Source organism: Cornus florida, unplaced genomic scaffold, assembly GCF_030987335.1.
Source record: "Cornus florida cultivar Cherokee Brave unplaced genomic scaffold, ASM3098733v1 CherokeeBrave_3.0.0_Hap2_Chr08, whole genome shotgun sequence".
NCBI classification, from domain to species: domain Eukaryota; kingdom Viridiplantae; phylum Streptophyta; class Magnoliopsida; order Cornales; family Cornaceae; genus Cornus; species Cornus florida.
The window spans coordinates 2872080-3014446 of record NW_026775578.1 but is presented as its reverse complement, the minus strand read 5'-3'; the positions used below and the strand labels follow the sequence as shown (position 1 = coordinate 3014446).

Sequence of the window (142367 nt, the reverse complement as noted above, 5' to 3'; positions counted from 1 at the left end):
GTGAAGGAAGGAGTCCAAGGAGCCCCAGTTTCAGCCAGAACATATGCCCTGACTTCATCTTCAGGTTCGGCCTCTCCAGCCTTTTTCCCTCTGCTTTTAGAAGGGACCTTGCCCTTGCCAGAGGATGGGGGGTTGAGGTAAGATTTCTTCATTGGTGGTTCCTCAGCCTCCACCTCACCCTCAGTAGACTTAATAACGACCAAGGGTTGGGCATCTTCAGCTTTCTTTTTTAAAGCCTCAGCCCTCCGTATCTCCTCCTCAGTCATGGGGAAACTATCAAAGGATGGTAGAGACAGATCCATGAGGTCTCCACCAACAGCACTGGAGGCAATATCCTTGAGGTTTGAAGAAGTTAGCAGGTCCTCGATAGGCGAGGGGTCACTCCAGACTCGTTCCTCAAGAAAAGAAAGTCTGTTCCTAGCTGCGGAGGATGGGAATGTAGCTGAAAAAACACCAAGAAACTCATAAGTACAACGAAACATTAAGACTTGGTAAGGAAAACAGCCAGAACACTTGGTATGAAGGGAGGTTAAGTATTCTATACCTAACTTCCCGAACTTGCGCGGGATGGGGAGCGTAATTGATTGGGGCACGAACCATTTTCCTTTAACTATAACCATCCTTTCTTTCCACTTCTTCTCGGATGAAGGAAGGTTCGTGCATATCCTCTGATGAAGGGTAGAGGTAAAAAAGAAGTGACCAGGCTCGGTCCCATGCTTAGATATATTATAAGTAAGCAGAAGGTCGGCAAAGGTCAAATCCAGAGCCTCTAATTTCCGGCGCACCAACAGTGCCGAAAGGATGCGAAAGAAATTAGGATTTACCTGAAGGGGGGCAAGACCTAACTTGTTGAAAACTAAATAATAGAAGGGGTGAAGAGGGAACCGGAGGGCGCTAAGATGCCCGACCGAAAGAAGCAACTCACTCTCTTCAATTCCCTCGCCGAAGGTAAAATCGGCACCCTCGGGATATTCTACAATTTCTACTCCCTCAGGAATATCAAATTCTTTCATTACCGAAGCAACAGAGAACTTGATGCGGTGAATAGAGATGATTGCTTTCCTCTCTTCATGAGTAAGAGCATTATCAGAGCCTGAGGTGGATGTCTCGGCTGGAAGGGGGGAAGTACCTAATTGATTCAACGAAAGACGATCTGTAGAAACCCTAGGAGGGGGAACCCTAATGCGAACGGGTGAAGATGAAGGTGTGGATTCAGAATCCCCAATGTCTATACGTTCGGGAGTAGATGAAGTACTCATAATGAAAGATTGAAGAGAAAGATGCGAAAAAAAACTAACCTGACAAGGCGATGGAATGAAGAACGCAGGAGTGCAGCGAAGGCGAATGTAACTCTTGCAGAATCTTGTACGACGGAGTAATAATGAAAGTCCTCGAACCATCTCTGAAGCAAAGTAAAAAACCGGTTCCAATTCCCTCTTTAATGGGAGCCGTCACTCAATTAAAAATGAAATTTGGGACAAAGTGTGGAGGGAAAAAAACTCCCTCCAATAAGAAGCGTACACGTCATCACTACACATATCTACATTCCAAGGACATATGAGGCCCGTCATGCTCAAGCCCAAATTGAGTGTATTTTTAGCCCAAGACCATTGTTATTTGTCTTCTAACCTCCATCAAGGCCGAATCAAGAGGTCATCAGCCCAACTTGTTAATATTTAACATCCGGTCCGTTATTCAAGCCCAGCCGGATCAAAGTATGTTCAGCCCAGTTATTCAAGAATGCACAAGTCCTACCAGTTGAAGGATTTACCATAGAAGGAAAATTCTGAGATAGGAAGTTCTGTACAAGGCAAGTTCTATGTATGGAAAATTAGACAATGGAAAGAACTCTATTAGTAAAGAATGTTTATATAGAAAGAATTGGAGGACAAGCAACGCGAGTCCTACCATAATTTTACAATATTTTGTATATAAATAGAGGCTTAGACCTCCAATAAAGGGATCAAGCAATTCTACGCTTCGACATATATTGTTCTTGTTTATTTTTACTATTGATTGAGTGAGTTGTTTTATTTTTCTTAATCATTATTGGTTGAGCGAAATTTTGCACCTACAGTGGGGTTTTAAGAGAGAAGGAGCATAAGACATACTTCGGCGTTCGGTGGGCCGGCTCCGGTTCCGGCTAGTTCTGCAACACCAGCAGAGGCACCAAAAATGTTTCCATAAAGTTTAAATTAAAAAAAAAAAAAAAAATTTAAAAAAATATAAAAAATTAAAAATAATAATTAATAGGTTCACGGGTCATAACGGGTTGACTTTGTCCCGACCCAACCCGCCCATTTGCCACCCCTACATAAGATATATATATATATATATATTCTCTTTTCTCCCTCCCCCCTCATTTTGATTTTACATTAGGTCTCAAATATTTATATTCTAAAATAAATTCTTCCTTCTTTTTTCTATCCTCCTAATGTTATATTAGGCCTCAAATTTTTATATCCTAAAATAACTTTTTATTTTTCTATTTTCTCTCTCTTTCCTATTTCGGGGCTTCGTTTGGATTGAGGGATTTAGAGAGATTTGGAGAGAAATTGAGCAAATTACAAAAGCAACCTTGAGAGAAGGAGCAAGCTTGGTTGAGAGAAGGGTAAAATGGTAAATTATTTATTCCTTTTTTTTTTTCTTTTCTATCCATCCAAATAAGAATATTGCCCATTCCTTTCTTTTCTCTCATATCCATCCAAACATTAATATTATTATATCTATCATTTCCTTTTTTTTTTTTTTTCTCTTATAATCCTTTTTTTTCTTTTCTCTCATGTGTATCCAAACGAAGCCATCTCAATATGAACGCACTTTTATTCTATTGAAAAACTTGTAAGAGTATTGGATTTGGATTTTCTAAATCAGGTTCTATGGTTGTTTTTCTTTAATTATTTTTTAGTTTCATTAACTTTTGTTATTATAAATGTGTGTGTGTGTATATATATATATATATATATATATATATATATATATATATATTTATATTTTGTTTGTGAGTTGGGATTATTTTTATTTATATTATTGAAAAGGCCACTTTTTATTTTTCCTCTAAGGTTCCAAATTAGATCGAGCCGTGAGATCAAAGGACCTACCATGTGACTTAAAACGGTGATGTTTAGAGACAGTTGACAGTCACTTAAAACTAACTAAAACAATATTTGTCCATTCCTTTAAATAGCTTGTTTTGTTTTTGGAATATCAATCAACCCTCAAAATAAATATTTTGGAATATCAATCAACCCTCAAAATAAATCAACATGATGAAAACTAATTAAAAAAAAATTAAAGAATTTTTAACATAAAAGAACAATGTGTGATTATATATATATTTTGATTCACATATTTACGTAGATATATTAGTTCTTATTCAAATTAGATTTATACATATGAGTTTAGATTTTAGATTTATACAAATGAGATTGGATTAATAGAAAAAAAATTGATGGACAACAAATGTTTCTCTTAATAGAAATCTCATTTTCAAATTTTAAATTCTACGCAAACGAATGTAGCCTTATATACTTCAAACAAAATAATTTACATTTACGTACAACAGCAACCAAATAATCCAATCATGCATCGATATAAGAGCGGGAAAATTTGAAGAAATCACAAACTCATCAATATCAGAAAGGAGGGGGAAAAAAAAATCAAAACGTAAAGAGACCCTAAAAAAAATTGAAGTAGGAATGGAAAATACCATATGGGGATAATTATCTTGATGGACAACCCTAGTGTTCTCGAGCTTAATGTTGAGATATTGGTCAACCGAACGAAGAGTGCCATAGCCATATCGTTCTTTAGTTCAACTGTTACTTCTATGCCCATTATGTCCTTGAGATACGAGAAGAACAAGTGCAACCAAAAAATATTAATTATTTAAGAAAATATTAGATGCAAAATACTACATAAATCCAAAATTTTCTGAAAACCTTGCAAAAAATCTACCATTTTTAATTTTCAGAAAATGTATTTATATAGAACGATTCACGGATCATTACTGAAATACCCTCATATTCATGACAAGGTTACCAACGTAACCAACCCTACAAGTAGATGAATTGGTGTGTTTGGTTGCAGAGGAGAGAGTTTAGGCTGTGACCAATGGAGGAGAATGTTTTTTGTTGCCCTTGACTAGAATTTGAGCTCTTTTTATACTTTCTTAAAATGAATTTGGACCTTACAACATACATGGGACACAACCCAAGACAACAAGCAAATAACATGTGGACTTTTAAATAAGTCCACCAAGTTAAAAGAATTCAAAGAGAATTTTGTTACAAACTTAACGAACATTGAGAAGAGACATCTTCACCATTCACCACCCTAAAGAATTTAGAGATTTGATTCTATTACGATGAGTTGCTGATGGGTATCGGCAACCCTACAAAATTCGGATTCATGGATTTGATTCTTATGAAGCAAACAAATCTGATAACAAGTGTTATACCAAATTCTTTCTTTTCTTACTGTCCGTTTGGTTAGAAATGTATGATGGAGAGTGAAGGTGAAAGTGAAAGAAAGAGAGGTAAAAGAAAGGAAAATCAAATTTTCAACATGTATTTGGTTAGTTTGGATAGCATAGAGAAAATAAAATGATTTACTTACCAAAATTACCCAACTTATTTCAAATATTTAAAAATAAATTAATTTTCTGTTATATGAATCCTCTTTATACCTAATTATTTATATTAATTTTTAACAAATAAATAGTAAAATGATGGATTATTAATAATTTTTATTATTATTTATATTCATATTTAAATTAGAACAAACCAAGGAGGATTGGATTTTAGTTATCAGATTCTTTTTATTTTGTGTTTTAAATAATAATTATTTATATTCATATGTAGTTTATTTATCCTAACATACTCATGTTTTATTGAAATATTAAATATATCTTTTTTGCAAGCCCTCGAAAAAACACTAAATGGCAATATTCTAGAATATCTTTTTTGCAAGCCCTCGAAAAAACACTAAATGGCAATATTCTAGGATAAAAATGATTGCAAAATAACATATTTTATAGTTATTGCATAATAATTTTTTGGTTCATGCATAATTTATCAGTCCATTTTCATATTTTATGAATATGAACCATGCAAAATTTTCAGTAAATAATATGACGACTTTAATTCAATCAATATAATGAATTTATTTCAATCTCTTCTCATATATTTATTGAGATATTGGTAAAAATTAAAAGTAATTTAATTCTACTATTCAATTCTTAATTTATTTTAAAAAATTTTAGGTAACCACAATATTAGATATGATAATCCAAATTATATTTCCCAGAATAACCTATGTGAAAAAATTTGGTGAAAAAACTTTTCTGACGCACCTACTCAACCTCTTGAAATTAGAATTAAAAAAAAAATTAATATAAAAACTAAACATCCTCCAATCCCATCACAAATTTTCATGATTTTAATCTTTCTTTCTCCTTCGGTTTGAATACTCATTTTGGCTCAAGCGCACACTCCCTTGCTTTTTGGCTAAAAAAATCCCATCAACTCCTAACTTCATATGCCGGGAAGGTGCCTGAATCATGCTTGCTCCATCAGCACATATCCCAGATCAAAGACCCTTATCAATTAAAAAACTCAATGCAGGAAGGCAGGGTATACGAAAAGGATGGTGAATGCAAACTACAAGAAGAGACTCACTGTTTCGCATTACAAAGTCGACCAAGTACACCAAGAAAACCACTGAATTTACATTGACAATGAGAAGTTGAGAACTGGAAGAGTGTTTCTAAACCCCCCGAAAAAACTTTCTACTGCAACTATTTCCTTTTGAGCTACAAGAGAGTTACAAGAAAAGGCAGTAGTAGTTTCTACTACAGTCTTTGCTTCACACGCCTTCCATTAACATCACCACCATCAAGGAGAACCTCATTCCCATGCTTGCTGATTATGACAGAGTGCTCACTGTTCCTAGCAACGTGCTCCAACAGTTCAGTCAGTACAGAAGGGCAACTTTCCCTCAAATATTCAAAGCCATCTGTCTGCATCACAGCTGGGGGAAAAAATAAATAGCACATATATCAGCTGATCAGTGACATTCACAGCAGAACCTTGAAATCTTATTAGGTTGATAAAACAACATCAATAAAATCTTAAATTACAAACTTATCAAAAGCATAAAACCGGTAATAAGCTCTTAGTGGTAACAATTGTACACCTTATTCCCACAAATTATAATTATATTAACAGATCATATATACATAGGGAACAACTATTTCATTACTAATATCATGTATATGGACGGGGTTAAAGAAATATATAGTCAAGTCTATAGGACTTGGAACCACCACTCATAATCATAAATAAATTTATGAAAATGAATATCAAACCACTATTAAAAGAGGGAGAAAAGCAAACTGGAGAAGAGCAATGGGTATGGGAAAATGAAATGATTGCAGAGCCAATTCAAGAGGAGGCGTTAAGAAACTTATTACAGTCTATGATGACAAAAGATGAAATGGATTTTTAAAATCTTTACTTAAAATAATTACAGCAAGGATTTTTTTGATAGGTCATTTGTGTACACCCAGAAAGAACTTTATAAGAGGATGTTTCCCATGGCGTCGTATACCAAATAGTACACAAAAAATAGTTAATTTCCTTATTCACTTCCTCTTTAGTACTTCATGAAAAAAATGATGATCCTCAACCGGAAAGAAAATTGCCAAGCTATGATCCCACCAGTCTGCCATTTGCACAGGAAAAAGAATAAGAAAAAGCGGAGGACTGAGAAGAGAAGAACAAGGGCTCCCCTGCGGCAACTTGGTCAATTTCCAGTTATCCAGCTTGAGTGTTGGATTCTTTCTTGAGATTGAGATCTTGTGCCGGGGGTTTCAGCTCGACAGGAAAAAAGGATAAAATGACAGACAAAACCCACAGGCAAAGACACGGGTCTGTAAGTGGAAATGCAATACGATGAGAATAAACGTTCCCATGAGCTGGTATTCAAAAGAGTGTCAAAAAAGGAAGACCAGATGGATAGTCAGGACTGGTTGCATCACTCCTTCGGATTTGCAATCCCCAATGAAAAAACATACCCAAGCATGCATCGTATGAAACTTATAAATCACTCATAAATTCAAATGTTGGTTTTTTCTTTTATAGTCACTCCTAGAATCATATCCAGACAAAATTTTATATTTGAAACCATCTTAACAAATTGGAACCAGCAATTTCTTAAGACAATGACTTGACTGAAACCTTTCACATTAACAAATAAATTTCCCTTAACCCGCCAGAAAATATATAAAAAATAAGTTCAAAAGAATAATTGCAAAGACGAAAATCACCTCTGAGATTTTCAGGCATTGAAACAAATTTCAGACAAACAGATTTCAGCTGGAAACAGTGGTGCTGCTCGGCCAAAGCTAATGTAGTTGCTATAGTGTTTATGGCAACATCCTCACAGAGATTAGACTCACAAAGCAGCCTGAGTCTCTCTAAACCATACCGATCCGAAGCTGCAAGCAGATGCTGAGACATCAATGTAGAAGCCCATTTCGAGTTCAGACCAGTAAGTTCTTCCATGTCAGGTAGCATATCCCAGTAAAAAAAATGAAGCAAAGCCTGCAAAGAACCAAAAACAGAGTAAAGAAAAACATGATAGTCAGATTGCGTTCAAGCAAAAATTCCAAGCAAACTTATCACTTTCCAAGTTGAAATGTACCTTAGCCAGTGAGCCAGGAATCAACCTGAAAGATAAGGTGTGTCTTATATAATAGTAATTACGTAAATAGAACATAGATAGAGAAAGAAGAAGAGTATAGCATCTGCATATTCTGGTGAAAAAGAGATATATTCAACAAGATAATCCTAATGTCACCCTTCCTCTCTAGCATAGTAGTTGTTCTTATATCCTTCTTTGCAATTTTTATTGTTCATCATATCATACTGTATCATAAAATACATTTTAGTTCTTAAATATACTTAAAAAAAAAAAAAAAAAAAGAGAATTAAATAAATGGGAAATGATGTTTCCTGATAAGCAATATCTTATTGGCAAGCACAACATGATAAATGTGTGAAAGATTTGATTCATGGAGAAAATAACCAAAAAATGCATTTGATAACCACAAAAATACTATCAAGACACAATTCTTTGAGAATGGGGGACCCCGGGTGGGAAGAACTCAGAAGTTCCTCCTACCTTTCCAAAATATAACTTTCAAAAAGAGAATATAGAACAAGCCACTTTTATAAACATATTACCAACATCAGGCATAACATCTAAGCTGGGTCAGAATCATGCTCACGTGATAAAGCATGCAGGAAAATCTGCACAAAAGATGGCAAATAAACATGCCATACAGGAACATGCACAACTTGGATAATGAATAAAATAGTAGAAAAAAGAAAGAGTAAATGTACTGAACCTTAAAAACTGGAGCCTCCATGTCTTCGACTTTTATACACTGGGTATTCTGATCCTTCATAGGACCATAAAGTTGAGCCCTGAACACAGGTGAGCGAGCTGCAAGTACCAACTTGTGAGCAGCAAATATTTCTCCATTCACTTCAAAATTTACATCAGTACCTTTCCCACTTTCTAATAGCTTCCCAAAATGTTGACCTATGTCAGACGGTGGCACAGGTATGGAGTAAATCTTAGGACCCTCTGTGCGTGACCTAACAACACCAACACTGCAGTGAACTGAAAGGCAATCATCTTTCAGGTAGTCTGATGTCTCTAAAGCAGTTCGTTTGAAAAACCGCTTATAACCCCTGCAGCATCCAACAATCAAAATCATTATGCTGCGATAGTCATTCATCCATAAAGCACTAACTAATTATTATTTTCATGTATTTAGAATATCATGAATGCATTCAAGGACAAAAACAAAGAATATCTAATAACATTAAATACAACCCAAGAATATCTCATTAAGTTATGTGCAATCGCATGTTTTCAACCATCCGAGATCGAACATGTGAATCATGTTTTTTATTCTGCTTTAAAGTTAAAAATCAATTAGATCAAATGAACATATTATCATATAATCCTCTCTGCAATTCTATTCAAGAAAGAAAATGTTTTGATCATCAATCTTGCATCCTTGTAGGAAGAAAGTCATGTATCTACAAGTTTATGTCAACTCAATAAAACCTAACCCCCAACTATTTGGGTCCTTATAGGGAAGTCATGTATCTAGTCATATATCTACAAGTCTATGTCAACACAATAAAGCTTAACCCCCAACTATTTGGGGTCAAGCACAAAGTCTGTTTCTCCAGTCTCCTCCATCTAAGGTTAACTCAAATCATATAATTTCTTGAATATCTCAATCTACTATAATTTTGGTCTTCCACATTCCCTCCAATTTTGCTCAATTTAAATCAACAGTCACTCTTCCACACCAGTGTAGTCACAATTTTCTCACATATCATCTCAAATAAATCCTAATTACATCGTATCATAAATTTCTTCGTTTTTAATATAATACTTTCTCATCTTACCATATACATCAATGATCCATCTTATTTTCCATATTTCAATTTGTACAACATGTTTTATAACCGCCCGACATGTTGCATCATTAGGAATATTAACTAGTCTAACGATTTTTCTAAATTTATCGTTTATTTATGAGGTATGCATCTATCATACAATACACCACCAGACGCATTTTCCACTTCAAATCCCACTTCATTTATACGAACATCTCCATTCCCTCGCCCTCTGAAAATAGATGAACCAAAATAACAAAATTGTTTATTTTTGGTAATTACTGAATGTTAACATTCACAGCATTCAAATCTGTATTCCTAATTTAACTAAATTTATTTTCGAAACATTCAAATTGTGTCCTACGCATGAATCATACAATACGCAACCAGATGCATTTTCCACTTCAAATCCCACTTCATTTATATGAACATCTCCATTCCCTCGCCCCCTGAAAATCGCTGAACCAAAACAACAAAAATGTTTATTTTTGGTAATTATTGAATGTAAAAATTCACAGCATTCAAATCTATATTCCTAATTTAACTAAATTTATTTTCGGAACATTCAAAATGTGTCCTACTTGTTTTCAATCATCTTAATTCAATGTCCCAATTTAGTATTTATCAATATTTGAGTTTATAAAATCAAAACAATGCCACTTATAAAATAAAAAAAAAAAAAATCAAAACAATGCCATCAGCAAATGCACACCATGAAATATCAATCCTAAATGCATCTTTTCAATTCATTTTTATGACTAAGGCTTCATTTCATAAGTTAAGTGAAAGAAAAAAAGGAAATATGCTTTCAAACATGAATTTGGTTAGAAATAAAATTTTCTAAGGACGTTTGTAGAAAAATTCCACTTCATGGCTTGCATTTCATGAAAGTTACAATGCACCTAAGTTGTCCATATTTAAGTTAATTGAAATAACGTCTAAAAGGATTCGTCTCAAATCGATACTTTTTTGTCCTCTTTTAAAAGTAAAAGTAACGTGAAATTAAATATATAATAACTGTCCCGGACATCAATTTTCTACATAAAAATATGGCAATTCTTTTAAATTATTATGCATAAACCCAATTTATTTTAAAGAAACAAAGAGAAGGCATAATTTTGAGTTCAAACTTAACTTTCCTATGAAATTAAATATTCCTGCAATTTGTTTCTGTTGGGTAGGGGTTTAGGGAAATTAATTGGTTATAGAAAATAACTTTCCCTCAATTTTTTCTTTTTCCAGCCATCCAAACTTCAAAAAAAATTAATTTGAAAAAAAAAAAAAATCTATTTCTCGCACTTCTCACTAGTTTTTGTCTAACCAAACCAAGCTTAATGTAAATGATGTAAACTTATTGCCAAGCCCTAATATGTATATATATATATATATTTAGTATTGCCAAGCCCTAATGTAAGCCTACACTAATTGAAAATTCATTTACTTCTCTTGTAATTGTTTTTGTTGTAATCGCAACTCCATCATTTATGTCCTTTTCCCATTAACATAGCACTTATGACTATTTTCTTCTTTAACGTTATCCAGATCCACGGTATTCCATTGTCTCATTCTATTTCTTCATTAGTTTTGTCGGTAACTAAATAACTTGGCAAAAAAAATAAGTACCTAGATTCCATTGCACTAAAATGAATAACTTCCTTTGCAGACCCCTTCAATACCAGTTCAAATTGATATTCCAACATATTATTCTACTTCCTTTAGTTAATGCTCACTCAGTCCTTTCCTCGTTAATTAACACTGCAATAACAGGTACAACTTCTAATATCACCTTATTCATATATAGTATTAAACTATTCTTTAGCACTTATCAAGCATTTTATTGCTTGTGATAATTGTATTAAATAATTGATTATAAAAGATACATCATTACCCCTAAACACTTCTAAATCGTAATAGAAATGAAATCGAGTACCATAACCTTCTTGTTTTCATCTTTCTTGACACATTTTTCACCATGTATAGCCCAATACTACCTATGAAAAAGAATTCTCTCACTAAAGTTACTATGTTTTAAGCTTCTTATATTTTTTTTTCAATCATTCCCAAAACTTTGTTTTCCATCCTTCTCAAATTACAACATTTTTTTACCAATACACTTGGATCTTCACTGTTAATGCACTCGATATAATTAAAATCTCTAATTTGCTCTCCTTTAACTTAGTAAACTTGTGTATATTCTCATTCACATCCTTTGTACTTGACTTAATATAAACCAGTAAAACTATAGTGTTAAAATATTAGAAAACGAGAATGCACAATCTTTGTGCCAAAATATATTTGTCTGGAATAAAATGCTTCAGAACAAAAGAAACAAAATTTGGTGCCAAATCCAATCTCGCTTGCAGCTTCCTTTTGGTATAAGTAGAACATAAAAACAATGTATTCAACTAAACAATCTCATTAAAATACATCCCGTCAATTTTTAAGACACCTAAAGAAAAACCTACAAGACTCGTAAACATTCTACTGCTGACTGGAAAAATATCTCCATCAGGAGTGGCTGCTAAACATGTGATGATTTTTAATGGCCAAGTCCAGTTTAAAGGAAGTATGCAGTTGCATCCTCATAAATAAATTGCAATCAAGCTACTCATATACATTGACAGTTCCTGTGAGGGCAACTTTGAACAATAATGAGGTTTAAAAAATTCAATAATATTTTAACTTAACTATAGATTGATAATATTTTTCTAAAATAAATTCACAATTGTCCATGTTTTTAAATGTTGCAACGCTGCTACATATACTACCAAGGGTAGTAGTAACTCAGTGGTATCTCCTCTACCTTTCAAAGTGAAAGATTCTGGGTTCAAGTCTCCACAAGGGTAAAATGTGTGTTGGGGGCCGCAGATCAACACTGCTAATTTTGTATTTCTCAATCTCTACATGACAGTCCTAACTAGTAGAATCAACGGCAAGGTCACAAGCACATAAACTAATAAATAGATTGTCTTTTTTCATCTCAACCATAAATTTATTTAATTATTCAAAGAGAGAGCCGTGGATGATGGAGGGAGGGATAGGAGACTAGAGATGATGGAGTACTTGCCTGCTGTTTTATGTGCATAGGCGCGAGTGAGAGAAGAAAAAAAAAAGAAGCAATGGGGTAAAAGATTAGAGTTATGGTGGCATTTATATAAACACTAAAGATTTTATAGGTATAAATAGGATTATTTAAAAAACCAATGGGGGCCTGGGCCTCGCTAAGGTCCGACCCTGCTCATATAGCCGGCACTCCAGCTTGTTTAACATGTTAATCATAATTTGTAATGGCCAAATCCTGTGCAATGAAAGTATGCAGACACATCAGCATAAAGTTATAAACAAAATGGTATCAAGCTATTTAATATAGCCAACAATCCAGTTTGTCACTAGATAGCCAAGCACACAAAAGATGATGTTTAAGGCCATTACTTGATTCGAAGATACATACTTGGACTGCCAAGCATGACAAAGAAGATTCAAGTCCGAGAACAGCCATTTTATACAAATAATGCCAAAAGTTGAGTCAACATACTGTATAGGGTGTACACCTCTCAGCGCCTTGCATTGGCAGGACCAAGACTGAAAAATAGACTTCATCACCTAGTGGACAAAGCTATCGGTAATAAAAATAAATGAAAACACAAATAAGGACAAAAAATAATGATGATATACTAAGTGATGTATCGACAAATGAATCATTATTGTTACCAATCAGCTTGCCCAAAATTCAATGTGTTCATACTATCTAAGACTAACTGCTAGGACAAACACTACCCTTAATGTGCAAATGAAAGACGAAAACCCATACAAAACTCTACACTTTTAGTTGTTCATCCATCCTCCAAACTGTTGGTTTCTTTCTTTACAGATAGCCAAGACCTGGCGACAAAAATCTACCCATATTAAATAAAAGCTTATCTCAGACTGTGCTCAAAGCTTTGTAGCTTTAAATTATCTAGAACTTATAAAAGGACATTAAACTTTGAATAGATCACATTGGAACCATCATGAACTTCCCAATTACGAATGGAAACAAGCCCAGCTTTAGACTCAGGCCACTCAACAAGTTTCTCAAACAAGCTCCCAAATGAAGCTTGGACCCAACTGAGTTGAGCCAATGCCATTAATTATTAAATCAGTTATTCTGCAACCAAATAATTAATCACATAAGCTCCACTTTGAACATGCGTGATGTTAAGTCTAAAACTTATGGCAAGATATTGGAAAATGTGATACTGCAATCATGCCCTTAATTTTTTTTATTTTTTATAAGTCAATCATGCCCTTAAATAAAAAGGCATTACTTAGTGTGTGTCCCCTAAACATAATGCTGGTGGGGATAAACGGTAGAAAAACCTAACCTTTCAGTTTTTTGCAGTCATTGCTCTCATACTCAAAACACAAGTCCTCACTTGTCATAGTTGATACCTTCGAAATAGCCCACAAATGGTATAAAAATAATAATAATACAGTTAAGAATGAGTTCCACATTCATTTAACCCCCAAAAACTATCATTATAAATGAATTAATGATTATATAAAAGAAAAATCAAGTCAAAAGGTCTCCCTCTCTCAACTGATCACAATAACAACATGCAATAGCAGTGTCTTCTCTTAATCTTTGTGTTACCTCACTAAAACAAGGCCAAAGGACTAAAGAAACAACCAACCCCTCTTTGAAAGTTGAGATTAATTTAATCCATACAATCAAATTAATTATTTGCAAGTGTAAATTAGGAGGGGAAAAAATCTTTTTCCCAAATCGTTTATCAGGGAAAAAAAAAATCCAAAAATTCCAGCCCGTAAACACTCACAAGACAATCAACTTCTTATTGTTAATATATAGATAAAAGGCTGCAAATAAGCTAACACGGAAATCAATCTTAGTTGACAGATGCCCACATGAAATTAGCCAAAATAATGAATCAATTATCAAATTTAGATGAAAGCTATGCAAATAAAATAAACCTGATTCACCTGAAGTTAATCTCAGTAGTCAGAATAACAAGCAATTCTTGTTATTTTGTTAAATTTCAAGTGGTAAATACAAATAATAATAACAACAAAAAAAAGGTAATGTAACAGTAACGATGATAATTCAAATCAACATCAATCCAACAAATGCATAATTCAACGTAAAGCATTCCAAATTTGAGAACCCAAAACCCTAATTCTTACCACATGCTTCCACGATATTTAAGAGTGTATGGCCCGCTCTCCAACGCCCTCCCAAAATGGCTATGCACCTTATGCTTTTCGTTTCCGCTTTGATCCAAAAGGGTAAGTTCAAAGAGGGCCCTCACATCCGTTCCCTCGCTGGCTAGGGCAATGAACAGGGAAACGTACGTAGAATTATCCTCGACGCTCTTTCCATCCGGGTAGAAGTAGATCGCCCACGCGTAGCCACCGACCATAAATGTATCAGATGCCATGTACTTACCGATCCCCATCCCCTTCGAAAGGGAGTAACCATCGATCTTAAATTGATGCGAACCATTCACAGTTTCGCTGATGGATGACGATGTCGTGACCGGAGGTGATGAAAGAGAAGAAGATGTCGAGGGCTTCAAGGTTTCCCTGTTAAACCTTCCCATGCCCATATACAATAAACGAATGCTTGGCTCTACAATTTCTAAAGTGTCCAAACCAAATGAGAACTTAGAACTCGAATTTGGATTAATCCAATTAAATGAAATTCGTAGACGAACAATGCGAAGAGCGATCAGATCTAGGGTTTGTAAGCGAGAATGAAAGAAATTGGACTGGCTTGGACTTCGAACTGGGTCTCTCAGCGACGGTTACTCTGGAAACTACGTAAATGGTTGCGTTGGGAGTAAATCTAGGTTTTTTGTTAACGAGAAATCTGCGATTCTCGAGGATGCCTTTCTAGGGTTTCTTTGTAGAGAGCAGAAGAATAAATATAACACGATCTCTCTAGAGAGAGGGGAGGAGGAAGTGAACGTTGGGTGAAGGAGTTTTCGGCCTTTAAATAGTCGTAACTCTGGCACAGTTTCTAATGGTGACGCAATATAATAACGTTGACAGAGTTTTGTAAAGGGAAGGTTGGTTGAGTAATTTCGTAGAAAGCGGAAATATTCAGACAGTCTGCACTAAAAACGTCATACAATCAGATGGCCTGATTGGAAATCAATTGGATGACGTGTCAGATCAGACGCTTTAAATCATCTATCAAAACGTTCAAGTGCGCGCAATAATTGGACAAAACTATAAAAATAATGAACAGGATTAATAACAACAACTGACCATTCTAGTTGAGAATACTTAAGTAATCTCTCAATGTAATAAAGAGCATTTACTTAGTTGTGCATTATTTTTATTATGCAATTTAAGTTTAAAAATGATTAGACTACTTCTTTTTTTTTTTTACATAAAAAACAAAATAAAAGGGATTTGGAAGTTTCCCATTGAAAAGCTAAAACGTAAATTTGAAGGTTCATAGCTGTTTGCAACTATATTTTTTTAAACACAAATGAATATAAATTTATAGTTTCTTACCTAAATAAATAAAAAAAATTGTTGAGGGTTTACTTTAAAAATTAAGAGTTTATTTTAAAAATTGTAACTCACAAAATTGTGAGTCACATGCTTTTAATTTAAAAAAGAGGAAGTAATAGTTACAAGTAACAAAATTAAGCCAGAAAGTAAGCTTTCTTTATATTTATTTGTTCAAGTTTGACTAATTTCCAAATTTGCATGCAAGTATATTTATAATCTCTTTAAAAAATAAATAAAAAAATCTAAAAGCACAGTGGTTTAGAAATAATAATAATAAGTGTGAAAAGTATAGGTTCAATATAATATATGATAGAAAAAAAAATCTGTTTTTAAAGACCCGCCTCTTATAATTATTTAAAAATAATTTTTTTTTTTAAATTTAAAAAAATTATTTTTAAAATTACAAATAAAATAATTTCTTGTATCAGTCTCAAATAGTTAATTTGTTTTTTTAATTTTAGACAGGGAAAGTATTATTATCATCGCATCTAATTAGTACTATTAGTCTCAAATTATTTTATTTTTATTTTTTTTGTCGGCGTCAATCACGCAAAGCTCCACCAATCGATACAATGGGTCCCATTATAAGAAGACTGGAATAGTTACTATGTCATCCTCAAGTAAAAGAATCACATAATTTAAGTAAGATATGATCAAGCCAAACAAGACCGAGCCATATTAACGGTTGAGATTGTCTAATAAAAGGAGAAATAAAATGTTATCGTGGAAGAAATTACACGGGAATTTACCCAAATCCCGAAAGGGTCCAACAAGAACAACTGGAGAGTGGCGACATTTTTGTCCAGATTCAGAATCCCAACCCTCTCCAGCCACAGATTCCAAAAGGCCAGAAAGTTTTTCTCTCTTATCTCCATCACTTATCAACCCAATTGGGATCACATAGATCCCAATTTCTGATGTCCCTGTCGCATTTTTGTGTTCTACCCAAAACCCTAAAATTGTAGTGATAAAATCGGAGGTCCAAGGGTGGATAAAATAAGTTCAAGATGTTGTGATCCTCACACAACAAAAGAGAGATTGGCGACAGAAACTTATATTTTCTGGAACTAGGTTTCTCTCAGAAATGGCTGATTATTTGATGGCCTCTCATGGTTACCCTCCTGGGCTTGTTTTCCACCAGCAACAAGGCTCATGTAGAGTCTCTAAGGTAAATGATCGATTAGTTTACATGTTTGTTTTTATTAGGGAACTGGATCGGAAGAAAGATTGGAATTTTTTTTGTGTTTATCAATTTGGGTTGCTGAGATTTATTGTAGTTTTAATTAAGTCTTATTGGCTTAACTTGTTGGTTGTGATTTGGCATCTGCTTTTCGTGTTTTTGCTGGATAATCGAGTTTATGTTTCATATCATGTTATATGATTTGGATTGATGAGACCTATTCTTTTCCTTTTTTTCTTTGATCCATGTTTTGGTGATCTGGGATGTTGATCTATGTTATAATTATGCGACTTATTTATAGTTAAAATTCACACTCTCTGAATCACGAGTTAGTGGGTATTTTTGTCTACATATGTAGTGTTTGCTTTTACTAGTCTTTTGGTTTTGGTTGTTAGTTTGATTTTTATCTTTATCTTGTTATTAATTTTGTTGTTGTTTATTGAAGTTTAAAGAGTAGTGAATTTGATTGTTCTATTACTTTGTTAAAGGTCAAGCTTATGTTTGCATCAAATTGAAGTTTCCTAGTGTCCATACACATTATTTTTGGTTGTATCTTTCTTTTCTTTTTTTCCCAGATGGGTAGGTTTTTGGTTATAATTGATGGAAGAATAGGCAGTTTTTGATGATTTTAGTTTCTGCTTCATATGATAATCTGTTAGTTAGTGTTAAGGTTAAGAACTTAGGCCTGCTTGTGTTTTCTTTTGTGTATGATATTTTGCAATTACATTTCCCTCACCTCAAAGGTGGGTCTTATACTTTCTGTTTCCTTATTATTTGTGACCCTGTCCCCAATTTTATAACTTGGGTGTTAGACATGCTTCTTAGTTCTTATTATACTCTTGTGGATATGAAAACATTGATTCCTTATATATTCGATATTTCTAATGTTGTTTCTGCCAATAATTTTTGTCACTGGTCAGGTTGTTGTTTTTATACCTTTGCAGCTTATAGTACTGAACCAGTACTCTTAATTTCATATCAATTTTGCTGGCTTTGTTAATTTTAGCCATGTTTTGTAGCTTTCAAGCTATTTATTAATTGTATTTATATCTTTAAATTTGAAATTGGTTCACATAATATTGTAGACTATAGATATTGTTATCAGTTTCCTGGATTTCATTGTTATAATAGCTCAGGCGAGTAGATAAATTGTTTTAAATAATTTGTATAACATCGTGGTAATGATCTGTCCTGGCCTTTATGCTTGAAGTCCATCCATTAGTGACGAATTATTATTAATCTCTGGTCGTCATAGGATTATCAACCTCTCTTGCCATGTCCTGGATCACAAGATATTATGAGACCAAGCTCCTTTAATCTGAGTCTGCGTCAGAGTGAGGAGCCATGGAAACACATAAGTGGATCGTCGGAGGCTAATCAGTTCATCAGGATTGACTCGACTATTAGAAGGCCTGTACTTATTGATGTTAAAGGTTTGTAGATTGCTAATTTTCTTGTTTGTTGCAGTTACTGCTTAAAGATCAATATTAATCTTTATGAACATTTGTCTACCAGTTCGCATTAATTTTATGAAGATTGTGTTTTCAATTTCTTCTTCATTGAGTGTGTTCCATTTCGTTGCAATGAGCCCATTATGTGACATATATAATATATCTTACAACATTCAATTGAGAATTTCATTTCCATTTGTGCATTATGTCTTATGCTTTCTACATTGATTTTAGTTGCACAATCTCTACTAATCTCATATCCCTCCTTATTTTTGCCACAGACACTCACCCGAACTCAATACTCTTTAGCTTCGGGATTGCTCAACAATGCACAAGACATGAAAAGATCTTGCAGTTCCTCATGTCCGGATCAAGTGAAGCAGAAAGAGGTGGATTAGATTTATCTGTACTCTCAGATTTGATGGGGCTTGAAGCATTGACAATTAATATCCATCAACAGCCATATGCTCCTGATCACAGATCTTGGTTTCACTATGCTGGTGCTCAGCCTTCTCTTATTTATCCTAGTAGTGAAGTTTGTTCCCCCAAGCCTCTAGTTGACTTGGTGGGGGATTTGGCCAGTAGTCCAGAAGTTATGCTTCAACGTCAACCAGATGGCCAAGTCTCATTCATGGGTTCTGGGACTGAAATGAAGGATATACTTTCGGTTATTGTGGGTTTATACTTGTCAAAGAACTCAACTACGGGGAGAAAGCAGTCAATGCTGGTCCCACACTTTAATAGGTATGGATACTTCTATGCAGTGAGAATGAACATAGATATGTAATATGTTTTTTTTTTGCATCCATCCTGGTGTGTTAAAATGTTGCGGAGCATGAACTCATTACATGGTTGTATTCGGATGGCAATTGTTGATACTTTTATATGAAATAGACTTGACTGCTAAATGCCTTTTTGGATTGGCCATAATCCGAAATGGATGATATTTTGAAATATATTTATATGGTAGTGGTTTCCTTCATGGATTTTTTTAATTGAATTTTCTGTTATTGACCACCAATTGCCCATCTACTCGATACTGAGTTCATAATACTACTGGAGAACTCCTGAATTTATGGGTTACAGGGTTGTGTATATAGTGGAGGAGCAAAGCTTTTTCTGTGGGTATGATGAACAATAGTATCATCACTATTGCTACGTATCTATTGTCATGCTTCCACCTGTTATTTAATCACATATTGTTATTTATGTGGAATCATGGAGTTGGAACTCTCTCTCTCTCTATCTGATTGACATGTTTATCATCTCTCTTTTAAAGGGAAAGAACTTCCACATTGGAAAATCCTTTACCTGCCATTGCAGACATGTAATTGATTGTAGGTTGTGTTGACAAGGGAATGCCAAACTGTGACGGTTTACCTGCATGTGTAGAATTAACAATTTCAAATCACAAGATTTAAGTCTGTTTCTCCAAATTTCTTTTGACTGCATTCGTGACCATTTTTTACTTCCAAAGAAGCTGTAGATAGAAGCTTTGGGTTTATTGAAGTGAAATTCCTTATATAATATAATTTGGTTTTTTTTTTTGGTAGAATATAGTCTGAAAGTACAATTAATTTTGTATCCTTCATTCAATATGTGCTGTTACAATTTCTTCTTGCTTTATTCTGTTACATTTTCCCATTCAAGTAGACAATCATGGCTGTCTTTTTCTTGTTTAAAATTTATTTTTAGATTTTTGCTTTAAACCTTTGTTATGCATAATATATTTCTAATGCACCTTTCCTTTTATTGAACAGGGTGGATACCAGTGATTTGAGGGATAAAATTCGTGCATCTTCCTTGACTCTTGAAACTGTGAAAGTTGCTCCTCTTAAGAGGTACTTGTTACACCATTGTTTGGAAATCTTTCTTTTTAATTTTTCATTGTTGTGACTCTGTTGCTGGCTGATATGTCTATTAGGGAACTAAATGAAACAAGCAGACATCTTTATTTATTTATTATTATTCACATGGTAAGTTTGTATCCTTTCTTTAGTTTTGGCATGGTGAGAATTTTCATCTAGAGGATTAAGTTTCTATGCGAATGGAAATTATATATTCTTATGAAACAGTTTATAGAGTATTTGATGAAAGCTTTTTGAGGAAAAAATGGAATTAGGAAAACGCTTGATGGAATTTTTATTGCGGTTTGGATGGTAACTGAGTAGTTTGTGAACTAAGTTGTTTCAAAAGATCTTACATACTAGAAAGAAGCCTGATGGAGGAAAAACGCTTATCTATCTGTGTAATAAAAAAGGGGATATTAGAGTTGCATCAACACATGCAACTAATGCATCATACGGTTTAACTTGGATGAGTAATCGGGCAGAGATCAAGACGAGATAATGATACCAAAAATGTTTGATGTGATTTTATGTTGCATGCTTCATATATTGAGACAACCATTCATTGAGGTTTCCTTTAAAATGCCACATTTTTGGCAAATTTGTATGCTTTTGTATTCTTACAATTAGAAGAAATTTCGTACTGACTGGATTGTTACTTGTCCATGCATGCATGAAAAACACTTATCTATGTGTAATAAAAAGGGAAAATTTAAAATCTCACTACTTAATTTTGTATATTTTAAAAAATGCTAACTTTTTCAAACTATTAAGTTTGACTGCTAATTTTTGAAACTAATTGCAAAAGAATATAAAAACATTATTTACATTTTTTCATGGTCCAAAGCACCCCTGCACACTTGTTATTGGCTGCTGACTGATTTTTTTTTAAGAATGCTAGCAGTCACCACGTGTCGGCAGTTGGCTGCTGACTTTAATTATTATTTTTTTTATTTTTATATTTTTCTTTCTGAACAGGGTATTCCCTCTCTACTCTCCCCCTCTTTCTCTCTCTAGACTCCCTATCTTCCCCAATCAAAGCTCGCCGCCGGTGACTTTCCACAAGTAACTACCATATTTGGTGGGAATTAACAGCGGAATCCACTACAACACCACCACTCCTTCACGCCATTCTCATTGTCGCTCTCTCACGCCGAACCTTCACCATCTCTGATCACAACCTCGTTCATTTCGTAGTCCGGCTTCATGGTTTCACCGACGCCGCTTATTCCCACTCAGGATATGCCAACCTCATCTCCTCCGAAGCCTGGGGATCACATCGCCATGCTCATCTCCAACAACTGCACCAACCTCATTTCCACAATCGTCGCCGAGGTTCTCCTCACCACACGTGGCCTATTTTCCCTCGCCACCATTCCGCTGCTTCTCGACCTCAACAAATTCCTCCACCGCCGCCGCCCTCTCCGGCTCCGGCAGCATTTGGATAAAAAAAAGTGTAGAGGGGCGTTTTGGACCATTAAAAACTTTAAATAGTGTTTTTGTATACTTTTGTCATCAGTTTCAAAAAGTTAGCAATCAAACCTAATTGTTTGAAAAAGTGAGCAATAGTTTGAAAAAGTGAGCATTTTTTAAAACATACAAAATTAAGTAGTGAGATTTTAAATTTTCCCTAATAAAAAAGGGGATACTAGAGTTGCATCAACACATACAACTAATTCATCATATGGTGTAACTTGGTTGAGTAGTAGGGCAGAGAGATTAAGCCATGAGCTCATTAGACCAAAAATGATTTTAGTTTTATTGATGTGATTTTCAGTTGCATGCTTCATACATGAGACAACGATTCATTAAGCTTTCCTGTAAAATGCCACATTTTGCACAAATTTGTATGCATTTCCATGCCAACTAATGGGTTACCCTTTTTTACAGTCCTGAGAAAACCAAACTCAAGCCATCATCAAAAAAGAAGACCAATAAGAAAGTAGCAAGGGAGAGGGATCTTTACAGAAAAAATTACTTCCATGCATGTGAAAGCCTTCTATCCATAATGATCAATAAGAAGCGCCATGGCAAAACCACGATACTTGTTCTGAAGAAATCTGGTCCTGAACTACCTCAGTTCCTGACCCAGTTCTCTGCTACCATTGCTGGGACTGGTCTTGCTGTTCTTTTCTCTGTCATCTGTAAAGTAGCTTCTGGGAGGGTACCTCTCTGCACTTCCAGACTTGTTAGTACAGGCTTTGGGTTTGGACTGGTTTGGTTATCTTGGGCATTGAATAAGCTGAGAGATACAATTATTTATATCAGCAAGAATTCAGGAAAATTGGATTTGAAAGAGGAGGAAATGATGTGGAAATTGGACAAAAGTGTAAAAGAAATTTTCTTCAGAGCTGCAACAGTGATGGCAGTGGCAGTATTGAGGTTTGCATGAGTTCAAGGTATGAAAATAGCTTTTCGGGAATATGTGCATAACTGTAAGTGCCCTAGATCAAGCACAGTAGGCTTATGGGGAAGTCATAGGGAAAAAAATAAGACTGTATCTGACCAACAGTCAAATTTTGTGTGTTAATACTTTCTAATTGGGATGTATATTTACCGGAGGATAACTAGGTTGGCTTGTGAGACAAACTCTTTTAACATATAGAAATTGTACATGGATATTGAAGTTTTTATTGTTGTTGTGATTACTAGAGCTTGAGATTTTATAGTTTATTTGAAGAAGTAGGGAGATCTGTTGAAGTACCTCGGAACAAGTTCCTCAATGGTGTAATATTGATTTATTTGGAAGCTATCTCTATAGGAAGAGAGATTATCGGCTAGTTACTACTAGCTTTGACTAGCCTTGTTTTTGTTAGGACTGCAACTTGGGCAGGCTAACCCAGCCCACCCTAACCCCAACCCAGAGATTTTGAAATTTGGATATACAATTTACAAATCGGGTTTATGTTCGGTTTGGGTTTTATCAAAACCTAGACATGTTCGGGTTGGGCTCGAGCCCAACCCGAAACCCAAAATAAAAAATAAAAAAAATAATAAAAAAAGACCTCCTATCTCTCCCGAAACCCAAAATAAAAAATAAATCCGCCGTCGCCGCTGTCGTCCCTCGCCCTCAACTGGTATCCCTCGTTCTCCCTTGCACTAGTCAAAGGTCGGTTCACCACCGCAAACCTCCTTAGCCTCCATCACCTTCTTCTCTATCATCTCCGTTAGCTGTTGCTCTCTCGTTTGCGTCCCTTTGTACTTCGCCATTCCACCCATCCATTCCACCGTCATACACGAACCCGATCTCATGCTTCGCTTGCAGACAGATCTGATTTTTTGAACAATCTGAAATGATATGCCGATATGGGTTTTGAGCTTTTGATTCTTGCAGACAGATCTGAAATATATTTGGCAAATTAAACTTCATAACACGATCTCATCATAGAAGAATTTGACAATGGCATTGAATATCCCCAGTTTTTAGTTTCTCTGTGTAAGGAACACTTGTATTTCAAAACAGAACAAGATTTATGAAATCATGAACTCACTTGATTCCCATCTTGGCAAAGACAAGCTCACACTGGAAAGATTTCCCCTGACCTTTGCCTCCCCAAATACCCAAGATGAGAGGAACCTGTAACAAAATCACATAGTAACACCCAGTGCATGTGGTGCTTATATGAAATCATGAATTTTAACATAGTAACCCAAGATTTCATTGATAAAATGACATATTCAGACAGATCTGAAATGCATGGTATCGTGTTATTTTAAAATCCTGGAGGCAATTTGGGAGGCTGAAACGATTTGCCCTAGAATTTTTTTGTTTTTTTAATAATAATATAATCAAATATAAAATATATATATATAATATAATATAATATATATATATATATATATATATATATTTCCGAAAAAAATAAAATTATTTTTTAAAAAAATCTCAACCCGTCAAACCGACCCGAAGAAAAATCGGATTGGGTTTTGACCATAACCCATGTTGGGTGCAATTCTGGTTGGCCCAACCTAACCCGATTCGAGTTGAGGTTGGGTTGGGACTGGGCTGGGTTGGGCCAGCCTAACTTGCAACCCTAGTTTTTGCTATCAGCTCTTGCCAACACTTTAGGAAGGGTGAGTGTTTATGCCATTTTTAAAAAATGAGCTTTTGAATTCCCAGCCTTTTCTTTATAGAAAATGTGTAGGCATGCTTTTTGCCAAACTAGTACCTCTGGTTTAAAATTCAATTTACAGGTTCGATTTGAACCTGACACAGATCTTAGTTTAGTACGAGGGATGCTTTCACGGTGACTATAATTTAGGGACAACAGTCCTACCTTGACAATTGCCAATGGTTTTCAAAAAAAACAAGCTTTGTAATAACAAGACCGTCATGAATTCATCAGAATTTCGTATTAAATTGACTATGTTGATGAGCTCTTAGTATCAACACCCCTATTTGTTGTTGCTCATAGTCTGTTATAATTGTTTACCGTCGCAAATGTCCCTCTTTTGAGGATTCCGTTTTCAGGGGTGGCTTCTTGCTAACTTGTATAGATTTCTTTGGTACATGTTTGGATTCTCTTTTAGAGAGCAGATTATTGCGACATCTGCTTTGCACCAAGCTAGCTACTCATTTTTTGAGAAATTTTAATTTACACACGCATTTCAAAAGTACGGAACATACGGCCATGCCTTGGGCCATTTTGATCGGAGTTCTCAAACCGTACAAGCAAGTATACCAAGCAGTCTTTCCAAACATAGATGACGCTAGATATACATTGGATTCAATATAAATATATATATATATATATTGTATATTTCATCCTTGCCTTAATCTTGCATATAAAACAATTATACAATTATTGTAAAATCTCATTGAGCAAGTTCGAGCTAATTGCACCGATTTTCCCAAAATCTTAATATGCAGCGCTGGCATTTCAAGCGTGAAAGGTGTGGAGAGAGATTTCTAAGGCAGATTACTGAGCTCCATGATCGGAAATGGTAGTGGAAGAATAGAAAAAAAAAATAGTGGAAGGATTTAAAATTTTCTCCAATTGTATCAGTTTAAACAAAAAAAAAGAAAAGAGAGCAACAAAAAAAAAGAGGGGGGACAAAAATAAAGTGGTAATCATCACACACTTTCACTGGTGCACATATTAACAAAATCCCAAAAAATAGCGTGGGATCTTTTTTAGCTGTGCCAGCCCAACAAACTTTAAAACAGCAAGTTCGTTCACAACAGTTCTGTTTCTAAGTCAAGTACCAGATATTATGTGCTTTCAACCCGTCAGGCAATTCTGGACATCATATATACGTGCAAATTTCATGTAGACCGTCCAAAATTTCTACTTCTGCCTAATTTGAAAAAATAACCAAAACTTCTCCATCAAATTTCACCCCAAGGCACCTGTCTGAAATCAAGTTTGATTTTAGATCATACAAACAATAAATTTTGCAATTGACGAGCAAAGCATTGCCTAAATTGCCAAGTTATGACCCAAAAGGAACTTGTAGCTGCAAAATGGATTTAATCATCTCTTAATCAAAGTTCATTTGACTAAGTATAACAAGTTTTTACCACAGAACATTTGGGCCTGTCAATTAAGCATAATCAAAATCCACTTACATAAATGATCAGCAATGTTTCACAGAACCACAGCTTGGCAAGAAAATTATGCATCAGTGTATGAGAAATGAAAATGTTTCAAAAGCGATAGCATCTCCATACAGACTCTTCTTCAACCTACAGACCTTGTGTTCTTTTCCTTTCACTTCCCCTAAGAGATCTGGCACCAGCATATCTCAGTTTACTACTTTTGAAACTACACCAGCACCAACTGTTCTACCTCCCTCCCTCAAGGCAAATCTTTGTCCTGTCAGATGACAAGGAATAAATTGAGGCCACATTGTTTTCTGATTCTTAACCAACAAAAATCTACCATAAACGTTATCAAGGGAACACAAATTACATTATATTATTATGACAGTTACAAACTGAGAAGTACACAATAACAAAGAAAGATAAAAATGTAATACCAGAGAATGCGAGAAAAGAAACACAAGCAAAAACGAACTGAACATAAAGAGGTACAACAATTCTGTTTTATTTTCAATGATTTTATTATTACTATATTCTTCCTTTTCCCCCTAGGGTATTATAGAATTTCCATTGAGTCACCACGTTACATGTTCATGTTAAGGATTTTCATGCCAATAAAAAGTTATCACCAAAACTTACAGATATAGAGAGATATATACAGTAAAAAAGAAGCACCTTCCTAGGAAATCTGGCAATGCTAATATCTCAGCCCTCGGGTTACGTCAAATCTCACATAAATGCACATTTTGGTTTTAACTTTCACTCACATTTAGAAGAGTTGATCCGCATTTCACTCACACCCCAAAAGTTACTTTTCAGTAGTGCTAGAGTATTTTTTGCAAATAAAATAACAATCCTACCCTTTTGACCTTGTGTTGACTTTGTTTCATGTATAAAATGACATAATTATCCCAAAAGACTTATTTAAATGACCAAAATATCCTAAAATTTATCCTCTCTTCTTCTTCTCTCACTTAAGTATATATAAAATATGGGGAGATTTTTTTGGGACAAAAATATCCTTAACTTAATCTGCCACCTCATTGAAAATATGGACAATTATGTAATTTCAAGATAAAAGAGATTAGACTCGGGAACCTTTTTCTCTCTCATGTTCTCATCATCTCTTCTTCTCTCAAGCCGCCTCTTTTTTTTTTTTTCTTTTTTTTTTTTTTTTCTCACATTTTCTCTCCGATTGCTGCGACCTCCACTGACTTATACTCCTCTCATCGCCACCATTACTGGACAAACTTCTTCTACGCTATTCTGGAACCAACCTCTCCGTCACTGCCGTGAGATGATTTTTCATGTTCAAGAATCGGATCTGATTTCTTCTGATTTGATTTGATTAATTCAATTGATGTTTGGATTCTATTAAAACAGTGAGTGTTTTGTTTGTATGATTTTGTATTTTCAATAACATTCTTCAGTTTATTTGGTGTCAATTTGGTGGTGGTGGAGGTTGGGGGGTGGGAATTGTGGCGGTGGTTGTGGGGGTGATGATGGTGGCAGTGGTTGCAGGGTGGCGTTGTGGGGATGATGATGGTGGTGGTGGTTGCAGGGCGGCATTGTTAATAGTATTCTCCATCTAGTTTATTTTCAGAACATTCTTCAGCATGGTCATGTAAAAATGGATTATTAGGAATGAAATTCTATTGTAATTGAAGACTTCATCTTACCTGAAGTAGATTATGAATTCTTTTTTTTTTTTTTTCATTTTATATATATTTTAAAGTGAGAGAGCTTAAATATTGGGCTTCATTGCATGGGTGTGCCTAATTCTAATGCCATAGAATTGTATTGGGAATCTTCATGTTGTCTTGCCTTGCGTATTTGGTTATACAACCTAATACAAAAAATTGCAATCTTAATTGATTTATATTCTTTTCGGGTTATTGAGGCTGATGTTCAACTAGGTGATTTATGCAATGTTTGTGTGAATAGATAGAGAGAGGAGAGAGAAAGAGAGAGTGATTTGGTGTGTGGGTTTTGTATATTAAATAGCGGCATTTTTGTCATTTAAAAATAAATATATTTGGTATTAAAAGAATGGGGGTAAATGGGTCAATTCGCATGTGTCAGAGTCCAAAAAATAATTTGGGGTGTAATTGAAAGTTAAAACCAAAATGTCCATCTAGGTGAAATTTGACCTAACCTAAGGGGGTGTCAGTGTAATTTGCCCAAAATGAGCACCAAAACTTACAGATATAGAGATATATACAGTAAAAAAGAAGCACCTTCCTAGGAAATCTGGCAATGCTAATATCTCAGTGACCGTAGCAAAATTTACACTCATTGTGATATTCATTTAGGCAATAATATATAGTATCGCCGTGATAAACAAATAAATTATTGTAATTTCAGGGTTATATATATTACTGATTTTTTTTTTTTCTGTTCAATGAATGTTTATTTTTATAAAATGGAGCATAGGATTTAATACGTGTGAAATATCAAAACCTATATCTATATATATATATATTATAAATAAATAAAAACACTAAGTAACTGCAATGGTTCCTTTCCCATATAGATGATGGATGTCCTGATGTTTTCAAGTTAAACATACCTGGTTCAAGAGGAACCGGTGAAATCAGCTCAAAAACAGCAGTCACATTGTCTCCAGGCATAACCATCTTAACATTTTCTGGCAACTCCACCTTACCAGTGATATCTGCAGTCCTCATGTAAAACTGAGGCCTGTAATTGGAGAAGAAAGCAGTATGACGCCCACCTTCATCCTTTGTGAGAACATATATCTCCGCCTCAAACCTCTTGTATGTTTTCACAGTACCAGGTTTGGCAATCACCTGTGTTAAGAGGAGAAGATGGTGATGTGATGATGTGATGTGATATCCTTTTAAGATTTATTTCAATATTCAATGCCAACACTGGGTTTCAGTTTCATCAAATATTTCAAATAGAAGATTCCAACAACCAGATATAAATTATTTTCTAGCTTTATTTCAAAAACTTAAATATAATAGGAGACATGGCATGTAATAGAAAAAAATGGAGAAACGTTGATTAAATTAGTTTTATTTCAAAATATATAATGACTCACTCAAATTTCACATTTCGAAATTTATAGTCAATATGGGATTTCCCTCTATTTTGGAGCCACTAACCTGTCCTCGCTGTATATCTTCTCGTTTTAAGCCACGTAAAAGAAGACCCACATTGTCACCAGCCTGGTCAAATGGAAAATCTTACAATAGTTCATCACCAGCAGAGCATGGTTCACATTCTTAGAAGCTTAATTTTTATTTACATATCAGTCACTTACTTGTCCAAAATCCAAGATTTTCTTGAACATCTCAACGCCAGTCACAGTAGATTTCAGAGGAGCACCCTACAATGAAATATCAATATCAGGATAACCATTCACATTTTGGAGCTTAACAAAAAATATCACAGGAGAACCTTCGGAGAAAGATCGTGAGACGTAATACAATCAGTCACAAGTCACTATTGAAGCTGGTATTCATGATAACTGACAAGCAATAACATAACTGAAATAGGATTTACAAATTCACCTGCATCAAACCCAAAATCTCAACCTCATCCCCAATTTTAATTTTCCCTTGTTCAACACGGCCAGTAGCAACAGTTCCACGTCCCTAAAAAATACAACCAGCAATAAATAAAGCTGACTGACAATAAGCTTCGAGGAAAAACTCTCTTTTACAAACAATGAGAAAGAATTTCACAGGAATACTGGTGAAGAAAACCATCATAAGGTCCATATCAGTTTAACGAATTTATAATTCTGACCTAACTGTTGAAAAATCAGATATCTCAAGACAAAAGCCCAGTTAACTAATTTTCTGTAATAAAAAGCTCATGGCAATTGATTTGGACAAAAGAAAGATAAAAAATTATTTTTTGCAGCAATGTGGTTCCTTGCTTGACGTAGAAAAAATATCAAACGCACATTTAATTACCTGAATTGAGAAAACATCCTCTATTGGCATTAGGAAAGGCTTGTCAAGTTGGCGTACAGGATCAGGAATGTATTCATCTACAGAATCCATTAGTTTTAAAATAGCCTTTTTCCCTATTTCTTCATTCGTGCCCTGTAAAGCGGACAACGCTGAACCTCGGATGATAGGGATTTCATCCCCAGGAAACTTATAGAAGGTAAGAAGCTCTGCCACAATTATATTCTCATGTGAAACACTTTTAAGTGGAAATACGGTATCACCTAATCAAGCAAAAACTGTGCAATAAACAAAATGTAATCAAAAGCAACTTTACCACGAAGCTCCATTTCCACAAGTTCAATTAACTCTGGATCATCAATGGCATCAATTTTATTCAAAAAACACACAAGTGAGGGCACACCAACCTATATAATGCAAGAGAAAAAAAATTAGAAACATAAATGTACTTAATAGTGTAAAAAACATAAAGGCTAAAAATTGCATTCTAAAGCTACTAAAGATAGATACCCACCTGGCGTGCAAGAAGAATATGCTCCTTGGTCTGAGGCATGGGCCCATCAGGGGCTGATACAACCAGGATGCCCCCATCCATTTGGGCAGCTCCAGTAATCATGTTCTGCAAATCAACAAAAATCATCACCAAAGTTGGGTTGTAATGTCCAACAACATCTATAGTAGTGGTGTAGGTTCTGAAGCAATTGATAGTCTGGACATTTTTCCCTTACAGAAAAAAGTAGGAGGCGATTTAAAAGTACTTTTACATTTTGAACTTCCAAAAGTAAGAAATCTAATTTAAAGTCAAATTTCAAATTATACCTAAGTTTAAGAACTAGATAAAGGGTTGTTTAGAAAGGGGAAAAAAAAAAAAAATCAATGTAGGGAATATAAAACTAAACTCTATATAGAAACCGGTGTTGCTCTTCAACTACAATCTTTCCCATGGTTATTAAAGGCTCAACACATAAACCTTATTGAAGTAGGAGACATGTACAATAGAAATGAATAATATATATTAGTATACAAACAATGCACATAAATCTTTTCGATATGCATATGCATTAAATAAATCAAACACCATTATAATTGTGCAACAACAGAAAACAATAATCATGTAATTTTAAACATGTATTATATATTATGATAAAAATCAAGAATAATGCATGGGATGCATTTAATGTAAGTAGTCACGTATGCACGTGAATTCTGCTAAGCATAAACAAAATTACACAATATGATCTATCGAATAAGACCATGATATGATGTAGAGTACATGGATTCACGTTTAAAGAAAAAAAAAATGAAGAACTGATTTAAAAATGAGATCTTGGAGTAAAAAACGCAAGCTTGAGGGCTCCACGTGACCCTGGTTGAAGGGGCTTGACTTGGAGTAGGTTGAGGTGCTCTAATTGAACCTTGATGAGACCAGGGTTTTTTGGAGCGTAGGCACACCTTTAACAACTATGGTCTATACTACATGAGCAATTTAAAAATTATTAAAAAGAAGGCAAGCCTTAAAAAATACAAGCATGTAAAACTTACAAAAAAAAAAAGTCAAGCATGTGAGACCTATTACTATTAGACTTCCTGTTAAAATGTCCACCAAGTTTACACTAGGCTGGTCCATTTGCAATTAGGCAAACACTACAAATATAATTTTCAAGTTACCACATTTATTAATGGCATTATCTTAACATTAATGGATGCACATGTGCATAGGTCAACCAACAAAAAGAAAGAAACAAACAAACAAATAAAACCTCGTTCCTTCTAATTGGGGTCAGCATGGATCTTGTTTTGCCAACCAGGGATACATATTTATATTACGATGAAAAATAAAAAAAATAGGTAACCACAAAAACAAAACAGATATTATTTCATAGTGTGCATCTGATCAGAAGGAACAGAAAACTATACATATATTTAAAAAAAAAAAAAGAAAGGAAAATGTGAAGTAGCTTGTGCCCAAAAAAGAATAACATAAAATAAAGCTGGAATGAAGCTCAAGTGACATCCTTTTCTACAATGCCACTTCTGCATTAGATGCTATAAAATCATTGTGGACAATTGCAAGCATTATGCAACATCAAAACAAAATGTTATTAAGACACTGGAGGTGCCTAAATTCCAGGCTTTGCATGTCCAGCAAAAATTTAGAAAAAAACCATTTGAAGGAAGGAATTCGAAAGGTTAAGGTCTCTAATAAAACCTTTTTTTTTTTTTTTCAGTAAGTAAACTCTAATCAAACTTACAAATGCAATAACCAAAGGAAATGTCTAAGGCATATTTCCTCCCCCCTTTCCTTAACACCCTCCTTCCTTCTCTAAATTGCGCCTTCTCATTTGGACTGAACTCACATGATGATGATGTGCAACAATAATAGTATGTTTACTTTGCAGCAAGACTGTCAATTTTACCGCTTACTTTAACATAATCAGCATGCCCCGGACAGTCTACATGTGCATAATGTCGCTTAGCAGTCTCATACTCCACATGGGCCTGCAACATCAAGTTGAATCGTTTAGTCAAGATGAAAGATACTTTGTGAAGATTAACTTTCTTAAGTCAGCAAGATAGAGACCACGCTAAATTATGGCCTAGCATAAGAGCATGCAATAATCAAGAAAGATAACAATATCCCATGCAATAATCAAGAAAGAGAACAATATCCTAACTGTTGCAATGGTAATTCCCCTCTTTTTCTCTTCAGGGGCCTTGTCTATTTCATCAAAGGCAACAGCCTTGGCTTTCCCTTCTTCTGCTAGCACCTAAACAAGACACACGACCCTATCAGATACCAAGCAAGAACAAAGATATACAAATTACACCACACATAGTTCACTGTAACAATATATTTTGTTGTTAAGAAAAATACCAACAGACATAAATAAAGTACCTTTGTGATTGCAGCAGTCAGTGTAGTCTTCCCATGATCAACATGTCCAATTGTTCCCACATTAACGTGAGGTTTTCTATCCAGGGAAAAAGAAAAAGAAAAAGGACGATATAGAAGATGAGTTTGAATCCAGTTGAAACTCACAAGAATTCAGATATCCTCTTTTTAATTTTTTTCAAACAAAAGTCGAAATTTCCTTCCAACTTTTTTTTTCCTTAAAAAGGAACAACACGACGCTCCTTCAAGAATTTTTTTTTTTTTTTTGGGGAAATCTTGGGCAATCAGAACCTAGGACTTCAGGAGAGTTATCTGAATTCTTGATTAGGATAAATGACCTACCACTTCAGTAAAATTTATAACAAACAATACATATATGTGATAAAAGATAAATATCCCTCTAAGAAAACAAGCTAAACACTAGAGTCTTAAGACAGTTAATGAAATTTCAGCCACCATTATCATAAACCAAAACCACGCAGCGAGCACTCGAGAAACATGAATATAAAAATATTTATACATAAAATTATTTGTGTGTGTGTATATGTATGTGTGAATCGAAGTTTGAACTTACGTCCGAGTAAATGTGGCCATTGATCTCCACGATGGAATGAGAACCGGTGGTCTTTCATTTCCAGAGAGAGATTCGGAAACTGAGAATTGAGTGGAGATTGAACCTCTGCAATATTGGTAGACTTGAGGAGACAGAGAAATGAGTCGTTTGGAATTAGGGTTTCTAAAAGCTACTGAAGCCATGAAATGAAAGTTAAATTAGGGGGAGAGAGAGTAAGCTGAAAATGAATGTAACATGCGGGCGGGGGTTTAGACTTAGAGAACTTTTCGCTCATAGGGTTTTAGAGAGAGAAAGAGAGTAAAAGAAAGGCCGTTCAACAATTCGGGCCGGTTGTTCAGGCTTGTTCCAAGTTTTAATCGGTTTGGGCTGAAATATCTTTTAAGCCTTTTGAGATAGCGTTGGGCTGAAGCGAGAGGATAGTAGCTTCCAATGCAACTTTATATTCATTATAGGAATGGATTTATGAACAGTTTTTAGTTTTTTCAGATTTCAAGCCTACTTGGTTAAGAGAATTTATAAAACAGTTTCCGAAAAACAAAAATTCATAAAACTATTTGGTTGTTTGAATTTTTGAAAATAGTTTTCTAAACTAAGAAAATAAATAAAAATATTATTGTACACTCTTTTATTTCTTTAATTTATGATATTAACTATTAATGTAAATATTCTTAACTTAATAAAAATAACTTCATGTAGCATTGCCTCTGAATGATGCCCACATTTGATTCATCAGATGAGTTCTAAGGGCTCCCATTTGTGGTGCACCACCATCAGATAAATTAAGTGCATTCAGTACACCAATATTTAGTATTAAGACGTGTGTATCCTGCATGGATTGGGATAGAAATATTTAATAAGATGTGTGAATCAAAAGACCCATTCATTCATAAATTGCATTCATTAAAAAAAAAAAAAAACTTTCTATAAAAGAAATTGAATCCAATATCCTAATATTCAAATACAATTTTTTTTTTTCATTAATGGAGATATTATATTGAACCAAAAGATCAAGCATTTAGTTCATTATATTGAACCAAAAGATCAAGCATTTAGTACATACTTAAAGAGAGCATACCCTCCATGAAAAATCAACATGGACTGCCTAACAGACCACTCAAAACAGCAAAGAAGCTTGGACACACACTCTTCACTAATCACTTCCCTTGTTTACAATAAATCACCAAGAACAACCTCCTGTTTACAATATCTTTCTCACACCACAACCACCCAAACTAGCAAGATAAAATGTTGAAGAGACAATATAATTTAGCTTACATGCATACACAATGAATAGAGCTTTGCCTATTGTACATGCTTTTGAAATCAAGAAACTGATGCTTGTGAGGAAATTGTGAAGTTGAAGAATGTTGAAATGAGATCGTGCTTCAGTGTTGAGAATGAGACAATTGCAGAAGGCTTTTGGCCTCAAAGTTCTTCTCTTGATGATGTATGGTGTTCCTTCTTTTAGATCTTTTGCTGAAGCTGAAGAATTTCTCAAACAACTTATGATATCATCTAGTCTCTCAATCATGATTTGAGTGTATACCAATGTTGCCTTTGATCTTCACAGATAGGGCACCAACTAGCTCTCTATTCAAGCTTCAGGTTTAAGAGAGTGGGCTTGATCTTCCAAGTCTTAAGAAATTCTTCAAGCAAAGGCAACAATGGGGTCTATTTATTTTCAAGCTTTATAGAAGAAGGCTTTGTCACTAGTTTATTTTTTGGTCTGTTTCCTTGTATACTTTAAACATCAGTACTTAGTATAGCATGTGGATTTTAGCTAGCATACAACGCATTCTTAGAAATAATTGATTTCTAGTATGGTACCTTCCACAAGTTTTAAATTGTAGACAGGAATGCAGAATTTACACAAATCTATTTTTTCTCCTCATCTCTGAGCCGAAAAAAAGGTACAGTATAAAGAAGAGGGTAAGCAAACTGGTGATGAGATATGTGTTTGGTACTGTGAATTGTTTTGAAGCATTCTAGAATCCAATCTGTTTTCTTTATAGTGATAAGTAGCTATTAAATTTTAAGATACTAAGAGGTTTATATATAGTTTTTAAATTTAATCAATAACCTAATGCTCTCTCTTTTTCCCTAATCCTAATTATCATATAATTTATTCAATTTCAACCACCAAACCTATCATCTACCATTCTTTTAGTACTTTATGCAATTAAACAAATCCTATTGTTATCACACTTGGATGATTACTTAGTGTCGTTAACAATCAAATACTTAAAAAATTACAACAGAAATTCATGTTCATAAACTTGAAAGAGGTCTCTATATACTTTCCACAACTTGGCCAAGTAAATGCCAAACCCAACAAAGAAAGTAAATCAAACATCAGATCAGATAATAGTTCATGCACTCTATTACAAAAGAGAATCACTTTGTTGCAACCGTTTGTTTATTGAAAACCAAAAGCACAAAATATCAGGCACAATAAAGCAACACTTTCTAACAAAATTTACCATAACATCCCACTTGTGCCCTTGAGGAATTGTGTTGCGCATCTGTAGAACTATCCTCGCCAATAGCCAGAACAAACAGCCAATGTTGTGCTTCCCCTTGTTATTAGCAGGTATGCCAATATCAACATACCCCATTGGGGAATCAGTATCACAAAAGGCAATGGTGGGAATGTTCCCAAGAGCAGCTTCTTTAAGAGGCTGCAGCCATTCATTACAACAAATCAAATCAGGATCAAAAAGGGTAAATAGTATTGATTTAAGAACAATAGCACACAAGAATTTTACACTATGAGGACAGTAAACACAGAATAATTCCAATTTCATCAGTTCTAAAATTTTGGGGCTAATTACTAGTTCATTGGCCTATGAAGAAGTGCAGCAGTCTAGACTACACTTAATGCATTTTCCATGTATAAAGAATCAATTCAACAATCAATCACACGATGATGCATGTAAAAAAATTGAAAGAATCACTAACCTGGTGATCAGTTCGTGGATTAGGAAGGATGAGGAGACGAGTGTCACGCCCTGCCTATGGAGGTTGTGCCACGCAGGCGACATGCAGACGCTGAGGAGGACATTGCATGGCAACTACATGGCAAGTGGAGTTTCTAGCGTCTTCCGGAGTAGTCTAGAGTTGTGTGGAAGATTCTAGATATGTGTAGTATATTTTAGAAGTGTGTGGAAGGTTCTAGAATTCTCCAGAATTGTGTAGAGTAGTATGGAGGGTTCTAGAATGTTGTAGATATGTATGGAGATGTGTAAAAGGTGGAAGAAGATTCTAGAGAATCAATCTCCACCGTTGGTTAGAATGCATCCTAGCCATCCATTAGGGATGGGGATGCCTATAAATAGGAGTAGGACTTCATTTTGCAACCAACAAGTCCTAGAGTGAGTCTTGAGAGCCTTGTAGAGAGCTTGAGTGCTAACCTTGTACAAAGCATTCTTTGAAGTAATAGAAATGTTCTTTCCTTACCAACTTAAGTGTCTTAGTGTGTGTGAGTGTGCAAGCCAAGTGAGGAGAGGGCGAGTGCAACTACAACACTAGTAAGCACACAAGGGGAGTGTGTTGGCTAAGGTGTGCACGGGAATTAGGCTGACCAAGTACTTGCGAGAGTGGAAGCAACGTCTTGGTGCCGCACGGGAGCAGCTAGAATAGTGCTGAAACTCTAAGCCCATGACACGAGGCTCACTAAATGAAGTCTGAAGCTGATTAGTAAATGTTCCAGGAGTATGGCGACCAGCAATTACATGAGCACCAGTATATTGGGCAAACTTCAAGACAGCTCTCTGACCATAGGGCCTAACAGACTGAACAATTATGTCATGAGGGTTCTCAATTGCAACAACAACTCTGGCCGCCATATGAAGCTTCTCCCATGTTTTTCCAAGGTTGATTATATGTACTCCTGAACATTGAAATAGAAATGATTAAGCAGGAGGAAAAATGAGATACCCCTCGGATCCGAGACACGGGTTGATCAGGCCCAGGCCCAAACCCGAGAGAATATCAAACAATTAATATTTTATAATGAACACGAAATACAAAATAAATTAAAAAATGAAATTAAAGCTGGAAGGAACTAAAAATAGAATCCGCAAAATATTATAATTATTAAAATCCATCAAACCCAAACTCCAAAACTCCATCAGTTTACAACTTGGGAATCCATCTCTAGTGGACCCCTATTAAATATCCAAACGGAAGATAGAACAACTGTAATAAACGTCCAGAAATAAAACTATAGAGAGAGCCCTACATCGTCGTAAAAATGAATAAAGACCTCTGCTCAGCACGAACACGTCAAAGCCTGGAACTGTCGTGTACCTGAAAAATAGAAGTGGGTCAGGCCCACGCGCAAGTTCTATACTACTACAATCCAAACAGAGGTTCGATACGCATGTACATCCTAAACAATCCAACAATAACTAATAGTCCGTAAATATATATATAGTCACACTAAAGGACTCTCGCTGGACTACAGGCCGGTCTCAACCTGAATAGAGGTAACATGCTAAAACGCACACGAAGTGGGCATATGTACCTATACCTAAACAGGGTACACCTCCAACCATCGTAGCCAGCTACACATCCCGATGCATATACGCTCCCTAGCCATCGGTCCTGAGGCTCAAGCTCATACCGAGGCACCATAACAGTACATATATAAAATCCATCCAAAACCCCTGGTATTGCCGCTCAACAAGTAGTTGCCATGACCATACAAATCCACGGGACTTAACTTTTAGTTAATCCCATGCTTATTCCAAGTAGGTGGGTAATGGTATTGTTTTAAAAACCAAACCCATCCTTAGTATGCCACCGTCCCATACCGGTGCCTACTTTCCAATCCTCCAGTAGTCAATAATACCAAGAAATCAAGTATATATCAACTAAATTCCAACATCCAACATTCAATGTTAGCAGTGATAAAATAAGCATTGATAAACGGGGTCACAACAACAACATATACATGCCCAATTTAAGTTGTTCCCTTTAGTCTGATATAAAGACAGAATTAATTAAAACTTCCATTTAACACCTTACAAATGACATACAAATATGTAGGGTATGTATCACAAAATCCTAACCTCCACAGTTGATACTAACTGTGATAATGTAAGCATCAAAACAATATTCACAGTATGTATGTAGACATGCTCAAGTTATAGTGTTCCACAAAACCGATCTAGTGTTAAACTCAGATCCTCCTAGTATTTAAGTTCCAACAGTTGCTATTACAGAAGTTAAGATAGCTATCATCTAGACCCATCCTTCCAATAATTTATACTAGCAGTGGTAAGGAAAAACGTGAACCACATAACCACAATGCATCCACAAACATGCTTAGTCTAGGTTGAACAAGCATACAACACTACTGTAATTACCAGTTTCATAGCAAAACAGATATCATTTTAGTTTGGTTTACTCTTCATTAATCCTGGAATCATTTAAGAGTGCAAAGAGTATGAAGCCTAAGGGAAAGAGTAAGGATATAATCTTGCCTCAGAAACTTTTGTTCAAAGTTTCAACGTCGTCTTCTTAAAAAATCCCGGCTAGTTCCAAAACCCGGTTACTGTTCACGGGTACGAAACACTATTCCCGAACTCAAAATTTGATCTCCACCGTTCAGATTGTGCGACACTGAGTCATGAACCTATCCTCCAAATTTCAGCTCGATTGGACCACGGACGAAGCAGGATCGGATGTTTGATGAAATCTGGGCAGAATGGAAAAAACCTGTGCGACCTAATTACTGTTCACAAGTACGAATCACTGTTCCCGAGGTCAAACTCTGATCTCCACCGTTCAGATTGTGCGTCACTGAGTCGTGAACCTCTCCTCCAAAATTCAGCTCGATCGGATCACGGACGAAGCGGGATCGGATGTTTGATGAAATCTGGGCAGAATGGAAAAACTGCGTTTTTCCTTCTCCACTTCCACAAAACGTGTGCTTTGTTTAAAAAAAACCCTACACAGACGTCTACCTTATACTTATAGAGTTTTCCTAAACCCTAGGTTCATTTAAGTCCAACTCACAATCCTAACCGGCCCATCCAATTAACGTAGAAACCTACGACGGCTATAATATAAAACCCTAATTTATACTGTAATTAAAACCCTAGTTAGATGTATTTACCTAATTACCCTATTCACCATTAAATACTTAACAAATAATCTAATTGAACAAAATAATAATTAGTAAACTCAATTAAACCAAATAAGACACACATAAAATAAGACACACATAGAATAATTAAACCAATTACACTTAAACCATTAATGCCAATTAAATAATTAAAACACTAACAAGTAATTCCAATCAAATAACTAAACCAATTACACTTAAACCATTAATGCCAATTAAATAATTAAAACACTAACAAGTAATTCCAATCGAATAACTAAAAATAAATATCATTTAAATAAATTAAATCACCACAAAAGAAAACAATTAAGCACCTAATAAAAAAAATAATGATACATAATCAAATAAAATGCACTTAAATAATAAATTAAATACCATTAAATACCAGGAATATCCTTTTTAAAATTAGGGGTATTACATTCTTCCCCCCTAACAAAAGGAATTCCGTCATCGGAATTCACTCTTACCTTCTTCCAATATTTCAGGAAACCGTGAGCGAATGACATCCTCTCGTTCCTAAGTGGACTCAGACTCATTGTGATGACTCCACTGAACACGAATTAAAGGAATAACCTTATTACGAAGAATCTGATCTCGTCGGTCGACAATACGATACGGTGGCTCTAAATAAGTTGCATCCGGCTGCAACGCAATCTCCCCAACATCGATATGCTGATACCGATCCTCATCTCGAAGAAATTTCCGCAACATGGAAACATGAAACACGTTGTGGACGCGATCCAAAGTATCCGGAAGTGCCAACCAATAAGCAACAGCTCCAATGCGATCCGTAATCATGAATGGACCAACAAATCGCGGTGACAACTTCCCTTTCTTCCCAAAGCGCATAACACCCTTCATAGGAGACACTTTGAGTAGAACCTGATCCCCAACCTGAAACTCCAAAGCTCGAGTACGACGATCAGCATAGCTCTTCTGCCTACTTTGGGTAGTACGCATGCGATCTCGAATACAATCTTTTCAGAGGTATCCTTGATGAACTCAGGACCTAAGAATCGATTCTCTCCAACCTCCATCCAACAAACAGGTGACCGACACGGTCGACCGTACAATGCCTTAAATGGTGCCATACCAATAGTCTTCTGGAAACTATTGTTATAAGCAAACTCCACAAGTGGCAAATATTCCTCCCAGTGGCCCTTGAAATCCAGAACACACGACCGAAGCATATCTTCCATAATCTGATTCACTCTCTCAGTCTGTCCGTCAGTCTGAGGATGATAAGCAGTACTAAGGTGTAACTCCGTACCTAAAGCCTGCTGAAAACTCTTCAAAAATCCAGATACAAAGCTCGAATCCCTGTCCGATATAATAGATAATGGAATGCCATGTAGCTTCACAATCTCTGAAATGTAAAGCCTCACCAACTGCTCCGAAGTGTAGTCAGTGCAATTAGGCAAGAAATGAGCTGACTTAGTCAACCTATCCACAATGACCCATATGGAATTATGCCTCTTGAAAGAATTTGGCAACCCTTTCACAAAATCCATAGATATGCTCTCCCATTTCCACTCCGAAATTGGTAGTGGCTGTAGAGCTCCTGGCGGCCTCTGATGATCAATCTTAACCATCTGACAAGTACTACATTGAGAAACAAAAAGAGCAATGTCCCTCTTCATACCTGCTCACCAAAACTGCCGCTTCATATCTTGATACATCTTATCGCCTCCTGGATGAATAGAGAACTCAGAGTGATGAGTCTCAGTCATCACATCCTTCCTCAAATTATCAGCAGAAGGTACCACTAACTGTCCCTTGTACCTTAAACCTCCATCAGCCCCAACATAGTAGAATGGAACCTCTCCGGAAGCTATCTCTGCGACCTTGTCGACACACTGCTGATCGGTGAGTTGTGCCTGTAAAACCTTGCGAATGATGGAAGGTGTAACCACCATGCAAGCCATAAAAGCATCCGATAACTCATCCACACTCTTTAAAGCATTCCACTCAGTAGTGAATAGAGCAGAAAGACTACCAATAGGTCGGCGACTGAGTGCATCCGCCACTACATTCGCTTTCCCTGGATGGTACTATATAGAAAAATGATAGTCTTTTACAAACTCCGACCACCTGCGCTGTTTCATATTTAGCTCCCGCTGAGTGAACAAGTACTGCAGACTCTTGTGATCACTGAATAATCTGAAGGACTCACCCAACAGATAATGCCTCCAAATACGCAAGGCAAAGACCACTGCTGCCAACTCCAAATCATGTGTTGGATAATTAAGCTCATGAGGCTTAAGTTTCCGAGATCCATAAGAAATCGGTCGCTCCTCCTGCATCAATACACATCCAAGACCCTGCAACGAAGCATCCGTGTAAACAAAATACTCTATCCCGCTCTGCGGAGTAGCCAGAATCGGTGCAGAAGTCAGCTTCCTTTTCAGCTCATCAAAAGCTCGCTGACAGTGTTCATCCCACACGAACTGTACACCCTTCTTGGTCAGATGAGTGAGTGGTCTTGCTATCTTGGAGAACCCCTGGATGAATCTCCTGTAATATCATGCCAGACTGAGAAAACTCCGAATCTCAGTAGGTGATGTAGGCTGTCCCCACTTTACCACCGCTGAAACCTTGGCCGGATCCACTGCTATCCCCTTTTCTGACACCACGTGACCCAAAAATTTCACCTCCCGCTGCCAAAATTCACACTTCTCGAACTTGGCATATAACTGGTGCTCACGAAGCGTCTGCAAGATTATGCGAAGATATCTAGCATGATTGTCCTCCGACCGAGAATAGATCAAGATGTCATCAATAAAGACAATAACAAACTGATCCAAATAAGCCCGGAAGACTCTATTCATTAAGTCCATGAATACTACAGGTGCATTAATCGTCCTAAACGGCATAACTCGAAACTCATAAGAACCATATCGCGTGAGAAATGCTGTCTTAGGAACATCCTGCTCCCTAACCCTCAGTTGATGATACCCAGAACGTAGATCAATCTTGGAGAAATATGTGGCTCCCCTTAACTGATCAAACAAGTCATCAATCCTGGGCAAAGGATACTTGTTACGAATCGTAACCTTGTTCAACTCCCTGTAATCTATATACAGACGAAGCGAACCATCCTTCTTTTTTACAAACAGAACCGGTGCTCCCCAAGGTGATGTACTCTTACGAATAAAACCCTGGCTGAGTAACTGCTGAATCTGATCCCTCAGCTCTCTCATCTCTACTTGTGCCATCCTATAGGGTGCCCTAGCAATAGACGCAGTGCCTGGAGCTAAGTCTATCACAAAATCGATCTCGCGATTAGGTGGCAACCCTGGAATCTCCTGAAATACATCCGGGAAATCCTGTACAATCGGTATGTTATCCAATGACACAGTAATCCCCTCCTCATTTTCCTCTTCCATATGGAACAAATAGGTGCTACCGCCCCCTTTAGAACGTGGCATAGCTACTATATACATATCCTGACCAGGTATGGTAAAAATAATAGATCTATCAAAACAAAACAACTTGGGCATGGTAGTGAGACAACCAATCCATCCCAAGTATCACATCATAAGTGTGCATGTCCAGGACCAATAGATTGGCTAGAAATCTGAGTCTGCCAATATCTAGTGTCACAGGCCCATCACTCTCATGTATAATAGCTGTATCACCCAATGGTGTAGAAATACCTTGAGGTCTAGTGCATACCCTCGTCCTCATCCCAAACAAAGCAACAAAAGTCCTAACTACAAATGAGTGTGTAGCACCCGTATCAAATAAAACACGTCCATGTAAACCATGAATAAGAAATTTACCCTCAATAGTTTGAGGTGCCTGAACATCCTGTGGCATGGGGTATACACCCTGCCATAGTGCAACTGCTGTGGTGCCTGTCCCTGAGTCTGCGGCGGTGCCGGTAAAGCCAGATGTGTCTGTCCCTGAATCCGTGGAACCTGTGGAGCTGGTAGAGGCACTGGCGCCCTCTGTCCCTGCTGCACATACTGACTCTGTCCCTGTCCCTGTCCTGCTTTAGGACACTGCCTGGTGGTATAACCATACTCTCCACAAGTGTAACAACTACCCTGGAAAGTACCAAATGGCCTCCTCTGTAGGTTAGCCTGTGGCTGACCCTGTCCTGCCTGTGGTCCCCCATTCTGTTTCCTCTGAATAGGTGCCCCATTCCGGTGAGCATCTGAACCGCCTTTGTGCTTCTTCCAAGGCTGTTGTCCTTGGAATTTGCCTTTGTCATTCTGCCGTTGACCATTGCCATTCCCCTTTTCAGCTGACTGATTAGTAGAGTCTTTATCTCCCCGCTTCTCACCACGAGCCTGACTGATGTCCACAGTCAACTGATACTGTTGTAGAGCGACGTCTACCACCTGAGCATAGGTAGTATAGGCTGGACTACCTGTAATAGCTCTCTTGATAGACCACATCAGTCCCTTGACAAAACTGTTGCGCTTCTTCTCCTCTGTATCGACCTCCTCCGGTGCAAAGAGAGACAAGCGTGTGAACTGCTGCTCATACTTCGCCACTGTCATGTTTCCCTACTGCAGACTTAGAAACTCGGTCTTCATAGCTGCCCTGACTGCATAGGGAAAATATTTCTCATCAAAGCGAGCACTGAACTCATCATAAGACAATGTCATCCTCTCCTCTGAGGTGGTAACTGACTCCCACCACTATAGTGCATCCCCAACTAGCTTGAAAGTAGCAAGCATCTGCTTCTGAACCTCCGTGCACTGAACCAAACGAAGATGACGCTCAATGTCCTGTTTCCACTGGTGAGCTGCTCTCGCATCGGTTGAGCCTGAGAACACAGGTGGACTCCCCTTTGTGAAAGAGCTCCTAGCCTTTCCCCAAGAATCCGTCTGAACCACTGGTGCTGGTACAGGTGCCGGCTGTACCTGAGGCTGATTCCGAAGTGCAGCTGTTACCCCAGCCTCTATAGCCAGAGCAACGAGGTCATTGAGGTGAGGAGGAATCTCTGGATCTCTGACCTGGCCCAGAGTCTGTTGAACATTCTCCCGTTCCTCCTGAAACTGATCCATGTCATTTTGAAACCCAAGCCTTTGCTGCTCTTCCTCCATTTGCTGACGCCGTAGGAGATATTGTTGCCTACGTGCCGTTCTCCTTTCCTTCCTAGTTCCTTGCATGTTCTATCTATTTCTAGCGTTAACCATCTGTTAACACGAAAAGACAGACGTCAGTACCCTTTCTATACGAACCATAAGGAATACAATGAATCCTAACTTAAGCTCTATTCAAGAGAAAACGCTACGCAGAAGACTTAATACGAAACATCCTAGAGATACTTGAACCTGGAGTGCTCTGATACCAACTGAGATACCCCTCGGATCCGAGACACGGGTTGATCAGGCCCAGGCCCAAACCCCAGGAAATATCAAACAATTAATATTTTATAATGAACACGGAATACAAAATAAATTAAAAAATGAAATTAAAGCTGGAAGGAACTAAAAATAGAATCCGCAAAATATTATAATTATTAAAATCCATCAAACCCAAACTCCAAAACTCCATTAGTTTACAACTTGGAAATCCATCTCTAGTGGACCCCTATTAAACATCCAAACGGAAGATAGAACAACTGTAATAAACGTCCAGAAATAAAACTATAGAGAGAGCCCTACATCGTCGGAAGAGTGAATAGAGACCTCTGCTCAGCACGAACACGTCTAAGCCTGGAACTGTCGTGTACCTGAAAAATAGAAGTGGGTCAGGCCCACGCGCAAGTTCTATACTACTACAATCCAAACAGAGGTTCGATACGCATGTACATCCTAAACAATCCAACAATAGCTAATAGTCCGTAAATATATATATAGTCACACTAAAGGACTCTCACTGGACTACAGGCCGGTCTCAACCTGAATAGAGGTAACATGCTAAAACGCACACGAAGTGGGCATATGTACCTATACCTAAACAGGGTACACCTCCAACCATCATAGCCAGCTACACATCCCGATGCATATACGCTCTCTAGCCATCGGTCCTGAGGCTCAAGCTCATACCGAGGCACCATAACAGTACATATATAAAATCCATCCAAAACCCTTGGTATTGCCGCTCAACAAGTAGTTGCCATGACAATACAAATCCACGGGACTTAACTTTTAGTTAATCCCATGCTTATTCCAAGTAGGTGGGTAATGGTATTGTTTTAAAAACCAAACCCATCCTTAGTATGCCACCGTCCCATACCGGTGCCTACTTTCCTATCATCCAGTAGTCAATAATACCAATAAATCAAGTATATATCAACTAAATTCCAACATCCAACATTCAATGTTAGCAGTGATAAAATAAACATTGATAAACGAGGTCACAACAACAACATATACATGCCCAATTTAAGTTGTTCCCTTTAATCTGATATAAAGACAGAATTAATTAAAACTTCCATTTAACACCTTACAAATGACATACAAATATGTAGGGTATGTATCACAAAATCCTAACTTCCATAGTTGATACTAACTGTGATAATGTAAGCATCAAAACAATATTCACAGTATGTATGTAGACATGCTCAAGTTATAGTGTTCCATAAAACCGATCTAGTGTTAAACTCAGATCCTCCTAGTATTTAAGTTCCAACAGTTGCTATTACAGAAGTTAAGATAGCTATCATCTAGACCCATCCTTCCAATAATTTATACTAGCAGTGGTAAGGAAAAACGTGAACCACATAACCACAATGCATTGACAAACATGCTTAGTCTAGGTTGAACAACCATACAACACTACTGTAACTACCAGTTTCATAGCAAAACAGATATCATTTTAGTTTGGTTTACTCTTCATTAATCCTGGAATCATTTAAGAGTGCAAAGAGTATGAAGCCTAAGGGAAAGAGTAAGGATAGCATCATGCCTCAGAAACTTTTGTTCAAAGTTTCAACGTCGTCTTCTTAAAAAATCCCGGTGAGTTCCAAAACCCGGTTACTGTTCACGGGTACGAAATACTATTCCCGAACTCAAAATCTGATCTCCACCGTTCAGATTGTGTGACACTAAGTCATGAACCTATCCTCCAAATTTCAGCTCGATCGGACCACAGACGAAGTGGGATCGGATGTTTGATGAAATCTGGGCAGAATGGAAAAAACCTGTGCGACCTAATTACTGTTCACGAGTACGAATCACTGTTCCCGAGGTCAAACTCTGATCTCCACCGTTCAGATTGTGTATCACTGAGTCGTGAACCTCTCCTCCAAAATTCAGCTCGATCGGACCACGGACGAAGCGGGATCGGATGTTTGATGAAATCTGGGCAGAATGGAAAAACTGCGTTTTTCCTTCTCCACTTCCACAAAACGTGTGCTTTGTTTAAAAAAAACCCTATACAGACGTCTACCTTATACTTATAGAGTTTTCCTAAACCCTAGGTTCATTTAAATCCAACTCACAATCCTAACCGGCACATCCAATTAATGTAGAAACCTACGACGGCTATAATATAAAATCCTAATTTATACTGTAATTAAAACCCTAGTTAGATGTATTTACCTAATTACCCTATTCACCATTAAATACTTAACAAATAATCTAATTGAACAAAATAATAATTACTAAACCCAATTAAACCAAATAAGACACACATAAAATAAGACACATATAGAATAATTAAACCAATTACACTTAAACCATTAATACCAATTAAATAATTAAAATACTAAAAAGTAATTCCAATCAAATAACTAAACCAATTACACTTAAACCATTAATGCCAATTAAATAATTAAAACACTAACAAGTAATTCCAATCAAATAACTAAAAATAAATATCTTTTAAATAAATTAAATCACCACAAAAGAAAATAATTAAGCACCTAATAAAAAAAATAATGATACATAATCAAATAAAATGCACTTAAATAATAAATTAAATACCATTAAATACCAGGAATATCCTTTTTAAAGTTAGGGGTATTACAAAAAACAAACAAAAAAGAAAAGAAAAGAAAGAAATAACAATGGAACAAGATAACTAGCATATAGGATAACTAGATCTTGTGACTAATCCCTTCATGAATCCCCTTTGATGGTCGTAGGGGTGCCATTTTCACACATGCGCTCAATAACAGAGTCAAATATAGATATTGAAACGTAATAGAAGCCAAAGTCAGTATTGGAATTTAGATAAGCACATCCGGAAGAAAAGCCCTAAAAATGAAGAAATTGGGTAAAGTGAATCTCAAGAGAGTTTCTTCTATTTTGAAGAAAAGGCCTAAAAATCTTGGAGAGAGAAAGATGAAGGAAGGATCGATGATTACCTGAAGAGTTCAACTCAATTCTCAATTGGACTAGAGTGGTGAGAGAAATCGTATTGAGAGATCAGAAAAGTCATAGAGATAGAGAGAGTGGAGGTTTTGTGAAATCTTGCTAGATTTCCCATAGCCTGGTGACGATACAGAATCCGATCAGCCAACAAAATTTGCCATAGCTTCTTGAGGAGATCTGCAGAACGAGCTGAGAGAGAGAGAGAGAGGGGGGGGATGATAGCGTAAGAGGAGATTGATACAATGTGAGGATGTACGGTAGAAGGAAGAAGAGAAAGAAAGAGCGTTGGATGTTATAAACGAAAGAAATCAACGTCACTCACTTAAGTGACTCGAGCTATTCTCCGTGTTTTCTCCCAAATGAAAACGGTTCTCAGAAAACCTTCAAAACATCTTTTAGCTGCTCTCCAAAAACCTTAACTCATTTATCTCAGTTTTTTAAAAACAGTTTTTCAAAAACAGAACCAAGTAGACCAATTTTGGAGTTTTTAGTTTTTTGCAACTATGAAAACAGAAAACTGTTTTAGGAGAATCAATCCAAGCAGGGTAGTATTTGAGTAAATAATACTTTCTTTTTCTTTGGGTCAGGCTCTGATACCATTTGTAATGACCTATTCCACCACATGGTATGATATTATTCGCTTTGGGCCTGAGCCCGGACGATTTTGCTCTTGGGCTTCACCCCAAAAGGCCTCATACCAATTGACCCAGCCGGAAATGTGCCGACGGGGACGTCGGACCTCCAAGGGGGGTGGATTGTGATGACCTTGTGGGCGGGTGTGCCGTGGGCGGGTGCGAAAGACACTGTCAAGCTACCACACTGGTGAGCTACGGGTGCATAGTCCCACATCGCCTGGGTAAAGGAAATGTGAAGTGCTTATATGTAAGTGTGTCACCTCCAATTGGTATGAAGCCTTTTGGAGTGAAGCCTAAGAGCAAAACCGTGCGGGCTCAAGCCCAAAGCAGACAATATCATACCATGTGGTGGAGTGGGTCGTTACAGGTTATTTGGACAGTTAAATCTTCTTCTTTTTTTATTATTTATTTATTTTCTTTTTTTATCATATACTACCATGTTCTAAAGAGTGCTTAGTCTAGATTATCATTTGCCCTACACTAAATTAATTAACAGATTAAAAAAATAAATCTAGTATCTTAGATAACAGAGATCAATTATTCCTTGAAAGCTATGAAGTTAGAGCTTAGGTATGAATTTGATTAAACATTTCATATTAGGAGTGTGAAAGCAGATGTTGAGATTAGAAGAATTGAAGATTCGATGCTGTTACTATTTTTAACTTATTGTCGATCATCTATCTAGCTATTGGTTACAAAATTTTCCCCTTTGATCATGGCATATACCAAGTCAAAATTGCAGCCTCACAAGCATTCAAGAACCAGAGAAGCATTATTCCCACACCTAATAGTTTGATTATGGTGTTGGACTTTAAACACCCTTACTGAGCATCTGATACCATCGAGATGTTGACAATTATCATCTCTCTTTTCTGAAACAACACGTCTGTTTATTGTGTAACAGCTATAAAGTATAAGCCCCTCTAATCACTTCTGCTGTTTTAGGGGAATTTGGTAGACAAATAGTTCTAATTTTGGCGAAAATGTGGAGTACGAAAAGTCTCGAATATGATCCCAACCCATTATTTTTCTTATAAAAATGAGTAAAAAAATCTTTTATTGAACATTAAGATTCGTAGAGGACATCCCATCTTGAATTCTTTTAGCTAAAAACTAGCTTTCACACAATTGGAAATGACATGACATGATCAAGCTCCTCTCTGTGATCATAATATCATTATTCCCCTCTTTATAAGCTGCTTTGTAGCTAAACACAAACTCATACCTTTGATCCTTCAATTAGCTTCCCATTTCCATCATTCATCATCAATGTCAAAGAACCAGAATGGGGAAAACTCAATGGGGGGGTGTGAGAAAATTTACAAATGTTTTCGAAGAAGTCATCGCGATACACATTGCCCACAAAACTCCAACCCTACCAATGCTGCTGCAAGTCCTCTCCTGCCAACCCCTAAAGCCCATATGTCCCAAGCCATACCTGTTGAAAATAGGACTACTCATGAGGAAGTAGTGATACCAATCGAGGTTGCTCCTCCGGTTCATCCCACTCTATATAAAAATAGAGGGCAATTGGTAAAAGTTGATCTAACCTCTGAGCCTGCACCAAACAGTGCTTTCGCAAAAGAGGATAAAGTTAAGAACAAGGCGAAGAAGATCAATGAACAAGCTAAGGTTGCACCCAACCGTGAAGTGGCGCCAAATCCAATTGTTGTTTCAACTCAGGATCAGCAAGGAGATGACAATCATAAGTTTTCAGATTACATTAAGCACGCGAAGATGAAGATCAGAACTACTACAAATGTTGGCCATGGAAAGAGTGTAAGGAGACATGACAGCTTCAATGACAGGGTTTCGAATTTTATTAATCGTGCAAAAATTAAGATCAGAAGTTCGTCGAATATTGGTGAAGGAAAGAGCAGCTCCTTCAAATGAAGACTTAAAGAATTCATATATAAAGGAAGGTAAAGCACTGGATCAAGGATTTGATGAATAAAGAAGGGGTGTTTGTGATTCTGGGTGATGCATATACACATTTATTTGTGCATGTGTGCAAACTTTTTAAGTTACTGGTATCTTATTATATAATTACTTATAAATTAGTACAGAACTTTATGAGATAAACAGGTTCTTTTTATTGTTTTATTGGTTTTCTTGATAGTACCAAAAACCTTGGGCAATAAGGTTTTAATGTCCTCTATGCTTGTGTCTTGCTGTTGATTTAATTTATATAAATCTTATTGTATTTTATATAATTGATCTAGGCAATGTTTGGTTGAAAGATATCTGGTCAATCTATTTCTGCAGCAAAGTAAGATGTTGAGAATAAAATAAAAATTGAATGTCATAAGTTTCAATTGAATACATGGTTTGAATCAGCCTCTAATTTCATGTGTATTAGTCAATGTTCATGCATAAGCCAGTCCCAAATACAAGTCTTTCATACTAATAAAGACATTGACATGGAATTAACATATCATATTTCATTATTCACACCTCAAAGCAGGAAAAAAACCGCAATATTTGTCACCACCCAATGTTGTTCTTGACAGGTTAGGTGTCTCACCTTGAAGTAGAGAAGTGCCCTCCATAGTAATACTACACCATCAGATTATGCAGGACAAAACCAACAGAGAGTGATTGGTCCCTATTGTGAATAAACACATCTTTCTGCAAGCTCTGTAAATGAAGCAGGGGTCTGCTAAACGCAATGGTCTAAATTTCATAGAACCAAAAAATAAAAATAAAGAAGCAATCTACTGAATACTGATATGGTGTTAAATTGAATTTTAGCGAGACAACTATGGGAAAAACCAAATTTACGGGCATTTTTCTTGTGTCACAGTCACTTTAATTGTCTGAACCTCATAAATCACCTAAGTAAAAAATGTATTATTGTTCATGTGCAATCTGAATATAGTATGAATTGGTTTGGGCAATGAGTCAATGACCAATCTGAGACCCTCAACCATCCGTAAAAATGACATCTATTTCGACTCAAAATTCAAATAATCATCATAACCATGTTAGTAGTAGTATATGGTAAACAAAGTTAGTCCCTGAATTAAATGTGGAGGATCAATTAAATTATATATTACTACAAGAGAGGATGGAGGTCCAAAGACAACAAGAAAACAAAGAATCTAAACCAAAAAAAAAAACATACCCAAGACAGAAGCATGATTGAACTTAATCACATACTAGATGGGATATTTTTAAAGATATTAATATATAGATATAGAGTTATCAGAGGGACATGGACAATCTGAGATGGATAGAGGACCCTTGGAACAAAATCATCATCCTGCCATTGTTGAAATTAACAAATAACAAAACTCAAAATCTTCTTCCTCCATGCTTCTCCCCCATTGAAAACCCCTTAAGCATACCTCACTGGCCCCTTACTTTTTTAAACGTACACCTAATGAAAAAACACACAATCCTCTCTTTCCCCCTCTTCAAAATGAATAAAATTTAAGTACTTGAATTTTTTTTTAATTTTTTTAGGACTTCTATTAATATAATATATCATCATTTTGTTCTCCAAAATCCCCAAATCTATAGTTTGTCCCTTCATTCTTCAAAAGCGTGCTTTGATGAACGGTAGAGATCATAAGGAGCCCACAGATAATCGACTGTGCAGGGCTTCCTCGAGTCCAACCTCAACCATGGCTTGCCCTTTCCACTCCAATGGAGTAGGCTGATTGGTCCTGGATGGAGTCCTCTACATTTCCCTTCAACATTGTCACCACCCAAACCATGTTGGTTCCATCTATGATCAATGGCCTTGATGTTTCCCGCCAAAACAAGCAAGAATGGTGGCAATGACCCCAAATGGTATATCCTCTTCTGCTTTTGGACCACCATCCAATCCTCAACCTTCTGAGCATACCCTCCTTGTCTCCACTTATCCACGTCCACCACCATTACTCCGGTGTTGAAGTAACATGGCTTCCTGCCCCGGAACGTCTGCGCCATACCGGGGTCGGACCAAAACGCATCCGTGAAGTACTTGGTGAAATTTGCGTGACAGTACTCGGGTGCAGCCAAGACCTTGTCACCCAAATTGACCTCCCAGAGCTTGGCAATGTCGTCCACCACAACGAGGTCGGAGTCAAGGTAGATGACACGGTTGACATCTGTTGGAATAATGTCCGGCAGATAGACTCTGGCATAGTTGAGAGGCTGGTCCAGAGCTTGTCTAATGGACTTGGAGATTTTGCCTCGAACACGGTTGGCGTCGAAGCGGTAGACCTTGAAATTGAGGTAAGGGAAGGTGGTTTTGATGCTGGAAAAGATCCCGGGTTCAAACCTGGCCCAGAGGAAATGGAAGACGATGTTTTCTGGACAAGTTGTGTGTTGGAGGATGGACAAGACGGCTGCAATGGTGCCTCTGAGATAATTGGCGTCGAGGGTCATGGCAACATGAATCCTTTGATTGTCATCAGGGGAACGACATGTTTCGCCATTTCGGAAAGCTGGGGCTTCCCGGAAAGGGGGAGGGATGACGTCCGGGGAGGGTTTACGGACGATGCCAAGGCGGATGCCAGCGGTGGTGATGGGGGCGGAGGAGGTGGTGGAAGGGTGGATGAGGATGGGGAAGAGAGACAGGAGGCCAAGGAGTGAGAAAAAAGAGGAGCTCCGGAAGGCCATCCTGCCCTTAGCAGCATTTAGAATGCACAAGTTTTAGGGAAGAAGAAAGGAAGCGGCAGCCATTGGAGCTGGTTAAGAGAAGGTTTAGGAGAGGTTAGAAATGAGTGATCAAAGGCAAGGAGAGAGGTTGGTGGGATTGTGAGGAAGAGAAGAATCCTCGGAGGATCTCTAATAAACACCCATGTAATTCATATATATATTATTTCCATATTTCTAAAGAAATAAAATAAAAATTAAAAAGTTGTCAATTTCATTTTAATTTATTGGGGAACTAGACCCCCACCTTTTTTATAAAAAAATTTATAAAATAAAAAAGTTAAAATTCATTTTTTCCATACTTCTAGAGAAGATTTTTTTGTAAAGTTTTTTTTTTTTGGCTATTTATATAGGTGTGTGTGTGTGTGTGTGTGTGTGTATATATATATATATATATATATTAATCTTCGTTAAATAACAATTGTGTGTAATCTCTTGTGTCCATAAAAGTTTAGAGCTTCATATATAAATAGTACTAAGTGACATATAAGTTCTGGCATTTTCATTTTTCTTTTTTCTTTTTTCTTTTTTCTTTTTTCTTTTTTTTTTTTTTTTGTATTTGTCTTCTCTTTTACTATTGCACTATAAGCGCATTATTTTACATAAACTCAACTCAAAACTTTTCTTTTAGACCATACTTCAATTACAATTTTTTCTTCAATTTGCAGAAGTGTAATGATAATACACCAAAAGAGACTAGTTTCAGAACTTAAGAAAACATAATACAACTAGTCAAACATGAAAAATAATATATATATATATATATATATAGATATGGTAATCAAATATATAGTTGACCATGAAGGAGGTTATCAGAATTGTTTTGTTATGGTTGAGGAAGGGACAAATTAAATAATGTTGGCATGTGTATTGTGTGGCTATTGGACAGTAATCTCTTACCGTTTGAAACCAAATGATTCAAAGCTAGAGGCTACCCCGACCAAACTTGGCCAATATATATATGGCTTGTTTGGCTGGGTTTTGTTTGGTAAAATTTTTGAAAACGACTTTTAAAAAGTCTCGGTGGTTCTGATTGACTTTCCCTGAACTACACATTTTTTAAGGTAATAAATATAAAATTTCTATGTTGTCCATTATTAAAACAATTTTGTATTTCTATCTATGAATTTCAGTACAAACTTTTATCTTTCTCTTTCTATATCATCCTCTTCCTTGGTTCTCTACCCAACAAATAAAAAAATTATAATAATAATGTTAACCCTTCTTAAAATTCTAAATAAGAGTTTCAAGATTTATGAACTCTTCCAAAATTCAACCCTTCCTAAAATTCTAAATAACTATATATATAATTTTTATATATTTTTCTTAAGGCTACCCTTACTGTGAAAGTAATTTATAGTTATAAATAAAAATAAAAATGAGATATTTTTGCTACCATATCTCTCTTTCATTTTATTTTTCTTTCCTTTTTCTTTTTCTATCTCTTTCAACTTCTATCATGTAGTCAAGGAAAAAAAAACTTCTACCATGTAAATCGGGATACATCATTATGCCAATTAATCGTTGATACATCATCGATAATTTCACTCCATCACTTTAAATGTGTTTTTTTTTCTTCTTGTTTTTGTACATCCCAAGTCAATTCTTTGGTATTATTCATGGTTTATTAAGAATATAATTGTCAACTTAAATTATGTTAATAGTTAAAAGAACTTCAAAAAATTTACTCACTAAATAAATTTTTTTTTAATTCTTTTCATCAAAATGCATTTTTTAAAACCGATTTCAGAAACTAAAAGCTTTTCCAAACAGGGCATAACCTCCCAAGGATTGCTTTAGTGACGGTGTAGAGAGAGAGAGTGTGTCATCATATCTGTGGGATATTTATTTTTATTCTTTTTGTGTATATTTGCTTTACAATCCAAATGGCCCCTAACTTGGAACTGATGCAGCATTATGGATTGATAGGGACATATGCACATGAGCTTGTCCATACCAACATGGCACTTATTTTGGAAACCTCTCTCATTTATTATTATTATTATTTATTTATGCCCCGAAGATCATCTTCTTTTGACAAAAGTAATATCAATATTCTCTGAATTTTTGAGTCATGGGATGGAGAAAGACAAATGTCCCTCGTAGGCAACTATAATTGGTGAGTGATAGTGATTTAAGCATGTGATATCTTGATGTGATTCGAATAAACCATTATGAGTAGATATGACTCAAACACACACACAATGACACAATATAATATAATGATTTTTTTTTTTGCCCTTTTCCTATTAATGTCTTATGAGTTATGAGAGAATGGGTACCAGTTACCAATTTGTTTCAGATAATTATTCAATTTGAGCGAACGTTGTTAAATCATGTATATTCTCCATTTGTCCATTATTGTGTAGTTTAAAGTTTAAACTTCAAAATGAAAATAGGAAGAGAAGAGCAACAGAAATGAAGACTCCATTTGTTTCAACATAAATTTTTTTTTTTTTTTTTTTTTCGGATAAAATATTTTTATTTACTTGTTTGGTTGTTTGGTAAAGGTCTAGGTCTAAATCAAGTTCATTTGGTGGTGCATGTAAAATAATTTGTCAAAAATGGATGAGTAAGTTATTTTTGTTAAATTTTAATATTTTCGTAAAATATTTACGATAACCAAACATCAGAAAATAAAAAATATTTTCTGAAATTTTTATTTTTATTTTTTACAAAAATTTATATACTTGTTTACTTTAGTTTGTCAATTATTATTTGTTGTTAGGAAAAGATTCAGATAATTTATCCAGTTACTTAGTACAAAAGAAAAAAAGTTGAATTATATATAAATGAAGAAAAAATCTTGCCTTAGACCATATAAGCAGGGTTCTCCTTCTGATGTTGATATGAACCAATAACAACATGACATATGTTTAAAAAAATTAAAAAATTAAACGTTAATCATTCGGATCTTTTCATAGGTCATCCAAAAAGGGAGAAGATTTTCTCACATGACACCTAGTAGCGGGCTCTCCTTTTCTTTAACTCACGATCCTCTCTCTCTTCCTACCAAATTCCCATTGATGATCACCATTTTCTAAATTCTGAAACCCTAACATTAATCCTCTCTTCCGCCAACTGACCTCCACCACCTCCATTGCTTGCCATCTCCTCCATTCCCAGACCCTAATCTTTTACATCCAATTTTTAAAGATGATTCAAGCCGCCACATTCGTTGCTTGACATCTCTGTTGTAATTCCATCTCCAGAATGACTCAGGAAGCCGACCAATTAATAAATACGCATAACTCTAGTGACATCTAAAATTTTCAGATTTATCACTATCTGTTGCAATTTGAAGCCAAATTAATTTCCTTAAACTCCATTGATAATTGGAGTCTAGTTTAATTATTTAGCTTTTTCTATAACCGATTGCAATACGAAGGGTTTGTAATAAAAAATCTCAAACACATGGAAAAAAAAAAAAAAAAATTCTTTTGAATGATTCCCAAAGAGATCTAAGCAATTTTTATTAATTATTTTAATTTTTTTAACACATGTCATGTTTTTATTAGTCCATGTCAATATCGTAAGAACATTCCTACTTATGCACCCAATGGTAAACATTGTTCATAAAAGAGAGGGTGGCACCATTCAAGAGGAATAAAAATCAATATTTCTTAAAACAAGTCAAATATAAGAATTGAAACTTCATCCATCTTAAATAATAATAATAAAATTAAATTAAATAATTAATAAATAAATCATCCAACTTTGATACTTTTTTATTATTTTTTTTATTCTGACAAAAAAAAAAAAAAAAAAAAACCTCACACGCCAAGCCTTTGGTACCCTTTCATAATGCCCCTAGGGAAACTTATCAAAAACAAAGGAGTAAAACAAAAAGACGCCATTAGTTCTCCGTTTTAAGTAAATCTTCTCTCTTTCACACTGATTGAACTGTGTGGGCGTCCTCTGTTTCTTCCTGGCAAAGGGTTTAGGGCTTCTCTGAAAGTTGCAAAGGGCTTATTGTAGAGTCTAGAGAGAGAAAAGATGAGAGGGATACAGCTATCGTTGAATCAAACGCAGAAGATAAGGCTGGAGAGAGCACTGGAAGTACTACAATCTTTGTCTTCCAAGGCCAACAACAATGCTTCCGTCACCGTCGCCGATACTATCCCCGTTAACTATGAAGACGGCGTTCTCAAGTACCTCTCCTCACAAACCTCTAATAATCTCTCTCGCACACACATACACTCACTGATTCACATTTCCTTTCTTGTACTTGTAAATATCTTTCATTAGATGATTTTTTTTTATGGGTATAAAGAACAAAACCATAATTGATCTACTTCCACACACCCATTACTTTTCGATTTTGGTAATTTTGCTTCACAACATGAAATTTGAGATGGGTGCTAGAAAAAAAAAGCCCTAATTGATTTCTCTCTCCATTACTTTTCGATTTTGGTAATTTGCTTCACAACATGAAATTTGAGATGTGGCTTAAAAAAAAAGGCCTAATTGATCTCTCTCTCTGGTATGAAGGGGACATGGAACTTCTGAGCTTGAGGGCGAGGTGGTTGCGACAGTGTGTGGTGTGGTTGAACGCGTGAACAAGCTTGTCTATGTTCGCTCTTTGAGGGCCAGGTTCTTCCAATGCAATGCCTCAAATTTCAAGAATTTAATTTAATTCAATTATTTATTTTGTTGTTGAAATAAGAATGCGCAGTTAATTTTTAACATTTGAACTTCTTTCTGGAATTTAAATTGCTCTAGGTACAAGCCTGAGATTGGAGATATCATAGTAGGACGTGTTATCGAGGTAAAACAGACATTATTAACCTCATTGTATTATATTTTCCCCTTTATAAATGGAAGTTACCTTTGAACATGTTTTCTAATGCAAAGAGCATGTTGACTTAGTTGTTTGTATTTGTGATCAACTTAATAGGTTGATCAATCTCATGTTCCAACTTTCCATTGTAATGAAATAATTCTTTTGTAGTCTCCTAAAAATTAATGCAGTTTACATGAACGTTTATTTGGTTGGTGAACCCTCCTAATGAGGGAATTGATAATTTTGACGTTGGTTGAAGATTTCTTATTGGATTATTTATGTCCAGGTAGCTTCAAAGCATTGGAGATTGGAGATAAATTTTAGCCAAGATGCAGTTTTAATGCTTTCATCAATGAACTTGCCTGATGGCATCCAGGTATATATGCTTTCACTTGGACATAATCCTTTTAACCTTTTAAGAGATTTTTCGTTATGTGACATGAACTCTGTCAGTTGCCCTGTATAAATGGCAAGAATAAGAAGGGTATATATGAGCTTAGGGAAAGAAAAAAAAAAGGAAAAGAAAATGGTGATTTTGATGCCTAAAATGTGAATGCGCACAAGGGAATGCAATCTTTCAGTTGCAAGTATCAATATAAAGCATTAGTGCCTGCTACAGGCTAACCCACTGTGCAATCCATGTAAATTACTAGCATTTGAGATAGTGTACACATATAGATTAGTTATATGTACCTCCATCCACTAATTGGGACTGTTGTGAAGATATTTACGAAGTAATGTTTTATCTGTTAGGCAATAGTGGGAGTATTAAAGTGTTGTGATTGACTGTTGCAACAAGCCAATTTTTAAAATTTTTAAGTAGCATAATCTTAATAATTACCATTTTAAGTAGTATTTTGGCGGTTAGGTATCAATTGTGTATGTGTTTGAAATTTGATAGCTTTTGGTAACTTGATTAGGTATTTTTTTTTTTTGGCATTTTTCTATACATAATATCTTAGACAAAATATTGGACTTTTTTTTTTGGACAAGTGAACAAAATATTGGACAACGCCTTGTATTATATGTCCATAAAAACAATTTCTAAAATGTAAATATAGCCAAACACACCATACATAATATTTTGGCAATCGGATGATAATGATGTAATCTTAATAGTTCTTGCGTGCCGGTAACTTTATGAGCTACACCACATTTCTTATTACCAATGGATGAAGAATATTTAAGCATTAAAGGAAGTTTGCATGTGACAGGTTCTATGGCTTTTATTATTAGCTTTTAGAGGTTTTGGGTTACCTCATAGAAATAAATAGGTAGCATGAATTTCTCAATAATCAAGATAGAATTCTCAGGGCGTCTGTGTTTGTGTTTTTCTGATTAGGATACTGCTTTGAAAATGAGTTTTGTTTTCAATTAGTTTTGTTAGGACAATGAAAGCCATGCTGTTGAAGTCCTCACTTATAGATGAAAGAATGTCTATTGAGCACTTAAATTCATGATGGTATATATGATTTTGATCCGAAGTCCAAACAACGACAACAACAACAACCTAACTCTGTCCCCCACTATTTGGGGATGAGGTTGATCCAAAATGCAGGAATTATCAATGATGGAGTATATGAGTTTGATCCAAAAGATTCAATTTTTCTCATTTTTTTGGGCTGAAAAAATATTTGGTTTTCTGTTTTCTCCATCTTATATCATAATTATCAAATTCTGATGCATACATGTGTAAACTTAAGATTCAATCATGGCATAAGCTGATATATGGATATTATCATTGTATTTCCTTGTTTTGTTGTGATAATGTGGCAAATAGTGACATCATATTGGTGACACTCTGTATCATCTAAAATGATGATAGAATGATATCTTCATCATACCAGTGTGAGATCATACGGTCATACCTGATGTCATATGGTGTAGAATGCAACCCACTCGTTTTTATGATCCTAAGTGATACTGACTTGACTTAGATGGGTTATGAAGCATTTGATTCGGCTGTTTCCTTTAGAAAACTGAACTTCTAATTCATCTCTTTCCTGGACTGATAAACAATGCCTTGTTTTTTATTTCATTCTCTTGATTGTAGAGGCGGCGAACTGCAGTTGATGAACTCAATATGCGCAGCATTTTTGAAGAGAGTGATGTTGTTTGTGTAAGTTCAAATATTTTTCGCATTTCTTGTGAAGTAGATTGGTTTCTGCAGAATCTTTTTTGGTTGATTATGAAGTTGGTCCTTTTATATCTTGCAAGAACTAATGGAACATGCAAAAGTGCTGCAAGATGCATGCTTGTTCCATATGGACATGTTCATGAACTGCATGTAGTGATGTGGCTGCACACAAAATCAATGCATTGTGAATTCATTGATTCATAAGCAATTGTCAGTGTTTATATAATATAGTATTTTTCTGTTGCACAATCTTTTTCAGGCTGAAGTTCGTGGTTTCCAGCGTGATGGCAGTTTGCACCTGCAAGCAAGGAGCCAGAAGTATGGAAAGGTGTAATCTTGTTTAGATATATCTTTATTTGGCCTTTCTGTGAATTTGCATTTGCAAACATTTACCCTATTTTCACTCTATGTCCATGATGAAATCAAGCATGCTAGGCGTTCTTAAAGGATGAATCAAGTAAGGGAACAAACGAATGAATAAGTAAATATTTTTATACAATTCAAGTCTTTACCCATCCTTATTTATTTGTCATTTGTGATGTCATATAAAAGTTATTGAAAAATTCAAGTCTTACATTTACTTTGTATCAAAATAGATCGGAGTAATCTATTATCAAAATTCAAAAGCATAGTAGGGCATATTGCATACTGTAACAGTAAAGGATGCAACTCATTGAAAAGATCTTTATTTTCAAAATCTTTGAAATGGGAAAGAAAAAGAAATTGTTTAGAGAATGAAAATAGGACAATATTGTCATATGGTTTTTTTTTTTTTTTTTTTTGGTTTGTGAGAGAGAATTTTTCATCACGTATGACGTGAGAGGTCATGTTCTGCATATTTCATTTCTAGGTTTTCACCTTAATGTATATTATTGGAACAATACTTAGATTCACTTCACGCAAGTCCTTTTGGTAGGTAGATCCACTCAAGTTAATCTGACATTTCTAGCCTGTATTGAAATACATAAAATACTTATTGAAACCATGCTGTCAAGTTTTTGGCTGTTGCTTCAGATGCTGTATCATTATCACTTTAGCTAGTATCATTTTATCCCTTTTCCTTTTTTCTTTTCTCATTACTAATATCATTCTTATTAGTTTTACTACTTAAGATAATAATTTTCATTGCAGCTTGAGAGGGGTCAGTTACTCACAGTCCCTCCTTATCTTGTGAAGAGACGGAAACAGCATTTCCACCATCTTGAAAAGTATGGAATTGACTTGATAATGGGTTGTAATGGATTCATATGGGTTGGTGAGCACGTGGAAGCCAAAGATATTTTGGCAGAGGATCAAGTTAATAAATTTGAGCAGCAGAATGCCAAATCATATAGTAGTTCAACGAGTCTTGAAGAACAAGAACAAACTTACACTCCACTTGAAACTAGGCAAAACATATGCAGGACAGCAAATGCCGTGAGGGTCCTGGCTATTTTAGGCTTCAATATCACCGTGGAAGTGATCACAGAGACAGTTGGCTTGAGCACCTCACTGAATCTTGATATACATGAGATGCTTGGTGCAGAGTTCTGTGTTTTGGTGGCGGAGAGCGAGGCTGAACGGCGAAGGTTGGTAAAGAAGGGGTAATACCTTCCAGAAAAAAAGGAAGAAGGGGTAATTGTCATGTTGTGTGTTTTAAAATGAAATGCAGGGGTGAGAAAATCAGGATGAGAATTTTGTCTAGTGGAGAAGACTATTGACACTGTTATAAAATTATATTTAAAGGTTTATTTACCTGTTGAGATAGATTGCAGAATCTCTAAAAGACCATGAGAATTTGCACAATGTGTCCAATTGGGGATATCAGCAGCAATTTGAAAATTTTGAATCTCATTACTGTCATCTCAAGCATTCTTTTGGCAAACACCGGAATGAAATTTAAGGATGCCTTTGATTATTCCCCCTTTTTTTTTTTTGGGTGTGTTTTGTGGCGGGATATCTCACAAAGTATATTTGCAATATTTCTTTTCTCAGGTTCAATCAATGATTTTTTTGTCAAACTTTTGAAAGGTATTATTTTTACCTTTTTTTTTTAAAAAAAAAAAAAAAAATTATTTTGTGGAGAATTTTTCCTTGAAAACAATTTGTGAAAATATATGGAGCTGTAATGTGATATCAAACAGTGGAAATTTCGATTACTGCAACCGTAGTAAAAAAGTTTACTTCCAAATGTAGTGAATGTATTCCCATTGTTTCACTAAGCCAATGCATCTTCATTTTGTTTTGAGTATATTCTTGAATTACTCTAAACATGTTTGATAAATGGCACGTCCAATTATTTTCAAAGGCAGAGAATTAATTTTCATTCTTTTTTTATGAGAATGATATTTAATGTAACATCAAATAATTTTTCACAAAATATAATATTTTTGTACAATTCTTTTTCCCTTGTCCGATACCCGCTTGAATCCAATTAGTTTTGACATTCTCCTTCAAAACTTAAATGGGAAAGACATATCCATGTATATATGGGAAATGCAATGAAACACACTGGTGAGCGCGCACACGCACAGAAGGCATTGCTAAGCATTGTAAGAGAGTTTGCTCCATCAAATGCATTTCTATCTACATGAAAGCAGTCTTTTACCTGAAATAATATGAAATGCTGGTCAACTGCAAATTTACTCCAGAAAGAAAACTCTAACGGAACTTCTCACACTACTACAAACAAATCTCTCAAACATTCCCAAACATTACTCTCTCAATGTTTTCTCTTATGACTACTCGCAGATCTCTCTCTCACAACATTCTCAGGGATAGTGTCTTCCATTATTTTTGGAGTTGTAAATGAGAAGTCTGAAATGGATAAAGCTTTGTATTCTGGATTTTCTTTTAATAATGACGGTATTCCAGTAGAGGCTCTCACCTTCTTTCCAGCGGGAGTAACATAGTAGGCATCCAATTTGGAGTAATTTTTTCTGAGTACCAACTCCCTGCGAAATCCGGCTGGGGTTTTGGGGAGGTTTGGCTTGTCGCTGACCCAGGTTCTAGTGGCATTGTACTCGATATCAGCTGGGTCCTCACAAGAAACACCAGGTTTCTTGTTGCAGAAAAATGGATCCTCTACAAATCTACTTCTGATGTCTTCAAACTCTTCTTGTGTAGGTATTAGCCGCCATTTAAAGCAATTCCCACATTGTACAGCATATTCATCAATTGAGCTGTCCCCGGCACATAATTTCTGTCATCAGAAATTGGAATATAAGTAAATCAATTATACAAGGGATTCTCCATAAATTCCACTTTTTGGTTTCCTCTTTTTGGACTCTGGATTTTGCAAAGCGCCAGAGAAAGGGAATGGAATCCTCAAAATTTCTATAGAAAGAAAGCCTTTTAAAGCAATTTTCTTTCCTTTTACCTAGTTATCTGACATCCAAACAGACTGAAAATATTTTAACAAGAAAAATCCAAAGTTACCAACAGAATGAGGTTTGTTGTTCTCCCACCAGGAGAATGGTGGGGCTTCTGCAAGGAAAAAAATGTAAAGAAACCAATACAAATAATTCATAATCAATCATGAAAACAAGAACAACCTACCATGTATGGAGTCATGTGACTAACCATGAAAATGCTAGTACAATTCACACTACACACGCTAATGGCAAATAACGATACTGCTAAAACAGAAGAATATGAAGCCATTTGTTAGCCATGCATTATATAGTTTGCAAAGAATAATTATGTTAACAACTACAAGTACAAGATGCATAGTAACGATCAGTAAATTTCTTTGATTATGGACAATGTGGGGAGTATTAACAAAAGTTGTTTTAAAAAACCTCATCAGGGATTCAAAAGAATGACGTGAACAGTTTTCATTCGACTTTTTCCCGGATAGTACAGCGTCAGACATTGCATTCTTGATGGGGATAAAAGAACAAACTACTCAAACCCCGCCTTAGTTGATAACAACTAGTAATTTTAGCCATTCTGGTGCAGAATTATGCCCCACTTTCACTTAAAACTCTCGAGCGGTTAACACTTATAGTTGATTGCAGAGCAGGTGTCTCAAACTCATTCTCATCCAGTTCTCAGACATTGAAATGGAGTCCATAAGAATGCTATCATCCTTAAAACTAATTGTTCTAGATGAGCTAGTACAGTGTCACACATCACACTCCCATGGGGATAAAACACAAACTACTCAAGCCCCACTTAGGTTAGGCACTCAGCAGCACAATCTCCCACAGTAACTTCACTCTAAGAGTTCTTACTGTTTAGAGCATCTCCAATGCCCTCTCAAAGGGCATCTCAAAGTCAAAATATAGCAGGTGGATGAAAATAATAAACTCCAATGGGCTCTCAAAAGACCTCTCATATATTGAGATTGTCAAAAGTATTGTCATATATAGCAACTCTAAAAAATTTTTGAGAGGTCACTTTTTTTCCTCATATGGTACCGTTTCTTAAAATATAGCAAGTGGGTGAAAATAATACACTCCAAAAAGCATTTTGGATGAAATGTACCATGGAGTAGAATTGCTAAAATATAGCATTTTGACACTGTAACTCTTCTCAAAATATAGCTTTGTCATGAAAAATAGCATTTTGCATTAGAGATGCTTAATGAACTCTCATCTAGTTTTTATTCATTGTAATGAGATCCATAGTTAATTTTTGATTGCCTCAAAGCACACAAATTCTGAATTTGAGAACATCATCAAAGCGGAAAACATCTATATTGGAAAAAATGCATCACATAATCATAACAATCACAAAACCTGCAAATTTTCCCACTAATGCGAGACAACTATAAAATGGCAAGACTAAAGGGTGAGCAAATTCAATCAACAAATATCCTGCAAATACCCAAAATTAGTGACTTCTTTGTACATTACTCGAGCAAGTAGAGTACGTATCATGTCTACATATCGAATTAACCATTTCCTTGCTATAAACAAGTTAAACAAACAATCATTCAACTCAAAACTTCGCAATCTGATAAACAATTATCTAGTCACCAAGAAAACTGAAGACAAAATGGAAAAGACTAGATCTAATAATGCTTTATTTTGCATTAGATCCCAGAAATAAAAATTGACTTAAAACTTCGCAAATAGAGGGGAGTTTTTTTTTTATTTTTTATTTAATCTCGTCTCCAACAATGTAAGCAGATACCTAGTAATTTCTTTCTTTCTTTCTTTCTTTCTTTCCTACAATTTCTCAGCAACCAAACAGAGGATTCGATAATTGAAATAACTCAATATCAATAAAAATGATAAGATAGAGAACATCTTGAAAACAATGGCCTCAATTATATATATACATCGGGTAAAAATATATAAATACATATAAATAATATACAGCCAATATATACTTTTTGGGTTACCTGTTCCAAAGATAAAATTCATACGTGTGATAAACCCTAATTCGAGAAACAAAACCCTAAGACTACCTTAGAACTTCTCGGGCGGCTGTCGTCCATTACCACGCAAAGTCTCTCTCTCTCTCTCTGTGACGGATAGCACTGATTTAAGCTTTGTTTGTAACCAAATTCTTCTGAGATTTGGAATTGGAAAAAGGAATGAGATTGTTTCTGCACTAATTTGGTAAAAACATAAAAAGAAATAAATTTTGTGCCATTTACCCTGCCTACCCCGAACACCTTCGGTGAGCCGGTTTAACTTTCGTACCAATTGTAATGGGGCGGTGTTACTTACTGGCACACCATTCAAAATTTTAAATTAGTAATTTTTTCTTTTTTAACAATGACACTTATAGACTTGGATGGGCTGAAGTGTGTATAAATAGTAGGCATGTAGTACTACTCAATAATTTGAGTTTTTGGGTAATGGACAAGTATTTACCCATTACAATTGATATCAGTCCTTAATTCGGTGTCACGCTAAGTCTCCAGCTCAAAGGACGTTTGGGTCTGGCCCCGTATTAACAGGGTGACCAGACTGCAATGAGGACGTTGCCCGAGTTCAGATGGGGGAGAATGTTAAAAGTGGGACTTGTCCCACATCGAATTTGGATAGGGATTGAAGTGTATATAAATGGGGCTGGGTATGCACCACTACTCAATAGCATGAGTTTTTGCGCCTACTAGTTACACACTCCATGTGAGAATTGTCATCCAAACAAGGTCTTAAATGGTTTGAAAAGACAAAATTACCCCTTAATATTAAAATCAATTTTATTTTAAAATATCAGACAAGTTGAATGACATCAATTTATTGCGCTGAAATTCATTATTTTCTCCAAGGTACTCTAATATTCCGATTGTTATGAAATTTTTACCAAAGGTTCCTCTGCGTCTATTTACTCTCTGAAAATTTTCGTAATTTTTGGCCAAACAAATATTTTTATAAAAATTCGTTGCTGTCTGGAATTTTCCACCGTTTGAAATCAGGTTTTTAATTTATTTATTTGACAGCATTATGGATACTGGATCGTCACCAAAATTTTCAATTTTATACTTCCATGAGTTTACTTTCCAAAGCATTTTCATTTGCTCCATTTTGATTTCAAACGAATTTTCTATTAACTGTTATGCAGATTTTTTCTTTAACTCAACCCTTTAACTTTTTTCCATCAAATATTAATGAGGGGTAGGTTGGTTCGAATCATTAAGTTGTAAAGTTAAAAAGTCCACTAAATAGTCAAAAGCCAAGTTGGTCAATTCCCCATATGTTATATATGGTAGGTAATTATAGAGGGTGTCTTGTTAATTTTTACAAACTTTAGGGAATGCCATTATCCAAAAGCAACCAACTTATATATGATTGTCAATATAACAAACCTCAAGGGGTGTCATTGTATTTTTGTCAATACCCAACTTTTTTACACCTATTTTACTTCTCATTCGAATTCAACGTAAGATAAGATTCCCTTTGTAACATTAGGCGATAGCCGCGATACATAAGGAAAAAAAAGTAAGAAAAAGAGGAAAACTCATTCTTGGCGCTTAAGTTAGACATGAGCAAAGCATACAATAAAATTGAATGGCCTTTCTCACTAGCAATGCTTGAAAAAATAGGGCTGAATTTGCATTGGATCAAACTTCTTCAATGGTCATCCTATAGACTTTTTCGAGCCCTCAATAGGGTTGCGCCAAGGCGACCCTCTCTGCCTTTACTTATTCATTGAGGAGTACGTTGCCTATATGGACTTCATAAGGTCTCTGGATCGTTGTAAGAAGTGGGCTGCCCAAAAGCTGGCAAGAGCAATGTTTTCTTTGCAAAAACCTTGGATGGATGGACGCAAGCATGGACCTATATGTATCCCTCCTCCCCCCCCAAATTTCATTTTTTTTTTTTCATTTTTATTATAATAATTTACCCTTCCTCTAATTTTCTGGATCTATCCTGATGATTGGTTTCTTATTAAACAGGTTACAGAGACATAATCTACTAATAAAATTTCATTATTTTCTTTAATAATACAAAAAAATAACAACTTTCTTTTATTAAGGATAATGTTAGTTCGGTGAAGTTAATACTTTCACATAAACAATAATACATCCATTGTTGTGAGACCCACAACACTCTTGTGAATTTGTCAAAAGTTTGAATATGCACACCAAATCATTTTAGAAATGAAAAAATAGAATAACAACTTTAAGGGTAAATTACACTCGAGCAAATTACACACATAAACCGTTCAATGTTGATTCTCAAAAGTTAAACATGAGGTTTGGCTTATGTGCTTGGCAATCCTCTAGCATTTTATTTTTGGTAGACCCTATGACCAATTTTATAACATGATATTTTTGTCCTTCCATTGTATAAAATGAAATACTATATATTATTATAATATAAAAAATTATTTTTTCATACTCAAAATCACTTTTTGATCGTCCACGAATAAATTTAGGGAAGGTCAATGATCTATTCATATATAATTTATCCAATCATCAACAGTGGTTAGTGTGATTTAACCAAACTTCAATGCACGCTTACACTCATCACTATAAATAAGTTTTCATAAAAAACTAAAATTCTACTTCTTAAAAAAAATTAAAATTCTATTATATGTACTATAAAATAATATTCTCTTTGTCCTATATTAAAAGCTATTGGTTTTTTTTTTTTTTTTGTAAGTTGTCCCAAATTAGTTGAACAATTTTTTCATAATTAAAGTTAAAAAAACAATGACCCTTTAAAAAAAATTATAAAATCAAAATAGATAACAAATATGAGAGGGGAGGTAGTGAGCATAAGAGCAGTATTACAATGAGCTCACACATTCATTAATGATATGAATAAAATACATGAGTGTACCTTCATAAATTCCGTGTCTATCCTATACATATGGAGACGAGAGAGAAACTTTAACCACTTGATTCAGTAGCTCAATTTTAAATTTCCCAAATTGTCTTTTTAGTAATAAAATTCAATATTGCTACCAAATATATAAATTCTTAAACTGAAGTCCACTTTTCGACAGCGTCGATATGTCCGAGTGGTTAAGGAGACAGACTTGAAATCTGTTGGGCTTCGCCCGCGCAGGTTCGAACCCTGCTGTCGACGATTCCTTTTTATATTTTATTTTTATTTACCGAATTGCTCGTCTTTGTTGCAGTCATAGTTAGAATATTATAACGGTTGATTCTCTTTTCTTCCCCCCGCCCGTCAAATTATTGAGAAAATGTGATTTAGTTCATGAGAGCCTGAGAGTACATATGAAGGTTGAACAATTTTTTGTATTATGAAATTATATATATTAAAAATCTGAATGATTGATTCAAGTGGGTAAGAACTTGATCTAGTGTTTTAAGAAGTATCAGGTATAAAATTTGAATCATCTTGAATACAAACATGTTTGAAGAAGTATCAAATTAATTTATACATTAATCTAACAACTATGACAATAAATTTATTTATTTTTATTATTTTTTTTTCAGATGTCAAAACACCTTTTTGTTTCTTCAGTTACCAAATTCATTGATTTCATGTCTCAAAAACTATGGAAGAATCTTGTATGTTGATGCTTCTTAGGACTATGCATATTGTTCGAAATTTATCAGAGAAATTATTAAAGATCTAAAACTATATTATCTTAATCAATTATGAGACACCAAAAAGTTAAATAACATGAACAAATTTGATTGCATGGTATGTCCTAATTGGCCAGGATTACATCGTCAAAACCACTTAATAATTTCTCAATTCATAAATTATTAAAGTGAGGACATTCATTAAAATAAAATAAAAATAAAAATAAAAAAATCTTTGTGAAGTAAAGAACATTTGATACAGCTAAGCTACACCCTATCACATAATTCAGATTCCCAGAGCCAAACATTGATTAAAATATCTCAGGCGTCAACTGTCTCCTCTGTTGAGTCGACTTGTGTTCTTTCCTCTTATATAATTAAAAATATTCCAAAATCAATCTCTCTCTCTCTCTCATGTATCCCAACGCCAATTTTTAATCTCTTAAATTCAAAAGCCTAAACCATTCTTATTGTCGATTAGTTGTTGTAAAGTTGTGGGCTTTGTAACATATCCAAGTGACACTATCTAGCTGAAAGTAAGATTCATATTATAAATTTACAGGTACATATAACTCATATATATTGTGTGTCTTCTTGTTCTAGTGTGTGGTATGCGTGTGTATAAATATATATGTATATATATATATATAGAGAGAGAGAGAGAGAGAGGAATCACCGGCACCAAGAAGCATACAAGGGGGGCAAAAGGAAAAAAAAAAACGCTGGCATTTTGCTCCCACATCAAATTGCTTCTAAAACCAAACCCATGCATTTGGCATCTCTTTGGACACCTCACATTAATCCAGCTAGACCATTGACCAACATCTATATTAGCACATCCATAAACAAATCATGCTTTACCTATATAGCCAATATATTATATATACTGAGTATATTTTATAATAATATAATATAAATTCAAAACAGTAGTATTAATTAGTTACAACCTGAAAAAAATTTAAAAAAGTATTAAGTAGTGGATTCAATTTTGTCAACTTCGCCAGCTCTCTAGCCATCTCATTGTACTTTTTATTTTATTACTATTTAAAATAAACTACACAAGATCCCAAATGGCCAAACAGAAACTACAGTGGGTCCTGTTTGAATTACAAAAATACCCATCTCGTATTAATTGAATCCACTTTAATTTTAAGGGCATTAAAAGCTGGAATATGGGAATGCAATAATACATTTTCTTTTCTTTACTCCATTCCCTAATTAGGACTCTGTTATACTGTAGTATTTATTGTTTGCTTAAGGGGATGTTTGGCGGAAGAAAGTTGGATTCTCAACAAGGCAGAGTGTTACCTACTACTTGTTGGCCGGCTGATGTAATTTATATATTTATTTATGCTTATGTATGTAATATGTATAGATTTGCATGAATTTACATGTCATTCATGACGTCTCCGTTGGAAAAAATAAATAAATAAATAAATTTGTTCTTTAAAATATAAACCCACCACTTGATTTTCTGTATCTTTAATTAATTATGATGTCCGTCTCTGCATGGTGGAGTCAATTTTGATACAAACCCATCAAATTAATGCATGATCATGACGAGTCTGTAAATTAACTAATTTGAAAATGGTCAAGAAAGAGAAATAAAATGATTTTCTTTTCCTAGATAAAAGGAAAGTGTTCGAATTTTGGATAGATAATTTGAGGCTTGAATACATTGATTTGATAGAGATCGAACCTACACCAACTCATTTCAAACGTATAGTGGGCTCCACCCAATGGGTCTCATTGGAGAAGGTGACGCCGGGTTTTTGGTGACGTGGCGTCCCGTGCAAGAATCCTAGTTCCTTCTTCCATGGGAGTTGTTGGGTTTTTTACTTGCTCTAATCATATCTTAATCAATACCTCAAACTATGTCCAAAATTTCCCACCTCACCTCCATTCTCTCCTCCTATTGGTGGAGCAGTTGGCTCTCTTGGGCCCCAACTTTCTCTCTCTAAAGCCTTTCTCTCTTAGGAAAAAAAAAATTAATAAAAAACTATTTTCTTTCTAACAGGATCATTTGCGGTACAGCGGAGCACTTTAGAGTAAAATTGACAAGTGTATATGATTCCTGCCAATTATAATGACACGTGGTTGGGAATATATTGATCGGAACTATATAATTTTAAATAATATAATAATTTATCTACTTATAACATGATTGTGGAAAAAATTATAGGCAGATCAAAATCATTCGCACCTATACTGTAGAGGATCCTCTCTAGTTTTCACTTCTTGCCCAGAACCTTCTTAGAGAGAGAGAGAGAGAAATAGTAACGGCCTCATTTATGCCCTATTTGTCTGCCACGTGGCACCAACCCATTTCCCAGAAGAGTCCTCCCTATATTATATCTCTAATAGCAACTAAACTCCTCACTAGAAGAAACTAATCTAAATGCCAAACCATAAAGACAGAAAGGGTGGTGTTGACAAGAGCCCAGCTTCATCATCTTTTGGTCTAATTTTGAAATCAGCTTTGTTTCCGCAAAGCAAACCCCATTTCTCTGCAATGCTTAGAACCTTCAACATAAAGCTCAAGCGCCTCTACTCTGGACTCCGGTGGCCGATTCGACGCCGACCCAAACCCAAAGTTGTCATCAAAAAGTTGGGAAAATCAGACTCCAAAAGTCACACTGATCATGTCAAACAAGAACCAAACGGGGCATATGGGTCAGCTGTGATTCATCCAAACGGTCAATCAAACACCACAAAATCCAAAAAGCCAATTCGAATTGCAACATTCAATGCTGCTTTATTTTCCATGGCACCTGCAATTCCAAAGGCACCGAAATCTCCGAGTCTTGATTTTGGAAATGAGAAGTATACAAAGTCTAAGCAATCAATGGATTACAATTTCAGAACCAAATCGGCTAATGATCGTCCCAAGAGCATACTAAAGCAGAGTCCCCTGCATCCCAATTCCATGAACACTCCAGAGAATCTTTCCAGGCAACAGAAATTCGTGAAATCCAAGTTAAGGGTTTCGATCAATTTGCCCGATAACGAGATATCTTTGAAGAGAAATGGGAAATTGAGCTTCGTTGAAGACGAAAAAGTGGGTTCTTCAAGCAACTACATGAGTAGAATTCTGAAAGGAAAAGCTCCACTGAGATCCACAGCAACCGTGCCTTCAAATACAGCAGCTAATGAGGTTACAGATGGACATGGCTATACAAGTACTAGAACAGTTGTTGAAGTGTTGAGAGAGTTGGATGCTGATATATTGGCACTTCAAGATGTGAAGGCAGAGGAAGAGAAATCTATGAAGCCTCTGTCTGATTTGGCTGATGCTTTGGGGATGACCTATGTGTTTGCAGAGAGTTGGGCGCCGGAATACGGCAACGCCATACTGTCAAAGTGGCCAATTAAGAGGTGGAAAGTCCAGAAGATATTTGATAATTCCGATTTCAGGTTCCTACTCTATTTTCTTCCCTTTAATCCTTTAGTTTTCTCTGTTTTGATGCTGGTTTTTATTTATTTATTTATTAATTATTATTATTGGAAAAGTTACTGGTTTATATGAATTTCTTAGCTTTAAATTTTTTATATGAATTATATTTTGAAACCCATATCTCAGTTTGATTCCCACAGCCTGTCTGTATGCTGTCAAATAGAACAGAAAATTTCACCTACTGGGATATTATAGGAGATCGATTAGGTAGCACTTCTGGTACTGCAAACAACTTATTTCCTGGTCAAGATAATAAAAATTTCAAACTATTATTACCAAGATTACTGAATTATTCATCAAGTGAATAACATCTAATTTATTATATATCATTCAATGATTCCTATATATACTACATATGCTATGGATATCAAGTCTTCCCAAGTTACCCAATTCTTCTTTTCTGAAAGGAATTTCTTGTTAGATTATCTTTGAATATTTTAAATATTTTACTTAGGGTTTCTATGAATAAACTAGGATTATCTATGAATTTCTTGGAGTTTAAAACTTTCCAGTGCTGGTAATGAATCCTTAATTTGTGACTCCTTATCCAATTGGGCATTTCCTGAATCAAATGATTCTGGGTATTGTGGGTGGATTGAGAGAACTATCATGGCATGAATCAAATATTTGCGGAGTAGTTTTTTGCTGTCTAAGGAAAGGTAAGGAACCAAATATATTTCGTTTAATGTCTAATAATAGTTCTCCTGAAAAAAGTAAAAAAAATATATATATATATATATATATATATATATATTGAAACGGCTTCTATCATCAGGAAATCTGTATTACAGAATAGCAAGCGGCCCCTCTGCTGATGATATTTTTACACTTCATTTGGATGAACAAAAATAGGAAATGAGTATATGAAATCAAAGTTCAGAAAGGAGTATAATGATATAAATGTAAACTCAAACACTATTTAATCAATAACACCATGTGAGATGAATGAGGAATGCACATCCAGGCTATATCTTGCATTCGAGTTGTGAGGAACTGGAAACCTTTTATTTGCTAGAATCCAGGCTCAAATTTACTGTTCAGAACTGAATTAGATTCAAATGCAAAAATTTTTTTAAAAATTGGATAGATCTAGTTAAGAATTAGTAGAAAATAACCAAAGAAATAATAAATTTGAAACACGAAATACTTGGAAAGTAGTAGAAAGTTCTGCATATCATATAAGTTTATACTGTAACTCGTGCTCTAACACTGGATGCAGGAATGTTCTGAAGGCCACAATCGATATTCCTGAAACAGGAGAATTCAAATTCCACTGCACCCACCTAGATCATCTAGATGAGAAATGGCGAATGAAACAGATAAATGCAATAATCGAATCTAATGACAACCCGCACATCTTAGCTGGAGGACTTAATTCTCTGGAAGAAACAGATTACTCACCAGAAAGATGGACAGATATTGTAAAGGTAAATTCAGTTTGTCAAATTTCACTGTGAAATCACTCCCAGAAATGCAAATACTCATTTTTTTATGTAATGGATATATGTGTTCCAGTACTACGAAGAGATGGGAAAGCCGACACCAAAGGTCGAAGTTATGAGATTTTTGAAGAGCAAGCAATATACAGATGCGAAGAACTATGCAGGGGAATGTGAGCCGGTTGTCATGATCGCCAAAGGCCAAAGTAAGAAACCCTTCATCAGAATTATTGTTTGTCTAATGAATTCAGATAAGAGTTCTATCTTCAATCCCTTGAACTGTTCTGTAATGCAGGTGTCCAGGGAACCTGCAAGTATGGAACGCGAGTAGATTACGTATTGGCATCACCAGACTCACCATACAAGTTTGTTCCAGGGTCATACTCGGTTTTTTCTTCAAAAGGGACTTCTGATCATCACATAGTGAAAGTTGACATAGTAAAAGTAGATGGCAGTGCTCAACCTCATGTGAATAGGAAGCCGCAAGAACCTAAACAGAGAGTTGTAAAGATAACACCGTCTTCATCATCAAAGGGTATATGGAAGGAACACAGAGAAAGATTGTAGATAGGAATATTGACTTGTTCTTTGCAATTCAGATTTTCTTTTGCTCTCTTTTTTGTGGAAGGAGGGGCAGATGGTTGAAACTGCTTCCTTCTACAAAATGTAAATTATATTGGTGTCTTCATGATGCTTTAGAAAATAAAAAATAAAAATTAAGGAAATGTATTTGATTTGGCTTTGAAATAGTTATATTTGAAGAGTGTATTTTCATCAAACCAGATAATTTATTTGAACTATTTTCATTACTCTGTTGACTAACAGTATTCAATTGATCATTTACTAGGTGCTAGTGGAACCAAACCAACGCACATGTACTGTTTATTTGGATTCTCTCATCTTTACCTGGTGGAATACTTCTCTCAATCTCTAGAACTAGGCTTCATTTAATTTGAAGTCACTCTCTGGTTTTCTTCAACTTATATCATTCTTTCTCCCGTTATACATATGTATGTGCTGTAGTATGCATATGAAGAAGATTAGAAATCAGCATGAATGCCATACATCTACAAGTTTTTGAATTTCTTATTTATCTTTTACATCTAAGGAAGTGACTACTACTCAAAAAGCTGCCATAACAAGTGGCTGCTATATAGTGTTTTGACCCTTTTAATCGGAGGCTAGGAGGAGGGACGGTGAGATGAACTCGAACACAGTTTTTGTGTGGGTGAACCACCATTATGAGTGAAGGACCAAGAATTTAGGTCTTTTTAAGTTATAGCCCAATACCAGAAAGATTAGATAGAGTAGACTTAGATGATTTGCACACATTTGTCGAAGATCTAGATACGCATCGCTCATCTAAATAGGTGCAAAGAGTCGAAACCTGACACTCCCAAAATTCCCTGGAGGCACTAACCACTTAGTTATCGAGGCATCTACCAGGATAAGATTATTGAAAATGACTTAAAAAAGTTAAATATAGTAAGTGAAATGACATATAATAAAAAAATCGGAGAGAGAATTCATGTGGCCGACGCATTCATATGGAATTAAGGGAAGGATGATGATATTTGTGAAACCTGATTTGGCTCAGAAACAAAGTGTCTTCAATTGCCTTACTATCTCCTGCGTAATGTTTGCAGATAGATACAACACGCAAAAACTTCAAATCTTTAAAAATTTGCACTGAAACAAGTCGGATATCTGTAATCAAAATTCAAAAAGATGTATCTGAAAACAAGAAAAACTCACTGTTTTCCTGTTTATGATATATAACTTCGTAGAACTCATGATTACTCATCTGTAACATATTCATCTTTATACTTGAGAAAGAAAAAAATTTCCCCAACTTTTCTCAACACATTCATCTTTATGCATCAAAATCAAATTGAATAAGAATTTATATACTTTAACATAACTTCTATAGATAATAAGCAATATAACAAAATCTATTTTATACTTGTAATACAGGATTAAAAAAATTAATTACGTACCTATATAATATCTTCTCGGTTGGTAGATCAAACTGATTGAAAAGGTTCCATTTGATGTCAGTTTGTTGTAGCTGTTTACCCCATCTTTTTGTACATCTAGCTATACATATTTACAATCAATGCAATCTTTTAATTAAGGAAAAAATAAATGAAAGATATAAATTTTTTTTTTTTTCCTCTATAGAAACTTCAATTTATGGTGAGATTTTTATATCAAAATTCAAATGTATAGATAAGATAATTAATTAAATAATTTAAAATGTAACCAAAACTTTACCTATAATGTAGATGGAATTCTTTCAATCCAGGCTATCAAAGTGTTCAAACTAAGTTCATTTAAAAAAATTGTCTTAACAGATCATCACATATTGGTGAAACCACTGCTACCTCCTTCAAACCGCCGTGAACCGCCTCTTTTTGCCACCGTTGCTTCCCATCACCTCCAACATCTTCGTCATCGCCTTGATCAGCATCGATGAATTGTGTTTTCAGTCCACCGTCTCCGCAAGGAGTCCGTACGACCCCCGGCCACTCGTTTGGGACTTTTACGATCTCTAACCGACAGTCTTTTCTCACTTTCTTCAGACTGAATCTAGGCCGTCCGTTTTGGTTCAAAGTGGAAAGAAGTGGCGGGAAATTCTTTACTGTCACTTTCTCTCTCCTCGCTCTCGGCATTGTCGATCTTGATCTTGTTTCGGCCGGCGGCGGGGGCTCCTCCAACAGATTACTTCCTTTCTCCTTCTCGCTTGAGCTTTCAAGCCCTAGATGCGCCGTCCACGTTGCAAAACCATCAGCGCGGATTTCGAAGCCAACAGGAGCAGCATATTCAAGGGCGTCGTCTCCGGTGGTCGGAACCTGGCCGGCGTCTTCATTCGGTCTGGAATGACCCTCACCGCTGTCCCGTAAAGATTCGCCGGCGATGACGGTCGGTCTAATGGCGATGGAATCAAGAACGTTGGCCGGTGCTTCAAATTCTTCAATGTCGCCGGTTGTAGAAATGACGCTCAATCCTCTGTCGCGAGTTGGAAAATTCCGGCGAAGAGGAGTTGATTGGCTCTGGGAATTTGAAAGACCAAGAATGGAGCAAAAGGTTTTCATAAAGAAACTCATTATTGTCTATTATTTTTATTTGTTTTTTTATTATTTGAAATCTGATTTATAATAAGAAAACGAGTAAAGAAAAGCCAACCAAACGTGGCACCGAGGTGGTGGAGAAAAACTGTAAATCAGCTCTTCAAGAGAGCAAAGGCCTTAGGCCCAAGCCTAAGGAGCAAGCAACAAATTTTCACGGGAAACAAGGGATAGCATACATCCCATGCTACCCAATCCAGCCGTCAAATACATTCAGCAGTCAGAGGGTAAGCAAAAACTAAGTGACAAAAGCACGGTCAAGAAGACCTCATAACAAGGCCAAGGAAGCAAGCAAGCTATCTGACCTGTAATTAGTGTGAGTGTCCAGACAGCAGCTAGGTTGTTACCCTGTTGCAACTCTTGCAGGGCTGTGTTTTGTTGGATTTTAATACAATAATCCATACGTAGAAATTAAGAATATTGCAATTAATTAAAGTAATATTTTAACAATCATACATGATTCATGATTAACATTGCTGCCTTAAACATAATTTCAATCCTCAGCCACATTTGGAATCTGTTCAATGATAATGGCCAATCCCTATGGTTTGATTGGGTACAGTCCAACTTAATCAAGAATGGAAGTATTTGGAAGATTAAAACTAGCCAGCTTAGCTCTTGTAATTGGAGAAGGCTGCTCAAACTTAGGGGCATGGTAAGGCCTTTTATCAAGCACCATGTGGGATATGGCATTGACACCTCCTTATGGTTCGATTATTAGTTACCATCCGGCCCTATTAAGAACAGAGTTGAGTCTGTAATCATCTCTAACCACATGTGGGATAGCAAAACCAAGGTTAGTTGTTTGATCAGACATGGACAGTGGAGAATCCCCAACCATTTCAGGACAATTATTGATGTTAATGAACCCTCCCTCCTATAAATGTTGGCAACAAGGATATGACAGTTTGGACTCTATGTCCTACAGGTAAGTTCAACATGAAGCACACCTACAATGCTCTTCTACCCCTAGCCCCTCTCTCTAGATGGTACCACATCAGATGGTTTCCAAATCACACACCCAGGCATCCCTTCATTACATGGCTTGTTGTGCATTACAGACTCTACACTAGGGATAGGGCATTCTGGTCTCCCTCGGATACTTCTAATCTATGTTCCCTTTGTTGGAATGAGGTTGAGACTTATGAACACCTGTTCTTCAGGAGTGGTTTCTCATCCTGTATTTGGGACTATGTACCACATAAATGTGGTGTTTATTGTGGTGATCGCAGCTTTATTTGGATAGGTCAATGGATTGGGACTATTTGGAATGCTGAATGTAAATCAATTGAGGCCATTTTAATCAAGCTCTGCTTCTCTGCTACCATCTACTTCATATGGAAGGAGAGAAATAACCGTACCTGTTCTGGGATTAAGCAGTTTGGAAGATGATTGAAGACTGTGTTTGCGCTCGGCTTCTCTCAATCAAAATGAAGGACTCCACCAGCTCGAGAGGCATAGCTATTGCATGGGGACTCCCTAGTTTGATCAATACAGCTGAGGTTACAGTTGGTTGATGTTGCCTCTGGTTCCTTCTCTCCGAGTTTGAATTTTGATTTAGGGGAGGGAGGTTTTGTTTGTTCCTTTTAGGCCTTGTGGTTTGGGCTCTTGGGTTAGGTCTCTTGTGTGGGCCTCTTGTTTTGTGCTTTGTTGCCTTTGGGCTGGTTTTTTAGGCTTGTTGGTGAGCCCTCTACATCTCTCTTTTTTGATTATATATAATGAATTACCAAAATGTATATATATATATATATATATATATATATATTTTGGAACAACTAAATTGGGACAGAGGGAGTATATGATAATAATATGGATTACTTCTCTACAAATAAAATACCCAAACCCCCTTTACTAACTTAGATATTAATATTTAAAATTAAATACTACCAAATAAGTTAGAAAATCACAATCCACTGGCATATATACAAATAGGGGCAGGAGAGAGAGAGAAATAAGAGACACTATGAGAGAGAGAGAGAGAGAGAGAGAGGAGTAGTGTAGGAGAACGCAAATAAGGGATGGGGTGATGATTAGCAGGAATAAACCACTAGCTGTTGGTGGTGAGCTTCTTCACTTTCACGTGGAGGCAGGTTGAATTTGGTTCACCTCACAAGTTTTGTTTTGTTTTGAACGTGTATATTGTATACGAGTCTTCTTGTACTTTTCGTAGTACGTAGTATTAATTTTTATTTTTTTCCCGGGTAAGTAAAGGTTACGTAGTATTAATTTATTTTCTAGAAATTAACAAACCTTAAATGAACCTTCGGATTGAAAAAAATGATTATTATGATTAATGTGATTGTCTTACTTGGTCAATATGTATGAATGACTATTAATAGTGTAGACTTGTTTTTTAAATGGTGAGCACATATATTATACAAAAGTAACAAATATTAATCCGACAAGGTCGGTACTTATAAATAGTATCAAAGTTAACTTGAATCAGTTGAATTTAGATAATTGTGCACCTGATCAGGTGAACTAATACGTTTGGTTCCAAAAGGGGATGGGCTTCACAAGCTTGTGAGGTAAAACTAACAAATTCTTTGAGTCCCAAGAGTGGATGATTGTGATGTTTCACATCGTCCAAGTTCATTGCACTTATATATATATATATATATATAGATGTTTCCTAATTTTGTAAACGACATTATGAAATCGTAAGTATTGAGTGTGAGCAGACGCATCGTAGTGAGTATAAAGAATGTATGCAAAGCCGACAATATCTACGCAGCGAAAATGAGTTGTAATTAATCACCCCTTTAAATTCAAGTTTTTTCCTCCACGGGAAAGTTGATCAATGCAATTAAGATCCTAAATGGAATTGCAAATATACAGAATTAGTAAGTTGGTTTCCAATGTTAAACTAAGCATTAGGAGGTTCAGCATAACCAATGCCCCTACGGGTGGTTGGGAAGATCATGAAGACAAATCCCGCCAACAATCCAACCCCAATCGGCAAATTCATGAGCAAATCCTTCGAACTATCAGCATAACTTTTAGGAAATAAACAAGTCTGCACCTCGGAATCGCTAAAAGCTAGAGCTAGAAAGAGCAAACATGAGAAGAATGCATGAACCAGGTCCACAAATTTGATTCTATATCTTATCAGCTCATGATTCTGTATTTGCATCATCATTGCCTCGTCTTCACTACGAGTATTTTCTTTGTTGATGATGTACAACCCTTTAATGGTTGCTATGCCATAGTATTGCTTGCCATTGGAGCCAACAAAGCTGTCTGAAAAAGATAAAATGAAACATGAGAAAGCAGAAAAGCCTATAAGAAATCCAGTGACAATTTTGTCGGGAAGGACGCAGTTTCCATGGTTAGAGAAGATTGGAGAGAGAGATTGGAAGGCGAGAACTGTGCCGGAGGGGAGGAGTTTCACTAGGTTGGCCGTGCTTGATAGGGTTTTGTCGACGACGAAGGTGGTAGGGTTTGTTGGGGGTGGAGCATTAGTTTGGGATCGATCTGGTGGTACAGAGGTGGTAGGGTTTGAGGGTGGTGCAGTACCTTGGGGTACTGGTGGTTGGCTTGTGGTTGGTGATGGTGTTGGTTCGGTTTCAAGAATTGAAATAGAGGATGATTCAGCTGCCATGGAGAAAGAGTGTGTGTGTGTGTTTTGAAGCTGAAGCTTAATACTACATTCGTTCATTTTTATATTAGTGATGTTTCTTCATTGTTTTTGATTCACAATTCGTTTCTTGCACTATAGAAAATTTTCAACCACCTAATTAATAAGCTTTAAAAATTGTAGTAAGTTCGACTCTTACTAGAGGATTAATTGGACATTTTCAACTAGCTAATAACCTATAAATATTTGCCTCATTGGTGTTAGACATATGAAAGAATATTGGAGTTCTATTGTACGAAATTGCGTGTATACGTAGCACGCTTAATTATAATAACCCAAGTGGTAGCATACAATATATTATTACTTTGCATATATGCTGATCAATATTTTTATCATTTTTCAACCGATTATATATTTTATTTGATAACAAAGTCTTTGGCATAGTGATTAATTTTTTCCGCCCTTTAAATTTCATAGTAAAAACTAAAATGGTAGAAGGTTCCTTCTCCTCAAAAGTATTGTGAGAATTTTTTGTCACCATAAATATATATTTACACACTTCATCTAATTTCATAATTTAAATTATATTACTCACAAGCCTTTTTTTTTTTTTTTTCAAATTTCCTTTTGTCTTAGGCTTCGTTTGGCTAAACTGGAAAGAAAAATAAAGAATAAAGGATTACATTAGTTATAAGATGAAAAAAAAAGAAGAAAAAAGATAGCAATAAGATATTCAATTTTGGATAAATTATTAAGTAAGAAAAGAAAATGATAACATTCTTGTTTGGAAAAATAAAAAAGAAGAAAGGAAAATAAACAAATTTAACCAATTTACTATTATACCCTTTTTTTAAGATGAGACTCAAATATTTTTTAAATTTTCTTCTTTAAAATGTTTAGGTTAATTTCGGTATTATAAAATTTTCACTCAAGAATTTTTATTTCTCTCTAACATTTGGGAGAATAGCAAATGAGAGATTTAAAAAGTTTAAGATATTCTTCAAAATCTCTCCTCATCATTTATCTTCTTTGGCAAATAATTAAACATGAAATTTACTCCGCTATCCCTCTCTTTTTCTTCTTGCCTTCTCTTTTTAATTCCATCAATCACATTCTCTAGTGTGAGTCTGCGACTATGTCTTCAATATTATCCTGTAGTACGGTTTTCTTTTAAAATTTTCAACAAATGTGTCAATAATTAAATGGGTTGTTGATCCACCCATTTAATCATTTACTATAAGTTTGAGTCACTTAATCGACGTACAACGAATCACTCTATTCTATTCATACACACTGAACCTAAAGTTAATAATATACTCAACATTGAATAGCCAATTCTGGATGGGGCAACAATATCATTGGTTTGCATTGCATTTAATTTGTAATTTGCAACCATTTGCCAAAGTCGGTCAATGCATATCTTCTTAATCTTTCACTGCCATATTCTTCTCGAACAAGTCATCTAGAAACTTGGGACCACATATATATCGTTGGTAATGTGAGGAGTATTTCTTACCCTTTTGCTTTTTGGTGTTTGGTAGGAGAGAAGTGAAGGGTATGGAGAAAAAAATAAAAATAAAGAAATTAATTTTCTTTGTTATGTAGAGTTGATACAAAAAAAAAACAGAAGAATAGGAATGCTCGATCACCTATCTTTCCTTTTTCACAAATTTTCATTCGTCAAAAAATAAAAGAAGAAATTAAGGAAGCAAGACAAGTACACTATTATAAAAATTTTAAATTAAATATTATTTTAAATTATACAAATTTTAAATTATTATATTATTCTTTATAAATTACATTATTATAAATATTAAATAGAGTAAATTACACAAAACACCATGGAGATTTTCATATAGTGCACTAATATGCAAGTGGGCGCGATATAACGGGAAGGCCCTAGTTGACCATTTGACCACATTGAATTAACATGAATTTACCTGTATGACCTTAGGCTTAAATTAAGAAAGAATTTGGTATTGGTAAGTTACAATTTTGCCCCTCATAATACATAAAACCATTTTCCCGTATACTTGCAGCTCATTCTCACAGCTATTGCCACCGCCACCGCCACCGCCATCGCCATCAACTCCAACGGTGATGAATTGCGACAACGATATTGAGGAGAGAGAAGGTGGCTGAGGACGTGGTAGTGGTGAAATTGAGAGAGAAGGCGGGTGAACTGGCGGCATCGCCCAAAGAGAGAGGGGGGAAACGAAAGCGGGTTAGGGTTTTTTTTTTTTTTTTTACAAAATTACATTAATGAGAACGATGACTTCCTGTAGCACCAGCGGCGATGAGGACGCTGACCACCTCTACCACCAGCGGCGATGAGGATGCTAACCACCTCTACCACCAGCGGTGATGACGACCATGACCACCTCTTTCTCAAATCTATCCCTCGCCGCACTGACGATGACATCCTCAACGAATTTTGTATCATCTTCCCTAGCTACTTCACTGTCTCGATCCTACATTCCACGCCCACGCTTCCCATCAGATTGCCTAAAGAGGTTTTGTCTTAGGGTTTGGTTTGTGATGGTTCTGAACCAGAACGGATTTAGGGCTTTAAATTGGGATTTTTTTATTTTTCAATTTTTATTTTATATATTTAATAGTATAAGGGTATCAACTCCATTTAACAATCTCACCGCTGAACAGTCTTCAGAAGCCATGCTAACACGCGTCGGAGAGCTCACCATGTACCTATGTTCTCTTTCACCACCGTGAGCTTCAACACATAGCAGGCAGAAGGGTTCTTTTGTCCGACTGATTATGTAATTTTAGTTTGCATAATGGACAATTTGATCTTTTCACAATAAAAGGGTATTTTTGTCTAAAACCTTTTTGATCCCCCACTGCTTTGCCGCATTACTCTAGACTGAAGGATATGCGTTTAGGTCAACCAAATCACAAGGATGGTTGACCAAAATATCTAGCCACATTCTACTTTGATGTATGAGATGAAAACTTGAGGGATGGTATTGTAATTTGTCCCCTTAAATATAATGACAAAAATAATTAAAATTTTCTATTTCTTTATCTCAACGAATTTGGTAAATTATCAATTTATTCTCTTCTCTTTTATATGGTCAAATTCTTAGGATATCTCATCTATTCCTCCTTCTCTCCCTTTTATTCAATTTTTTTCTTTCCAACTCAATAAATTCATGAAAATTTATAATTTATTTTTAAAATTTGGGCAAAATATTGTTCATTAACTTTCAAGTATCAAGGGAAAATAAAATTCAATTATCAGATTGCCCGTAATGACAAATAGGACCATTTTTAGTAAGCTTCTAACCCAAGCTCTACTGTTGTGGCTAATTTCTTCGGATTGAAACCAATTTACAGTGTTTTCTCTTATTTTATGATTTATTTATTTTGGTCCCAAATATAATTCTCATGTATTACTTATTCTAGTTAATACACGACCTTTGGTAATTAAATAAAAGTAATGACTAATAAATTATATGAATATTGTTCATAACTATATTACTGCAGTATTATTTATGTAAATATAACAAGTTCAATCAGTACAAGCGATGTTGGTACTTGACAGAAATTCGAGAGGTGATGCGTGTTTTATGGGGTTGATATACATACTCTAAAAAAACAAATACAAGATGGGCTGAATTGAAACTGAAAATTACTACGTAGTTCAATTTGAATCAATCCAATTAGATTCTATATTTCAAACTCGGCCCAATTAGATCCCTATATATTGCCTGATTTATCTTTGAAACTAATTAGGCCTAAATGAATATCCAATTAATTAAGCCTCTTTGAAATCAGAAGCTAAACCCACCGTACAGGCCCTGCTTTCTCGTCCTTCCTACTGGGGTGGGCCTATGTGTTGAAACATCACCATTCTAGTTTTTCATTAGACCAATTTAAAATCTATAATGAAATAAATTTTTAATTTAATTATACAAAACTTCCTAATGACAAATAAATTATACAAAGAAAATAACATTTTTCTACACAATTTTTTTTACAAAATTAATATCTAGGTTTTGGCCATGTTTGGGAAACTTCTTAATACCAAAAGTCCATTACTATTTGATAAGGCCTTCATAAATGAAATTTTGTTAGATATGGTGTTAGTGGTAGTGGAAGACAGTGGTGTTAGTGGTGGTGACAGTGGCGGCAACAGAAGGCGGTGGTGTGTGACGAAGGTGGTGGTGGAAGGCAGCGCGGTGTGATGATATGGTGATTGAAGGTGATGGTGGTGGAAGGGGGCGGTGGTGATGGCAACGACAACAACGGACATCCTTTAGATTAGGAAAAGGAATGGTGAGTTTTTCATGAGATAGGCATTCCAAGATAATAATAATTTCACCTTTGATATTGCTCGCCAAAAAAAATAAAAGAATTTTTATTTTATTTTATTTTATTTTATACAAGATAATAAGAGTTAGAAGTTAGATTAGTAGGTACAAAGAGTCAAAATCTGACACTCCAAAATTCATCAAAGGCACTAATTCACTGATCTATCAAGACATTTGCAAAATAAAAGAATCAAATGGTAGAATGATAGCTCCTGCGTATCAAATATAGCCTTAATAATTAGTTAAATCAGTACTATTTTAAATTTTAACTTATTATAAGCTATAAATATATATGTTTTAAGTTATATTTATAATACAGTGAACATCTATAAAGCGTATCTAACTTAATGATATAACCTTTTTATATTTGAAATGATTCTTGATAGTTGCAGTGAATTACTAACTTATTCTTTTAGAAATTATTTGATTAGGTAATTCACTCAAGAGTTCGATTTGAGTGAGGAGAACAATTCACGTTTCGGTATAAACAAAATAGATGTGTAGTTGCGTTTCTAATCAATAATTGAAAAAATAAATAATTAAATAACATCTATTTCAATCAAAATTAATTTGTGATTTGATATAAAGTAGAACCTAACTAACAATGGTACTGATAAATTTACATACAATGCTTTATTGATTCAATTCGTACTCTTTGTCACCATTGCATTTTTAATTCAATTCATTATAGGTAAGCAAGGATACAAGTAACGATGCATCTTGTAGGATTATTGAATTGAATTAAAAAATATAATTCGAAAAAAAAAAAAAAGAATTAAAAAATATAATGGTGACAGAAAGTCAGAATTTGCTGATCATTGCTCAAAGAAAAATGGATTTATTTCCGGGAAAAAAAAAAACTGAAGACCAAGTTGAATTGTGAATCTGTGATGTGGACAATCATTCTGTAAGCTCTCAGCTGTGGACATTTTTCCCGTCAAACAAGTCGACCGCGAAATCTCCGGCGACCGGATAGTGTCGGCTAACTTACAAGACAAGCGCAGCGACGTATCCCGCGCACCAACTCCAACGGTGTCGTATTCATCCCATCCCTCCAAAATGACGACAGACGAAGAGATCATCAACGAGCTCGAGGAGTCAACCAAAGATGCCACGCGCCACCAGCTGGAGACCCTCCGGATCATCCTGGAACACAACTCTGGCGTACGTTATCTCGAGCCCTACCTCCGAGGCTATCGTGCGCCCATCGACGCTGGAACTTTCCGGCGTGTGGTGCCTTTGTCTTGTTACGATGACTACGCCGATCACATCCGTCGGATGGCCGACAACGACGGGGATGATGATCGGTCACTCCTGTCTGTTGATCATCTGGTCTGTTTCTTTTACAGGTACTACTGGTCTCCACTTTATTATTCATTCAAACCTTGTAGTAACATTCAAATTCAACCAAGCTTTTTTTTTTTTTTTGGTATATACAGACATGAAAAATAAGAATCAATGATGCTCTATTTAAATTGCCCAAAAAAACTAAGGAATCGAAAAGAAATGAAATTATAGTAAAAAGTCCTCAATCCTATGTTTTTTTGTTATTTTTCCCAATGAAAAATTGAAAATACAAATCAATTTGTCCTAATGATGGTGCGAGGTACAGTTGAGTGGAGGGTTTTGTTCTCTTAGTCCCTCTACATTTTCTCAGCAACCAAGCAGATTGCGGAAATTTAGAGGATTTTTATTTATTTATTTATTTATCAATATTAAGACATTTTCAATTTGGCCTAATGATGATGCTAGGTACAGTTGAGTGTAGTGTTTTGTTTTCTTAGCCACTCTACATTTTCTCAGCAACCAAAACAGATTGCTGAAAATTGGACGAATTTAATTATTATTATTATTTTTTGGATTTGAAGATCAATATTTAGGACATCTAACTGTTGATTAGGTATAATGAATTTTGGATTTTCTGGTGTCTGGCAGTTCGGGGACGAGTTCAATGAGGCCAAAAGCGATTCCTTATTTTGATTCAATGCCCTCAAAAGCCATCTCTTATTTAGCTCACCAGGGCAGTTCTGCAATTCTTCGAAGGTAATTCATTCTTTTTCTACATTATATCACATTTATAAATTTTACTACTACTATTATTATTAATGTCGAATTTGATATTACTGTGAATTTAGTTTTGTATAGTGATGGCATATTGATTTTTTCATAGGCTATTTCCTCCAATACCCTCTGTCAACAAGTCTCTATGGTTTATATATGCCGGTAATGTTACCAAAACAAAAGGTGGATACAAGGTTATGGCAGCCTCTGCATTCCCTATACACGGCAATAGCTCGAAATTTCCCCATTTTCTCTCTTCATGTGTTAGTCCCAAAGAAGTAATTTTGGGATCGGATGTTCAGCACCAAATGTACTGCCACCTCCTCTGCGGCCTTAGGTATTCGAATGTAGTTGATAACATTCGAGCACCATATGCTGCAAGTCTAGTCAAAGCGTTTTGTCTTTTAGAATCTAAGTGGGAGCAGCTATGCGAGGATCTTGAGCATGGGTTTCTGAGTTTGGAGATCAATGATGTTGCAATGAGAGATTCTGTTATTGAAGTTCTTTGTGGTCCACAACACGATTTATCGAAGAAGATTCAATCAATTTGTGAAGAAAAGAAATGGGGAGGGATTTTAAGTAAACTATGGCCAAATGTTCGTTATGTCAAATGTGTTAGCACAGGAAGTATGGATCAATATTATTCAAAGCTCAAGTATTATGCAGGAGAGATACCGGTGTTAGGTGGGGATTACTTTGCTTCGGAATGTTGTGTGGGTATTAACTTGGACATTATGCAACCACCGGAGCTGACACGATATGTTATGCTGCCAACTGCAGCCTATTTTGAGTTTATTCCTTATTTTGATTCGAATAGTAAGACCAGTGTCACTGCTGAAGAAACACTGGATCTTTCTGGTGTTGAGGTGGGGAAGCTGTACGAAGTGGTTGTGACTACTTATAGAGGATTTTACCGATACCTTTTGGGTGATGTTGTGAAAGTTGTTGGCTTCTATAATTCGTCCCCCCAAATTGAGTTTGTGATGAGAGCTCCTAAAGCTCCTGGTGAGATAATAACCGAAAGAGACTTGATGTCTGCCGTGGCTAATTTCCAACTCGTGCTAAGAAATAGAATGACGGTAGAGATAACCGAGTTTGCCAGTTTCTTGGAGTTGGAGTTGAATCCAAAACAATTGAAGATTTTTCTAGAAGTTGAAATGGGATGTATGTTTCTGGAAAAAGAGAAGTTGCAGGAGTCCGTTATGGTTCTTAGAAGTTGCTGTTCCTCTCTCGAGGATGGCTTGGGAGGCATGTATAAGGTGATGAGGGAAAGAGGCGAAGTCGAGCCTTTGTTGGTATACATTGTAAAGCCTGGCAGTTTTGATAGGTTATTACAACTAGCTGTAGAAAATGGAGCACCGGCGAGTCAATACAAACCGCCAAAAATTATAAGAAATCGCAAGTTTGTGGATTTCATGGAAGTCTCCGCTGTTGTGAATGTCTGCTTAGATTCTTCGGATTGTTAGGTCCTGAAACAGCAAATAATGGAACACAGAGAAAAACTGGATCCTTCGTTTTTTATTTCTCCTCTGGTGAAAAACATGCTTTTAATGCTTTCTGAGTCTGATATGTAAGTTGAAACCTTGTGAAATCATACATTCTGTTTTATAATTATTTGAGCTGAATAATTGAAGTTGTGTGAATCGAGATGATTTTATTTGATGCTTCCATAGGGTGGAATCCAAAATGTAAATTCTTGATGAGGATTTGAATGTTCCGTTCAAGAACACAATGAAAAACAATATATTTTTGTAAGAATTATTCTCTCCCTTGCTTTAATTTTTTATTTTTTTAGTTTAATTACACTGACCAATCCGAAGAAAGACATATTTATTGCTGACCTGTGCGTATTTCAAATATAACACTGATCTCCCTTGTCAGTAAAAATACGTAGGGTTCTATATCTAAGTTCTTATTCTTATTCATCATCTCTATGTCCCTAATACATAAAAAATAAATAAAAAAAATACTCAGAGAAAAAATGTTTGGCAACTATCGCAACTGTTTCAAAGTTATTCCTAATACAGCTACAATCCATCATATGAATACTTAGGTCTAGGAATTAGGATTGACTCAATATAAGTTGGGACCTAAGACAGTGACTTCTAAATTACTTTTTTGATCCTTAAAAAGGATAGAAAAACATTCTTCCAAATTATTTACCCCAAAAAAAAAAAAATTCCAAATTAAGCTGCAACTAAAAATGGATAGAGACCCATTATAGTGAAAGCATAGATGGTAACTGATTAAGGATTACATATGATTAGTTTGTGCAATTACTTTCCTTTACTTTATAAGTAATTTAAAAAAAAACAAAAAAAAACAAAAGCAATATTCATTAAGAAGAAATAGCAAGAAGATCAACATTCATATACGTCAAAGAGGCAAGTAGGCCAAACGTGTCACTAAAATCAGTGACCCCTCCTCTCTCCAGGGTCCATTTTCTCAATTCATGATTGGCCTGTCTAGCATTATATGTCACTGTCTCAAATTTAGGTACCTTGCCCAAAAACACATTCAAATTAAGGTATCTACCCAAAAATATGTACACACACACAAACACTTATTATTAAAAGTACAAAGAGTGTCAAGAATTTCAAATTATCATTAAAAATAAATATATAAATAATAAAATAAATTATCAATTAAAAGTTACCAATTAAAATAAATCTTATTATACTCTTAAAAGTTACCAATTAAAATAAATCATATTATACTCGAAATATTTTATGACTAAAACAGCTAAAACAAGTTACGAATTAAAATAAAATAGGTAATTGTTTAATAAAATAATTTACTAAACCTGCCCCACTTTCTCTTTGTAATTGGTGTCAAGAATTTCAAATAATCATTTAAAATAAATAAATAATAAAATAAATTACCAATTACTAGTAAAATAAGTCCTATTATACTCTTAAAAGTTACCAATTAAAATAAATCTTATTATATTCTGAATTCTTGATGACTAAAACAAGTTGCAATAAAATAGGTAATTGTTTAATAAAATAATTTTTCAAATGTCTACCATACATGTTCATTTTCTCTTTGTAATTGGTGTTGAGATTTTTCTCCCAGAAGGCGACAATTGTGCTTCATCTCGTAAGTTCATTAGAATTATGTTTTTCTTCTTTAGTTTTTATTTTTATTTTCTCAAAAACACAATGAAAGTATTTTATTTTTTATTATTTGTTTAATGTTTGATTGGTGACAACAATGGTTGATCTTGTAAATTTAGTTTGCATTATGATTTATTTTTATTTTTTCATAAGTGTCATGAAAGTATTTTGTAATTTTACGTGACTTGAATTCTTTAATTTTTTATTTCTCTTATTTTCAATTCATTTTCTCTGTTTTGTTTCTAGAGTTGGTATTGTTTTGCTCCTAAGATTTGCGGCTGAAGAAGAATCAAGAGAAAGAAGAATCATGAGAGAGAAGAATAAAAAATTGTAAGTGCGAAAGTCATGATTTTTAATTAGGTTTCAGCTATTCCAAACAAATTTGGGATATATATATATATATATATATATATATTTAAATCTGTATGTTACCTTCCAAAAGATTCTCCTTTTGGTCATCTTCACGCATACACTAAAAAGAAAACACCATAAACCATTGCTCAATCTTACGGGTGAAGAGCTCTCTTTTACTGGTTGTCTTTGTCGCCATTAATAGACTTATAGTGACAAATTATTAGTCACCAATTTCTAGCTTTTAGCGACAAAGAATACTTCGTCGCAAAAGAGTAGATTCTTGCAACATAACTCTTGAACCGATTTTAGTATGGCTCTTTTCTCTGTTATGAATTTTTTCAATTCCTTTTCTCTGTTTTGAATTTTTTTAATAATTGATTATCAACTTTTTCTCTCTATTATGAGCTTTTTTCAATAATTGATTATAAAATTGACAACAAATTAAAAATTTTGGTAAATTGAATTTTTTTAAAATTTTTATTTTCTCTTATCTGATTTCGGTAATTGATTAGCAGCTTGATAAATTTGGTTTCCGTTCTGCAATTACAATTATAAAAACTATTTTATTTACGCATGATTATTGTTTAGTTTAGTTTTGAATCATAATTAATTTTATCAACATATATAGCAGATATATTATTTCTGTTTGATTATTGTTTGTTTTAGTTTTGAATAGCAATTATTTTATAATTAATTGAAGTTAATTATTATTTATAAAATTTATTAATAAAATAATAATAAAACTGAATTCTTATAAATATATATTTATAATAACTTTATAAATATTAAATATCAACTATTCAAAACAAGTTGCTAATTAGTTATTTATAAAATAAATTTTTTTATTATAAAATAACTTTTAAGTTGTGAGTGCACGTATTTTTTCCTAATATATTTACACATTCAAATTTAGGTCCAAGTTTTCAAGATGTGAGTATAATCATGCTATAGTGTCAAATTATTCAGTAAAGTTGAACTCTCCATACTATTTTGTGCACGTGTGTGTATGTATCTGTGTGCGTGTGAGAGATATGTACATGGTTTGGAATAATCTTTGGTGTGCCTGTAAAGCAATCTTATTATCTTATTTTGATGTGTCAAGGCAGCCTCACTGGCAGAGAGTAAAAGTTGGTTTGTTTTTTTTTTTTTTTTTTTTTTTTTTTTTTTTTAATTCCTTAAAGGGAGAAAATCTTTGATAAGGTCGTTCTCTCACAACATTTTTTTATTGGATAATTTTGAACCAAATTTAATTTGACGTGGACTTTAGGAATTATTGGACAAATTAATTGACAATACAGTTTATGGTTTTTTATTTGGTTTTAATGATAAAATTATTATTCCCGATAGATCTTTTAGTATTTTGTAATTACGAGTTGTTGTCTATACTAATTAACTTTTTAGTCCAAACTCAAATATTTTATTGAAGCTTAGTTTAAATTTTCATATGTCAAGTTTAACTAGGATTGTCAACTAGTGGTGAGGTCGAACTTTGAAGTGTAAATGTCAAGCTTAGTAAATGAATTCAATAATTCTAATAAATCAAGTCAAGTTTGAGCTTAAATCAAGTCAAACCTTAGCCCGAATACTTCATAAAAGGTTCAACTTCTTTGAAATCTTAATTTTAATTAGCATGGACTCCTCCACTCAATTGTTTAAGCATGTACGCTTCACTACTTGGGTGTGTGGCTGGTCAAAGTCATTTTTAAGTTCAATTTTGGGTCAAAATTAGATAATTAAACACATCCAATTGCATTAGCCCAAGTTAGATAATTAAACACATCCAAACGCGGAGGAAAATGGCTGGGAAGATGCATATATATATATATCCATATGTTTGTGTGTGTGTATATATATATATATATAGAGAGAGAGAGAGAGAGAGAGAGAGGTAGTTTACCGTCACAAGCATGTCCTAACAAATCAACTTTAACGCAAGTTATATAATTGGTACACCAACCAAACAACATAAATTAATGTTGACAGCGCTTATACCTTAATCAATGAAAAGATGAGATGAAAATGACTTTTAGAATAAGCTACTTTACTTGTAATCCGTATCTTTAAGCTTTGTAAAGAAGCGATTCGGAATCCCAAATTACATGTAACAAAACCAGTACCAAAGTATATTATTATTTATATTTAAGTTAAGTTTGGCATGATTTGTTACAATGATCTGTGGGTCCAAAGAAGAAGCAATGAAAACTTATACGAGTACTAAAAATTCTTTGCGTGATGGTCTTATAATTTATGTCTGGTTGGTTGCATTTAATTAGGTTGTAATGATTGTAAAGTGATTAAAATCTCTGATTGCTATTGTCTTGTGGCTACAGCAATTACAATTCAAATAATTAGATTCCACTCAATCAATCGAATATACACGGGTATATTGGTTGTTATGTGCAAGAGTTGTATCTAACATCAGCACCTACAACATATTTATACCTTAATAATACTTTTTATATATTATTATTTTATAGTATTACTTTTTGTAATAATGTGTACAAAGAAATTCTAGACTAAGAAAAGAAAAAAATAAACAACACAAGTTTGTTTGATTAGGTCGTTGAGTAATGCTAGTCAACTCAAGTTTAAAGTTTGACTTGGTGTTATTAATTTTGTGTATGATGTTGGTTAAATCTGTAAGCGTAGTAGATTTCTGTTTTTTTTTTTTCGGTTGGTGAGGCAAACTTTTATATCATTCTCTACATCCATTTTGTTCTGTTTGTTTGATTAGGTCTCACCTCCCTTCCACTTTTAGCAGCCTTAACGGTATATTTTTATTTATTTATTTATTTTTCTAATTGAATCCAATATCTTATCAATTTAAGTTTTTTTTTTTTTTTCACTTTTTTGTTTCTTTGTTTGTTATTAGTATTATTTTCTCAAAATAGTTTGAGATTTGTCTTCTTGCCAATCATGAGATGGGATCTTAAGGTTTTTTTTGGGTGACTGGGGTATTCAGTTTTTGTTCGGATTAATTTTTACGATATCGTATAAAGTATTCTTTTTATATTAGTTGAATAAAGTTTAACTTTTCATCATCAAATGTAAATTTAAGTACGAATTTCATGAGACACTAATCTCAAGTGAGTTACCACTTGAATAACATTTCAGATTCAATAGTAATCTTAAGTTATTATTTAAATAAAAAAAAAAGCCATTTAAAACATGGCTTAATTGGCAATAGTTTATGTTTAGAGAAAATTCAATAAATGATGGACACAGTTTAAACAGGTGGTCCAATTGAGTGTCAAATTGTGCGTGCTCTATAACACACACGTACCCTCTCAATATAGAAAGAGAGCCGTATCAAACTCACAAAACTATGTTCGCATCAAAATCACCATAATTTTTTTTTATATTATATATATTTTTGTCTCCATAAATTATAAATGAAAAAAAAAAAACCCATTTAATACTTTAAAGAAAAACCCAATTATTTTAGTTCTCTTTCATTTTGTAGAAACTGAAAGATTACATATTTAGAGGGAAGAAATAACAGATTTTTTGAGCAGTCATCACCTGATAGAAGCGTAGAAAAAGGAGTGATTGTTGAAGCGCAGAGAAAGAGAAGCCGTGTTCTCTCTCTCTCTCTCTCTCTCTCTACTTCCTCTGCTTTTGAGTTGTGTGTGTTTATGGAACATCTCCGACAAGCTTATGCTTCTCTTTCATGGTATGTCCAACTCCAACACCTTATTGTTCTTGTTCTGTCTCTTATGTGAAACCTCTCTTTTCCTTTTCAGCACTATTTAGCTTTTCCTTCATCAGCTAAATCATGGGTATGCGTTTTTTTTGTCTTTACGCGACTACATCCTCTGTACTACATATGTTTTCTTTTTTTTTGGGTTCGACCGCCAACTGTTCCTTCCCATGTCCTATCAGATTTCTAGTAATGTTATTTTGGTTTTTCTAATTCAATTTCCAGACAAATTTCTGGGTTTTCTTACATTTGTGATTCACAATTTGTAAGCTCTTCCCTGCAATTTATATCTATTCATATGATACTTTGGTTTCACATTTTCTCTAATTTTAAATTAATTTCCAGTTTTTCGCAGCTTGCGTTTCTTCTTTCTCAATTTTCTGGGGACCAATATTTGCTGAGAAAACAGTAAGAGATTAAACTCTCTGTTCTGTGTCTCTGTTTCTGCCTAAGGTAAATCTCAATCTTCAATTTTTGTATGTATGTGCGTGTCTGTGTGTGTATATATATATATATATATAATTTTTCTTTATTATAATGTTTAGAATGATTGTGCTGAAAGTTTTTTTGTTCGTTGGTAGATTTGTGTATCTAGAAAATGGAGAAGGAGAAGGAGAAGGAGAAGGGAGATGTGTACTCTCCTAATGGAGTTCTTGAGGACTACTTAATAAGCTTAGAATCTGAAAGAGTCTCGGAGAAAGAGAGCACTTCAGAATTTGAAGCTCATGAAAACTCAAAGCCCACTTCTAAATGGCGCAGTTTTGTCCAATTATTGAGAAGTAGGTCAAAAAGAGGCTTACCCACTTTGCATCCTCTCAAGCTCTCAAGAAGATTTAGCAGTATGAGAGAGGACATCAGCCTGGTTGTAGATACTGATTTAAACTATTTCAAACCTCGGTGGAAGAACTTCGCGCTTTCTGAACTCCAAACTGCAACCAATGGTTTCTGCCACGGTACATTTTTTTAAGCTGAATTCAATTTTACATTTTTTAATTGGCATGAAATTTTAATAATGTAAAATGGCCCATTACATGGATAATGAGTTTCCACTCTCTTGTGCTATAGAAAATCTGATTGGAAAGGGAGGTTATGCTGAAGTTTACAAGGGTTTATTACGAGACGGGCAGCTTGTTGCAATCAAACGGCTGACACGGGGACCATCTGAAGAGAGAACAGGGGACTTCTTATCGGAGCTCGGGATTATGGCCCATCTCAACCATCCCAATACCGCTAAATTGATTGGCTATGGGGTTGATGGAGGATTGCACCTTGTTCTTCGGTTGTCTCCACATGGAAGCTTAGCTTCACTTCTTCACGGTTTGTTGATTTTTTTTATTTATTTATTTTAATGACTTATACTTTATAAGTTGCAATTGAATATTTTTTTTTGACTTCTATTTATTACATTGTAGGTTCAAAAGAGAAACTGGAATGGAGTATTAGGTATAAGGTTGCACTTGGAACAGCCGAAGGTCTGCTTTATCTACACCAGGGTTGTCAAAGGAGAATCATCCACAGAGATATAAAGGCTGCAAACATATTGCTCACAGAGGACTTTGAGCCTCAGGTACCCTCCAAACCAACGACTTTTTTTATTTTATTTATTTATTTATGTTTTCCCTCCTTCAAATGCTGCATATGATATAATGATTTAAAGGCCTTGATCGATGATCATACAATAAATTGATGTTTAGACATTTATAAACAGTTGATGTCACTTGTATCAACAATCAACCGATTTTCGGATAACTGAACTCTATTGTGCTTTACCTCTTTTTAAAATGGCCAAAACCAACCTAAAGTAAAATATATACTATGTTTTAAGGTGTTTTGGGAGCTTTGGACCTCAAAAAGTAACTATTTTCAATCCAGATTTGTGATTTCGGGATTTCAAAATGGCTGCCAGAGCAATGGACTCACCACTCTGTCTCAAAATTTGAAGGCACATTCGGGTATGAAGACTTTACACCACTGATCGTTTCTGTTACACTTAAATTGGTTTTAAATCGATCTTAAAATTTTATCTTCCATCTCTTCCCATTGCAGCTATCTTGCTCCGGAGTACTTAATGCACGGTATAGTAGATGAAAAAACTGATGTTTTTGCCTTCGGCGTGCTGCTCTTGGAACTCATCAGTGGTCGTCGAGCTCTGGATTACTCGAAGCAAAGCCTTGTCATGTGGGTATGCCTCTACCCTTCATATCCACCCCCGCCCCAACCCCAAAATTTTCTCCTGTCAATGCTGTGCGCAATATATCTGGATGAATTGTCACTGAGGATTTCATTTTACTTTTCGCAGGCAAAACCGTTGCTCAAGAAGAACAATGTCAGAGAGCTTGTTGATCTTTCTCTTGCTGAGAACTACAACACAATACAGATGAACCTTGTGGTCTTCACTGCTTCTTTATGCATACAACAGTCTTCAATTCTACGGCCTCAAATGATTCAGGCATGCACTAATCTTTAAAGAAAACACACACACACAAATATTAATTTAGTTTAAATAAAGCTAAAAAGAAATTTCAATTAGATGCTAAACATGAAAAATAAGACATAGTCTAAGAAGGAAGTTCAGAATTAAATTAAATTTATTTTGCTTACACGTGCTTGTCGTCTAACTTGAAATGAATTTACAAACAAATATCTGAACTTCATAATTTCGCCATTTTAATGTATGGAATTTGATCTGCTTGATTGCAGGTGGTTCAAATTCTAAAAGGCGAACAGGGAAGTTTCGAGTTGGTGAGGAGATGTCGAAAGCCATCCTCTTGGAAGAGGTACTACGAAGAGATTTTTAACACAGAAGAGTATAAAACAACCAGACACTCAAATGGTTGGAATCCACAGAAACAGATGGCTTTCGAAGTCTGAACTGCTGGTTTGATATAAAGCATCAAGCAGCACAGAAAGCATACGGTTGAAATGTTTGAAATCAAATTTCCTGGTAAATTATAAGATGGAGACTACCTACCTCCGTATGTTCTCATGCAAAGGACGGTGTGAACTCCATACCTTGAGAGAGTGGATTACGAAAATCAAAAGGAAGAAGAAACAGAAGAAGGGAAATGAAAAAAAGTTGGAAAGAACGTTGTACATGCATGTTGCGTTTGAAAGTATGGAATGTTTTGGATTTGGAATTAGAGAATAATTATTATAATTTTGAATTAATATTCGGTGCTCCCAAACATAGTTTTCAACCATACTTCAGTCTCTTAAGAAAAAAAGGGGAAGGCAAACCCAACAAGAAGCAGAGTTGGGATTGTTTATGTTTGGGCACGCGAATCTTGAGGGCATTCAATCTGTTACAGATTGACGTTAACAAGTTTTGGTCTTTTGGTCTTTCTCCGATCTGATAGACAAAGTGCTCTGTTTTTAAATTTCACTTTTGACAGTGCTTTTTACATAGAAGTGCAATTTGGATCAATTTTAGATACAAAACATTCGTCTTTACGATAATAGTTATACTTGTAGAATGTTCGAATAATAATTGTCATGGGGGACTCTGCATTCTTAGAAAAATTCGCACACTCGAACATGTTCCTCTTAGTTTTACGAAAAAGGAGTGCATGAGTTAAACTTTTTTAAACATAAACGGTGAGGTTTGGTCAGATTAAGGTTGGATATATCTGAAGCCAACCTTCATCAATCTTTCCTTTACAGTACTCTTTTCCAAAAGTTAAGCAACCTTGATTACAACATACCCAACCAACGTCCATATTTGACAAAATTATTCATGAAATTTCACATAGTTCAATAAAAAAAAAAAATTGAGAATAGGGTCCCTATCATTAATAAGAAAATTTGTTATCAAAAAACTTGTTCAGAAATACTGTAATAAAAAGAACACCCTTTGTAGCCGAACGATTTGAGTTATTTCCGTTATTCTTGAACTCCCTTTGTGTTACTGGGATTGAGGGGCCTAGCGGAAGGGACCAAGGACCAGGCTAGACCACTTGGCCCCAATAACATTTTTCTTCCATTAAATGATATATCAAGCAAATCATTTATTTTGATCGGATTTATCATCAATTTTTTTTTTTTTTTTTTTTCTCTTGTCCGATTGGATCTAATTCAACAAGTTTCCTTTTGATATAGAAAAAGGAAACAAACATACTAACATTTTATTCATTTATAGAATTTAATGGTATTGTGGAAATGAGACTTTAGTTTTTTTTATTAATTTAAAGTAATGGAATTATTCTATTTCATGTGGCAAAGGAATGTTATCCACGTTTTAAGTCAGGCTAAGTGTTTTGTTTTTTTATTATTTAAAAAAAAAAATCATTTTAAAATAATAAAATGATAAAATTATGCCATCTCACATGTCGAAGAAACGTTATCAATCTCTTAATTCAGCAATGTATCAAATTGTGCTGGAAAAAAAAATCCGGTACTCCTCAAACTTTTTCATGACATGATCATCCTTGTATAAAGTGGATCATACAAATTATTTCACCCTGCCTCAATCATAGAAATATTTTTATTGATAAAGCCCATCCAGCATGACAAATTTATAAAAATGATTGGATCTAAGAAGTGCTTGGTCACAATTCTTTGACAAGACTCATTAGAAACATTAACAAATAGACTAGTACCACCATTTCAACATTATTATTATTATTATTATTATTATTCTGCTGTATTTTAAGGTTACACCACATTCCTACATCCAAATTCCATGGTTATGAAATATGAATTAGGATTGAAATAAAAGGGTGTTTGCCCCATTACGAAAGGTTGTCAATTTAAAATCCACAACTAAAATTGAACCACGATTGCGACAGCCCGATAATCATGTCATTGTTTGTATAAAAGCCCACACTTCGGCCCAGGGGACTGTGTGGCACTGTGTTCCACTTTGTCGGTAGTGGGCCCGCAACAAATGAAGCACTCAATTGTCTGGTACTCACAAATTCACAAAAATTAATTTTTTTATTAATAATAATTATGAAATTACCAAACACAAAATAAATAAGCCTATCCGTATGATCGTATCATTTCAGCGTACACTGAATTCAACTTATAGCTTCCGCAACAAATTTTCTCTTCTAAACGTTTCGGCGGTTTACGAAAATCAAGATTAATTTTTACTTACTGCGCAAACAACTGGCGGAGTCTAAAGAAGGTGTGGAGACCTCTAGAGAGAGAAACAGACACTTATATAGAGAGAGAGAAGCTTCAAGTCAAACCTAAGAAACTGGAACAGGTACTACGAAAACGAGAAGAAAATCCTGCTGGTTCCTCGCGTGTGTCGCACCGCGATCGGAGTATCGGATGATCTTAGGTGATCGGGGATGGTCGTCAGCTACGGCGGCGGAGGCGGTGGAGGTGGTGGCGGTGGACGGCGGCGAAGTGGAAACTTCTGCTGAGTCTGTGGCGGACGCGGCGGCGGCGGCGGCGGCGGTAGTGGTGGTGGTAGGGAGGGGTTCAAGAGAAGGATGAAGAAGGGGAAGGGAAAGAACAGTAGATTGTTGCCCAATTCTTTGCGGATTATATCGTCTTGTCTCAAGACCGTATCGACTAATGCTAGTACCGTCGTCCGCTCCGCCGGTGCTACCGTCGCCGCCTCTATTTCCCGTTCCGGAGATGGTCCCAGAGATCAGGTATTCTTCAATTTTGCTTTATTTTTTGTTGAATTTTTTTATGTTGTTTGCTGAAATGACATGCTTAGTTTTTTTTTTTGGTAAGTAAGATTACATTTGTATTATCATATCCTATTTTGTTTTGGGTTCCAGATTTTATGTATACTATAAGAAAGATGAGCAATAAAACTGTCTTTTTGTAGAAAGATATAATCAAATGTTCAATTGTTTTTTTTTTTTTTACCTTTTTTTTTTTTTTTTTATAAGTAAATGTTCAATCGTGTTTTTCCTTCTATCTTTCTCTATAGGAATATTAATCAGGGGAATAAGATTATAGGGTCGTGCTTTATTCAATATACAAGAGAATAAGTTTGATATGTGATACATGTAATTAAAGAAAAATGAAAGAATATAGGTATATGTTAAGTATATGGATGGAAGAAGAAAGAGATAGTATGTGTTTAAGTGTAAGCATTTGTTGAATTGGAAGAATTGTCTTAAAAAGATATGATTATGTAATTGTGTCTTCTATAAAGTACTGTTTTATATATGAACATAAATATCCTTGTGAAATTTCCTATTAAATCATGTTGGAACGAATGACTGAATTTCTGTATCTCATGAACTCGTAACTTTGCTCGAGTCTTATTAGTAGCACTTGATTTGCTGACAATTCTGTGTAATTTAGCATACCCTCGCTTAGCTTATAACAGGAGTTAGGATTAATTCATGTTTTTTTTTTTTTTTTTTTAAACACATTTAGATACTGAACATGTACATCCAACTGAATTTGGCAATTATTTTTTATATATAGCTCAAGTAGGCCACGTGGTCTTCTCAAGAATATGCCAGAGTTCAAAGTAGACTGTTCCCAAGTTTCTGAGATTTGAACCTAACAATGTAATGTTTTAGAATCTTTGAGTCTTAATGAAGTTTCTCAATAGATTGCATGGCTAATAAAGGTCATTACGAAGTGCTGATGGACGGGATGACCTACCTTTGACATTATTCAACACAGTGACTGCTTTTGGATTTGAACTTTCCACTAGCGCACAATTGTTGCACGGTTTGCACCAATGGCACTCTGTTTTATATGTGACTAACATTGGTAAGTTCAAACAGTGTGTTGTGTTTATGACAAATTGCAAGCATTGTGATCTCAATATTCTTGTGAAAATTGGAGGATTGAATTGTAAAAGAGATAAATGACACTGTCAAGTAATAGGGTCTTTAAGCATATCCATACTGAATTACAAAAGAGATCAGGAACGTGAACTCAAATAAGCTCTGAAGAAAAAGTAACAGAAGAAGTAGTTACTGAAATAAATTCTTTAATAATAAAGAAAAGGGGAGAACAAATTAAATTGTGTGGCAATTTCAATTAGTCTTCCTTGGCTAAAATTCTTTGTCTTTCACTTTAAACTTTTTGTAAGATGGGAATATGCTAGAAATTTAACGCAGGTACCACTATGTGTCTTATTGTACCTTAGCTTTCTATGTGTATATGTGTTTCTTATTGTACTTTATTTATCGTATGTAAAATTGCTGCGAGAAATGCATTATATCTCAATTTAATATCTGTCAGTACATAATCATGATAACTATTGTTGACAATTACTCTTTATTACAGCTTGTAAAGACTCCTTCTTCCCTAGAAAAATCTAGGACAAGATCTAGGTAATTAGAAGCAATATATATATATATATATATATATTCAAGAGTTATGTTGACTTTCATGACACCATACAGTTTATAATAACAGAAATTAATCAAACATGTTATACGGGTACTTGAATGTACCATGTAAAGCTGATCCATTATGCTTCATATGGTGTATTTGGAAGGAATGTGAGAGGAGTATCAACATATATCTGCTTTTTATTAGTATTGTACAAGTTTCCCATATTAGAGTTTTTAGAAAAGGATTTACCATACCAGTGCTTGCCTTTTTTTAGTATGTTGTTATTTCTACGACTATGAGTGATCAACAGATTATTACATTCCCATTAGTTTAGGATTGAAAATGTTGGAAAATGTGTACCTCCACTTGTAAACTAGTTCTTAGTGGAGTTGCCTTTTTGAACTCATCTTTTTGGTGACTTGACTTTGAATTTATTGATCGAGTTTTTTAAATTGATAGACCAACATATTAATCATGCTGATTTGATGACTATTTGAACGAGTTTAAATGACCCAAGGAAATCTTGAAATATACTTTGATTTCATTAGACCATTTTTGTCTCTATTTCAGCAGTTTGTTCCTGATTCTTTGATTGTTGCATATTCTGTCCTTTTTCCTTTGTTTTTTTTATGTTGCAGTAAATTAATCTAGATCTGAACTTCCATTGTTAAACAGGTAACTTGGGCTGGCTTTGACAAAATAGAGCTTGGTCCAACTGCCTTCAAACATGTTCTGTTACTTGGTTATCAGAATGGTTTTCAGGTCTTTGATGTTGAAGACAACTCTAATTTCACTGAATTGGTTTCGAAGCGTGAAGGTCCAGTTAGGTTCTTACAGATGTTGCCCCTTCCTGCCAAGTCTGACGGTGATGAAGGATGTAGATCATCACATCCTTTACTGTTGGTTGTTGCAGGGGATGAATCCAACAGCTTAACCCTGAGTCGAAATTGTAGCCATTTGGGCAGAGATGGTTCTGTGGAGTCTCAATCAGGGAAGACTGCCAACTCTCCTACGGTTGTTCAGTTTTACTCTCTTCGGTCTAACTGTTTTATGAAACCTCTGAGGTTCCGATCAGCTGTGTGTATGGTTAGATGTAGTCCTCGGATAATTGCTGTGGGTCTTGAAGCACAAGTAAGTTCTAACTTATCTGAGACCGTCACTTGATTTGAAAAACTGACATTGATATTCAATACGTTCTAACTATAATTACCATAAATAGAAACAGCATTACAACCATTTTGCACTTTGCATATTTTGAGCATACAGTTTTATCATTTATATGATAATTTCTGGACAGAGTTTTATAAAACTCTAACTATTTCACAGATTCCCTCCCCCCCTTAATTTTGCTAGTCGTTTGTGGTAGCTAGGAAAATCAAGCAGCCTGGACACAAAAAAAGGAGTGAAGGAGTACTTTCTAGCTCTGTTAGTGCAGTGCACCTGTCAGTAATTCATTTATAAAACCACTCCTGTTTATGAAATGAAGATTATGTACTGTCCAGTTGAGTAGCCTTGCTGGTGAGAAATGGAATTTGACAGCTAACTGATTTTTCTATTTTGTGGTGACAGATATATTGTGTTGATCCCCTTACTCACGAAAAGAAATTCAGTGTTCTCACCTATCCTGTTCCTCAGTTTGGAGAACAAGGAACATTTGGTGTTAATATTGGTTATGGCCCAATGGCTGTGGGTCCGAGGTGGTTAGCTTATGCTTCTGACAATTTGCTTGTTTCTAACACTGGCCGCTTAAGCCCAAAGAACCTTACTCCAGGTATCAGCCCTTCAACATCGCCAGGCAGTGGTAGTTTGATGGCCCGTTATGCAATGGAGTCCAGCAAACAGTTGGCTGCTGGGATTTTGAATCTAGGGGATATGGGATACAGAACTCTTTCCAGATACTGTCCAGAGCTTCTACCAGATGGTCCTAGTTCTCCAGTGCCATCAACTTCAGGCTGGAAAGTTGGTAGGCTTTCAGCATCAGAAACCGAGAATGCGGGAATGGTTAGTTGTGTATTTGTGGCACATACACACTTAATCATCAATTAATTAGCTAAGCATAAAATGTAAATCATATCCATTTAAGCATGTAAGCAAATAATTTGAAATTTTGCTTCGAAATAATGGACTCGATAGGTTGATTGGAAATTTTTATCCTGGAAATGAAATTGTAGAATCCCCTAACTTCGATGCTTTCCACATTAGAATATGTAATATGCTAATCTACATAAATAAAATAAAATAAAATAAATTGCAGAAAATGACCGTACCCAACTTTTGGACACGTTTCAAACTCATGTCTGAGTACCCTAAGATTTGGGATGTAGGGAGGATCACCACTTCGAGTCCATGCACCATAGGGCTGAATATATTGTCAAATCTCTTGTAGTATGGACACTTTAATGAAAAGCTAATGACATTTCAGTCATAGTGATGTGCTGCCATGACCAACAGCATAAACTATTTTCTGAATTTCTTTCCACAAACAAATGGAGTTACTGATTATTCCATTCAGTTGTTAGAGAATATCATTATAGGAGTGATTTAAGTCTTTGATATAATATTAATAGGAGTGATTCATGGTATTGATTTTAGGAGTCTTTCCATCAATATATTTTTCATATTTATCACATGTATGTATTCTTTCACCTATAACTAGAGGTGATCATTGTAACAAAATTAAGAGAGAATATAACGAATGGCATGTACCCCTCTGGGCTTTGTGTGCCATGGATGTAGGCCGAGTGGCCGAACCACGTTATATTTTTGTGTTGTTCGTGCTTAATTTCTGTCTTCCGTTTGATCTTTTTGGACAGTTGTATACCTTGCTTACACAATGGTTGATTGCAGGTGGTTGTCAAGGATTTTGTTTCCCAAGCTGTTATATCGCAATTTAGGGCTCATACCAGTCCAATATCTGCATTATGTTTTGATCCAAGTGGAACCCTTCTTGTAACTGCATCAATGCACGGAAATAACTTGAATGTCTTTCGGATCATGCCACGTTGCATACGTAGTGGATCAAGCAATCAAACTTATGACTGGAGCTCTTCTCATGTGCATCTTTACAAGTTGTATCGTGGAATAACAACAACTGTTAGTATACATTTAGTTCTCAGGCTTTTATCGTTTTTTACTCTATAATCTTGAATAAATTTTTATAATGGGTTTATTCGTACTTTTCCTTTTTTTTTTTTTTTTTTTTTTCTTTCTGTTTGACAGATCATCCAAGACATCTGCTTTAGTCAGTATAGTCAGTGGATTGCTATTATTTCATCCAAATGCACTTGCCATATTTTCGTTATATCTCCTTTCGGCGGTGACGCGGGCTTTCAAAGTCTTAGTGCTCACGGTGAAGAGCCCGCCTTATATCCAGTTCTCTCTCTACCATGGTGGTCTACTTCGTCTTTCATCATAAATCAGCAACTTTCTCCACCCCCTCCTCCTCTTACCCTTTCTGTTGTGAGCCGGATAAAAAATAGTAATTCTGGATTGCTTGACTCAGTTAGCAATGCTGCTGCTTCTGCAGCAGGAAAGGTTTCTGTGCCATCTGGTGCTGTTGCTGCTGTTTTTCACAATTCCAGAACTCAAAGTATCCATGTTCACTCAAGGTCAAATAATTCCTTGGAGTATCTGTTGGTTTATACGCCGTCGGGCCAAGTGATTCAATATGAGCTTCTGCCATCATTAGGGGTGGAACTAACTGATAGTGGTTTAAGAACCCAGTCAGGTTCATATGCCCATACACAAGATGACAAATTAAGGGTGAAAGTTGAATCTGTTCAATGGTGGGACGTATGCAGAAGATCTGATAGGCCAGAGAGAGAGGAATCTGCAGAGATAATTGATGATAACTATAAAACAAACTTTCAGGAGGTAAATGATGGTTTGGGGTGGAAAAAGTTGGTGAAAAGCGATTCTTTAAACGCTCATGAGAGTTCCCACTTATATCTATCCAATGCAGAGGTGCAAATTAACTCTGGAAGGTTATTAATATGGCAAAAATCCAAGGTATGCTTTCTATTGGAGTTGTGACATCCTTATATTTGTATTCTATGTCGGTTATGATTCGTTTTCATCATTGGTCTAGATTCGATTCTATACGATGAGTCCTCCAAGAGTCAAAGATAAAGCGGGTGGAGAGATTGAAGTTGAGAGGCTCCCTGTTTATGAAGTGGAAATAAAACGGAAGGATTTATTGCCTGTTTTTGATCATTTCCATAGCATCAAATCAGGCTGGACTGACAGGTGATTATTATATTATAGTTATATATATATTCTTGAAGGTTATCATAATTCTGTATTGTATATTTTTTTGATGTTGGTGTCCACATCTTTCTGAAATCTGCTTATGATCAATTTCCAGCTTGTGAAGTGTTTGGTTTAGCTGACGGTCATTGACATGTTAATGGTAGAATGCTCACTTCAATCGGATATTACTAAAATAACCTTCTAATTATTTATTTAGAACTTCAGTCTTTTAAAAACCTGGTTTGCGGGGGAGAAGTGGGTAAAGGGCTCTATCAAAAAATGGCCAAAATGGGCCGAGGGAAAATATTTTATTGTGATTGTATTGAATTCAGAAAATTCATGTAGTTTCAGACATATATTCTTGATCTTGACCGTTTCATGTAGTTCCTCAAGGGTGCATATAGTTCAGTATATGGAGGATAAAATTGAGTGAAGGAACTGGATTAGGAATTCCATTTCTACTACTGATCTTTCTAATGCAACCTTTAATGATAACTTATCTCAATACCCAAGAACTAAATTAGTTATAAAGACAAGAATTCTTAAACTGGAGGGAGTTAATGTCAACACGAATTAGGGAACAAAACTGTATTGTAAGTTTAACCCCTTTTCCCACCAATATAATTGCTGCCTGCTGCCAAAGTTAGTACCATTTCATTGTTGATTCTAATTTTATGATTTAGATGCATTCAGTGATAAAATGTTCCATCTCCTAATTTGTCCTTGTAGACTTGAGGACGGGCTTCTGTAAATTCCATTTAGTTGATAAAGTAGAAATGTCTGGCATTGTTGAAATTGTCTTCCATATTTCCAAGTGTCGTGTCCTTTTGTTGTGATTGGTCTCACTATGAAACCGGTGCTGCTTGGTGTTTCATGCAGAGAGCTTTCTGGGGGAAGATATCACAATGCTTCATCTTTGGAGCCCTACCAAACCAGAGACAAAGCCACTGAAGAAACGGTTATCTGTCACTCAAAGCCAGCATCACTTAGCTCCACTGAAAGCTCAGATGGTGGTAAGACATAATTTGTACCATTTACACAAGAATGTGGACACTTGGTCGCTTATTGGCATTATATATGTTATGATATCATGGCAGCTAATCAATAGCAGGAATCCATTTTTTGAATATCTTTAAGAGGAAACATTGGTAGATATCTCTTATACATTAGCATGATGTGCATTTTTGTGTCTCGCTCTTGCTTGAGCCCTTATATTATGGAACTCATTTTATTCTAAAAATTTTCCTCAGGTTCGTCAAGAAGAATTGAGAATTTGCTTGATTTGGATCGAATTAATATAGAGAAGCCTATTACATCAACTAGTCATAGCCTGAATGAGTTATATCAAGAAAGACCTGCTGAACATTCAAATAACACTGATTCTCAAGTTGATGACTCTGTTACAAATGGAGTATCTTCAGTAGAGAGCAAGTTGCCTTCTGATGGAAGAGCTGTTGCTGAAGGAGCTCGGACCTCAAACACTGGTGGAGTAAGGGAGGATCCCATGTTAACTGCTGACCATTTTGATTCGGCTTTGAACATCACTGCAGAGCAGACTACATCTTCAAGAAAAAATCTGGTGGATTTTGGACAGTTTTTTCAGGAGGGTTACTGTAAGGCATTGGAGCTTGATAAATGCTGCGGGTTAACTGAAGTTGTAACTGATGATGTGGACAGCAGCGGTAGCCACTTTGAGAAGGGAAGAGCTGAGAATGACGAAGAGAGTGATGGATTGCTGGGTTGCATGTTTCCCTTCTCAGAGGAAGGTTAGATACTGTGGTGTTGTGAATGCAGCCATTTGGTACCTATGAAGGCGAAATGGTTGCTAATTATGTTCATGTAGAGGGTTTCGGTTTTCCTGTTAATTGATGTGATTTAATTCTGTACTTGCACTTTTTTTTTGGGCTACAGGTTGATTTATAGCTTCCAAAATGAGAATTGCTGGATACGGGTCTAATTGAAGCTTGGATTGCAATTGGACGACAAAACAACCCAGCATATGTGAACATCTCTCTCTCATGTACATTTTGTGTAGATGGAAATTTATGGATTGATGCAAGGTCCTTTGTTTTACCTGTCTTGATCTTTCTATCAAGTCAGCGTGTAAATATGATATGATTTTGGTGTGAGCAAAAAATCTCTCCAAACAATGTTTATATTGAAGAAAAAAAGAAATGAAAAAGGAAATGAATGAAAAGGTTATGTTTATACTGTGTATTTATTTATTTTTCTCCCCAAAATTGTTACTCGTGGATGATTTTTTGTTTTTTTTTTCCTCCCTGAGTTTGGCCTGTGAAAGTTACTGAAGAACTTGGAGAGGCGAGGACAAGGCTAGAGTTCAAAATATAGTTAATCAGAAGTGCTTTTATGGCATCCTTTTGACCATGCCACCTTCTATATTTAGCTCATTATTATCATCTCCTTGTAAGATGGTCTATTGTTATGGGGTTGGGATCTTGACAAGCCCCCTGACAGTCATGGGATGCTGTCAGCGTGCACTGGGGGGTGTTTAGTGGCATTTTCGTAAATATGGTGAAAAAGTGAAGCATGGAGTTTTGGCTCGGGATCTTTATGGGAGGTACCTTGAGTCCATAGAAGATGGTTGGCGCAGACGGCACTCGATTTAGATGTCGTGCACTTTGAGACATTTATACGTGGGTGCAGATTAGTGGGCTTGGCACGGGTTAAGTTCACAAGGTTGGCTCAGATGTTACTTAAAGCATGGATCACACTAGTCATGGACGTGTGACATAGTCAAGTCAGGGACATGGGCACAAGGCAGTGGGCGTAGGCAAGGCTCAGCGTGCAAGGTTGGCTCAGGAGACTCAGACATGGCTTATGGTTACAGAAGATAGCTAAGTTGGCTCAGGTAGTTGGGGGAAGTTACACTTCCCACTAAGTGAGCTTAGTTGGTAGAGGGGAAGTTACTAACACTTCCCACTAAGTGGGCTCAGTTGGTTAGAGGAAGTTACTGACACTTCCCACTCGTGTGCATATATTATGGGGAGTGGGGGTGTGCTGAGTAACTTCCCATGCATGTGGCACAGATCTGAGGGGACAACACACAGGTGGTTAAAGTCGGTTTTCTTCCACTGTGCTAATATATAGAAGGTGGCAGATAATGTGTAACTTCATGTGAACAAGTGGCATGAGCAGAGCGTGCCAACAAACTAGTAGTTGGGCTTGTCAACTACATATGTAGTGTTGGCACACTTAATGGGTGCCAGCATGACTCTAGGTGGGTGGGGATGTCATCCACCACTTTAGTGGGTAGTGTGGGTGTATGGGGGTGTTATCCACTACTTTAGTGGGCGGTTTTGAGAGTCGCCTATATATTGCTAATGTGGGTTCTGTAGAGAGGGCAAATTGAGAGTGAGACACAGAGTTGTGTTATGAGAGACTCTTGTATGTTTCTGCAGGTCGAGGCCTTTCCTTGTACTGTTTTGTGAATAATAGTAAAAGGTTGGAAGCCTTGTGCTTCTGTAAGTTCGTGGGTGTTGTCTTTACATTCTTGCAACTATACTTGTGTGTGAGAGTGTTTTACTTGCTGTGTGTTCTAGGCAGCAAGTGTGAGTTGGCTGAGCTAAGTTAGAAATTCAGAGAAAAGTTGTTCATATTTATGGCTTAGTGCCATCACGGTGCCACTAGATTCGTGTTCAGAATTTACCCCTGTGACAATTGGTATCAGAGTCCAGAGGTGGTTTCATCATAGCCGGTGGTAATGCTACAGAAGCTCTCAAAGATCATGTGACTTGTTTGGAGGCCTTGGTGGGTGCTCCACAATCTGACAATGTTGCTGCCTTGACAGAGCAGATGGAATTGTTTGCAGTTAAGTTGCAGATAATACAATCAATGCTTGAAGAGTTTGTGGGGGAGACAAACTCTAAGATGCAGATTATAACGGATGATGTGATGTCCATGACAGACCTCTTCAAAGAACATGTGAAGGATTTGGAGGGTGAGGTGGCTCTGTTGAAGAGGGCCATGCACAATCAGACTGTTGTGGGAGAGAAGCCATCATCTTCCAAAATCAAAATTCCAGAACCAAAGTCATTCGGGGGCAAAAGGAGTGCCAAAGATCTGGAGAATTTCTTGTGGGATATGGAGCAATATTTTCGAGCAGCCTACATTCCAGATAATGACAAGGTAACTATTACCAGTATGTATTTGTCTGGTGATGCTAAATTGTGGTGGCGAACTCGGGTGGAGGACGAGTTATTGCCAAAAATTACTGTATTTGCAGAGCTGAGGAAAGAACTGAAGAAGCAGTTTCTTCCAGCAAATTCTGGCTGGGTGGCTCGGGAGTCATTGAGGAGACTCAAGCATACGGGTACAATGCGTGAATATGTGAAAGAGTTCACATCTTTGATGCTGGATATCAAAGATATGTCCGAGGGGGACAAATTGTTTAATTTCATGGCAGGCTTGCAATCATGGGCACAAATCGAGTTAAGGAGGAGCGGAGTGATCAACCTCTCTTCTGCTATAGTTGCAGCAGACAGCCTAGTGGACTTGCAGATTAAAAAGTCTGACTCTACTTTCGCCAGCAAATTGAAGAAGAAGGGCAAGTTCAGTGACAAGCCCAAGAGGTATGGTGTTGCTAAGGAAGAGAAAAATAAAGGTAAGTCAGAGGCGACGTTCATCCAGCAGAGGCCAAAGCTGGACAGTGGTTGCTTCATTTGCAAAGGTCCACACAGGGCGAGGGACTGTCCTAAGAAGGAGAAGGTGAATGGTATGGTTGCTGAAGAAGCCAATGGAAGAGATTCAGACTCGGATGAGGGTAATGTTCGGGTCAATCCTCTTGTCATGCAGTCATGATAGGTGCAGGTGGGCGCGTAGCTTCGGGGGAAGGCTATGCAAAAATGCTCACTGAGTTTATTGCCAAGGTTGGTAATATTGAATTCCCTCTTTATTTGTTTTTCTGATTTGGGTTGCTGGTTGTGAGGACAGAATCCAAAGGTGTTCAGAATTCATGTCATGAATTGAAGAGGAGGTTGGGGTTTGTGTCATTATTAAGTGCAGCAGTGGAGTTTGTTGTAGTGTTAATATTCAGTATTCAGGTTGGTCGAGGCCAACATGCTAGGTTGCAGGCAGAGACTTGTGACACTTTGTGATTACTTCAACGAAGACGTTGAAATTCTTAAGTGGAGGAGGTTTGTTACGGGGTTGGGATCTTGACAAGCCCCCTAACAGCCATGGGATGCTGTCAGTGTGCACTGGGGGTGCTCAGTGGCATTTTCGTAAATATGGTGAAAAGGTAAAGCTTGGAGTTTTGGCTCGGGATCTTTGTGGGAGGTACCTTGAGTCCATAAAAGATGGTTGGCATAGACGGCACTCGATTTGGATGTCGTGCACTTTGAGACATTTAAGTTCACAAGGTTGGTTCAAATGTTGCTTAAAGCATGGACCACACAAGTCATGGATGTGTGGCATAGTCAAGTTAGGGACATAGGCACAATGCAGTGGGCGTAGGCAAAGCTCAGTGTGCAAGGTTGGCTCAGGAGACTCAGACATGGCTTATGGTTACAGAAGATGGGCAAGTGGGCTTAGTTGGTTGGGGGAAGTTACACTTCCCACTAAGTGGGCTTAGTTGGTTGGGGGGAAGTTACTAACACTTCCCACTAAGTGGGCTCAGTTGGTTGGGGAAAGTTACTAACACTTCCCACTCGTGTGCATATATTATGGGGAGTGAGAGTGTGCTGAGTAACTTCCCATGCATGTGGCACAGATCTGAGGGGACAACACACAGGTGGTTAGAGTCGGTTTTCTTCCACTATGCTGATATATAGAAGGTGGCAGATAATGTATAACTTCCTGTGGACAAGTGGCATAAGCAGAGCGTGTCAACAAGCTAATAGTTGGGTTTGTCAACTACATATGTAGTGTTGGCACACTTAGTGGGTGCCAGCATGACCCTAGGTGGATGGGGGTGTCATCCACCACTTTAGTGAGTAGTTGTGGGTGGATGAGGGTGTCATCCACCACTTTAGTGGGCAATTGTGGGCGGTTTTGAGAATTTGTCTATATATTGCTAATGTGGGTTCTGTAGAGAGGGCAGATTGAAAGTGAGACACAGAATTGTGTTGTGAGAGACTTTTGTATGCTTCTGCAGGTTGAGACCTTTCCTTGTACAGTTTTTTAAATAATAATAAAAGGTTGGAAGCCTTGTGCTTCTGTAAATTCGTGGGTGTTGTCTTTACATTCTTACAACTATACTTGTGTGTGAGTATTTTACTTGCTGTGTGTTCTAGGCAACAAGTGTGAGTTGGCTGAGCTAAGTTAGAAATTCAGGGAAAAGTTGTTCATATTTCTGACTTAGTGCCATCACTGGGCCACTAAATTCGTGTTCAGAATTTATCCATGTGACATCTACCATGGTGATAATTTTTTTATATTATTTTACCCGAATGGCCCCTTTTGCATCTCCAATTGGTAACATTCTTTATTTTCGTTAAAAAAAAAACCATTCTTACACGAGCCTATTCCTATCCCATCTATGCTCTTCCTCATTCAATAATTTTTGTTGTATTAATGAGAAGAAATCCAACACATAAAATCAATATAGAGGATCAAGAAATCTAATGATTATATATATTTTCTAATGAAATACATGAACATCAGACTTTCGTGGCAGACACGTGTGTGCATGTATTTATATACTTTTATAATACACACGAAAGATACAGGAGAAAGTGAGTGGCGTACGTGGAAAGTGGTACTGTTGTAGACGCCAAATGTGGGATGTGACTTCCCATCATAATCGTATATGGCCGGTGGGGGTGATAAAAAAGAAAGCATGGTGCGGATTCTGCGTAGAGACAGAGCACAAAGACAAGCCAATGGAAGAAAAAAGCGATTTTATTTATTTATTTGTTAGTATTAGGAATTTAGGATTTAGTAGTAACATATATTATTACTAAAATATTAATTAATTTTAATTTAAGGATTGAATTGTGTGAGGCTCTCTTTTACTCAACACTGGGTTTTCAACGAACCATTAATAATCATTCAATCCCAATCAACCTTTTGAGAACACATCTATGATTACTTCCATATACATATAATATCGTGGGGTGGGTCTAAAGATCTAGTAAAAGTTCTAGTATTCTCGTCTGATCTGAGTGTGTGAAAAAAAGATATAATAGTGGGACAAGCAAGCTATCGCAGCACAATCATGGATACCATCGGTCAGTTGCAGAGGCAATTTGTCGACTACACATCATCTTTATATCGTGATGTGAGGGTTTTCCGAAAATGATTCTTTTTTTTCATGTTTTTTTTTTTTTTTTTAGAATTTGTTCTTTTAAAATGATGGATTGTTTTTGGTTGTGTTTAGGGTTTTTTGGATGATCAGTTTGCACAGCTTCAGAAACTGCAAGATGAGAGTAACCCAGATTTTGTTGTTGAAGTGGTGTCCCTTTTCTTTGACGATTCTGATAAGCTTCTCAATAATATGGCCACTGCTCTGTGAGATTCGTTAATTTCTCCATCTTCCTTGTTTTCTATTTCTTTCTTTTCTATTGTTGGGGATTTTTATTTCAAGAGATTTAGGATTATTTGGGTTCTTTTCCGATTGTACAGACAACAACAAATTGTAGACTATAAACAGGTCGATGCCCATGTCCACCAGTTCAAGGGCAGTAGTTCCAGGTATTTATTTATTTATTTATTTTTGTACCTTTTCTTTTCCCCTTCAAAATCCCCTCTTTATGGAGTCAAATGACTGATTTGATCTGATTTCTTGAAAATACTTGTAATTTTATTTTTAAAATTGTGTTTTTATTGGTAACAGCGTAGGCGCACAGAGAATCAAAAATGTTTGTGTTGCCTTCAGAAATTATTGCGAGGAGAAAAACATCGAAGGGTGAGTTTACTTTAACATTCAGCATCATCTCTCTGTTCCATCACCACCCATATATTATATGGAAATTGTGCAAGATGCTTATTGTGTATCTAAAAGTTCATTGATAAATCACCCTAGTCTGTGCAGAAAACCTAGTAATTCATGCATCATATGCATGAATGTTCTTCACAACATTAACAGCCTCATTCCTCACCTTAATTTTGATGAAGTATGTTGTCCTTGTAGACTATCAATTTGTATGATCTTGCGTGTGAGATTTACGTGGGTTCTATGATGATTGTAGTTTATTTTTAAAATAAAGGGAATACCCTTGATTTGAATATAAAAAGAACGGGGTATGCAAGAATGAAGTCACACGAATATTACCATATATCGTGACAATATTCTGTCTATGAAGCTCAACCATTGAACTTTGTCAACTGTTGTCATTGACTAAGCCAGAAAAAGATTTGAGAGGGGGCGGCCTTGGACTATAATTAATAAGATAAAAATATATATATATCAAATTACCATAATAAACTGAAGAGCTTTAACTTAATTGATATTTTCATCTAAAATTGCTGATACTTCCATTTCAAATATTTTTCAGGTAAATACTTCAATTTCAATTATTATCAGGCCAACATATTAGAAGCAATTCAAATTAAAAGAATTCTAAAGTACCTTGTATTCTTAAAAAAAAAATTTAATTTAGAAAGAAAAATAGAAATTGGAACCTAGCAAGTTTAATGTGATTGATCTTAGATTATTTTGGTAGACCAAGATGGTAATTAAAGACGATCTTAGAAAATTTGTAGTCAACCCATATCCAAGAAGACCAACATATTGTGAGGTTTAAAGAGAAAAAGAGAGAAAGGATGACTGCGCTTAATGGTTCAACTGTCTTCCTGACTTCTAAAACACATATGACAACGCTCGCCAGAACTCTCTCAGCACTAGAATACCATTGATTAAGTAAGGAAATATATTTTTTGCCTTTCATTTAGGATTTTAACAAACTTTCTTTTTCTTTGTAACATTTAGTAGCAAGGCCTTTTCTAAAACGGTAACAAGCTCTATTCATTTGAACTTCAAAAATTGCAAGCATGGTATGGTAGTGGACAGTTGTATGATTGTTGAAATCTATTTGATTCTAATTATTTTATAAACTATAATTAGTTAGCCGTTTGAGAACAGTAATTGTTCTCCTAGGGAATTTTTGTATATTTTCCCTTAAATCCATAAGGTAAACCTGAAATTTTTCATATTATTCGAAAAATTGTTGAAATAGACCTGGTATTTAGTATGCTCGTAACCTAAACTTGAATCATATGGTATTATATGTAGGTTCCAACTAGTATATTTTTGGGTGTCTTGTGCTTTTATGTTAATTTAACAACAATTGAGGCTTCATGATTATAATGGTGACACCAAATGGTATTACATGGGATGGCTGAAGAATATGACATTGCAGGTGTTTTACATGTCTGCAACAAGTGAAACACGAGTACTATCTCTTGAAGAGTAAGCTTGAAACTCTGTTCAGGGTAAGTACACTTTTGAATAGTTTTTTTCAGTATACTAATAATATATATATATATATATATATATATAGAGAGAGAGAGAGAGAGAGAGAGAGAGAGTTTTTTTCAGTAGGATGACTTTGATAATCCAATGAAAAGGATCATTTAAATCCTGCTACCTCTTTTCTCAGTTGTTGAACATTCGCTCATGAAAATGTCAGTTTTCTTGTTTAAACTCCATTAGTTTTTCTTTGAAAAGGGGCATGTCGTTCTCTAGCTTTTCTGAAACCCCAATATTTGTGGAGCATCCAGTGATTTATTCCCCGTATAAATAAATATGGAAGGAATTTTTCTTTCTTCTGTTTTTCATTGGTTTTTTGTCTGTTCCTTTGTTGCTCATAGACATCCTTCCTTGTTTAAACCCAAATTTTTGTTTGAATGTCCGACCATCAACGTTGTCTTAATATATATATATATATATATTTTTTGCGTAACCTTTTTTGTCTCTTAATTGTAGCTGGAGCAACAAATCTTGGCAGCTGGTGGGTCAGTTCCTATGATGGCATAAATAATATTTGTTTTCACCCCATGCTGGCAGAAACAGAGAAGATTATGAATTTTTGTAGCTAGTGAAGCTGTTGTACATAAGATAGAGATGGTGTGAATAAACATTTCTGCCTCTCATGCTGTCCCTCAAAACTACTTATATCCAACACTGGAAAGAAGCATAGAATCTTGTTTAATGCTGAATGTTTGATTTGATCAGGATATCAAATGGGATGATGAGATTTTCTTTTATTGGTATTTTGCTTTGGTTTCATTGAAATCACAGCTGTGCCGTATAAGGAAGGTCCACTCTTAGTGGCTGGGCCTATTCTTGGTCTGCTTGCAATGTTGCTGTTAAAGACATCTGGGCCTATTCTGGATTGTACTTCCTCTGCACATGCTTGTGCTCTTGGGCTTTCGTACCCCCTTTTAGGCCCATCTTAATCTCTCAACAACTTTTCAACTTTGGATTTATAATATAACCACGGTACTCGGCCCGCATCCTTTTCTTCTTCTGTTTTTTGTTCCGTTTTTGGTACCGGCAAATACGGCACAAATTCTCTCATTATTAGAGTCGTGACCTCTCTATGTTAACTTTTGGATTGAAACAGATTCTTGGTGAAAAATTAAATGAATAATGATAAACCTCCCAAATCCAACTCTCACAATACAGAGCACTTGATAGGTTCACACTATTGGCCTTGCTGCCTTGGTACCTTAATTAGGGTTGTGGAAGGTCTGCCACAAACCCCTAAACGCTTGGCCCATTCAAAATGCCAATTGCTCGCTCTGGCTCCAAACTGCATTTGACACTGTATAAAGAGATTTCTACTTTTCAGCATTTTTGTAAAATTTGATTTTTTTTTTTTTTTTTGTTTGACAGTAGTGATATCAGACTTCTGAGAGTACCCTCTAATTCATCACCAAACACATGCAGTCTTCTCATCCCACATATACCGGGCAATTAAATTCAAGGTTTTAACAACTCGTTATAGTGATTAGAGAGCAATGTTACAAAATTTGAAAATTTTCTTTTGACTACTGTTTTTTTTTTTCTTTTTTCTTTTTTTATAGCACATTTTGACTACTAATTTACAAGTGAGAAAGCGAATGAGGCTTGATTATACTATTTTTTTTCATTTGGAAAGCAATATGTTACTAACATTTATGAGGTTGGGGCGAGAAGAATGTGAAATTGATGATGTGTTATGAATTGAAGTAAATTTGGAGGTTGGGTTGCCAAATTCAATTGGGCCAGAACCTGACCCATTGACTTCATTGCATTGGTTGGAGCACCCGAACCAACTCTTTACATTATGGGGTGAATGACAAATTGACGCAACAACGTATTTCCCATTTAATGTAATAAATATATTTATTGATATTCCCCACAAGGACCATACATACCAGCAGAATTTACGTTACAAGTGCAGTACTCGTGAGCAACAACCTTTACCAACCCAACCATAACGATTACAGTACATTATTTTTTCACTGTCAATCAAAATTGCCATGTCGTGAAGACGCCAACTACTCTTACCTTAAAAGCATGTTTGGTGAAGAATAAACTTGAACACCATTTTCATTCACTATTCCCTTTTACCATCTGCGTGTAAAAAAAAAATAGGTATGTCTCCGGATCTTAATTTAGGATTACAAACTAATCGAAAAACAATGAAAATTCATAAAAGTTTCAAAACAACCACTAACATTTATAGTTCAGTGATCTCTCATTTGTTTAAAGTTAAAGGTTGAAGGTTCAAATCTTTATTTTAAAAATTAGAAATAAATTTGTTATTTATCAAGAAAAAAAATATTAGAATAAGATGTTTCACCAATTATACAAACTCTTGGGCACACCTATATTTGAACTTCAACTCAATATTTTAAGTTCGTCAAGGAATCGAATCAAATCAAAATTGAGTGAGAAATGAGCTGTCATTACTCAACTAAATTTGGTTAGATTCATTTGCAACTTTAAACCTTCCTCAATAAATCGTTTTTACTCCCTAAGAGCTTCTCCAACCGTTATATATATTTTTTTGTGTAAATTTGACGTGTCATGATGAATTTATACAAAAAATTTGGATTATTTAATTTTAGCTCTAACGGTTGTTTTTATACCTTTTGTATAAAAATATATCTCCTAATAATAACCAATCATGTGTCATGTCAGAACCTCACATAATTTTTACAAAACTACTTAATATATAATTGATTCTTTAATGGAATGAGAAAGAGAAATGAGAAAGAGTGATGAGAAAAGAAATATATTGATCTAACAGTGTAAAAATATTGTGTACAATACACAACCCTTTTACACATTCATGATGTGACAATGTATTTTAAAAGACTGCTAGAAATAAAAAAAAATTTACACATTATAAGTAACAATGTATATTTTAAATATTTTAACAAACCGTTAAAAATATTCTAAGAATTGTAATTTAATGATACTTTCTCTTGTGAACATGGGAGTTTAAAACTTCACATGATGTTTGAGTTTTTAGCTAAAAAAAAACAATAATAATAACCAGCGCGCTGATGCTGTATTGCATGGCCCAATGAAAGTGGACCCGTCCATTGGACTTGGGTCAGAGCAAAGTCTGTTTAAAGTCTGATGTGGACACACCGGAAAGTGCAAGAATCAGTTTCACTCCTCAAAACGACAAATGACCGGATGACCGACAACTGTCTTTAATCTCCTCTTCAAGACTCGAATTGCCCTTATCATACAACCGGCTTCTCACCTGTGGTTGACTGATTATGTGGCAACTCACTAATGTTAGTGAAATATCCGGCATGCCGAGTGTGCTGACATGTCAGCACGAGGCTCAGGCTCGTGCTTCCTTCCACGTAGGCTCGTACAACCGTTTGGCCTCCCGAACCTAATCCCCATAAAGACAAAAATGAAAAATAATAAAAACATAAAAACAATAATAAAATTGCAGAGTAGATTAGTATAGTCATTGCGCTTCTCTGAGACGCCAAAATAATGAAAAACGAAACTTCACACACAGATAGATAGAAGAAGCGTCAAGAAGAAGCAGAAGATCAAGAAAAGTTTTACTTTCTCTACAAGATATATGACTTTCTCTCTCTAAAATCACACACAATCTCTCTCTCTCTCTACCTCCATTAAAGCTCTTTACACCCATTTCCCACCAAAAATTGGTAGTTCCTGATTTTCTCTCCTATAAAAACTCTCTTCAGTTGAAGATTCGAGTATACTAAAAAATCGCATTCGATGATGATGAAGTGGGTGTTGAGAAAGAAAGCGATGTTGATTATAGGTTTGGTTCACTTGTTATCTCTTCTTCAATTTAGTCTATTCACAAATGCAATTTTGGACCCTCACGATTTCTTGGCACTACAATCCATTCGAAACGCCCTAGAAGACATGCCGGGATCGGACTTCTTCTCCACATGGGATTTCACGGCGGAGCCCTGCGACTTCGCCGGCGTGTATTGCGACGGAGACAGGGTCATCGCTTTGAATCTCGGTGACCCGAGGGCCGGTTCGCCTGGTCTGACCGGACGCCTCGATCCTGCAATCGGAAAACTCTCCGCTCTCGCCGAGTTCACCGTTGTCCCGGGTCGGATCATTGGCGCTCTGCCTGAAACTTTATCTCAGTTGAACAACCTACGGTTTCTCGCCGTCAGCCGGAATTTCATCTCCGGCGGGATTCCGGCGAGTCTAGGTCAGCTTCGTGCTCTACGAACCCTCGATCTCAGTTACAATCAACTCAACGGAAGTATTCCTCAGTCGGTCGCAGGTCTACCGGCGTTGTCCAACGTCATTCTCGGTCACAATCGTCTCTCCGGTTCGGTCCCGACGTTCGCGTCACAAACCCTAACCCGCCTCGACCTCAAGCACAACGCACTCTCCGGTTCTCTCTCACCCACTTCACTCCCTCCTTCACTACAGTACCTTTCATTGTCTTGGAACCAATTAACCGGACCCGTGGACCGGCTCTTAACCCGGCTTAACCAGTTGAACTATCTCGACCTGAGCCTGAACCGGTTCACGGGTAACATTCCGGGCGATTTATTTACTTTCCCGATCAGCAACCTTCAATTGCAGAGAAACTCATTTTACGGTCCGATTCAACCTGTTGATCAGGTGACAATCACGACTGTTGATCTGAGCTACAACCGGTTGTCCGGTCAAATATCGCCAATGTTCTCGAGCGTACAGAATCTATACCTCAACAATAACCGGTTCTCCGGTCACGTACCGGGCAGTTTGGTGGACCGGTTATTGGCGGCGAGCATACAAATATTGTATCTACAGCATAACTTTCTTACTGGGATTGAGATCGATCCGACGGCTGAGATTCCTGTCAGCAGTTCGTTGTGTTTGCAGTACAATTGTATGGTCCCACCAGTGCAGACGCCTTGCCCGTTGAAGGCTGGGAAGGAGAAGACAAGGCCTACTGGACAGTGTATCGAGTGGAAGGGGTAAATTAGACAATTCATGCTTCCGCGGGAGGGCATGATAGAAAGAGAAGATGAATATAGGTTTCAATTTCTTTTTTATTTATCGTTTTCGTGAGAGTTTTTTTTTTTTTTTTTGCAATTCATTTATTTATTTTTGTGATAATTTGGATAATTTCCAAATTTAAATTGTTTGTGGCTTTGTGCATACTTTGATAATATATATTGAAGCAATTTAGAATGAGTTGTATGTTTCTGTTTATATATATATATAGATATGTTCTATGGAGTATGTTTTTGGGCAAAAAGAGATTTGTGCTAAATTGCTAATGCATGGTAATTCATTAGGAATCAAAAGTCTTTATTTATTATTCTCTCGTTTTTCTTTTACTAATACACTTATAAAGAATTAAGTTCGCCTAGGTGCAAATTTTCATACTGATACGTGATGTTCGGCTGTTTTTATTTTTTCTTGCTAAATAAATATTCGGCTGTTAAAGGAGGATAATTTGCATTTTTTTTTGTAAATTAAGGATGCTTGTTGAATATATATATATATACACACACACACACACACTTATTTCCTCCCATTTTATAGTTATGGAGAAGGATCATCTGCTCATATTATAATTGTGTTTGGGCTTTTCATTTGCACGGGTCTGCGAATAACAATTGTGCAATGGGACCGAATGATATGAAATAAAGTGTTTAAAAACTATGATTCATCACAAACTTGTAGGTCAAAAGTATACATGTCTTCCTTAGAAGTAAGATTTTCCCCTCCATACCAAATTGCATGATTAAAATCTAAAAAAAATTCTCCACTTTTAAAAAAGTAACTTACTTACTTAGCGTGAGTATCTAGTCCTTAATGAAATCTCGATATGATTTGATTGGGTGCTCAAATTTCTTTTTCCATTCCGTAAAGTATCATTCCTTAGTTATTAAGGATGTTGGACAGTCCAAAAGCTCGAAGTTGTTCTTTCACACACACACACATAGTTGTCCACAATTGTTGTGTTGAGTCATTTGAATCATTTTTTAATTAATCATTGGCCGGATACAGTCCTTTCATGTCACATGTATAAAAAAAAAAAACGGAGAAACTTCTGTGAGAATGGTCTCAAGGGAATACACACTCTCAATCTCTAAGATGTGAAGCAAGAGTCTTTTACATTATATTATTCCCTTGAAAGTCAAATATATATCCTTCTATGCCAATAAAAATACAATGAAAAAAACATTGTCCAAAAAGAAAAAGAAAGTGACAGAAAATAACAATAGATTTAAAGGGTCAGATGAGATTATTAAGCTTGGGGCAGAGGGAACAGTGCAATGTGAATAGTTTAGCATAAATGTGAAAGAAAGAGGGCAAGAGGCACCTTAAAAGTCTTAAATCAACCTCTCAGTGTTCAGAGTTGTAATTCATTTATTAATTGGGGTAGTTTGGTGTATTCTTCTTGGGTCTTGGCACTTGCCAGAAGGTTAGAACCCATTTTCCCTTGGTGAATATTTTTACACCTAAAGGTCAAACTATGCTTCCTGAAAATGTGTGTGTGTGTGTGTGTGTATTATATATATGTATGTATCTCTCTCTGTCTCTCTCATTTATTTAGGGCTTGCTTTGCTGATGGGAAATACCAATGCATATTAAATGGGTAAAAGCAACCAAACCAAACATGACTAACTAGGGTGGTTTTGGACATGGAAGAGCCAGAAATATTTTCCCACTAATATTCAAAGTGTGTACGCTACAAGTTTTTTTGGTACCCAATCACTCTTAACTCCAGTTTGGATCATGTTTTGCTTTTTTTGGTAGCTTTTATGAGAGAGAGTACCATTTCAATTTTCAATACAACCAAGCTATATGGTGAGTCTACAATATTTTTTTCATGGTGTGAGCAGTAAAAAAAGTATTTTCATCGACACAAGTGCTTCTTTATTTACCTATCTCTCACTTTATTTCACAATTAAGAGAAATTATCTTATATGGCTATCATAAGGTGGAAAAACATTACCCAATCACATATAGTGACATCTCACCTCATTTCCTCATTTGGCGACAACTCATTTTTAAACCGGTAAACATGGAAAGTGTAAAACAAGTAATATTTGGGTGGTACCCTAGATTGTGGTGACATATATAACCTTCAATAAATGAATAGTGACTATGGCAATAGTCACGTGAGTTTATTTTTCCCCTATTATTCTATGCCCACTACCACTTGTCTTTTATACTAAATATTTATAACTCTACCAAAGTAGGGGCCCTCATTGTTTATGTTCCCTAATTAGTTATTTACTGTTTTGTTCAAGAGCTTCTTTTCCAGGTGGGGCCTTAATATTTCATTTAGTCTCTCTATTCACGTGTATTGGTGAGGGGCTGTTTAACTGAAAATTAATGTGGACTGTGGGGTCGTTGGATAACTACCTGCTCAGCTGTTAAACAGATAAATGAATCCATAATTTATCTCCCATAATGTCTGCTCTTTTGGACATTAAGCTAAATTGTGATCATGAAAAAATTATTATAAATATATCATCATAATTCGACACATAAATAAATGTGTAAATTTTTTTTTTTTTTTGATAAGTAAATATGTTAATTTTAATTTACGCGTTAGGTTGCAATTGGTCTTGATAGTCCCGAACTAAATCATAAAATTGGGTTTCGCCTACTGACTAATGATTATATGACTAATGATTATACCAGACAAAAAGTCATTCTTTCTTATTTATTAGTTTTATTAATCTTTTAATTGAAATTTGATGTACTAAATAGTCTTCTTCGGCGCACTTTCTCAGAGAACACATCCAATCATCCATTATCCAACTCTAAATTAGAAAATAAAAGTGGCATAAATCTAGATTACTAGAAAAAGCCAAGCAACCCTCCAGACATTACATGCCAGAAGTTTCCTCTCTCTACATTTTACGAAAAGAACAATAACTCAAAGACTGTCCCTACCATCTCTCCTCTGCTATTTTACTGATCAACTATCATACCCTCAAATTTTCATGAAACAATATTTTCGACAATTTTATCTTCTACATTTTATATATCCTGTATACGTGAGTCTATCCATATTTAATACCCCAGCAGAAAAGTAGAAATTCGAAAAACTCTAATATTAGCAATAATTCACAACGCTTGATTTATACTGCAAGATACCATATAATAAGCTCATGATTAAAGAGGACAATGAGGTTCTTGCAAAAAGTACCAAATAGTAGGGATAATGAGGATTGTACTTCAAGTAACAGAAAAACTTATGGTTGCTTATTTTGGGACCCAGTAGAGTATGCTTTTTAGCTTTCACCAAGACATAGACCACCATTGATAAAGGCTTCAAAAAGCATTAGCCTTAACCTTATTAATTAAATTAATTAATTACTATGATACTTAAGAGACTTGTCTAGGCTTCTCAAAGCATTAGCCTTAACTTTATTAATTAATTTAATTAAATATTATGATACTTTAGAGATAGCAGCCCTAAAAGCTAAATTCTCCATTTTTTCAAGAATGACAATACAAGGAAAATAGTGTAGAGAGTGACGATAATATGCACAATTAATGGGGGGTTTTGTACAATGACATTATTGGGAATGAAAATAGCCAAACCATTTTGCATACAAGTTACATTTTCTTATTTGATCAAGTAAGATGGACATCATACATTAAAATACTTACAGATATTAGGAGCAGTCTTCAAAAATATTCATTTCTCTTCCGGATATTCTTCTAGTTCAAAGTGGTTGTTGCTTCTCCATTCCCAGGGAATTCCCATTTGACAATATCCCCATCCCATGAAGAGCTAACCAGCATTGGGTAATTTGGGTGCCAACTACAATCTCTGACAGTCGATTTATGGTGCTCGAGTCTGCCAACTTGGGCTCCGGTGACCTACAATAGTAAGGTCCCCAATATGAGAAAAAATAAATGGTTTTAGGGTAGGAAAAGGATAAGCATTCCAAATTGAGCATGCCATACAACCCCATCTGGAAGGAAAACCAAGACGCCTGTGTGGTGGGCAACATGAAAAATGTTATCAATTTCTATCCAAACATAGTATTGCCATAGTTCATCTTTTCTTTTGGAACAGGAGTAAAAGCCTAACAGGATCTTTTGTTTAATAATGATTATGATCTCCTTTCATGTAACAAACAAGTGCAGATCGAATTAAGTACATTTCAACTTCTTGCACTCTCACCCAAATGATGAACTCTGGTCTGTCTGTCGTAGATTACAGAAGTATAAAGCAAATTTTATAAGGAAAAAACAGCTAATAGAATTTTATTGCATACCACGTCATAAATATAAATGAAAGTATCGTGAGATCCAGTGTAGATGTACTTCTGACCGGTGCTGCAAATCATTTCAAGACCAATATCAGTACTGGCAGACGGGAAATAAAGTTCCTGCTAGGTAAAACTGCGATAAAAAGTTACACAAGGCTGCTTGGATATTGATACAAATTTGGCTACTTGACAAATGACAAAGTCATATAACCATTTGCTACTCATTCAAGTAATTGTAAATTTGATAGCCACATTAGTTTTAGATGAAAAAACCAAAATGACCAAAGAGTACTACTAGAATTAAACAAAACCTTATAAAATTAAAAACAAGAAAGAGAAATCAAAACCTAGTTTTTTAAAGAAAGAGACATTATGGTCAGTGCTCACCTGAATGTGGGGGAGAAGTAGCAACGGATGAGAGTACACAATACTGAATGACCTTTATAGGTAGCCAGTGACTGGTCAGATGGATGTTTCAGTTTTCTTGCCTCATCTGGGTAGTTCATCCATCTGTAATCCCATTTATAATTCCTAACTCTTGGATTGCTGAATGAATGGATAAACAAGTTAATGGGGATTCATGTAAGCATTTTGAAATGTATTCAGTGTAAAATATTTTAGAAATTCGTAAACTACACTATGGTGCAACCAGACCTTACTCTTTAGTTGAGAGAGAGAGAGAGACGTATAAATACTACTGATTATTAAAATGAATGTACATATTGAGAGCATGTATTCTATTCCACCATAGTACAGTGGATTCAGTTTATTACGAAGATATATCTCTTTCCTCAATTATACTAGATGTGCAGAAACATGGGGTTTCTGAAAATTTCTATAAATAAAATGATAACATTATTTTGAAAAGGCACCTAAAACTAGTCATCCATTTCATTTTCATGGAATCTGACTGAATGGATTTTATTGCTCGTGAAAGATCACTGACAGATCCAAAGTAGACCCATCTTCTTTTAAGACTCTGCATTGAAGAATAAAAATTTTGAACCTTCATAGACTACAGAAAACAAATTGGAAGAGTTCCTTCATATGAAGACATCAAAATACCTAAGAAATTCACATAATTTAAGCATCTCTAAATCCCATTGTCCAGTCTTTTGCAATATTTGCTTCTTGAACATGCATCCTTGTCAACCTCTTCAATTTAGTAATCATCTCACCGTAGTGGTCACCATAGATACTGTGGTCAGTCCAAATATCAAGAAGACGAGCCTTTAAGACATAATTCTACAGGCCTTCATGTCATGTTCTTGGAAGCAACATAAAAATAAAAATAAATGATAATCTCCAGCCTCTAGTTCAAAACTTTTATGAAATTTAGCAACATTTTATACAACCAATAGAAAATTTAGAATTATCATATCAAAATATATGGGAAAAAAATATAAGTATCTACAGTCAGTAATAAGTATGCATTTCCAAGCAGATGATCTAATTTATCACTACAATTAAATGAAAACATAGTGGTCACTAGTCTTCGTCTAATATTTATTTCCCCAATGATTTGACTAATTCAACGGACAAAATACTTTGACAGTAACTTCATATGAATTCAAAACAGGATAGCTTTCTGAAATGATGAGAATTAGGAGTGAGATATCTAAACAAAAAAAGTACACAACTCAATGTTTTCAGTGATATCCCTAGTAAACTGCAGAACTTGACATAATATTAACTAATATTTATGACAGAATTTCTAAGATTATTTGGTAAGTTATTCCCCCACTGATTGCTAATAAGGGAGTCTCCTATCTTAGAGAATCTTATAGAACCCAATGATTTTCTTCTTGTACATTAATATCATGTACTACATCCCAGCTCATTCAGGAGCAGAATATAATAAAACATGAATCCCCTAATTAAAGTTGCAAATAAATAAAGGATGAATTTAGCGCAATAATTTGAAGCCTGGAAATGAGCATACCCAGTAGCATTAGAGGACATTCTCCGGATATCCCAAAGTTTTATGGTCTGATCTTTACCATTCGAAATGAAATAACAACCATCTCCACGGCTGTCAATATACGTAATGCCTTCTAGGTGTCCCTCTAGGACCCCTGCTGACTTGCCTTTGGCTTTAAAGCAGCGTCTATCTCATACCTGTAGAAAATAACAAGTTATCTTCCATTTATTGAACAAATATGACACAGCAAAGAATTACAGTCACTTTTTTATAGAATGGAAAAAAACGTTTTATTAAGTTCAGAAAGTTGCTCTTCAAAAAAAATAAATGGAATACTCTAGTGACAAGTTGTCACCTCCCACCACCAACATCATTAAAACTTGTCCAACTCATTCTACCATCTCCTTCGCAGTTTCACTCAATTCTGTACAAGTTCATGATCCTTGTCAAATTAAATGAGTCCAAGCTATTTGACAGCATCATATTCCTCCCCAAACCCCGCAATGGCAGGAGCCTTGTGCACTGGGTTTGCCCTTTTATATTCCTTTTAGCTCACCTCCTTTAAAAACCCTTCAAGATTCACCACCTCATCATTTTCACAGGAGATAGACACTGGCCTTCCTACAGGAACTATGACTATTAAACTATAAAAGTCCTGACCTATTAAACCTATGGTTATCGTGGAAGGAAAGCAATGGCCATGCTGAAGCAGCCCAAACAACAATTGCCTGTAACTGCTATCACACTAACAGATTAAATAAGTACAGAGTCAGAGTTGTCATAGTCGCAGAAATACAAGTATCTTGGTGGTGCGGAAATATTACTTGTCTGAGTTGTCTCAAGAGAATCTGTAGCAAGTAGCATCTGACACATGGAAATATCAAACCTGACTCACTGCTCGCATAGAAATTATTATGTTTATTCACTTCCTATCCTCTACTGACTGCTGACACACTGGATAAAACTGTGACATGCATTTGCTACTAAATGCCTTGTGACAATTATTGATTAAGCCAATTTTTCATAATATTTTTATAATGCAGAAAAAGGAACTAAACAGAAAAATTGATTTTAAGTGATCATTACAAAGATTGGCCCAAACATATGGACACTAAGTGAAGTTCTGTTTTTGGGGAAGAAAAGTTATTGTTATAGCTATAAAGAAAAAAGAAATATTGCATTGTTAAGCCATAATTAGATTTCCATAATATATAATCGCCCCAAAATTGTCAATTATATAAAATGAAACCAAAAATGCAAATGCTTAAAGGAAGAATGCCAAGATGATAGATTACAGAGATTATCATCACTACCAGAATAAATAAGATGGCCGCTTTCATCCGCGAAACATACAGTATTAACATCAGACTGCATCAGGAAACAAATATATTCAAATAATCTTCTGCCAAAAAGCAAACCTGGAGAGAGCAACAAAGGAATTGTAATAACAATGCAGATGCAATATAGAGGAGATATAGCTACATAAATTGAGGATCAACGTTTCCAGATTGCACCTCTTAGCCAAATCTATGTACACCACAATCGTAACATGACGAGTGAGTTGTGTGCTATTTTAGATGAAGTTTACATGCAGGATAGACGTGGCGAGAATAATGCAAACAAAGTGATGGAGCGGACTATGAAAGTAAAGGATAAAAAATAAAAAAAAATAAAAAAAACTTCAAATCCACAAGTTCAGAGAACGAATTCTAATATGTTATTATTTATTAATGAACAATGAATGCATAATGATAATATGCTATACCTACAACCACTATTTATAAAGGTAGAAGAATCCTAGAAACAGTCCAATTTGGCATTGTTTCTAAAAATTACACACACGCACAAAAAAGGTTCCAAATGATTAAACTAAGATAACTACCACGTTTCAGATCAATCCGAATCCGTTTAGACATCCAACAAAATATTCAACAGTCTTCCTATAGCACTGAAAAAAATGCAATTTTGGGCCCTAAGAGATGGAATTTGCCAAAAAGGGCTTAATCACTGGCTAGCATAACTAGTGAATATTGATCGTTGGACCGTTTCCAATCGAAAGCGGGGATGAGTTCGTTGAAATTGTAACAAAAAAATGTTAGCATGCCTGTTTGACCTTTTGGTGGTCCAAAAGGTCATATAGGTTTCGCCAATCAATTCCACATCATAAAGCCAATGCATACATGATTATGTTAATTTCTGCCCTGGTGCCAGTAATTTCACTTATGCTAAAGCTCTGTTTGGTGAATGAACTTCCAAGATAAGCTCATTTGCTTCTAGATGATTGCCTTAGACTTTGGTCATCAACTCGATGCAGATATATGGCAGCAATCATCCACCAAAACAGTTATGTAGCTCAACTAAGAACAATAAAAGATGTATGCCTAACAAGATGGATTCTTTACCTTATGTGCCAAAATTCGAAGAGAAGGCTTATTAGCTTCAAGATCATAAACATATATTGAATTATCACTGCTTCCAGCTACAAGTTCACGCCCATCTGTTGAGAATTTCACAGAAAAGATTCCAAAAGAATATCTCACATCCTTGTCAGTGGAAAATTCTAAACCATCATGGATCTCCTGCATAACAAACAGGACCGAAATATGAAGCAGTCATTATAGTACGAGGAAAATAGAACCCAAAATATTTTATCTTCTCTCAAGAAAGATAAAATCCAAGTACCTGAATATCACTTGAAGGATGACCAAACAACAACGTTGCAGCAATGAAAGTGGTGTACCTTTTATAATATCAAAAATTCAAGTCTCACCACTAACATCCTATGGACCAGAGAGTCAATGTGCTAAGACAAACTTAAATTTTCTATACCCAAATTCCCTTCAGCTAAAAAGAAAAAAAAATAATGAAAGGAAGATGGAAAACAGTCAAAGCAACACAATATAGGATGCAATCATGCTAATATTATTTTTTCGGCCAGTCAGATTGACAAAGTGAGATTGCTGATTGCAAAATTCACCGCTCCACAATCCCCAACTAATATGCAATTAAAGTGTCCTACCTGGATTTACATTGTCTTCAAAGCCTTGAAGAAGATAATAATCTCAGATTTGAACTGAGACACAATATTTTAACAAATTTTCTCCCTTATATAGGTTCGAATAATCAAATATGTTTCTTTCTTTCTTTCTTTTTTCCTTCCGATTTCCAATTTCCCATGAAAAGAAACTAAAGTGAAAATCAATAAGTGGAGTTAAAATATGACCGAAGTATTAGCCAACACATAATTCATATTTGATTCTATAAAATACAACAGGTCTTCTTTCCCTAGTGGCTAAATCTACGGAATTCAAAAACAGACAAAATTTGAGCTTCATACCGTGATGTTTGCAAGGGACTCTGTTGCAGCAGAACCAATATTAAAAATATGGACAACAGGTGACATGCTAGCATAAACCTGCAATAACAATTTCCATACTGAGAGTAAGATATTTTAAATATATATATATATATATAAGAAAGAAATGGAACGAGAAAATAAAAAGATAGATAAGCTTCATGCCACCAACAAACAATTATGTCAAGGAGAAATAAATTTATTCAACTTGGAATGGTTAATATTATGCACCTAAGTAGAAAAAAGAAATGTTAAGGTCCTATAACTTGCAGCTGAATAAAATTGCAGATTTCAAGAGAACGGAGTATTTTTTTCTAAATAAATATTCATCTGAGAAAAATGAAGTATGTGAGTTTGTTGTGCACCTAGGCACGTCAACCCTACACGAATAAAAAATTCATTCACATAAAAAATGTTTGATTAGAAAATGATTTGATGAAAGAAGAAAAAAAATGAATCAGAATTTATCCATGATTAGACAATATATAATTAATTTCAATTTAAACACGAAAAATATCTACATTTTCATTGGCCATTTGGCCAAATGAGGTCCTGCAGCATATATTATGACAGAATATTTGAGTAGCCAAGAGATTGACTTGTTAGAGACAAAATTACTGAGAGAGAGAGGGAGGGAGATTGAAGTCTATGGCTTCAAGTTTAAATCATAGCAAAATAATCAACCAAAAAGAAAAAAGGGAAAGAAAAAAAAAAAGGTCAATTTTATATTAGAGGAAATGAATAATCAGGTGGTCCAATTTGGTTGAAAAAACAGTACGCAAGTTGAGTAGTTGTCTAGTTTAGGACAATTGAGCAGGTCTTGATTTTCGTTTTATAATACTACTTTAACTTTGCTCCCTGATTTATGAAAAAAAATAATATTATAAAAATGTAAATCTCATTGATGAGTCTAACTTTCTTAGGTCTCGTTGAAAGTGGATAAATACATTACTTTCGAATTGTAAGATCATGGGATCTGCATTGGTCTTTTAACAGCCATAGTTGACATGATAGCACTAGAACTTACAAGATAGCGTTGATCGGGGGAAAGAGATGTGTCAGTGACCGTCCATCGTAAGCTTTTGGCAAGTATGTTCTTCTGAACTTTCCACCCTCTATCAACGTTATATATTTTAATGTGGTTTCCCTGTAATATAAAATAATACTAAAAATTATATTTTGAATAACATACCACAATCAACAAGAATGGGCACAAAAAGAAAAACAATTAAACTTTAAAAATTAAATTAAATACGATCCAAAACAATAGTAAGCTCCATTCAACTGAGTGTAACACACATATTTGACTCAACGAACTGAACTGTTTATTTTCCGGAAATAAAGAACAATATAAAGTGTATGCTTCAAATTCATATTTCATATCAAGAGATTGATACCTGAAACCCAGCTATGAAAAGGGAACCATCAGCCGAGAACTGTGAGATATAAGCCCGGCTTCTCATTTGGTCAACCACACAAGGACCATTGACAGGCAGATATTTACTTAGAACATGACAACAATTTGCAGATGAGAACTGATGATTATAATTTAATTACTCGTGGATAGGGGAAGATCGTTAAAGTAACGCGCTATCTCATAAGATTGAGATAGGCTCTACAGACTAAGATAAGAACTACGACTAAGATAAGGGTTACAGATTACGATAAGAATTGCAAAATACGATAAGGATTAGGCCAACAGATTATGATAAGGATTAAGGACGACGTAGACGCTACGTAACATCCTGACCCAAGTCCTATAAATAGGGAGGGCTAATCGACGTTTGGAGGTAGGCAAAAAACCCTAACTCAGACGGCGCCAACTGTTGAAGATGGATTCTCCGCAACCCGGATCTGATCTGACTTCCTGAATAAAGAGAAGAAAAAGTGATCCTACAAACACCGGTGTGTTACCGGTGGAGTAGGCTCCGACGAACAAGTCAGTGTGAATGATAATCTCTCTGGAGAAATCGAGATATTGAGTTAGGGTTTTTTGCCTTTGACGAGAGGGCCAATCAAGTCCATTCCCCATTGAGCAAATGGCCATGGTCCTGACATGGGAGTCATCTCCTCTGACGGTTGTCTCGGGATGTCGGCAAATCGTTGACACTTGTCGCACTTTTTAACGAAGTCAAGTGCATCTTTCTGCATGGTGGGCCAATAGTATCCTTGTCGGATGGCCTTGTTTGCAAGTGACCTACCCCCAGCATGGTTTCCACAAACTCCTAGGTGGATCTCCCTCAAAATGTAGTCAACTTTCTCGCTAGAAACGCATCGTAAATACGGCATGGAGAAGCTTCTCTTGTAAAGCACCCCTTTGATAAGCGTATACCTAGCTGCCCGCATCTTGACCTTTCGAGCTTCTGCTCGGTCTGTTGGTAGCACCCCATCCTTGATATATCTGATGATAGGATCTGCCCATTCCACACTCAATATCGCTTGTTGCACTTCAATTTGTCTCTCCTGAGATATAGATGGTTCATCCAAATATTCCAGTGGTATATTCTTATTGATCTCAGGTTCTAATGCAGTAGCTAGCCGGGCTAAAGCGTCTGCTTTCCCATTCTCTTCTCGTGGTATTTGATGAATTGAGAATCTTTGGAAGTGATTCTTTAATTCCTTCACCTTTTGTAGATAACTCTTCATCTTCTCGTCTCGTGCCACATATTCCACTTGAACTTGTCCAGCGACCAGCTGGGAGTCGGTGTACACCTTTAATTGCTCAACCCCTAGGGCATTTGCCACTTTTAATCCTGCTATCAAGGCTTCGTACTCTGCTTTGTTGTTGGTTGCTTTGAAACCAAACCGAAGTGCGTACTGTATATTTTCTCCCTCTGGGGAGACAAGAACAAGCCCGGCTCCGCTAGCCTGAGCAGTAGATGACCCATCCACGAACAAGTCCCAGACTAATTCTGGGCCCATCTGCTCACTTAAACTTGGTTCTGTCAAAAATTGGGGTTGTTTCTCTTCTTCTGGAGGGGTAAACTCAGCTAAGAAATCAGCCAACACCTGAGCCTTTACTGCTGTTCTTGGCTTATACTGAATGTCGAACTCCCCTAACTCTACTGACCACTTCATCAGTCGACCAGAGCTTTCTGGCTTATGTAGGACCTGTCGAAGGGGTTGATCTGTTAGGACCACTATCGTATGCGCTTGAAAGTATGGTCTCAGTTTCCTAGCGGACACAATTAAAGCAAAGGCCAACTGTTCCATCCTTGGATATCTTTCCTCCACACCCCTAAGCACTTTGCTCACGAAGTATACTGGCCTTTGGACCCCTTCTTCTTCTCGTATCAGAGCTGAACTGACAACTGTCGTGGAGACTGCAAGGTATATGTATAGTTCCTCTCCCGATATGGTTCGAGACAGTAGTGGGGGAGAACTAAGGTATTGTTTTAGTTCTTTGAATGCCTGCTCACATTCTGGGGTCCATTCAAAAGCCTTCCTTAGTACACGAAAGAAAGGTAGACACCTGTCAGTTGACCGAGAGATTAGCCTACTCAAGGCAGCAATCTTCCCTGTTAGTCGTTGTAGATCCTTGGTTGATCTTGGCGATCTCATGTCAATGACTGCTCGGATCTTCTTTGGATTGGCCTCAATTCCTCTTCTGCTTACCATATATCCCAAGAACTTTCCTGAGGAAACCCCAAAGGCACACTTGCTGGGGTTGAGTTTCATCTTATGACTCCTAAGTACCTCGAAGGTCTCCTGCAGGTCAGTCAAATGGTCTTCAGCTTTTAAGTTTTTCACCAACATGTCATCAACATATACCTCCATGTTTCTACCAATTTGATGCTTAAACATTGCATTCACTAGCCTCTGGTATGTTGCACCAGCGTTCTTGAGCCCAAACGGCATTACTTTGTAACAGTACAAACCTCTATCAGTGATGAAGGCCGTTTTTTCTCTATCTGAGGTGTACATAGATATCTGGTTGTATCCAGAATATGCATCCATGAAACTTAATAGTTCGTGTCCAGCCGTTCCCTCAATGAGCATATCGATTCTTGGGAGAGGAAAGCTGTCCTTCGGGCAAGCTTTGTTAAGGTCGGTGAAATCCACACATAGCCTTCATTTTCCATTTGCCTTCTTCATTAGGACCACATTTGCCAACCAGTCGGGGTAGTACACCTCTTGAATAAAGTCGGCTTTTAAGAGCTTTTCCACCTCTTCTGATATAGCCTGATTCCTTTCTGGAGCAAAAGTCCTCCTCTTTTGTCTGACAAGTTTGAAGTCAGGATTTACATTTAGGCGGTGCTCCATGATAGTGGGGTCTATACCCGGCATGTCTTCATGTACCCATGCAAATACGTCTTGATTCTTCCTGAGGAATTGAGTAAGTTCATCTTTGATACCTGGGGGGAGTAAAGACCCTATACTCACTTTTTTCTTGGGCTTACCAAGGATGACCTCTTCTAGCTCCTCTGTAGGTTCCGCTCTATGAAAGTCTGGTCTATCTTTCCCTTCCAGCCCTTCAATCGTAAATGCCTCTTGCGATTTTATTTTTCTGAGAGAGGCGACATAACATTCGCGAGCCATTATTTGGTCCCCTCTTATCTCTCCCATACCATATTCAGTTGGGAAACGCATCAGGAGATGGTAAGTGGACGTGATTGCTTTCATAGCATTCAATGTCGTTCTCCCCAGAATAATATTATATGATGATGGGCAGTCCACCACTACAAAGTCCACCATTACAGTGACCTGCTTTGAATTGGCTCCTGCAGTGACTGGAAGGGTAACTGCCCCCAGTGGATATACTTTGTCGCCTGAAAATCCCACCAGTGGTGACTTCATGGGTCGGAGCTTCTCTCGGCCAATTTTCAATTTCTCGTACGCCCTAAGAAATAGTATGTCAGCCGAGCTACCATTGTCTATTAGTATTCGTCGAACAGTGAAATTAGCAACGACCATGGAAACTACCAGAGGGTCATCATGGGGCTGGTGAATTCCCTTGTCATCTTCTTCAGAAAATGTTATGACCGGCTCCTCAACTCGAGGTAATTTGGTTGGAGGACATGTCATTCCAACTTCATTCACCTCTAAAAAACTCCGAATTCTCCTAGCATGAGCCTTCCGAGCTGAACTCGTCTCACCACCACCAGCGAAGCCACCCGATATAACTTTGATCTCACCCATTGGTTGGTGTTGAAGAGGGCGATCATCTCGGCCCTCCCGGGCTGGGTTGGAGCCTCCTTTTCCATTTCTAGTAGTGAATTTGCGTAAATGACCTTTACAAACAAGGTTCTCAATCTGGTTTTTGAGGTCGAAACAATCCTCTGTGTTATGTCCATGGTCCCGATGAAACCTACAGTATTTATCTCGAGACCTCTTTGTTGGATCAGCTTTTAGCTTTGGTGGCCATTTCAATGATGCGTCATCTTGAATCTGCAGAAAGACTTGCTCTATAGATGTATTTAGGGGGGTATAGTTATTATACCTGCCTGGGCTCGTTGGGCGGCGAAACGATCTGTCAGCCTGGTTGTTTGAGAATTTCTTGTACTTCAATTCCCTTTCCTCCCTAGTGCTAGGTGCTGGCCTCTTCTTATCCGACCTCTTATCTTCACCATCTTTGTTTTTTCGTGCATTCATAGCATCGTCAGCGTTCATGTGCTTCCGCGCTCTAACCATCAACTCTGTCATGCTTGTAGGGGCTTCCTTTGATAAGGAAAATAGGAACTTAGAAGTCTGCAGTCCTCCCATAAAGGCTGTGAGGGCAACCTTGTCGTCCACCTCTTCAACTTGCAGCATTTCAGTGTTAAAACGACTTATGTAATCACGAAGGGACTCTCCCTTCTGCTGCTTCACATTAAGTAAATGTGTTGCTGGTCTCCTGTGCTTCTGCCCAGCGATGAAGTGTCCTATGAATTGTTTGCTCAACTCTTCAAAGTTTTCAATGGAGCCTGGCTTTAATTTATTGAACCAGAGACGAGCCCAACCCTTGAGTGTGGTAGGGAAAGCCCTGCACATAATCTCGTCCGGTACGGCTTGCAAATACATAAGAGCTTTGTAGGTCTCCAAATGGTCGAGAGGGTCCCGCGTCCCATCGAAGCTCTCAAGAGTTGGCATCTTGAATTTCCTAGGTAGAGGACAACTCATAACAGCTGGGCTAAAAGCTAGGTTAGTCTTTTGTACCATATCGTTCACTGCAGCCTGGCCCTTCCCTTTCATCGCTTGCATGACATCGTCAACCTTGGCTTTCAGATCTTGCAACTCTAGATCGAACTGAGTGGCGTCCTCAGTCTTGTCTCCAACATAACTAGAAGTATCCCCACGGAGCCTGGTGGTATTCCGTTCAGGGGACCGATGGTGATGGCTCCTCTGTTGACCCCCTATTTGACTAAGCTCAACATCGTTGTTAACCCTACGTGAGTCATCGTTGGGTACTTCACTGTTTCTCTCCTCGTTGGGGGCGGCTAAGCGTTGCAGAATCATCGCATTTTGCTGGACTAACTGGTTCACCAGTTGTTCCAACGCTGCGACGCGTTCCTGATCATTTGGGACGACGGGGGGTTGCCCCGTTGAAGTCCCTGCATCAGAAGCCTGCAACCCTTTGCCCTCGCCAGCAGCCAGACCAGATCGCAATAGAACCATGCTTTGTTTAGAGAACAAAAATAAGTTCCCACAGACGGCGCCAACTGTTGAAGATGGATTCTGCGCAACCCGGATCTGATCTGACTTCCTGAATAAAGAGAAGAAAAAGTGATCCTACAAACACCGGTGTGTTACCGGTGGAGTAGGCTCCGACGAACAAGTCAGTGTGAATGATAATCTCTCTGGAGAAATCGAGATATTGAGTTAGGGTTTTTTGCCTACCTCCAAACGTCGATTAGCCCTCCCTATTTATAGGACTTGGGTCAAGATGTTACGTAGCGTCCACATCGTCCTTAATCCTTATCATAATCTGTTGGCCTAATCCTTATCGTATTCTGCAATTCTTATCGTAATCTGTAACCCTTATCTTAGTCGTAGTCCTTATCTTAATCTGTAGAGCCTATCTCAATCTTATAAGATAGCGCGTTACTTTAACGATCTTCCCCTGTCCACGGGTAATTAAATTATAATCATCAAGAACCTCCCTCTTCCTGAATAATTACCTTCTCGACCCGTCAACATTTTAACAGGAGAAACCAGGAATTCCCGCTTACCGGGTAGGACTCGGCTCAAATGTCCATGGGGTCCTGATCTAAGTTTTGTGAGCTGAGCAATCTCATAGTCCAAATAATTCAATGGTTCTTTAGATGTATGATATCCATCAACTTGGGAAGTGGATTTACCACCTTCACACAGTTTTGAATCTGTCTTCAATCTACTCATAGCATAACCCAGGTCGTTAATAGCAACCTCCCTGATCCTAAAATACATTTTAATTCAAAACCACCACAGAGAATCCCTACACATAAGCATCAAATCATTTCCAATTGAGTTCTGGTCTTTTAAATCCTGCAAACAAGCCATGGAATAACCCAGAATATATATGTGTAAGGATATTATTATATTTGAATATGCAATCAATCAAGGTTTCGTGAATAAAGTTAATTTCTTGTATAGAAGATGATATAATCCTACAAATATTATTTGAAGAAAATATGAGAAATGAACAGAAAGATAATCCTATTTTATTTTTAAATATTTTATCAATGAGAATTAGAATATGTTCAGCTAAGTTAAATAATTCTACTAGCCAAAATTATGTGAATGCTACACTTTACATTATGCAGTACTCTACATTCTTCAACCCAACAGAACCGGAAAATCTGTTCATAAATTGGGGACCCTAAAAAAGCAGATACAATCTTCAACCCAACAACCAAGTTTTAAAGTGAATGAACCAAGAATTAGACAATTCAACAACAATATTTATAGAATGACAAAAGGGTAAACTTGGAAAAGATGAGAAGAAAATGAAACTGTTCAAACTCAATAATAGGATGATAATGTCTCACCTTGTTAGATGATACTAAGATCCGAAAATTCATGAAGATATCTAGGTGGGCCTTTTTAGATTTGTTTATTGGTTTATGGTGAGCAAACAAAGTAGAATATATATTCTTTCTTTCTTTTTTGGGTGTCGTTGTCGGTCGCTTGTACTGTGAAAAACTAAAACTAACCAGCGTGGTGTTCTCTACTTCGCAAGATTATTTTGTGATTTTGACGGGAGTGGCAGTGATAGAAATTCCAGTTTAAGAGGGGGAGGGTGTGAGTTTTGGGGTGGCCTCACAATTGGGCTTGGTAGGTTTGATTTGAATGGACAGGGAGAAAAGAAAAGAGGGGGTGGGAGTGTGTTTGGGTGGGTTAAGTGGAAGAAAAAGATAGAATAGGGATAAATATATTTGCATTCTTTTTTAATTTGAGAAAGATAGAAAGAGAAATGGTGAATTATTAATACCAAAAATACTCTTTACAAATTAATATATAAAAAAGTTATTTTATTTATGTCGCAATTATTTAAAGAAATATTCTTCTTGTAAAAGAAAAATAAACAAGGTCTGATTTCCCAAAAGGAAATATTTAAAGAAATATTTTTACAAAACAATTAGCTTGGTTAAGTAGCTTGGTCTTCCTTTTTATATTGATTGAATAAAGGGAGCGAGCTGGAAGCAAATTTGTTTTCATCGATTATTTTATTATTTTTTTTTTACTTTTATTTTTACCCATTGTATTGATAACATAAGAAAACATTTCAAAATATCCTAATGTGTGAAGTGATTATGAAAGGGTAGTCACTATCATTTCTTTTCTTTCCTATCCAAACAAAAATAATTATGTTTCTTTTTTTTTTCCTCCCCTACCTATGATAGAAATTATTACTATATTTTCTTTTCTATTATAACTTATACTATAATTTTTTTTCTTTCCTCCCTTATTTATCCAAACACACACTTAAATAAATGGTGTCTAAAATGATGAAGTGAAATGTTTTTTATACCTTTAATTTGATAGAATTAAAAATAGGAAGGCATATCCGCACTTCACTTTTCAACATTTACACTACAATTTTAAATGAAATGACAATTCTAACCCTACTTTTACAAGTAAATAATTATTACTTTTAAAATAACACAACTATCCTTTCATAGTTTCTTTCCTTATCTCTAAATCATTATATTTTAAGTATCTTTTGACAATACAAATAAAATTTGAATTATTTTTTTTAAGGGACCCAAAAAAAAAAATTTGTTATGTTGAATAAATTGCCTCTTTTGGCCGAATAAAAAGTAATCATTTAAAGAATTATCTCTTTTGACATGAAGAAAAAAAAAAACTCAAAAAAAAAATATAGTTATTGAATAAATTATCTTTGTTGTCAATATCCCACAAAAATAATAATAATAAAAATTAGAAAAGGAAGATGATTAAAATAAAATTATCTCTATTGAATAAATTATTTCTTTTGATTAGAAAAAAAAAAAAAAAAAAAAGTTATTTTTATCGAATAAATAATGATTTCTTTTGACAGGACCATCAAAAATTACAAAAAAATAAAGTTACCTCTTTTGACAAAATTGAAAAAAAACAAAATTTCAATTTTGTTGAATAAATATCTCTTTCGATTGTACAAAATATATATACGTATATATATGACTATGGAATAAACTCTACCTTTTGACTACCAAAATTAAAATTATTAATATAGAATAAATTATTTTATTTGAGAGGATCTCGGAAAAACCAAAAAGAAAGGAAAAAAAAATGGTAAAGAAAGTAAAGAAGGTAAAATAAATAAATAAATAAAAACTGTATAAAGGGTAGTTATGACATTATAAATTAAAGAATTGTGCATTAATGAGTTCAAAAACTTTCTTGTCATTTTCTTTTAAATAAAATTATAAATATATGTAGTGCAACGGAGAAAAGTGGGGTGCGAATATCGTCTTCCTTAAAATAATAAAAATACCCCTATAAGAAAAATTAGAGGTTTTTCCTACATTTTTTTGTATCGCTTAACTATGTAGTGGATTCACGACTATCATTACTTTAAAACAAGTTATGTCATACGAGGATGCTAAATCTACATATAACACGTGCCCCATCCACACCCAAGCGATGTGTTTGCGCATACCATCCCATAAGGTCGCTATAATCACCCCCCTTTGGGGCCCATCGTCCTCGTTAGCCACACTTTCAGCTGGGTCAAGCTTTGATATTGCCCACTCTTGGCTCCCCCGAATCAGAGTCTTTCCAAGAGTCGCCCATCCTGATACTACTCTAGGTTAAGCACGCAATTCACAGGGTTCACACGAGGAATCGACCATTTTATTAATAAAATGTGACCAATTAACCAACCAACAAAACTACTTGTTACAAATAATATCTTCTTGTTGCATCGAAACACATAAATATTAACTAATCTGGCTAACATTAAACTTTGTAAAATGAAATGATTGAATAATTGAAAAATGATATTATTCAAGAATACACATTGAATTAACCACGCTTAACTCTGTAGTTCTGGTGAGTTCACGACCATCGCGGCTTTAAAATGTGTTGTGTCATAAAAGGGTGTTGAATCTACATATAGCACTGGCCCTATCCATACTTATGTGATGTGGGATTGTGCACCTGTAACTCGCCCAGTGTACCGCCTACAAAGTCACCACAAAATATTAGATAATTACGTTCATTCACAAGTGTGCCACGATCATATGTCCAAGTAATCTTGATTGTCGGTTATAGTACAGTGCACGTAGATCCGAACTTTATTTCATGATTTTAACTAAAGTAGTGATAAAAATTATAAAACAATACTTACCTTAGGCCATATAAGAAGGAACCTCCTTCTTTACGATGAGGTGGCCCAATAAAATATCAACAAGTATTCAAGTTTTACAAAAAAATAAAAAAATTATGACTGCAGACAATAATAACTTCAAGAAATATCCATAGGCTATTCAATTGGGTATTCCTACGACGAACAAGCCACCAACGTACGAGCTCCATGGTATTGTTCCAAATTCCAATTCGGCATCATAGATCTGGAGTTGAACTCATTGCCGGGACAGTAAAACGACACCATCGAAAATGAACACGAGCAATACATTAGCTCACCACCACCACAACTGTCCATAAAATATGACATCGATGTGGATGAGTACGGACTCGAAAGTTATCAACGATGGAATGGTGAATTACTTATCCCAAGATGAAGATGTTGCCATTGATCAATTCAACTCACAACTCACACGGCTCAATTCATTAAAGCAAAAAACACTATTTTATTTTAGATTCAAAACATATAAGTAATATATATTGCGGCGCGAGAGAGAAAGCGGGAATGATCAGTTTCTATTCTATGTAGTCATCTATATATATATATATACCTTCTTCTTTTAAAACTTAAACATCTATTAATATTTTATTATGCCACCTCATCATAAGAAGGAGGGTCCTTCTTATATGGCATAAGTCAAGCATTATTCAAATTTAGAATTAAGATTATTAGAGTTTTGAGACACACGCTTTAAACACCAATAGGAGTTTTGGTTCATGATCATTTAATTTTGGGTAAATTAGAGTCACACCCTCTAAATAAGTCAAGTGTCATTTATACTGGTAATTTATATGATTAAAAATAATGAAAACATATTATAAGAGAAATTACTATATTACCCACATACATTATAAACTTTTTGAACATTTAAAATTTCCCTCAATCCACTGCCCACCCACAAGCTTTTTTGGATTTGAGCCATATGAGTTCCAGCATTGGTCCTCACCAATGAAAGCTCTTTATTTTTCTGGAAAACTTTTTATCTATGTGCTATCAAGGAAAATGGGGAGTTCTTTAGGAAAAAAAAAAAATTTGGGGAGTTTTCTATTGGTTGGGTACCACATGAAAAATACTTATGATTTTTTTTTTCTTTATTCTTTTTCTCCTAGTTAAATTATTTGTACTTAAGAAAAATCGAACATTAGACCTTCGGCCAACCACTTGGGATTGTATTTAAGACTTTTTTCACGTTTAAGATTGTCTTCTTTTTTTCTTTATTTTTATTTTTTCTTTTTACGGGCAACAAAAGTTGGAAAGTATATTGGTAAGGGGAAAGTGTGAAAAGGGGCATGGGTGGGACTTGGGCGGGTCAAGAGACAAAAAAATGGGTATGTCCTGTATTGATCGTCATAAAGTCCATGGGCCCTGACCACTAGTGAGATTCTTGGAGGAATTAATACTCCGGCCGGACTATCGCTGCTTAAAATTCAGACCCAAATTACAAGCATCCAGTCTTTGGGAAGACGGGAGAATTCTAGGGTTTACTTAATGCGCGTGCCAGCCCACTTAAGCCCACCAAAGTGTGCAGCCCATTGCCCGCAACCCAGACCCAAAATCCAATTACAATCCCTAATCCTCAGATCTCTCTCGTTCTCCAATCTCTCGCATGTCGTCTACCATGGACGACCACCATTTCTAAACTCACTGTCTCTCTCTCTCTCTCTCACACGCACGTACGCACGCACGCGGGAATCATTCTTATGTGAAAGTGCCTCACATCGCAGCAATTTAGATATGTGAGAGTTTTAGCATTTTTGTTCAAGCCTACACACTTGGATTCGTTGCCTATGATACCCAATTTGGATTCCCCTACCTCAGCTGTTCTCGAGTCTCTCACATGCCACACAATCCCTAAAATTCTCGACCAAAAAATTCAATCTCTCTCTCACATACCAGGAACACTTCCCCATCCTGTCTTTCTCTCTCTAAAAAATCTTTCCATCGTCTTCCATATTCAATCTTGATCAGATAAACCCTTCAAAAACCCTTCATAGGATGTATCGTACGGTTGATATCAGACAAT

At 35.8% G+C, this 142367-nt stretch overlaps 16 protein-coding genes and 1 non-coding gene across 21 annotated transcripts in view; 10 read left to right on the top strand and 7 right to left on the bottom strand.

The window, feature by feature from the left end:
* Positions 1–5636: 5636 nt before the first annotated feature.
* Positions 5637–15477, bottom strand: LOC132268912 (BTB/POZ and MATH domain-containing protein 2-like). Its single transcript, XM_059769826.1, has 4 exons — positions 14664–15477; positions 8411–8759; positions 7328–7604; positions 5637–6030 (listed from the first exon to the last, which is right to left on the bottom strand). Exons 1-4 carry the CDS (start codon positions 15083–15085, stop codon positions 5852–5854), a joined length of 1227 nt encoding a protein of 408 aa, XP_059625809.1. The 5' UTR covers positions 15086–15477; the 3' UTR covers positions 5637–5851.
* Positions 15478–16871: 1394 nt separating this feature from the next.
* On the top strand, positions 16872–23132 carry LOC132268911 (uncharacterized). Its single transcript, XM_059769825.1, has 5 exons — positions 16872–17169; positions 18437–18614; positions 18914–19376; positions 20393–20473; positions 22370–23132. Exons 1-5 carry the CDS (start codon positions 17086–17088, stop codon positions 22869–22871), a joined length of 1308 nt encoding a protein of 435 aa, XP_059625808.1. The 5' UTR covers positions 16872–17085; the 3' UTR covers positions 22872–23132.
* A 2798-nt stretch (positions 23133–25930) lies between these two features.
* On the bottom strand, positions 25931–33751 carry LOC132268910 (elongation factor Tu, mitochondrial). The gene is made up of 12 exons (XM_059769824.1): positions 33430–33751; positions 32859–32934; positions 32638–32730; positions 32387–32461; positions 30477–30581; positions 30279–30369; positions 29966–30171; positions 29558–29641; positions 29308–29373; positions 29150–29212; positions 28591–28831; positions 25931–26295 (listed from the first exon to the last, which is right to left on the bottom strand). Exons 1-12 carry the CDS (start codon positions 33609–33611, stop codon positions 26225–26227), a joined length of 1353 nt encoding a protein of 450 aa, XP_059625807.1. The 5' UTR covers positions 33612–33751; the 3' UTR covers positions 25931–26224.
* A 366-nt stretch (positions 33752–34117) lies between these two features.
* Positions 34118–37274, bottom strand: LOC132268560 (small ribosomal subunit protein uS2-like). Its single transcript, XM_059769392.1, has 3 exons — positions 37092–37274; positions 35910–36107; positions 34118–34255 (listed from the first exon to the last, which is right to left on the bottom strand). Exons 1-3 carry the CDS (start codon positions 37272–37274, stop codon positions 34118–34120), a joined length of 519 nt encoding a protein of 172 aa, XP_059625375.1.
* A 14110-nt stretch (positions 37275–51384) lies between these two features.
* On the bottom strand, positions 51385–53444 carry LOC132268909 (probable galacturonosyltransferase-like 4). Its single transcript, XM_059769823.1, has one exon. The coding sequence runs from the start codon at positions 53079–53081 to the stop codon at positions 52002–52004; it is 1080 nt and encodes a 359-aa protein (XP_059625806.1). The 5' UTR covers positions 53082–53444; the 3' UTR covers positions 51385–52001.
* Positions 53445–56946: 3502 nt separating this feature from the next.
* LOC132268908 (exosome complex component RRP4 homolog) lies at positions 56947–61937 on the top strand. The gene is made up of 7 exons (XM_059769822.1): positions 56947–57268; positions 57609–57710; positions 57840–57885; positions 58187–58276; positions 59954–60019; positions 60297–60365; positions 61169–61937. Exons 1-7 carry the CDS (start codon positions 57114–57116, stop codon positions 61622–61624), a joined length of 984 nt encoding a protein of 327 aa, XP_059625805.1. The 5' UTR covers positions 56947–57113; the 3' UTR covers positions 61625–61937.
* Positions 61938–62556: 619 nt separating this feature from the next.
* LOC132268907 (methyl-CpG-binding domain-containing protein 4-like) lies at positions 62557–65638 on the bottom strand. Its single transcript, XM_059769821.1, has 2 exons — positions 65433–65638; positions 62557–63218 (listed from the first exon to the last, which is right to left on the bottom strand). The coding sequence occupies exons 1-2, from the start codon at positions 65460–65462 to the stop codon at positions 62739–62741; spliced, it is 510 nt and encodes a 169-aa protein (XP_059625804.1). The 5' UTR covers positions 65463–65638; the 3' UTR covers positions 62557–62738.
* A 2791-nt stretch (positions 65639–68429) lies between these two features.
* Positions 68430–68511, top strand: TRNAS-UGA (transfer RNA serine (anticodon UGA)). Its single transcript has one exon. It is a non-coding gene; the product is annotated as a tRNA-Ser (tRNA).
* Positions 68512–71175: 2664 nt separating this feature from the next.
* LOC132268906 (uncharacterized) lies at positions 71176–74670 on the top strand. The gene is made up of 4 exons (XM_059769820.1): positions 71176–72392; positions 73652–73859; positions 73948–74077; positions 74167–74670. The coding sequence occupies exons 1-4, from the start codon at positions 71377–71379 to the stop codon at positions 74436–74438; spliced, it is 1626 nt and encodes a 541-aa protein (XP_059625803.1). The 5' UTR covers positions 71176–71376; the 3' UTR covers positions 74439–74670.
* A 1534-nt stretch (positions 74671–76204) lies between these two features.
* LOC132268559 (uncharacterized) lies at positions 76205–76989 on the bottom strand. Its single transcript, XM_059769391.1, has one exon. The coding sequence runs from the start codon at positions 76976–76978 to the stop codon at positions 76205–76207; it is 774 nt and encodes a 257-aa protein (XP_059625374.1). The 5' UTR covers positions 76979–76989.
* An 8514-nt stretch (positions 76990–85503) lies between these two features.
* On the top strand, positions 85504–89469 carry LOC132268905 (probable indole-3-acetic acid-amido synthetase GH3.6). Its single transcript, XM_059769818.1, has 3 exons — positions 85504–86256; positions 86843–86950; positions 87078–89469. The coding sequence occupies exons 1-3, from the start codon at positions 85967–85969 to the stop codon at positions 88432–88434; spliced, it is 1755 nt and encodes a 584-aa protein (XP_059625801.1). The 5' UTR covers positions 85504–85966; the 3' UTR covers positions 88435–89469.
* Positions 89470–93811: 4342 nt separating this feature from the next.
* LOC132268904 (receptor-like cytosolic serine/threonine-protein kinase RBK2) lies at positions 93812–97522 on the top strand. Of its 4 annotated transcripts, XM_059769817.1 has the most exons (10): positions 93819–94111; positions 94182–94217; positions 94484–94591; positions 94720–95091; positions 95204–95455; positions 95551–95705; positions 96011–96090; positions 96185–96320; positions 96438–96587; positions 96839–97522. In XM_059769817.1, exons 4-10 carry the CDS (start codon positions 94737–94739, stop codon positions 97007–97009), a joined length of 1299 nt encoding a protein of 432 aa, XP_059625800.1. In that variant the 5' UTR covers positions 93819–94111; positions 94182–94217; positions 94484–94591; positions 94720–94736; the 3' UTR covers positions 97010–97522. The 4 variants fall into 4 exon arrangements, 3 of the variants coding, with proteins under 3 accessions (XP_059625800.1, XP_059625799.1, XP_059625798.1); XR_009469393.1 differs by lacking the exon at positions 94182–94217 and having other exon boundaries at positions 93812–94111; positions 96185–96316; positions 96839–96974; XM_059769816.1 differs by lacking the exon at positions 94182–94217 and having other exon boundaries at positions 94494–94591.
* Positions 97523–99493: 1971 nt separating this feature from the next.
* LOC132268903 (autophagy-related protein 18g) lies at positions 99494–107857 on the top strand. The gene is made up of 9 exons (XM_059769814.1): positions 99494–99741; positions 102077–102532; positions 102971–103402; positions 104249–104494; positions 104621–105409; positions 105489–105646; positions 106529–106662; positions 106900–107415; positions 107561–107857. The coding sequence occupies exons 1-9, from the start codon at positions 99577–99579 to the stop codon at positions 107563–107565; spliced, it is 2901 nt and encodes a 966-aa protein (XP_059625797.1). The 5' UTR covers positions 99494–99576; the 3' UTR covers positions 107566–107857.
* A 4602-nt stretch (positions 107858–112459) lies between these two features.
* On the top strand, positions 112460–115813 carry LOC132268902 (histidine-containing phosphotransfer protein 1-like). The gene is made up of 6 exons (XM_059769813.1): positions 112460–112886; positions 112986–113116; positions 113231–113299; positions 113442–113513; positions 114967–115039; positions 115533–115813. Exons 1-6 carry the CDS (start codon positions 112824–112826, stop codon positions 115581–115583), a joined length of 459 nt encoding a protein of 152 aa, XP_059625796.1. The 5' UTR covers positions 112460–112823; the 3' UTR covers positions 115584–115813.
* A 2580-nt stretch (positions 115814–118393) lies between these two features.
* Positions 118394–120242, top strand: LOC132268901 (probably inactive leucine-rich repeat receptor-like protein kinase IMK2). Its single transcript, XM_059769812.1, has one exon. The coding sequence runs from the start codon at positions 118809–118811 to the stop codon at positions 120024–120026; it is 1218 nt and encodes a 405-aa protein (XP_059625795.1). The 5' UTR covers positions 118394–118808; the 3' UTR covers positions 120027–120242.
* Positions 120243–123483: 3241 nt separating this feature from the next.
* Positions 123484–137512, bottom strand: LOC132268900 (LEC14B protein). The gene is given in 11 exon segments (XM_059769810.1): positions 123484–123902; positions 124304–124364; positions 124685–124843; positions 126240–126417; positions 127511–127586; positions 128621–128797; positions 129556–129633; positions 130601–130720; positions 130971–131108; position 136529; positions 136649–137512. Coding segments are annotated over 11 exon segments (1473 nt in total). The 5' UTR covers positions 136939–137512; the 3' UTR covers positions 123484–123707.
* A 4275-nt stretch (positions 137513–141787) lies between these two features.
* The window catches only part of LOC132268898 (pentatricopeptide repeat-containing protein At2g30780), a 5558-nt gene continuing 4978 nt past the window's right edge, over positions 141788–142367 (top strand). For both annotated transcript variants that reach the window (XR_009469392.1, XM_059769808.1), the window contains exon 1: positions 141788–142367. This exon is cut by the window's right edge and continues 412 nt beyond it. Coding sequence is in view for 1 of the 2 variants with exons in the window: in XM_059769808.1 (XP_059625791.1) it covers positions 142366–142367 (2 nt within the window). In the remaining variant the exon portion in view is untranslated.

Excerpts from the sequence above, each read along its gene's own strand:
- LOC132268912 (XM_059769826.1), bottom strand. The coding sequence starts at position 15,085 with ATGGGCATGGGAAGGTTTAACAGGGAAACCTTGAAGCCCTCGACATCT. Across the intron at positions 8,760-14,663 it reads AAATATCGTGGAAGCATGTG|GGGTTATAAGCGGTTTTTCA; the intron begins GTAAGAATTAGG and ends TGGATGCTGCAG. Across the intron at positions 7,605-8,410 it reads TGGAGGCTCCAGTTTTTAAG|GCTTTGCTTCATTTTTTTTA; the intron begins GTTCAGTACATT and ends GGTTCTTTGCAG.
- LOC132268911 (XM_059769825.1), top strand. The coding sequence starts at position 17,086 with ATGGCTGATTATTTGATGGCCTCTCATGGTTACCCTCCTGGGCTTGTT. Across the intron at positions 17,170-18,436 it reads GCTCATGTAGAGTCTCTAAG|GATTATCAACCTCTCTTGCC; the intron begins GTAAATGATCGA and ends TGGTCGTCATAG. Across the intron at positions 19,377-20,392 it reads CTGGTCCCACACTTTAATAG|GGTGGATACCAGTGATTTGA; the intron begins GTATGGATACTT and ends TTTATTGAACAG.
- LOC132268910 (XM_059769824.1), bottom strand. The coding sequence starts at position 33,611 with ATGGCTTCAGTAGCTTTTAGAAACCCTAATTCCAAACGACTCATTTCT. Across the intron at positions 30,370-30,476 it reads ATATTCTTCTTGCACGCCAG|GTTGGTGTGCCCTCACTTGT; the intron begins GTGGGTATCTAT and ends TGCATTATATAG. Across the intron at positions 26,296-28,590 it reads ACCGGTTCCTCTTGAACCAG|GACAAAGATTTGCCTTGAGG; the intron begins GTATGTTTAACT and ends GTCATCTGACAG.
- LOC132268560 (XM_059769392.1), bottom strand. The coding sequence starts at position 37,274 with ATGGCGGCCAGAGTTGTTGTTGCAATTGAGAACCCTCATGACATAATT. Across the intron at positions 36,108-37,091 it reads CTTCATTTAGTGAGCCTCGT|CCTCTTAAAGAAGCTGCTCT; the intron begins GTCATGGGCTTA and ends GAATGGCTGCAG. Across the intron at positions 34,256-35,909 it reads GGCACAAGTGGGATGTTATG|GATACACACGTCTTAATACT; the intron begins GTAAATTTTGTT and ends CAATCCATGCAG.
- LOC132268909 (XM_059769823.1), bottom strand. The coding sequence starts at position 53,081 with ATGGCCTTCCGGAGCTCCTCTTTTTTCTCACTCCTTGGCCTCCTGTCT.
- LOC132268908 (XM_059769822.1), top strand. The coding sequence starts at position 57,114 with ATGAGAGGGATACAGCTATCGTTGAATCAAACGCAGAAGATAAGGCTG. Across the intron at positions 57,711-57,839 it reads GTTCGCTCTTTGAGGGCCAG|GTACAAGCCTGAGATTGGAG; the intron begins GTTCTTCCAATG and ends AAATTGCTCTAG. Across the intron at positions 57,886-58,186 it reads TAGTAGGACGTGTTATCGAG|GTAGCTTCAAAGCATTGGAG; the intron begins GTAAAACAGACA and ends ATTTATGTCCAG.
- LOC132268907 (XM_059769821.1), bottom strand. The coding sequence starts at position 65,462 with ATGGACGACAGCCGCCCGAGAAGTTCTAAG. Across the intron at positions 63,219-65,432 it reads GCCGCCCGAGAAGTTCTAAG|AAATTATGTGCCGGGGACAG; the intron begins GTAGTCTTAGGG and ends TTCTGATGACAG.
- LOC132268906 (XM_059769820.1), top strand. The coding sequence starts at position 71,377 with ATGCCAAACCATAAAGACAGAAAGGGTGGTGTTGACAAGAGCCCAGCT. Across the intron at positions 72,393-73,651 it reads TTTGATAATTCCGATTTCAG|GAATGTTCTGAAGGCCACAA; the intron begins GTTCCTACTCTA and ends CACTGGATGCAG. Across the intron at positions 73,860-73,947 it reads GATGGACAGATATTGTAAAG|TACTACGAAGAGATGGGAAA; the intron begins GTAAATTCAGTT and ends TATGTGTTCCAG.
- LOC132268559 (XM_059769391.1), bottom strand. The coding sequence starts at position 76,978 with ATGAGTTTCTTTATGAAAACCTTTTGCTCCATTCTTGGTCTTTCAAAT.
- LOC132268905 (XM_059769818.1), top strand. The coding sequence starts at position 85,967 with ATGACGACAGACGAAGAGATCATCAACGAGCTCGAGGAGTCAACCAAA. Across the intron at positions 86,257-86,842 it reads CTGGTCTGTTTCTTTTACAG|TTCGGGGACGAGTTCAATGA; the intron begins GTACTACTGGTC and ends GGTGTCTGGCAG. Across the intron at positions 86,951-87,077 it reads AGTTCTGCAATTCTTCGAAG|GCTATTTCCTCCAATACCCT; the intron begins GTAATTCATTCT and ends ATTTTTTCATAG.
- LOC132268904 (XM_059769816.1), top strand. The coding sequence starts at position 94,737 with ATGGAGAAGGAGAAGGAGAAGGAGAAGGGAGATGTGTACTCTCCTAAT. Across the intron at positions 96,091-96,184 it reads AAATTTGAAGGCACATTCGG|CTATCTTGCTCCGGAGTACT; the intron begins GTATGAAGACTT and ends TTCCCATTGCAG. Across the intron at positions 96,588-96,838 it reads TACGGCCTCAAATGATTCAG|GTGGTTCAAATTCTAAAAGG; the intron begins GCATGCACTAAT and ends GCTTGATTGCAG.
- LOC132268903 (XM_059769814.1), top strand. The coding sequence starts at position 99,577 with ATGAAGAAGGGGAAGGGAAAGAACAGTAGATTGTTGCCCAATTCTTTG. Across the intron at positions 105,410-105,488 it reads TAATATGGCAAAAATCCAAG|ATTCGATTCTATACGATGAG; the intron begins GTATGCTTTCTA and ends TCATTGGTCTAG. Across the intron at positions 106,663-106,899 it reads CACTGAAAGCTCAGATGGTG|GTTCGTCAAGAAGAATTGAG; the intron begins GTAAGACATAAT and ends AATTTTCCTCAG.
- LOC132268902 (XM_059769813.1), top strand. The coding sequence starts at position 112,824 with ATGGATACCATCGGTCAGTTGCAGAGGCAATTTGTCGACTACACATCA. Across the intron at positions 112,887-112,985 it reads CATCATCTTTATATCGTGAT|GGTTTTTTGGATGATCAGTT; the intron begins GTGAGGGTTTTC and ends GGTTGTGTTTAG. Across the intron at positions 115,040-115,532 it reads AGCTTGAAACTCTGTTCAGG|CTGGAGCAACAAATCTTGGC; the intron begins GTAAGTACACTT and ends TCTTAATTGTAG.
- LOC132268901 (XM_059769812.1), top strand. The coding sequence starts at position 118,809 with ATGATGATGAAGTGGGTGTTGAGAAAGAAAGCGATGTTGATTATAGGT.